The 143,673-nt window shown below is 43.6% G+C and overlaps 5 protein-coding genes across 18 annotated transcripts in view; 1 reads left to right on the forward strand and 4 right to left on the reverse strand.

Moving 5' to 3' along the window:
• Nucleotides 1-13,015: 13,015 nt before the first annotated feature.
• Nucleotides 13,016-81,962, reverse strand: FUT10 (fucosyltransferase 10). 6 transcript variants are annotated; one of them, XM_081130663.1, is made up of 6 exons: nt 81,100-81,786; nt 72,339-72,440; nt 70,370-70,597; nt 68,589-68,883; nt 26,855-27,690; nt 13,016-25,046 (listed from the first exon to the last, which is right to left on the reverse strand). In XM_081130663.1, exons 3-6 carry the CDS (start codon nt 70,514-70,516, stop codon nt 24,822-24,824), a joined length of 1,503 nt encoding a protein of 500 aa, XP_080986789.1. In that variant the 5' UTR covers nt 70,517-70,597; nt 72,339-72,440; nt 81,100-81,786; the 3' UTR covers nt 13,016-24,821. The 6 variants fall into 6 exon arrangements, with proteins under 6 accessions (XP_080986789.1, XP_080986788.1, XP_080986791.1 ...); XM_081130662.1 differs by lacking the exon at nt 81,100-81,786 and adding an exon at nt 78,144-80,576; XM_081130665.1 differs by lacking the exon at nt 81,100-81,786 and adding an exon at nt 78,144-80,576 and having other exon boundaries at nt 70,246-70,597.
• Nucleotides 81,963-82,145: 183 nt separating this feature from the next.
• MAK16 (MAK16 homolog) lies at nt 82,146-91,560 on the forward strand (the record flags this gene model as incomplete). 2 transcript variants are annotated; one of them, XM_081130339.1, is made up of 10 exons in its annotated part: nt 82,146-82,232; nt 84,432-84,481; nt 84,571-84,680; nt 84,781-84,845; nt 85,010-85,161; nt 85,879-85,933; nt 88,721-88,795; nt 89,479-89,592; nt 90,261-90,326; nt 90,467-91,560. In XM_081130339.1, the coding sequence occupies 10 exons, from the start codon at nt 82,218-82,220 to the stop codon at nt 90,659-90,661; spliced, it is 897 nt and encodes a 298-aa protein (XP_080986465.1). In that variant the 3' UTR covers nt 90,662-91,560. The 2 variants fall into 2 exon arrangements, with proteins under 2 accessions (XP_080986465.1, XP_080986464.1); XM_081130338.1 differs by lacking the exon at nt 82,146-82,232 and having other exon boundaries at nt 84,408-84,481.
• Nucleotides 89,159-99,334, reverse strand: TTI2 (TELO2 interacting protein 2). Of its 2 annotated transcripts, XR_013998313.1 has the most exons (8): nt 98,282-99,334; nt 96,536-96,722; nt 95,966-96,058; nt 94,440-94,627; nt 94,218-94,361; nt 92,133-92,295; nt 91,070-91,239; nt 89,159-89,560 (listed from the first exon to the last, which is right to left on the reverse strand). XR_013998313.1 is itself a non-coding variant. In XM_081130337.1 (7 exons), the coding sequence occupies exons 1-7, from the start codon at nt 98,908-98,910 to the stop codon at nt 91,135-91,137; spliced, it is 1,509 nt and encodes a 502-aa protein (XP_080986463.1). In that variant the 5' UTR covers nt 98,911-99,331; the 3' UTR covers nt 90,835-91,134. The 2 variants fall into 2 exon arrangements, 1 of the variants encoding a protein (XP_080986463.1); XM_081130337.1 differs by lacking the exon at nt 89,159-89,560 and having other exon boundaries at nt 90,835-91,239; nt 98,282-99,331.
• A 17,262-nt stretch (nt 99,335-116,596) lies between these two features.
• On the reverse strand, nt 116,597-129,419 carry RNF122 (ring finger protein 122). 2 transcript variants are annotated; one of them, XM_081127652.1, is made up of 7 exons: nt 129,317-129,419; nt 129,007-129,167; nt 123,855-124,011; nt 119,589-119,634; nt 119,266-119,307; nt 117,925-118,007; nt 116,597-117,666 (listed from the first exon to the last, which is right to left on the reverse strand). In XM_081127652.1, the coding sequence occupies exons 2-7, from the start codon at nt 129,029-129,031 to the stop codon at nt 117,552-117,554; spliced, it is 468 nt and encodes a 155-aa protein (XP_080983778.1). In that variant the 5' UTR covers nt 129,032-129,167; nt 129,317-129,419; the 3' UTR covers nt 116,597-117,551. The 2 variants fall into 2 exon arrangements, with proteins under 2 accessions (XP_080983778.1, XP_080983779.1); XM_081127653.1 differs by having other exon boundaries at nt 117,925-118,004; nt 129,007-129,406.
• Nucleotides 129,420-140,255: 10,836 nt separating this feature from the next.
• The window catches only part of DUSP26 (dual specificity phosphatase 26), a 5,963-nt gene continuing 2,545 nt past the window's right edge, over nt 140,256-143,673 (reverse strand). For all 6 annotated transcript variants that reach the window (XM_081127651.1, XM_081127648.1, XM_081127650.1 and 3 more), the window contains 3 exons: nt 143,662-143,673; nt 141,845-142,059; nt 140,256-141,118 (listed from right to left, as the gene is read on the reverse strand). The exon at nt 143,662-143,673 is cut by the window's right edge. In XM_081127651.1, coding sequence (XP_080983777.1) covers nt 140,919-141,118; nt 141,845-142,059; nt 143,662-143,673 — 427 coding nt within the window. In that variant the 3' untranslated portion in view covers nt 140,256-140,918. The remainder of the gene's footprint in view (nt 141,119-141,844; nt 142,060-143,661) is intronic.

Consider the following 143,673-nt stretch of genomic DNA (forward strand, 5'->3'; position numbering starts at 1 on the left):
CAAAACCTTCCTTGGCAAAGAAATAGAAACCACAAGCTTTTGTCCCTGGTGAGTCCTTTGACTAACTATGAACCAGTAACCATAGCCAGGGAGACCCAGAGCACCAGCTGGCCCCTCTGTGTCATGTACTCACACTCAAGTCTATGAAATAAAGGAGAACTCAGTGAATGGCAGAGGGACACTCAAGACATGGGGAGCAAAGGGGAAGGTATTTCCCTGAGGAAGGGATGCAGGGTAAACATCTATACATGAAACAGAGACCCCTACACACTTTTTTATTCATAGTCTTAAACTCACTCGTTAACATATTACCTAAGATAATTCTGATATTTCACCGAACATTTAGGTATTTTATATAATGCCTAGAGAAGCTATTGGATATAATAGTAAGCATATTCTACTTTTCCAAAGACTGCGAAGCTGTGTGTACAACACCTGGGAACTGCACTCACTGGCTACCTTCTAGGCTTTTCCAAGAAATGCAACACATGTTAAATTTCTGCTTCAAGTGTCTTATCTTTCCCAATTAATTCCTTCTCTTCCCCATCTCTAGGAGTCACATGGAAATTTTTTAGAAATAAATATTTCAGAATAAAACAGATGGAGAATATGTATTATAATCAATCAGTCATACTTCTCTATGGGAAAATTTGAAATATAGGACATTTAGAGGGTCTAAGAGTAAATTATTATATTTAACTGTTTTCAGAAAGCAAAGCAGTGGTAGAATTTGACAAAATCTAATCTCATAACGTTATCTTTATGTAGGAGCTGGAAAGCTGGGAATTTCCTTTTCCTTAATACTTCTTATTTTCATTCTGCTACTGGACCAATAAGCAGTACTTCTATCACACAGATTCTTGATACTGCAAAGGGAACATGAGGCTGAATACCCCATTCCTCACAGGGTGTGACTTGGAGTCCCCAATGCTACAAGCAATGCTACAGACAAACAAGAGCCGACCCATCCCCCTCATGTTCGTCTCACTCATAAGTAAATGAGGCAGCCAAGAATTATGAGTGTTCATAATGAGGTGTTCTTGGAAGATTTAATATGTTTTTAGGCTGCCATCGATACAACACTAGCCTCTTGGTATTTCTTATAAACTGGTCTTTCTTCTTCAAAGAACATTTGAGTTGTTTTTTGTCCAAAGATTCACTTAAGCAAAGCATGGAGGGAGACTACGAGAACAACAACTCTTCTTGCCTTCCGAACCACCTCACCAGCAAACACTTAACACTAAGGGGAAGAGGTGAGAAGGAGATGTGGGGTTCAGAGATCAGAGGGAGCTCTCCTCCTTAAACAGAGGGGCACTGCTTTAAGGAAGGTAAGGATGGAAAAGGGGAGAAAGGAACCACAATTCCTTATATGGTTGCTTCATTCTAAGAGCTCTCTCAGACATGAGATTGACAAGAACAAACCTAAGAATATTTTCATCCATCAAAGAAATCACAAACTAGTGAAGGAGACAGACATACACTTGAACTAGAAGAGCATCTCGTGCATAGAAGCATCTATTGAATGCCTATTGGCCTGATGATTTACTTAGAATAAAATTCAAATCCTCACACTACTCCTGTGTGAAGTTCTAGCCCTCCTACTGACAAGCTGTGTGTTGTTGCATAGGTTACTTAACATCTCTGTGTTCCTGTGAACAACTTTGTAGTATTTGCTCAGTGCCTGGCAAATAAATGTAAGAGTATTAATACTGTTATTGTTGTTGTGGCCTGCCTCTCCCTTCCTCTCCCACCATGCTCCTTCCTCCCCTCTTCCTTAAAACCCATGCTCCAGTCCGACCAAACCAGAGGCGGCTTCCCAGACACATCACGCTCCTGCGAGTCGCTAAGTGTGTGATTTTCGCTCTCTCTTGTCCGCCTAGAGTGGACTTCCCAAACCAGCTGTGAACGCTGTGGGGATTCTCACATTTATAACTCAATCACCTACCACATCGCCTGAAACAGGGAAACACTTAACATTTATTTGTTCAACTGAATTAACTACGTGTTAAACTAAACAGTGTGACTAAAACCATACACATTGAAGTAGGGAAGGGGTGAGGGATTCTTCATAGGGAATAAATCATGGAATGTTTGCCACAGGATCAGACAGTTTAACTTGCAGGCTTTGAAGGATAAGTGCATCAGTGGATCCAGGTTTGGTGGGTTTAATTGCTGTAGTTGCCTTAAGAAAATGCAAGACAGTGCACAGCACAGGCACTCCACAGGCAGGGAGCTGAATAAAGGAAAGAATGGAGATGCACCTTTGTTCTCTAATCAACAACTTTTTTTCATGTTAAGGGAAAGCATAACTTGGATTGTCCAGTTTCATGTTAGCTTCTCCTCTGCATCGATAATATTATTTTGATAAACTCGTGGGTCTGGATGAAGGAAGGGGCCTTAGCTATTTCTCAAACTTTAATAAATAAGGTAAAAAATAACAAGCCACTCTCACGTCCATTGAATTCTCCCATTTTCCGAGTCTCCTTGGCCCCAGCTCATCTTTCCTAGACAATAGAGATTTTTTTCTCCAATTCCTCCTACTTCATTTTCAGGTCTGAGCTCTTGCAGAAGCAAACCTTAGCAGCCTGATGCTCCAAAAGAAGGGACTTTTGAAAACCAAACTACAAAACAGGCATCATTCAGAACCACCTGAAATCTAGTTGAATGGAAGTCCTACAACTAGATATACAAAGAAGCAGCCAGCCCTGGCCAGGTAGCTCAGCTGGTTAGGGCATTGTTCCAATACACCAAGGTTGTAGGTCCAGTCCCTAGTCAGGGCACATGCAATGATCAACCAATGAATGCATAAATAAGTAGAACAGCAAATCGATGTGCCCCCTCTTCTTTTTTTTTCTCTCTCTCTCTTTCTGTATCTCTATCTCTTCCTTCCTCTCTCTCGTCCTAAAATCAATCAATAAATATTTTTTAAAAGAAGAAGTCACATGGAAACTGGGAGAAGGGATGGAGCTAGTTCCACACCACCTGTGGCGGATAAAAATCGAAAGGGATATCTCAGCTACAGAGGTTCCCCCTAAGGATCAAAGAGTCCCAACTTCACACAAGGCCCCACTAGGCCAGGGTTCCAGCGCCAGGAAGAGAAGTCCCTATAACTTCTGGCTGTGAAACCAACAGGGCTTGTAGCTGAAGGAGATGGAGGACTCCTGGAGTCCCAGCAGTTCTTCTTAAACGGCCCACACATGGACTTACTTCGACTCATTACCCCGAGCTTCAGTGCTGGGGCAGCATTTCAAAGGAACCAGGGACATACAGGGAGGAACTGAATTGTCTGGCATCAGAGCAAGAGCTTGGGGGCAGCTTTCTACCAGACAGAAGTGCTGGCCAAGGCCATTGTTCCTTTTCTGAGCCCTTCCCCCTAAGGAGCCAGAAGGAAGGTGCCATATCTGAGTCTCCATCAACGGGGCTCACACTGTTCGCCAGGCCCTGGTGATTCCGAGACCCCACCCCACCCAACTTTCTGGCCCACTCAAGCTGTTTCCAGTGGCTTTTCCATATGAATGGCCTGTCTTGGCTCATGCTTCAGACTTTCCTAAAATCTCTCAAACAAGCAGTTTCTAACCTCCATGTGCCCCATACCTCTCACGAAGTGGCCCCAGGCCCAGTTCTGGCAGCAGCTGACCCTGGATCACAGCATGGCCTAGCCTGAGCAACTCCAAGCCCAGCACAATTAACAGCCATCTTCAGAACACTTTGTAGCTCATGCTGGGTGGCCCAGGCAGAACACAGGTGGGGCTGATCTTGAACCTCCCTGGAGGCCCCAGAGCCAGTACACCTGGAGGACAGTTTCAGACCACATCAAAGTACCACCCAACCACCTCCACCAGCAACACACTTAAGGGGAAGACTCAAGGTGCAAAAGCCCCACGGAAGTAAGTCCTGCTCTGTGAGGTGTGCCACTGGACAACGAATCCTCCATGGTGGTTGGTTGGTTGCAGCCAGTCCTTGCAGTCGATCAGCTTGAGGGTAAATCCCTCTCACTGATGTGCCAACCGTAATCAAGGCTCAACTACAATAGGAGGGTGTACACAGGCCACATGAGGGGGCAGGAGGCACATCTGTAGTTCTCAGCTTAGGTGATCAGGGAGGCTGTGCCACTGGACCCTACAGAGTATCTACTACATAAGGGCACTCTATCAAGCCCATGAGACATAGCAACTCTATCCAATACATAGAAACAAACACAAGGAGGCTGCCAAAATGGGGAGACAAAGAAACACGTCCCAAATGGACAACACTCCAGAAAAGGAACTAAACAAAATAGAGACAAGCAATCTACTAGATGCAGAGTTCAAAACATTGGTTATAAAATGCTCAATGAACTCAGTGAGAACTTCAACATAAAAAAGGACATGGAAACCATAAAAAAAGAACCAGTCAAAAATGAAAGATACACTAACTGAAGTGAAGAATAATTTACAGGGAATCAACAATAGAGTAGAGGATGCTGAGAATCAAATCAGCAATTTGGACTATGAGGAAGGAAAAAACACCCTATCAGAACAAAGAAAAGAAAAAAGAATCCAAAAAAATAAAGATACTTCATGGAGGCCCTGGAACAACTTCAAGTGTACCAAAATGTCATCATGAGGTTGCTGCAGGGAGAAATGAGAGAGCAAGAAATTGAAAATCTATTTGAAGAATAATGACAGAACATATCCCTAACCTGGTGAAGGAAATAGACATACAAGTCCAAGAAGCACAGAGAGTCCCAAACAAGATGAACCCAAAGAGGCCAACACCAAGACACATAATAATTAAATGCCAAAAGTTAAAGACAAAGAGAGACTCTTAAAAGCAGCAAGAGAAAAGCAGCTAGTTGTCTACCAGGGAGCTCCTATATGACTGACAGCTTATTTCTCAACAAAAATTTTGCATGTTAGAATGGGGTGGCAAGAAATATTCAAAATGATGAAAAGCAAGGACCTACAAACAAGATTACTCTACCCAGCAAAGCTATCATTTAGAATTGAAGGACACATAAAAAGCTTACCAGACAAGAAAAAGCTAAAGAAGTTCATTACCACCAAACCAGTATTACATGAAATGCTAAAGGGTCTTCTTTAAGAAGAAAAAAAGATAAGATGTATGAAAAATAAAATGGCAAAAAATACATATCTATCAACAAGTTGAATCTAAACAAAATAAACAAACAAGCAGAACATTAAAAAAGGGAGGGGGGACTTTTTTCCCAGACTCACATCTTTGTAAAATGTATATAAGAAGATCAGCCATTTTCTATTTATCAGTGAGCAACAGAGTTATCCACTGAAAGGCAGATGCAGTACAAGACCTAAACCAAGGCAAATCACCAACACCTCCCTGAGGTCTGGCTCTAGAAGTATGGCTAGGGTTGGGCCAGAAGACTTAAAGGTCTGAAAAAAGTGAGGAAGTGGCCCTCACAGAAAGATCAACTAGTCCAAAGACCTGTGGCAACAGGAACTTGGTATGTTTGGGAGACAGCAAGGAAAACAAGGCAAAGGGAGGAGTGTGGCTGAATACAGTGTGGAGGGAAGGGAGGTGGCAAGAGACAACTGGAGGTTATCTGGGGTCTTGTTATGCAGAAAAAGATCTAGAAAGCTGCTTCTTTCCAGGAAAAAAAAAAAAAAAAAGGAAGAAAAAAGGGTAGGTCATCTAACATGCACTAAGAAGAACAAGGCAGGAATGGCAAAGAAATGATGAAAGCAGAGAGATCAAGGGCAATAGGGGATGGAGGACCAGACAACCTGGGATGTTGAGGCTGTGGTAGAGTCTTTGAATAAGCAGACTTACTCCATCCTTCATAGAGAAATAATCTACCAGGAAAAAGACATCTAAAACAGTCACGGCCAATGTGATAAGCACAATGAAATGAAAATGCAAGTATCAGGGAATTATATAATAAAGGGCTTTAGAGCATCTAAGGGGTTTAGAAAACGCTTTTCAAGTTCTGTAAAGAAAGTACCTGTCTCCAATATTGGAGTTTGGGCAGGGAATAGAACATTCCAGGGGAAGGAAACAGAACCCAAGAATCAAGAAAGAGTGGAGCTGAGAAGAGTGGCGTTGAGACAAAAAGCCCAGTGAGCTGAGCATTGAGTCTAAGGAGGAGAGAGATACTGAGGAGGGAGACCACAAAGTGAGAGAAGGCTGGATCTTAGGAACCCTTGTAAAACATGGTAGAGATTTTGGTCCATGTCCTAAGAGCAGGAGGAAGCCACTTTAAGCAATGGAGTGATATAATCAGATTGGAGTTTTAAGAAGGCTACATTGGCTAATGATCTAGTATGGCTGAAGGGAGGTGGCAAGAGATCATTGGAGAAGTTAGCTGAATAGAAAAGAAAAAATAATAGGCAATCTAACATGCAACTAAGAAAGATGTCAGACATCTCTCAAGAAGTGTCCCTCTCTTCCCCACTAACTTCATTCTCTTGCCCAACGAGGCTGAAAGTTATTTTTCCATCTTGTTTTTAGCTTCATGGTAACTGCCAACATATGGGGCACTTATACTAGTGCTTCTCACACTTGAATGTGCATAAAGATCTCGTGGTGACCTTATTAAAACATAAATTCTTATTCAGTAGGTCTAGGGCAGAGCCAGATAGTCTGCATTTCTAACATGATCCGGGGTAATGCCTATGATGCCGGTCCATGGGCCACACTTTGAATTGCAAATCTATATACAGTTCTCGATCTAAACAAAAGGTCTTTCAGGCTTTCTGAACATATATACAGCAGAGTTAAAAACACAAGACAAGCAAACCAACAGAAGCAGCAGATTATGCCTCTGTTATCATGCTTCCTGTTTTCAGAGGACCTGGATGTGACATGTCTTTCCATAAAGACACGTCAGGAGATGTTCAGTGTGTAACTTAATTGGAAGCAGTTCAACTCCAACAATTCTAGAGGAAGCTCAAATCTGGAGTCCTTCTGACTGTGGCCCTACACCACAGTGACACCTGCTGGTAAACTGATGGATTACATTTTAAGCACATTTCTATAAGGAGGCGCTGAGAAAAACAAAGTGAACAAACTTTTTCACAGTTGTAACTTAGCCTTACATACATCTTCTTGTTGGAAAATAAACCTTTTAAAATTAGGTGTCTGAAATACCTTGGTAAGAATTAGGGTCTGAGCAGTGGTATGCCGATAAATGTCTAACAGCTTGCTAGGGAAAAAATACATTAGTATACATACACACACACACACACACACACATACATATATATATTGCTAATACAAAGGACGTGCAGCACATAGTTTATAAGTAATAAAGTGTACAACATGTTTTGTTGTAAATTCTATATCGAAATTGATTCTCACAGAATCCTTTTGCTTAGTTTTGCCAAACTCTTGTGTCTGTGGCTAACCTATAATTGCAGTTCAATCACATTTTGACCAAAAACAGCCAATGAAAAAATGCTTGCTTAATAGGCAATTTAGCAAAAAGCCATTCATGTCATTGATGGCATAAATGCAGTCCAGTCATAACCGCTGATTGATGTGTTTACTTACATTAATCAATAAGACAACAGTGAAACATATAAACATGTTAGAACTTCACTCATTAGTCGCATGAGAATGACTTCTTTTGGAACTGGATAATAGTTTTGAGCACTGGAAGACTATGTGTTTCTTCAATTTGGAGGCTATGCATAATGTAACAGCTATGGACAAAACACAATTCTAAGTTAAATCTGCATTAATAATGTTTCTCATCATTTTCTTAAGCCTAGATAGTCAACAAAATAATAAACCCAGCCCTGATTTGTGGCATTTTCCAACTTCCATGTTACCATTACAGTTTCGAGCTACTGATGTGCCATCACTGACTGTGCGGTCGGGCAGAAACGCACACTATTCTATAGCACACTATTCTATATTTCTACCACACAGATGCAGTAGGTGGAAATCACCTCAAGAGTACAGGGAGTAGGAAGCTAGACTAAAATGATTAGGAAGTGACACATTTTGAATGTTTTTATCTTTGTTTTTAAATAACGTATTTAATTGTAAATTTGTGTGATTTAAACAGTGGCTTTTTTTTAACAACCAGCTCACAAAATTCCCAAAAAATTTAACGTTTGGCTCAATAAGAGCCAGCTGCAGCACACCACTGTGTCTGTGGGATGAGGGGGTTTCAGAATAACATAGAAAGGGATTCAGGGACCCCAGGGATTCTGACCTAAAAAAGGTCTATGCCAGCTCTTGATGAGGTGGACAAATGTCAGATGAAGTTATAGAATCGCAGTGGATTATAAAAGAACTATTCCTGAAGTGAGGAGAGAGCTAAAACAAGTTGTCCTACCCAATAGTGGACCTTAGTGGGGACATCAAAGGGACAAGGCAGAGGGCTGAGACAATGACTAGGTTGCCAAAAGAGGAAGGAGAGTGGGAAAGGAGAGTGGGTGCAGAAACTCTCTTCTGACCCCTGATGCCAGTTTAGGCTTCTGTTTGACAATAGGATAGCCTCAATGTTTAAAAAGGCCAGCAAAAATATTCAGCCCACTGTTTACCATCAATGAGAAAGAGAAAGAAAAGGGGAGAAATTAACCCCTAACCATGTAAAGTTTTGGAGAAACCCAAAGCCTCTGCCTTTGGTTTGATGTGAGCAATGAGTCTTAATCTATTTATTCCCTACCTAAAAGGAAGAGTGGCTATACTTGCTTCATTAGGATTAAGTCATTTTAAACTCAGAAAATCTGTCCAAAAAACAACTGACCAGGATAGGATTTTGAGATAAACTAGTCCAGTCCCTACATTTCACAAGTAACTATAAAAATGAATTGCTACTTCTATGCCCAAGAAGATGGAGTAGAAGTACTTTTCCATATTCCTTCTGAAAGATACAACTAAAAACCCTTCACACTATATATAAAACAAACATAAAAAGACTCTGAAAGAAAAGGCAGGCCTGCTAGGAAATTTGACACCCAAGAAATGACACAGTTGAGAGTTCCCTGGGGCTCCTGTTTTTCTAATGCATACTAGACTTGGAGCTGAAGAAGCAGGCAACCAGAAAACACCAAAGTACCAGGAGATGGATAACCTAGCAGGACAGAAAACTGTTAGACAATAACCTTTCTACTCTAGTCAATAACCACAAAAACTAAAATCAAAAATGAAAGAGAAGATATTACTACCGATTTTATAGAAACATAAAGGAGTATAAGAGAGTACTATGGAAATTATATACCAATAAATCAAATAAATGAATTGTCAGAAATATACAACCTACTGACATTGAATCATAAAGAAACAGAAAATCTGAATAGACCTAAGTATTAGTTTGCTGGGGCTGCCATAACAAAATACCACAAACTGGGTGGCTTAAACAACAGTAATTTATTTTCTCACAGTTCTAAAAGCTATAAGTCCAAGATCAAGGTGTTGGCAGGTTTTGTTAATTTCTGAAATCTCTGTCCTTGGTTTGCAGATGGCCAACTTCTTGCTGTGTCCTCACATGGTCTTTTCTTTGTGTACGCACATATGTGTTGCCTCTCTATGTGCCCTGATCTCTTCTTATAAAGACAACAGTCATATTGGGCTATGCCCACCCTAACAACCCCCTTTTAACTTAATTACTACATTAAAGGCTCTATCTCCAAATACAGTCACATTCTCAGGTATTGGGGGTGAGGGCTTCAACATATGACTTTTGCAGGGATACAATTCAGCCAATAATGGCCCATAACAAATAAAGAGTTTGAATCAGTAATTAAAACCTCCCAAGAAGAAAACGAAAGCCCTAGACCAGATAGATGGCTTCATTGGTGAATTCTACCAAGTATTTTTTTAAAAGTTAACATGAATATTTCTTAAACTTTTTCAAAAATTGGAGAGGGAAACACTCCAAATTCATTCATAAGGTAGCCTTACCCTGACACCAAGCCAGAAAAAGACACAGCAGGAAAATAAAACTAAAGGCTAATATCCCTGGTGAATACTGAAAAAATCTCCAATAATATACTAGCAAACAGAATTTAACCGCACATTGAAAGGATTATATACCATGACCAAGGATAATTTATTTCTGGAATGCAAGGATAGTTCAACATATGAATATCAATCAAAGTAACACAATATATTAACAGGATTAGGAGACGGAATCTCAACTAAGGCAGAAAAAGCATTTGACAAAATTCAATACCCTTTCATGATAAAAATCACCAACAAACTAGGAATAGAAGAAAAATCACCTCAACATAATAAAACCCATATACTAAAAACAAAAAACATAGCTAACATCATACTCAATGGTGAAAGACAGAAAGCTTTTCCTGTAAGATCAGGAACAAGACAAGAATGCCCTCTTTCACCACCTCTAGTCAACATAGTATTGGAAATTCAAGTCTGTTTTTGGAGCAATTAGGCAAGAAAAAGAAATAACAGTGTAAAAATGAAAAAGGAAGAAGTAAAATTATCTATGTTCAAAGACGACATGATCTCATATGTAGAAAACCTAAATAGTTCACAAATGGGAAAACTGTTAGAATTTAGCAATAAACAAATTCAGTAAAGTCACAAGATACAAATTCATCACACAAAAATTAGTTGCTTTATATACAGTAACAATGAACAATCTAAAAAGGAAATTAAGAAATTATTCCATTTATAATATCAAAAATAATGAAAGACTTAGTAAAAAACTTAACCAAAGATGCAAAAGACATATATTGAACACTACAAAACACTACTGAAAGAATGTAAAGACACAAATAAACAGAAAGGCATTAAATAATATATGATTAAAAATAAGGTTATAAAATAATAAATTCAAAATCAAAAACTTTCGCTTTGCAAAAGAGCCTGTTAAAATGATAAAAAGGCAAGCTACAAGGTGGGAGAAAATTGTTTGTAAACTACTTATCCAACAAAGGACTAGTATCTAGAATACATAAAGGACTCTCAAAACTTGACAGTAACAAAGGAAACAATTCAATTAGAATATGGACTAAAGACATGAAAAGTCATTTCCTAGAAGAAGATATATTCACAACAAAAAAGCCCATGAAAAGATGTTCAACATTAATGGCCACTAGGGAAATGCAAATTAAAACCACCATGAGATTTCACTACACACCTATCAGGATGGTTAAAATTAAAAATAGTGAGAACACTAAATGCTGGAGAAGATGCAGAAAAACTGGATCATTCATTCATATTTGGTGGGAATGTTAGAGTCACTCTGAAATAGTTTGCCAATTTCTTTAAAAATTAAATATGCAACTACCAGATAACCCAGCAAATTGCACTTCTGGGCATTCCTCCCAGAGAAATGAAAACGTATTGCCACACAAAAATCTATATCAAATTTAATTTTAAAATATTCCATTGACTTCTCAAGGGTTACACAGAAGTGTAAAAGCAGATCTCTGTCCAGTCCTCTGTCTTGTCACTACATCTCTGTCCATCATATCTGAAATGGCGTTTAAGTTTTGTCTTCATCTGATGGATAGTGGCTGCTTGAAATTCTTTGTTGAGAAAGGTTCTAGGGCCTTGGAATTCCGAGGTCAGCAGAATGTTTTCACAATTAATTAGAGGTGTCTGCCATGGATAAACCAGCAAGAATGGCAATATACAAGCTTACTATTTTCCAATCCTGAACTGAAATATGTTGCCTCACCAATCATAGAATATTAAATCCAAAAGAGGCATTAGTAATTACTTTAGTGATGAGGAAACCAGAGAGATAAAATATGAGAGTGTCAGACCCCCAGTTTATCATCTGACCTCTCCATTGTGCCAAGTCCATCCTCAGAAGTAACTGACCAGACAGTTCAAGTCCTTGCGTTTTCTCTTTGTGTGAAAGGTATTTTACTTGTGCCGTTATTTCTCACAAACAGCTTCTTGATGCTGGAGTTGTCCTACAAAAATTGGGAGATCATTCTAGAAAAGAAAATATCCAACTCCAAAATTTGGGGCAGATTCACTCTCATATTCAGGCTAAAGTTTTCAGAGACTCCCTGGCCTTTTCTAAGAAGTATACGCATTCTTCACTTGTATTGTGGGAAGAGGTAGAGAGACATTAAAAATGGGGTGTCAGGGTTTCCAAGCCCTGCCTACGCAAATCATCACCCCAGGAACAACAGGTTTCGTTTTCCAGTTAGTTATTTTTGTCCTGTTGCTATCAAAGAGGTTACTGAATATAAATAAATGAAGTCAAATCAAAATTTCTAGGTTTTGATACTCTTATGTTTTAAAAGGGGGAAAGAAGGAAGCTGCTCAAACCCTTCACGCTGAGATTTGAACTCACTGCTGGCTGCTTTGGTTCCATGTGCCTTGAGACCTTGCAGAAGCTGTCTGAAGCCTCACTGTAACCTCCCTGAGTGACTGCATATCGATGGTGAATGAGCGTCCAAGGATTTGAGGACAAGGCCGGGGTGAGCAAGCTGGATACTTGATCTTTCGAGTGAAAATCCTAACAGCTCACAGCGCACCTTCTGAAAGCTTTCCATGGCCCTCACTGCTGCCAGCCGCCCACCTTATCGGCAGGCACCAAAAGCTTCAAATTACAGCAGCTAATTGGATAAAAACGGAAATGCATCCTTCTAATGGAGTGAGAGATTAATGCCCTGATCTTTTTCCTTCACTCGCTGAGGCAAAACAAAAACACAGACAAACGTTGTGACTCGGAAAAGCAAATTAGCTCCGCTTCGGAGCCACGAGAGTGAATGTTCCAGCTCAAATCTAAGGTGCTTTAGAGACTATAGACACACATCAAAAGGACAGAAAACAACCCAAGATAGCAGTTGCCAAATTATCCCTGAGACAATCTGCAAATCCCTTGCTCAGTAAGAGTTAGCGGTACAATTTACCTTTGTGTGTACATGACTAAGTTACTTTGTACCTAAAGACAATTTCATTTATGGCCCAGTTTTATAATATTTTTATAACTGTGACACCCTATATGGGTCCCAGGAATAAATAGAGCTGAATAATAAGAGGCGTTAAAATAAAGATTTAATGTGAAATTGTCTAATGCAATTGGGACTCATGATTTAGCCAACAGGGCGTATTTTTCATGAGCATTCTGTTGATGCAGTAGATTTCTCAGGGACTAACAGAGTTTGTATTAAAAACACATTTGCAGTTGATTCAGGAAAAAAAGACTCTTTGACATCAGCCTACTTTATCTAAAGAGATGCAATTAAAAGTACACGAAGTCATTTCATCGTTTTATTAAATTACCCTGAAGAAAAGAGCAATGTTGCCACAGGGTGACTGAGACACTAAAATTCAAAGAAGCTTGAGAGCGAGATAAATTGGATTTACATCATTTAAAAGAGAGGTCTGAGATCAAGATTCTGGGTGATCTTTTGGCAATTAATCACCATGTGTGGTGTATTTTAATATGTTTTAATACTCCATTTTCAAGGAATGAAATGTGTGAGTGCCTGGGGGAGGTGTCATCATGACGGCAGGGGGACCAGTGGGGAGTGGAAAGAGAAAAGATGACAAGAAAGAGGCAATTACAGGACTTGGAATTTATTACATTTTTAAGTAATAGCCCACCACTCAGTGCAGAGGAGAGGAGAAAAGAAAACTCTGTGAGAGGTACTTGAATACCCTGATTGTGAGCTAAATGTCCTTTCTGGAGTATATACCTTACTGTTTTGGATAACTAGATCCATGGAGGCCCATCTTCTATCATCTGAGGGTCTGGTTCACAGGGTCAGGAAACAAACCCATCTCAATTAAGCACCAATTAAAAGTGGAACCTTGAAAATGAAGGTTGCCAGAGAGGCAGGCGGACTCAGTGAAAAAGGTGAAAGGATTAAGAAGTACAAATCGGTAGTCACAAAATAGTCACCGGGATGTAAATTACAGCAGAGGGGATATAGTCAATAATATTGTAATAACGGTGAACAGTGCCTTGTGGGTACCTGAAATATCAGGGAGACCATTTTTTAAAGGATATGGTTGTCTAACCACTATGTTGTACACCTGAAACTAATACAAAATAGTACTGAATATAAACTGTAATTGAAAAATAAAGTTTAAAAAATATATTTCAAAATTTTTTAAGTGGAGCCTTGGATTATACATTTCAAGAATAACCAACATGGACTAGACCTAATACTCAGATGACATAAAAAAATACCAATCCCATGAAAACAAAATGCTGTCGTCCATTTCATTTTGTCAGCTAACGAAACATAAGTGTGTCCTTTGGAATAATTCTGTTTCTTTAAAAAGTATATGGTAGAACAAAGTATCATGAACTTTGACCTAAATCTGGACTCTGCCACTTTTTGCTGTGTAAATTCGGTTAAGTTACTTGGCACTCTGTATCTGTTTTCCCATTTGCAAAAAATCAGAATGATAATATTTTCACTTTACAAAGTTGCTTAGAGACTCAAATCATATCACAGCCATCTGTAAAAATGTTTGGAACATGGTCGATATACACTGAGCTGTAGAGAGTGCAGAGACATGAATCCCAGGACAAGATAATCTAGTGGGTGAGATACAACGTGGGAACATCCTAAGGCCTCATACACACACACTATAGAAACACAGAGAACGCAGGCAGAGCACGTGAATGTTATGGTTGCCCAAAGCCATGGTTGCCTTGTAAGAGTAAAGCCCCTGACTAGGAGTATGATCACGCCGTAATATCTGAACTTACAGTACACTGTTGGCATTTCTCAGGCATATATATCTCCAAAGAACTTCTTGAATGCTTTAAAAACTACCTTTATGACACTTAGCAATGCAACCTATTCTTCAACAAACATTTATCAAAAGCCAGCTAATTTCCAGGTGTTCCTTCTCCTGGGCCTGTCACATCTTCACAGACACAAAAGAACCCTTCCAGGCTCTTCTATCCCCTGAGGAAAACAAGCATCCCCACCTTGCTCTCTGCAATCAGCACTGGAATTGACACTTAGCTTCCTCTTTTAAATGTGCTAAAGAAAAATGTGTGTGTTGTTTGATTGCATTTTCTGGGATTGTTTATTTTCTTCTCTTTTGTTTATTTATTTTTCTTTTAATGTATCCTAGTTTCTCCAAATAGTGCTTGTTCCTCTACATTATATACCACCAACAATAAGACTTGACAAATTAATTACACAAATTAATTTTCCAGTCTTGGCTTTAATTTCTATTTTAAAGAATAATGCATTGAATGAGAGACATCAGCACAGGAAAATATTGCCTGTGCTTGGAGCTAATTTTAAATGAAAAATGTTTTAAATTCAAAGACATTTGTAGATATTCAAACACATTTTCATTTACTCATGAGCAGGTTTTTAATTAAGGCAGAACATGCTATTTAACATAAATCATTAACTTTGGTAATAAAAGTATAGGCAGGATTCAAATTCATTAATGAGATTCATTCACTGATTGATTTTGCCAGGCACTGTGCTGGGCCCTAGGGGTATGCAGAAAAAACACAAACAAAAAAGAAAACCCCATCTGACCTTCAAGAAACTCAGTCTGCAAGAGACAAACATGTGAACAGATAATAAAAATTACAATATAATAAGTCCTTTTATAAACATTGCCAGATAGATTTTTCCCATCTGTCAAGAACGTACTAGACTCGGATAAGAGTAGGCAACAGGAAACAGAGGTCTTATCAAGATAATCTACAGCCCTGCCAGCCGTGGCTCAGCGGTTGAGCATCAACCTAGGAGCCAGGAGATCAGGGTTCGATTCCCGGTCAGGGCACACACCTGGGTTGCGGGCTCGATCCCCAGTTGGGGGCATGCAGGAGGCAGCCGATCAGTGACTCTCTCATCATTGATGTTTCTCTCTCTCTCTCTCCCTCTCCTTTCCTCTCTCTGAAATCAATAAAGATATATTTAAAAAATTAAAATAAAAAAAGATAATCTACAGAGCATGCATATAAGACTACAGATGCTACACAGTCCAGAACACCTGGGATGCCTCTCTCCTTCCACCTCGGGTGGCATCCCACAGAGGCCTTGACAGAACTCAAGGACATATCCCTGCAGAGAAGCAGGACCCTGAGTGGGGAACAAAAGATATGAACATACTAAGCCCCAGACCAGTGAAAGAAACTGGAGGAGAATCTAATGAAAAGTAGCAGAAGATTCACTCTCAAAGCTCCAACTCCTCATTACAACTCTTAACTGAGCTAGAATGTAAAACTTAAACCAGAAGTCAAAGACTGTTAAACGAGTTCTTCCTCCATCCCTGGAGGTGTGTGCATGTGCACACATGTCAGTATACACTCATAAGCTTAACCTATCAACTGGTAAGACAATTTGGGAAATGGCTTGTTTGTACTGCTCCCTCCCTCCCCACATCAGAGTATAATCTGGGTGATTATAAAGAAGAAAAGACAATGGGTAATGGAAAAAAAGGAGAGAGAGTAATAGCCTTTGAGAGTATCAGAGAAGGCTCCACTGAGGAAATAACTTGAGCTGGGTCTAGAAGAATCAATAGGCATTCGTCAAACTGATATTTCAGGCAGGGGAAATAAAACAGTGTATGCAAAGACACAGAGGTATGAAGAAAACATGGTGCTCGGACAACATACAATTAGTTGGGTGTAGGATAGCACAGGGCATACCAAGGGTGGAGAGGGAAGACGTGAGCCTGGAAGTCAGGTACAGGTTCTATCAGGACATACTCTCCCCCAAAGGGGATGAGTGGCTATTAAAAGATATTAAACTAGGAAGAGTTTAATTTACTAGAGAAAGGTGTTATTGAGAGAAAGGCCCCGAAGTGAGCAGAATATAGTTTACACCATATAAACATACTGGGAAAAGACTATGCAGAGGTCATCTGAGCTGGGAGGTGGAAGGATGTGGGCTGTGACCTCGGAAGAGATCCCGAAGCTCCTGAACCTGGTGGGACTAGATTGTGGTTGGTGAGGTCCTAAACCAAAACAGTGGTAGAAGGGACAGATGTGAATACATTAAGGGAGTAGATTACTAAATGGGATGGATTAATATGGAAAGAGGAGGCAAGGAAGGAATATAGATGAATCTCTGATGTGCAATTTGGGTGATTTGACAGATTTGTGGGGAAATATCTTGATATCCATTTCATTAAGGTCAAGGGGCCTGTGATGCATCTATGTCAAGTTTCCCAGTGGGTAGTTTATCATGATTAGAAGCATGGCTTTGAGGAAATAAAAATGTTTGGTGTCAAAAAGCAGATTAGTGATTGTCTAGGGCCAGGAATGGTGAGTGTTGCATACAAAGGGGAATTAGGGAACTTATGAAGGTGATATAAATGTTCTAGCTGTCTACATTTGAAAAGACTCACTGAACGTGAAACAGGTATATTGTATTTCATGTAATTAGAATGCAGTAAAATTCATTTTAAAAATGTTTTAAGTCATAAGTACATTAATGAGAGTTGACAATGTAAAGTGGACAAGATAGATGAGAAAGGTTATAAAGTGAGATATGAAGAGGATCAGTCCCTGGCCAGTGTGGCTCAGTTGGTTGAGCACCGTCCCATGCACCAAAAGCTTGCCGGTTTGATTCCCAGTCAGGGCACATACCCAGGTTGCGAGTTCACCCCTGGGACGATAGAGTTTTCTCTCACAACATCAGTGTTTCTCCCTTTCTCTCTCTCTCCCTCCCTCTCTCTCTAAAATCAATAAAAAAATATTTGGTGGGGGAAAAAGAGGAGGTGACTTGAAGCTATAACCGTATAGAAAGGGCAGGAGAGGAAAACTAGCAACATCATTAGCCAGTGTTTAGTGGTTGAGCATGAAACAGAATAGCATTGTTTTAAAGGTCTTTGGGCCTTTCATCTAGTTCTGCTTCATCTTACATATGAGGGAACTGGAGTTCATACTGTGCTAAAATGCTTTGCTTAAGGTCACTCAAGTAGTTACTAGCAAAAGTAAAACTAGATGCAAGACAGGACTCCTGGGCCTGGGATGGTTCTGTGTTAAACTGTTCCATCAGTAGGACTCAACTGCAAAAGGATACCCTACACCACAAAAAGCAGTGCCAACAGTGTCCCACTGGAGTTGTTCCATATATTTCTTTCTTTCAATCACTCCTTTCTGTGTGCAGGGCTCGTCAAAGAGCCACATGACCTTACAAGCTTGTAAAAGGCCTTAGAAGAAGACAAAGCTGCCTGGTGAGGAAGGAGAGGTGCTCCCAGCTGCCACTCCTTGAGATTTCAGGAGTAGAAAGTGATTCGGTTAGATCCAGATATGCACCAATACGGCTGCAAACAGAAAAGGCAGTTTTTCATCACGTGAATACACACGTGATGAAAGCAGGCTTCTTGTTTTGTTTGTTTTCCTGGCATGATACGCATTGCAAGGGCACTTTCTGACAAATCAAATCAATGAACATGTCACATGCGAGGGAAAATTAAGAAAACGTGTAGAGCCAGTCAAGCACCACCTTCCAATTTTTACTTTCTTTTACTTAAAAGAAACAAACAAAATGAACCCACATAAGTACACTTCCACTTACAATGAGAAGAGAGACAAAAAGTTGGCTTCGTTGGTAAATATCGAACAGATGGAACCAGAAGCATCTAGGGGGGAGGAAATAGAGACAAATATGGTTGTCATGGTTTCTTTGAGATGCAATAAACAAAGGGACCCAAATGGACAATAAAATCCCCCACTGGGAAAAAACCACATGTTGCTTTCTTTCTTAGTTCGACAATTGCCAAGCTCACTTTGAGTGTCTGGAGTCAGTAGGAGATGAGAGAGCAGTGATGTTGTCACTCAACCCTGGCTACTCTCAAATTATATTTACCCTGGGATCATCCTATCCTTCTATACAACAGACATCAAACAGTTAATGACTACATCAGATTAATCAATTGTCCCAGTGGCAGTGCCCTGAAGAAATATATGACACATGTAAACACAAGAGAAGCTGTGCACAGCCTGAGACCAAGTTCTCTGCTTAATTGGGAAGCAGCGAGCACATATGAGAACAACAACATAAAAGATTTATAAATCCTGGTGGACACATTAAGGTTCCCAGTCTCTAGAGTCACTTTCCAGTCATGTCCAAATTAATCTAAATCCAACTCCACTTGTATTCTAAGTAATAAGTGAATTGTCTGAGAGCTCGATATATCTGCATTGTCCAATGTTTCCCTATAATTTGTTTGTGGGGGTGTCGAAAAGGAGGGAACCAGGGTGGGGCGGGACCCCTTCACAACAGCTTTTCTGAGAGCCACATCGAAGCCAAGAACAATGAAGACCGTCCCTATATGATGTTAAACAGGCAAATGTTGGAAACAGTCAAATGTTTGGCTGAACTCGCATGATTTGTCTGGAGGTTCCGATCAAGTTGACACAAGGTCTTTTCCAAGGTCATCGCAGAGGCTGCCAGCGCTGAGATCCGACTGCTGAAACCCTGAGTCCTACCCTCCCCGCCAGAACAGATTCTTTCTGTTCCACACAGGATCAGGGGCTGTTGCTCCTTGCTTTCCTTGCCCTCGGGAGTGACCCTCCAGACTGCTGGCGGGTTGTGCAACTCGAGCGGGGTGCCGTGCGGAGGTGAGGAATGCGGCTGTTTCTCAGACACTGGCTCGGGGCTCATGGGCGGAAAGGCCGGGCACTGGAGCCGGCTGCAGCCGGAGGAAGGGTGGCCTCACCTTGGCTCGGCTACATGTCCTCGGAAGCCAAGAAGTCACCGAGTGATTTTTAGGTTTTTAAAATTTATCTCTCAAGTCTGTCCCAAAGCCCAAAGCTTGCAACATCTTATTTCCTGTTTGGGGATTTCCTGAAACTGAAGCCGAGGTGCTGGCCTCTGTAAGGAAGCCCATGGAAAGGCTTCTCTGGAACTACGTGCATCCGCCTCACTGTGCAATGGGCCTCGCTGACTCAACGCTCTTCACACATCTCACAGAGCAGTTTTCGTTCTTCCTCTCCACCACCCACACCCCCCTGTGCCTTGCCATTGTCACTCCCCCTAACTTTCTGAAAATGTGAAAGCCTCCTATTGCAAAGTTTATTGGGGGGTACTGCTTTTTCAAAAGATGGTGTAGGAGTTTGGGGGAGCCACGTTACCCTCTATAATAGCAAAACTGAAGGAAAGTTTAGATAAGCATCAAAGTAGAAGGAATCGCAGACTTGACTAATGGTGTCTGGGTTCCTTAGACCTGGGACTTGTATGAGGGGATGGGCGTGATAACAAGGTATAGGATATGACATCACATGCTATTTCCTTTGAACTTGAAAGCTGGCTTTCCATAGCTGTGATCACGGTTTACTACAGTGCCACTTCCAAGGTCCCAACGTTATTTTTTCTGAGTTTCTGTTGTTCGCACAAATACACCACCATTACTTCATGGTCCTTCGTGAGCTTTGCTGTGCCAGCTCCCACAACGGGGAAGCGGAAATACTTGTTTATACAGAATTCCATGAGCACCCTGCAAACAAGTCAGATGAGGTACCACCAAACCTAGGCCTTCCCAAAGATGAGAAGGCCAACATATGGGCTTTCCCATGTTTGATACATTCAAACCAAATTATTTAGAATTCCAATATCACAAGGAAGTTTCTGAAAAAGAAAGATGTACTTAAAAGCACAGACACAGGCTCCCTTCCACTAATAAGGAATTTATTTTTTTTAATTTTTATTGATTGACTCAAGGGAGGGAGGGGGAAGGGGAGGAAAGAGGGAGGAAGGGATAGAGGGAGAGAGAAACACTGATTTATTGTTCCACTTATTTATGCATTCATTAGTTGAAGCTTATATGTGCCCAGACCGGGGACCGAACCCAAAACCTTGGTGCATTGGAATGACACTCTAACCAAGTGAGCTACCTCACCAGGTTCATCTTTATTTTAAAAGCTGTAAGTGTAGAACTCGGTGGTTTTTTTCATATCAGTGTTGAAAATGGATATTTTATTTCTTCCATGGTACTACAAAGAATTGCAGCACAGGAGAAACAACGTGAACAAACAACACAATCCTGGGTTTGAAACTTGGATCTGCCCTTCGTTAGTGATACAGCATTGGGTGCATGTAATTGCTATGTCCTGCTTCACGATGTTAGGTAATAAAAGAAAATCACATTTTTAAAATTATGAGCTACCATCCTTCCTATCTGAAAAAGATTTTTATCTCCCTTTCTAATTACTCTAAGAACTTTAGGGGCCATTCTCTACCACCACTACTGCTCTCGAGCCACACATATTTCTCTTTATTAAACCTCTTTTCACTTCCTTTTGCTTCTCCTTCCTCTGCTTCCTCCCCCTCCTCATTCTCTGTCTCAGAGATTCATATCACACACATACACACACACACACACACACACACACACACACACACACACACACGCCCCTCAGTGCCTAAAACTAACCATCCTCTGGATCGGGTGTCAAGCCTGAATCACCGCCCAGACTCCCTTCTCTCAAACAGTGTGTCCCTGCTCAGGGGTGCTGGTGTCTTCTCCGGCAGGTGCCTTCCTGAGGGTCTCTGCAGTCCACCAGAGATATTCTAATAATGTTAAACCTCATCAGGGGCCTGTGAATCTGATATGAGAAAGCAATCTGATAACTCCAGATTATGGAATATTCTATGAGACAAATGGCCTTGACTCTTCAAACATGTCAGTGTCACAAAAGACCAAAAACAAAGCAAAAGGAAACAAGGTAAAGCTAGAGAACTCTTCTAAATTAAAAGAGATTAAAGATATATAAGAGATAAATGCAATGTGTGGTCCTCAACTGGGTCTTGGATTGGAAAGGAAAAAGAAACAGCTACAATAACTCATCCCTGCGGAAACTGGGAATATGGGCCGTGTATTAAATATTATTGTGTCATTGTTTGATTTCATTGGTGTGATCATGGTATTGTGGTTATTTAGAAGAAAGCTCTTCATCGAAGATAGAGGGGAGAAATGTCTCAATGTCTGCCACTTACTTTCAAATGGCAAAAAAATTAAAATGCCATGCACTGGTGACTCTAACTGAAGAACAGTGAACTGTTAAGTATATGACTCTTAAAACTTTTTTGCAGTGCTAAAACTTTTTCCAAATAAGAGGCATGGGAAAACAGGCTCAGTAATGAGAGGAGAAAAGGTCTCTAAATCTCAATAATTTTGCTCCCAAGAGAACCAAGGGCTCCTATTCTCCTCAAATTTCTACTTGTTCCCGTAATAGCTTTTGACTTTTCCATAAATAAGGTACTTGATGAAGATGCTACCCTTTCCAAACCCCAAAAATTCCTCCCTTCCTGCAGAACGAGGGGAACCCACTTGCCTTGCATCACCATATGAGAAGGGATTCATTGAGAGGTCCTTGCCAGAGCAGATCATCTCCACCCAGGAGACCTAAGAGATCTCCACCACTACAAGAAGCAGCTACTAATACACCCTCTCTCCATTTAAAAAAAAAAAAAGTTTAAAATTTCACTCCACCATGGTTAAATGGAGTTTTGTTTTATATTATAAAAGCAAGGGGGGGGGTCCCTACCTCAAATAGTTATTGTGACAACCAAGTGCCATTATACCAGACAGCATCCAGCACAGTGCTCACCAGCAGCATAAATCATTTCCTGGGCTTTCTTTTAAGAGCACAACAACCAAAAACCCCCCATCTCATTTAATATAGTTAATAATCTGGTCTTTAACAAACAACCCTCTTGCCAGTCCTTTCTCCTCTGACCTTACCAGATAAACCGACAGAGAGAAAAACTCCTTTCCATCCCCAACACTACTCAACCGTGTGCTGCTTTCTCCAAGGGATAGTGCACTTCCCTTGAAAATCACATTGGCTCTGAAACAGTTGGTAACTGTCTTTATAAAAACACCTACAAAATCAAATTTCTTAAATTTTGATAAACAAAGAATGTCACACAGAGAACTTCAAAGACCAGCCCAATCACTTCCTGTTAGGTACAAAAGCTAAGGCCCAGGGAAGTTAAGTGATTTGTACAAAATCATATTTAGTAAATGGTAGAGCTGAGATTGCGAAACAACGCAGTCATAGGGCAACAGCAATGTGGCCCTGCTTGCTTCTAAATGAGTGTACGGGTTTCCGTCCGCATTGCCCTGGGCCAGCCAGAGAGAGAGCTACTTAAGAAAGAGCTTGCCCATGGCAGGCACAGAAAGCACTGGCCTGCGATAAAAATTCTCCCCTTATGCCACGTCAGGGACATGAGTATCAGCGATTCTTCCTGTCCCCTGGAGCTTACATCTTTCCACAATAAAGATTACCATCGGGTGGCACCAGGCTTTAGCATCATCTGGAAAATGTGAGCCCGTGTTTTCTCTTTGTCTTTCCTGGAGCTCCAGTAGATGCTCTGGAGTCTAGACAAAACAGCTGAACCTGGTCTGTGACGGGATCAGAATTGACAGGGAATGCTCACAAATCAACGGGGCTGCCCGCCACGACAGGTTGTGCATCACCCTAAGAAAAGCCTCATCAGCTTCAACACAATTGGAGCTCCTGGGGCATTCGCTTCCACCCTCCCATTGATCAGAATGTGCAGGCTGTCCAACCGGATCATACTTACTACTCTGCTCAGCAGTAAAAGGGGCGATTGGGAATATCTTGCCGATCACCACACACAAGAAGAAACGTCTTCACAAGACATTCCACTTTGGGGGGAGGGAGGGTGGGGAACACAAGAAAGATGCAGGGCAAAATGAAAATTAGAAAGGTTACAGAGGTGACAGAGAATATGGAGAAGGTAGAGACATGCCCATGTTCTTTCAACTTGAAGAGTAGATGGATAAACTTCACACAGCTTTTATTACTCACTTACATCCCTGTAAACCAACAGATGGAATCTCTCATTGTCAAGTTCTCATGCATTTCATGTTCATGCTCGGCATCAGGCCACTGGGCTTGCCAAACACCAATAAACTGCACTATTAGAGAGGCACCAGGAATCCAAAGCTACACCCTCTGCCTCCCTTTCAGGGAGGAAAGCATTCACTCGGCATTAGGGGAACTTCCACAAGAGGCAGCGGGTACATGGGTCCAAACATGTACACTGAAGGTGATCAGTGTCCCTGAGAAATACACTAGGCCCCCCTTATCCACGGGGCAAACGATCCAAGACCTCCCAGTGGATGCCTGAAACCGCAGATAGTAGCAAACCTTATATATACTGTTTTTTCCTATACAAACACACCTGTGATAAAGTTTAATTTATAAATTAGGCACAGTAAGAGATTAACAACAGTGAGTAATGATAAAAATAGGCCAATTATAACAATATACTGTAATAAGAGTTATGTGAATGTGGTCTCTCTCTCTCTCAAAATATCTTATTGCACTGTACTCACCCTTCGTATGATGTGAGATGATAAAATGCCTGAAGTTGAGAGCTTTTGGCTTTTCACTGCAAGGCAGCCCTTTATGGCTTCTCGGTGGCATGTCCCGATTGCCAGCACCACTACTCCTGCACTCTGGGGACATCAGTAACTAAAATAAGGGTGACTTAAATGCCAGCATGAGACACCCACCTGGTACCTGGGGCTCGCAGAGCGCGCCTGCAGCCGGAGAAGCCGGGAAGGGGCGGCCCCGGCCCGCAGGGCTGAGCAGGGCCCGCGAGACTTCCTCAGCCACTCGGACTCCCGGGATCTGAAACCTATAAACTGTTTCTTTCTGGATTTTCCACTTAACATTTTCAGACGGTGGTTGACCGCGGGTAACTGAAACCATGGAAAGCGAAACTACAGATAAGGGGGGCCTACTGTATTGACCTTTTTAGTATAAAAAATATAGAGGTGACCCCTGAGGGTGGTTCATATCTACTCTTCATGGAACTCATTGTGAGTTCTGCAGCAACTCTTACCCCAAGGATAGTCCACACAGTAACTATGATATTCAAATAGTAAGGCAACCTAGGAAATAAGCCTCAAGAACTCTGCCGTCTATATCTTTCCGACACCTTTTGAAATTAGTCCTTGAATACTAGGCCCCAAAACTCCTGAGCCGAGAAGTTTCGATTCCTGTCGACCAGCCACCGCAGCGCCCAGGCTTCTTTCTTGGACTGCTGGAAGCTGGGGACCCACATCTCTCGCGGGGAGCGCTGGCGAGGGGCCCCCGGGGAGAAAGCAAACACCGTGGGCGCCGGGCAGCTCAGGTGCGTGACATCTGCCTTCCACCTTTTGGGTGTTAAGCCCTGAATTGAGGGAAGGGGAGACAAGAATTAAAAACATATGATAAGGAAGCCAACTCCCACGTTCCTGCTTCGCAAAAGCAGAACCCTGCACGTACTATCCTTAAAGTAAGTATCTTCACTCCATGGGGTCTTGGTAGTTATACAGCTGAGTAGTTGAAGAAGACGGAAAATATCTAACATTTATTGAGAATATCCTATGCACTAGACACTTTGCTAAGCACTTTACACAGATTGTCTCATTTAATTCTTATGGCAAACAAATTAACTAGATGCTAGTACCCCATTTTACACCACCCTCGGGCACTCCGAAAGATCAGTTAGCTGTTTCTGTTGGAAATGCAGGCATGTATGTATTCTCCTGTATCTTTTAAAGAGCTATTTACCAATGCTGTTATTCCCTCTTTTCCAGTCCCTAGTAATCATTCCAAAGGGGCTTCTGTGAGGTGCTGAGGAGTTAGGGTTTGTGTGGTCTTTTCCATTTTCTGTGAGTACAATTTCCAAACCTGGAAAGGACTGAAATACAGAGCAGGCAAACCACCACCCTCAGAAGTTCTGTTTCTGCCTTGACACATTTTGAAAATAAATAACTGGTATAGCATGGGCAATGAATATGCTCTCTACTTTCTCCTGTGTTTTTGCAGTAGTATGTGTATTTTGGTTTTTGCTGTTACATGGCCCTATAAATTAGGTCATGAAGGAAGTCACTAGAAATCAGGATGCATTCTCTGAGGAAAATGATGTAATATTAAGTGTTCCTGTTGCTGACCAAGCCACTCAATAAATTATTTTATGAGTAAAAAATTGTTATATAAAACCAGATAAAATCATTTGAAATTTCATAATAATTAAAATTAGGAAAATAATGTTTCAAATATTTTAAATTTGTCTAAATATATACAAATTTAATATATAAAAGCCTTATATAGTATACATACAATACATAAAAATAATTTCTGAAATTAATATGTTAGCCAAAATGAATATTTAAATATTTAACAAAAATGGTTTCTCTTTGGAGAGTTTATATAAAACATTATGTGTATACGGGAGTCAGGCAAGGGACTGATGGGTGACAGCCAAGCGTTATGTTGGGATCTCTCATTTTTTTAAAAATTTCAAAGGTAGTTGAAACTAATCTTTCTTTTTCTTTCAATAAATTACCTTATAAAAAATTCAGTTATATATAAAGTGGGGCCATTCCTGGTATAACTGAGTAAAGCAAGCCAATAAACAAATGTTAAAAACATCTAGAACTACGAAGACATGACTAAGAACTTTATTTATAATAATTTAAGAAAAAGAAGTCTTTTAAGGATGATTCCCATCATTCTTTGAATATTCTCTATACATTAAAAAGCATGAGGAGAAAGGGCAGAAACCAAAGCGAGAGCTTAATTGATTGTGTGTGTGAACGGAAAAGTTTCAGAACAGCGTGTGGGGCGCGGGTGTCAGGGGCCTGGCAGAAACCAGAGCATTGACAGAAAGGTGAAAGGTGAAAGGCTGAGATTCAAAACTTTGATTTTTTTTTTATTTTTTGGCCTTCTTCCCTCCTCCTGCAGTCTCCTGTCTCGGTGCCCAGCACCTGCAGCACGGCGTCCTCCGGAAGAAACAATCAAGGAGCATCTACGGCCTTCGGGAAGAGCACGACAGTGAACTTCATGGCAATCCTCAGAGAACAGTAAGAGGCAAGCTGCTGCAGAGCCGGCCCGAGCAGCAGTAACCACGCGGCGGCCACAGAAGGGCGCAGAACGGCAGACACCGTCGAGGGGGCCGCTCTAGCATCGCTTTGCAAACCCTGACTCGCTTACCTTTTCCTGAAGCCTCATGTTATCCCACACCTTGCTGCACACCATGCACTCAAAGGCATCGATGTAGTTGTCCCGGCTGACATCCTGCACTCCCCATGTCCGTTCCCTGAGAGCTGCGAGGAGTCGCGGGTTCGAGATCTCACCCTTCAGCTTCCATTCTACGTAGGCCTCGTAACGCTGGTCATCATCGTCCAGCCGCCTGATATAACGCGCCAGTTCTCTAGGGTGGGAAAAGTCGGATACAAGGATGGCACTTCTGTTACTGGGAAGCCAGTCCGTGATGCTGGGGGACCCATAATACACAGGGACCACCCCCAGCTTCAGAGGTCTCCAGAACTTCTCGGTGATGTAGTCATCACACACCGCGTTCTCAAAAGCAAGGATGAACTTGTACTGTGCCATGATCCTGTAGAAGCTGTCGGCATCCATGGAGGCTGGAGTTTTCAGCGGCTGAGGGAGATCTCTGTTGTGTAAACACTCCCCGTAGGAATCGACCTCAATGTAAGTCATCAGCTCCCGAACATAGCTGTCCCTATCTGACGGCGGGTCACAGTCTGACTGGACATACACCAGCGGAGCAAGTCTTTTTCGAAGGTTGTTTTTGGACCGCAAAGGGACCAGGTATCGGTGTGACTTCAGGACTTCTATGCCCTCCAGGTACTGGGTGGTTAGTGGCAGGTGGGAATGCCGGCTGAACGTGGCAGTGTAGTTGAACAAAGTGATGACTGGCTTGTGAAAGAGCTTATAATTGTTCTTCGGCGACTCTTCATGAAAAAGGGCCCAGTCGTGATGGGCTTTCCGAGGCAGAGGTAAGCTATCTATGTTAAAGTCAGTACCTAGAAGGAAAGGAAAGAGTGTGTCAAAAAAACGTTGGTGTTGAAGTTTGAGCCCACCTGGTAAGATTAGAATAGAGAGGAATCCTGGCTGGTTTGGCTCAGTGGTTACAGCATCAGCCCGTGGACTGAAGGGTCTCGGGTTCAATTCCAGGCAAGGGCACACATCTTGGTTGCCGGTTCAAGGTGCATGTGGGAGGCAACAAATCCACGTGTCTCTTTCACATCGATGCCTCTCTCTCTCCCGACCCCCTCCACTTTCTCTGAAAAGCAATGGAAAAAATATCAAGTGAGGATTTAAAAAAAGAAGAAGAAGAAGAAGAATACAGAGGAGTCTGAGGCTGTAAATAAAAAGCATGTTACAGTGTCTGCAAAGTGCCTGGCCTGGGTCACAAAGCTTTCACCCCGGAAACTGCTCCAGGAGAAAATCACTAAGGAGAGGACCCTCTTTCTCGTGTAATGAAAAGGGAAATGGGAGTAGTGTCTAGCCGAGATCTAAAGGAGAATTCATTCCACTGCCTAAGAGAGGACATAAGAAATAAAGAGATAGACAGTTCTTAAAAACGAAAGAGTCAGAGAAAGGAAGCCAAAAGGGGAAAAGCAATCAGCATGGCAGATTGATTAACTGAAAAAAGGTGGAATCGTGCAAAAGTAGCCAGAACAAATATACAGGATAGATTTTTTAATCCAAATGATCGATTTCAACAAAGTGCAGTTAATCAATCTTAGTCAAAATGGTAGACAAGAGGCTTTTAAAGACGAAAGAGCTGATAACAGCACTATGTTACAGACCACTGCAGGATGGACATGAATTAACAAGCACATCAAAAAATAAAGAAGGCATAACAGGATTATAATTATGAGTGATTCTAGCTTCCACGGGATTAATTGGGGAGCCTCTGAAACAGGATCACGTGCAGACAGAAGTGATGGATGTAGAAAGCAATTGTTTCCTGACTGCATGGGTGGAGACCCAATCAGGAAGAATTTACTCCTATAACTGAGAAAAAAGAATTAAGATACTATCCCAATATATGATACATAATTTCTAAAGTGTCCCTGGCATTGATGATTTTGCGGCCCTTGATTTGCATTTTTTAAATGTAAGGAAAGGGGGGTGAACCCATCTTCCAGCACCCACTGGGAAGAAAAGCACCAAATAAATGCTTCTAGTGCAACAGAACATATTATACAGGAGAATTCATAAAAATTAACTATTTAATACCAATGCACACTGTCGAAGAAATATATACTCTTTGATGCCAACAGTACATCAATGAGAAATCAATTAATCAAAAAAAGCTTTTAAACAAGTGAAGATCAAATAAGATTATGTTGGAAGACTTATACTGAGCACATAGAAACTGCTGAAGGAAGTACTACTGTCTTCATAACTGGCTTTTATTCTCAATGATCATAAATGAAAGACTAACAGCTAAAAATAGTTATATATTGGTTTGCTTGGCATTTGCTGTATTTGACCATTAGCATCAACAAGAATATTCATCCACACACCTGAGATTTAATGGCACACAGAGGTGGATGGTCAGCAAAGGGTAAGAGAGAAACACAAGGACATGGAAGAGAAGAGAATTTTAGGCAATTTATTGCATTGAAGTGGCTGCTGCTCAAACAGGTTCTAGGCTGGTCACATGGCCAATGACAGGAACTAGAACCCATAAAACCTGAGTTAGAACACAGAGTTTCCACCGATGACACAACACGGAATCAAGACCATCCGCCCAGGGGAGGAAGAACTACCGTCCAATCCACGCAAGTCAGGGGTAAGGACCTAACTATAAGATTAGAGGCTGGAGGGGATCTGAGTAAAACAAAAGTGGCCTGGAATTAACTAGGGGATCAGATACTGATGTCTTGAGTGAGTGACTCAGACATAAGCGGCTGTCTGTTGCTAATAGTTATGTGGCACGTGGCTGATTCTTCACCTGGCTCACCCTGGGTGTGCCACAGGAAAGATCCGAAATGCAGAGCACAGAAACAGAAAGACACAAAGCCTGCCTCCAGCGCTTCAGATCATGGAGAGGGCCTGAGTTTCATCTCTGCTTGTCTACATCGGTAAAGTACGGGAGAAACTACAAATGGCTGTGTCTAGACCTTTCCATGGCCACTATTTAGATCCACTCGGGCTGGGTGGTTAATAGGAACCAAACTTGAAACAGGCACCAGTTAGAATGAGCCTTTCATTCATTATAACTAGGAGAGGAGGGCTTACAAGCTCATTATACCTTTAGCCAAGCTGCTACTGAAACCCTGATGTTGGGAGGATGGGGAGAAGAGCACTGAGTCCCTCCCGTATGTAATCTGCAGTAGCAAAAAAGCCTGCAGAATCTAAGCAAGAAACTTTGATTTATATTCATGTACTAAAAAATAACCCGGCTTCTTAAAAATGAAGCGTGAGGCTCTCATCCGTCCATCTGAATTTTATTAAATTTGTAGGAGTGGCTTTATATCTTTAATAGTCAGGGAATGCTTCTTCAATAGAGAGGAAAAGTTAAAGCTAAAGTTAAAGTTAAAGCTAAAGTTAAAGTTAAAACTTTGCAGAAACATTTCCCATTATTTGCTTCCCTGGTTACTTCTCTAAGATACACAACACACAAACACACACATATATGCACAGTAAAATAGGTTTTCTATATTATTACAAACTAAAATTCTCCGGGGGAGATTTTTTTTAAGTCATTTCTCCCAGTGAGTTGCTCCCCTAAACCTAGAGTTTCGGACGGTAAACACTCAAGAATACTGAGATGAGATCCCTAACAGACCTACAACACTTCACTGAGGATATCATGGCCTAGAATATGAGTGTCGATATTGAGAAATTCCTAAAAGGTATTGGATGCGGCTCAGGAAACAAGTGAGTTATTTAACTCTCTCTGATGCCAGAAATGCCCACTATAATAAGAGTTGGAACTCGGGTCTTTAAATAAATGAAAACCAACTAACACGGTAAATAAATTAAAAATTTTTAAAAGCTACCTAACGTGTGTGATTGGTTTAACTAGCCCTCTTCATTAGAGCTTACATTTAACAAATTCAGATTCAAACTCTCTTTTCTCTGAGTTACTTTGTGTTTACTGAATCCTGACAAATTTGTTTGTTCCTTTAAATAACAGCTGACAAATAGATATTAAGCACTAAAGTGCATCGCAAAGGAAACTGCAACTTGGAGTACAAATGGAATAAAATTAATGCCGGCAAATGATGCCAGATTGCTGACTACAGAGACTGAATCTGAAACAGCAGGTAAGCGGAAGGGCGGCAATACTTTATGACACGTGTTTCTCTGATCCTTTTTTTCACAGGGCTATCTGCTCTTCTTTTGTGATTCCCAGACAACCTGGTGAAAACAGAGAGCAACACGTGTTATTAGCCCACTGGACTAACAAAGTTTGAGTCATTTATCTGGAGCTAAAAACCCCTGGTGGGGCACAGAATTTCCAGATTGGCTAACAGCTAATGACCAGAGAGGTCACTGGCCCTGCTGCAGCATTAATGCTGTTGAATACCCTACCCTGGCTCTCCCAAGTACACCCACAAAAATATCACCCAGCTTAAACCCAGTCCACTTAGGAAAACAGCATGCCTTAGTGTCCCATAAAATGTGGTACCACAAAAAATACTCCCAACAGAGGGAACTAAAACTTTTGAGGAAAAACGTTTAAGCCCAGGAGCTGCCTCATATATTATTATATAGTATTTGCACAGTTAGTTCATTGCTCCTTTTAAAGCCATTTCAGATTAATTTTCTTGACTTTCCCTCATAACCCCATCAGGTCATTTATTTTCTCTAAGGTCAGAGGGTTAACTGAAAATGTGAAAGAATGGCCCTAGCCAGTTTGGCTCAATGGTTAGAGCATCCACCCTTGGACTGAAGGGTCCCGGGTTTGGTTTCGGCCAAGGGCATGGACCTCCATTGCAGGCTCAATCCCCAGCCGGGTCAGGGCACATGCAGGAGGCAACCAATCGGTGTGTCTCTCTCACATCATCGTTTCTTTCTTTCTCTCTCTCTTTCTCTCCCTCTCTTCCTTCCACTCTCTCTGAAAAGCAATGGAAAAAATATCCTCAGGTGAGGATTTAAAAAAAAAAAAAAAGTGAAAGAATGGTGTTGGTAACTGGGAAGGGCTCCTGTTACCTCAGGCTAAACTCTAACCAGGAGCACCAGAGGTTAGTGCCACACATGCGCCCCTGAGGATCTGGCCTGGATCTAACCCATTCAGAGAGACTTTGGCAGGCTGCTCGACTCAAACACTCCCATGCTAACTTCTAGACCGATGTCCTTCCCTCTTTCCAATCACCCCTCTTCATGAGTCCTTTTACCTGCCCCTTAATCAATTCTGTGTCAGAAAGCCCTCTCTCAATTATACATGGTATAGCCCTCTATCAATTATACATGTGCAATTAGGCATCTGTCCATGCTGCCCCTGGGCCTGGACATTTCTCAGGCCCCCTTACCGAGCCTGTGCTGTAGGCCGGTCAATAACCTTGCAGTCCCCTTCCTAACAGTGCAGGGCCTGAGGCAAGAGCACAGAGAGTCCCACCTACCATATGCCTAAACATTTAAAAGCTGTAAATCAGTTTAACAAGCTGTTAAATGTTTTGTCTTTCTACCTTAACATATATACATCACGATTTTATTTAAATGTGCAAAGGCATGGTTCACACCAGATAGGTATAACATATATTCAAAACTAATATCCTTTCCTGCCACTGTTCATAATTTCCTCTGGGGCTTGGAATGGGGTAAAAAGAGGGGAAGGGAGAGGGTTCTTCACTTGCTGACTCACCCTCAGTCCCTCCAGCCTCCCCTTGCAACCACTTAGGACCGCCCCAGGAGGAGCACCCATTTTCTCTTCCTCTTGGGGATGAGGGTAGAAGTTGAGCTCAGTTCTATACCGAAGCCTCTCTCTATTACGGTAGCTCAAATAAAAGCCACCTTGCCATTTTTAACAAGTCTCCAGTGCAATATTTCTCACTGATAGTTCACACCTTTGCAGTCACCCACGGACAACCTTCAAGCCCTTTTGCCCTTGGGAGGGTAAACCAGGGAAGCAGCCAGTGCAGGCTCTGGAGTGGGCTCCAATTTGGCCTTGGGATAGGGGACCCTGGGGTGTGGTGTTTAAGGTGGAAGGCATGTGACCACGGCCCATAGACTGTGCACAGCTGGAGGAAGGCCAAAGTAGACAGACCCCTCTTGGCCAAGTCTAAGAATTCCATTGCTCAAATTTAAGTTGTCACCCATCATCCCCAAGTATGGTCACTTTGTACCTAGAACCCATGCTCTACACTAAACAGGGGCCTGATATACCTTCTGTGATTCCTTAAACCAAGGGCCCAAATTCAGATGTTTTTGTTGATATACTCTGTACTGTATTGTACAAGGCTGGGACCCTGTAAACATCATTTCTCAGGAGCCCTTGCCAACTGGCTCCCAATTAGGACCCACCAATGAGAGCACTGTCAGGAGACTAGAAGGTGGAAGGGGGAGAAGGAGCATCCCCCTAAAGCCTCTCATGTAGCGACAGAGCCACAACACTGGGGATTGCGGGCACATCAGCTGTAGTGGAGACCCGGGTCCTGTGGACAGTGGTGACAGGTTTGGCGGGGGTGGCAGTGGCCTGAGAGTGCTGACTCGTGGGGTCCTGCTCACCTCCATTAGCGGAGCCTGGAGACCAGCCATCCCGCATTTTGGGTAAAGTGATTTCCCCCTGAGGTGCTTCCTTTCATTCATTTTGTATAACCTTCCACCTCCCCCTTTTGCTCCAACTAGCCCTTCAACCCTTTTGTAATCAATTCCCATAATAAATTCCCAGTGTTTGAAATACCTAGAATAATGTGTTTTCCTGTGAGACGGATTAATACAGAAGCCCATTTCAAAAGCTTGGGACTTGCACCTGATTGCAAATTATTATTGCAAATCGTGTTGAAAGTTTTCTCGTTCTCTTGCTCCTTGACTTTACTAAAAATACTGTTTCTTCACAAATTCTTCCCCCTTTCTGTGTATTTCTCTTTTAGTCCATCTGGTGAGAATGCAGAAGCAAAAAAAAAACACAAAAAAAACCCCCACATGCCTCCCACTTAAGAAAGGAAAATACAAAATCGGAAAATGAAACTCCATTTAAGAAAGGACCCATCAAATGACTCAAGACCAACAGCACATTCCTCACCCAGGTACTACGTTATAAATTCCCTCTCTGGGCTGCTAATTAAAATACACAGAATACCGATGACCCAGGTAGCTACAGAGAAGGATGAGGCAGAGGTGCAGGTCGTCAGTACAACTGCATTTGACCTCATTCTAAGTTTTATCACAAATTACAAATCCTCTCCACTGTGTTTCTTGACGTTTCATGTAAAAAGAGATAAAGACTTCCTTGTCGCTGAAAGATTTTACTACACAGCCTTTTACCCTATGGAAATGAAAACCCCTAAGGCCAAAAGACGTTAAGGCTTATGAAACAATGGGCAAAACACAATTGTCCGGGATAGCAATAGTTCGTAAATCACATCTAGTGTTAATCACCCCAGCCGCAGCTAAACTCATAGTGACCTCACTGAGTTTAATTTCCTGTCGTGGATTAAATCATTTGTTTCATAAAGCTCAAACAACTTCCAGGGTTCAAGATAACTATTACAATTGCTACCTCCCTGCTATGAGCTTAACAGCGTATTAAACTGCTCTGACAGTGGCTAAATCTAAACACAAAGGGAAATTCAATTGCTTCCACAGTAATAATTAGAAAAAGTGATAATTCAGTGTTGTGAAGACCAGACCGAGAAGAAACCAGAGCAGGAGTGACAGTTTGCAATGCAGCCTAAGGCACTCCCCTCCCCCAGAGAGATGGGAGCTGATGTCACCAGGGCTTGTCAGCAAAGCCACTTCAGGGTCCTAGAAGCTACTGCAGAACTCCGACATAAAACATTCAAGGCAAAGCTCCATAACCCTGGGGTAGGGTTTGTGGTCTCTCTCAAGGCATGTGAAGAATTAATTGTCATGAAAAGCCATCTCCGGGTCTTTCTACTTCTCACATTCTGATTCTATTGCAGTCAACTTACCTGGAAACAGGAGACACCGCCACCAACACCGAGAGCACAGCCACCACTAAAAAGCAAGCTTTTACTGAGTGCTCCTACTTGCAAAGTATGAAGCTGGGAACTCTGGGGCTTTAAAGATGAACAAAATAAGCCCCAGAGATCTTATGATTATGAATATAAATATTAAACCATTAGCTGAAATTCAAAGCAGAGTAACACAATTAGCCCTGGCAGGAGAAGGAAAGAAATTGTTATTCCTGACAGGTCCAAGAGGTTGGGGCTGAATTTCTGATAAGTATATAAAAAAAAACAACCCAAGCAATTAAAGAAAATAAATATGATCCAAGTTATTAACTCAGGGAAAATAAGAAAAGTAATCAGTGCATTGTCTGGTTCATCTATGAATACCATTTGCATAGTCATAATAATGTAGAATATATAGTGATATATCAAGTGTGGTCAGATAAGTGAAAGGTGAGGATACCTGAAGGGTGAGTGTGTGTTGAACAGGACAGAGTAAGAGAGTAAATGCTCATCGCCCAAGACTGAGTCAACAGATGACACCTAACACTGAAAAATCGTGAAATAGGAATATCACCATGTTACTTAGAGATGTGGTGCTAACAACCAAAAAGGTCAGATAGAAGTCCTGCTAGTGGTAACTTCTGGAGATAACTATTTTCAATTTAAACTTGCAGTATGAATAGCTTTGATAAAAATAAAGTGAGCAAAAATTATATAGGGAAAGTGTCACCATGCACCCAGAAACCCAGGTCCCTCCCCTCTGTTAGCAGTTTCTTATATGTTCTGCAATTTTTTAAAAGTGGATGGAAGAGCCCAGTTGGGCGTGGCTCAGCGGTTGAGCACTGGCCTAGGATCCAGGAGATGGAGGTTCGATTCCTGACTGGGGCACATGGCCGGGTTTCGGGCTCAATCCCCAGTTGGGGGGAAGGGGTGTGCAAGAGGCAGTTGATCAATGACTCTCATCATTGATGTTTCTCTCTCTCTCTCTCCCCCTCTCCCTTCCTCTCTCAGTAATCACTAAATATATATATATATATTTATTTATTTAAATATATCTTTATTGATTTCAGAGAGAGGAAAGGAGAGGGAGAGAGAGAGAGAGAGAGAGAGAAACATCAGTGATGAGAGAGTCATTGATCAACCCCACAACCCAGGCATGTGCCCTGACCAGGAGTCGAACCCCGATCGCCTGGATCCTAGGTCGATGCTCAACCGCTGAGCCACACCTGGCCGGGTGATATATATATATATATTTTTAAATGCAGATGTAAGGAAGGAAGAAAGGAAGGAGGGAGGGAGAGAGGGAGGGAGGGAGGGAGGGAGGGAGGGAGGGAGGGAGGGAGGAAGGAAGGAAGGAAGGAAGGAAGGAAGGAAGGAAGGAAGGAAGGAAGGAAGGAAGGAAGGAAGGAAGGAAGGAAGGAAGGAAATCACATTTAATTAAATCTAGGAAAAATAAACTATAATATGCACCATTATTTTTATGTCACTAAAAAAAGTATTTCCAACTAAACTATGATATGCTTTTTTTATACTTAGAATTTTTATTTATACGTATTGAAAGAACTCTTTTAGGTCTGCTTATAGATTTTTATCATTTATCACTCTTGTGGATGCTTAGAAAAAATATACGTTAAATTGTTAAAGGGCATATCTAAAACGTCTTCACCTTCAGAGTCCAACTCTTCTGAATCACTTTTGAACCTTTGATGCCAGCGTTTTTTAATCACTATTCCACTCTGTGCCCTTAAGACTGTGAGCAACACAGCACCGCTTAAAAGAGGGCTCCACTCTCGCCTGGAGATTCCCGGCCAGGCCACCCACATGCACCTTCAAGCTTTGGCGCCTGTGCTTTCTGGGCATTACCAAGCATCAGGGCGAGTTCTCAGACATCAACTGGCCTCATATTCTTTCCTCAGATGGTGCTTAACTGGTCTGCTGATGGCAACATCACAGGGCTGTGGCTGTCCCACTGTGCCCGCGGGAAGGACGGCCCAGCCCGGGCCTGCAGGCACTGGCAGCTCCATCGCCGTTGCTGCCCGGCTGGCAGCGAGGGCAGGGAGGCTACCAGCTGCCAAGTGCACGCCGATTCGGAGATGTTAACATTTGGAAAAGAAAAATGCTTTTCAGAACTCAGTAAATCTTTCTCACATAAATGACAATGAATCTGGTGCCGTCTATGGAGAGAGTGTCTATATCGGCGCCCCCAGAGCCGCCCTGTTCTTTCTAATGATCACGGGGTATTACTCCACTGAGTGTGTGCAGCCACTTCAATATTCTCCCAATTTCTCCGCTGCATGGGACAAACCTAAACTCTGAAGAGTGGGTCAACAAGCAGCACTCATCCTAAGGCAGTTCATAGGGCTGACGTCGTCAGCAACTAGGACTGCGGTTCACGCTATCCACGTCTATCTGTCTTAGACACTTGGCTGCGGGGACATTTTACAGAAGTTACTCCTGACTGCAGCATTCAGTCCCCAAGCTAGTAAAATCCTCTGAAGGATCAAGACTCCAAATGAGTGCTTCTTCCCAGCGAGTCTATCCACCAGGTAGATATGCAACTGCTGAATCATTAATTATATTCCATTTAGCCTCCGGGCCACGTTTGACCTTAGTTGGAAGCTATGCCCTGGAAAAATAAACGCTTATTCTCAAAACCTCCCGTGTCCCGCTCCATTTAATCATCTTAGGGTCTCTCTACCAGGGAGAGAAACAGTAAAGAATAAAGCACTGCCCTCCACAGTTAACCACGTCTAGGAGACTCCCAGCTTGACTTTCTAATGTTCATCTGTCTCAGCACAGAAACAACAACACAGCAACAAATCTGGTCAAGGATTTTAGGTCCACATTAAGAATCCTCAGTGATACAATGTACGAACTGTATTTTATAGGCCCAGGTGTGACATTATAAAAAATACAAGGCCCACCTCTCCTCTGGCAGTCAAAAAGGTGAGACAGTAAACACATAAAGCAAAGGATATAAACAATTTCCTAGAATTTTTATTTCATTTAAATCTTTTCATCAAATTTCTAGTATAAGACATGCTCGATACAAAAATTCTATTGCACTAAAAAAATAAATAAATAAAAGAGGGAGGAGAGCGCAGAGGAGAAGAAACATCATCCCCATTCCCAAAGAAAAGCAATGCTAACATTGGGGGGGGGGGGTCAGTGTGTCAGTGAGTGTGCAAGATTCGAATAAGAATATACTTACTGCAACTCTTCAGTACAGTCCCTACTGATGTCTTAAAAAAAGAATTTATAGTGATATCAGACTCAAAGACAGGTGACATTTGTCCCAAAATACTTCATCCAATACAGACTATGAGTCAAAGAAAGAACAGAATGAACTCCAAAATGCGAAGTGAAAATTCCCTCAGACACTCCAATCTTGACAAGGGAGGCCCATGAGGTTTATCCCTGCCCTCCAAGGCTGCAGCTCAGGTGAGCACAGGTGCCCCTCAGAGCTGCGGCCCAGGTGAGCAGCTGGCCAGCAAGCGAGCAGGTGCACAGGGCAAGAGCACAGAGTGAGAAAATGATGGTGCTCACACAGGGATGTCACCGCACAAAGTTTGGGGGTTGTTGGATGTGCTTAGCTAGGGGAGGTCACAGAGCTCGCAGTGGCCACAGTCCCCAGAGGACCATGTGGAGAACTGGCAGAGTAGAAGGATGTCCTCAGTGACCTGTTGAACTGCTGAACAAAACAGGTCTGCCTGCCCCAGGCTTCTGGCTGACTCAATAAATAAATGACTGGATTGCTAAGCCACTTGGGTCAGGTTTTTCATACCTTAGTCGACTGCACGCAAGTGATGATGGCATTCGTCTGTGGCTCTTTGGGAAGTCTGCGTGTTGCTGCACTGAGCAGCAGTGCTGTAGACGAGACCTTTCCTGTTTCTTTTCTAAAACAGGCTAACGTGCTATCAACAGTGGATCTTTAGGGGGTGAATGCTTTTGCAGGAAGAGCTGTCCAAGTTGCCCAACTCCTCATTTTGGTTGTTCCCTGTTCAGTTATCCTGTGTGGTCTTGTATTGACCTGGCCACGGCATTTATCATACTCACTTGCAATTATGTGTGGACTGTCTGACCCCCCCACCAGGCAGGAAGCCCTTCCAGGACCAAGATGTGTTCATCTTTGCCTGCAGAGAACCTAACACAGAGCCTGGAATATAGTAGTAGGTCCTCAAAGATACTTGGAGAATCAATAAATGCATTTTTAGATTTTATTTTGCAGAAGTTGGGCCTTAGTTTATTTTGGCAATAAGAGGTAGAAAGCAAGAGGTAAAGGCAGAAATTGGGTGCTAACACCAAGTATCTGTCGAGGGGACAGAGCTGAAATGTGAAATCACCTTCATTCTAAAAAAGTCTTGAAACTGAGACAAAGTATTGAAAGCCCCATATTCAAGTGTCATCTGTATCAGTCCCATCAAAAGCAAACAGGAATTTCAGTTCACATCCCAGGCTGTCTGATTTCATGACTCGCATCTCCACCCAATGAGGTTAATAGGTTTCTGTAAACATAACGGGATATATAAGTCAGGGAGAAACTGGTGAAATGCATTATAAGAAAATCCCTACCTCATCTTAGGAATTTTTCCTGCCTCATTTACTCCAGCAAGTGGAGTAGTTTTATTTTAATTACTTATGATAACATTTCATGGTAGACTAGTAATACTACCACCTCATAAAAAATAATGAAATCTTAGCAACACTGTGGCATTTATTAATCCTGTTAATTCTTTGCAAAAAAATTTTTGACACAGTCGATTTGAGAAAGAATTAGTGAGTTACAAAAATAAAAAGTGGGATATTAAGAGAATGCTAAAGAATTGGATCTTAACCTGAGCTTTGGTATGGAAGATTTTTAGGTGTGGATGATTTCTTGACTATGCCATGGTGACCACATTTTCATTAGTGTTTATTATATGGAAACATCTTAGCAGTCAGTCATGGAAAAGCAAAATTAAAATGCATGCTCATTCTGAGCTCATGTGAAGTCCATGAAATTATAACTAGCAAATAAATCAATAAGCCAAGTGTCTTAAATTTTTCCGAGAAGTTTTATACAAATCTAATGTATAAGTAAGCAAAAGAAAAAGATTTACGAAAAGGAGAAAAAATGACGAATTTGCTAAGTTGCAAAATTTAATCATCCGTTTTTATTATTTCAAAATTTTCACATGTTAATAAGAATTCAAACTTTGAGGGGAAGTCAGTACAGTCTTTTTTAGGCCAATTTGGCAGTATGTACCAAAATTGTAATTTAATTTGTCCATTGACACAGCAACACCATTCTCCGATATCTAGAGAAGTAATAGCTCATGAGAGCAGAGACATACAAGTATGTTCATAACAACAACAAAAAAACAGCAACCACCCAAAAAATCATTGACAGGGGAATGGTTAAATAAATGTAAGTACCTCCAAACTGCTGAATCAATGTAGCTTTAAAAATAATGAAGTAAATTCATACAGTCTAATCTGAAAAAAATCTTTAAATCATATGTTTAACTGAAAAAATAAACCACAATTTATATCTATGGTATGGCTCAGTTTAAGGAAAAAAAGAAAAAAGATAAAACTCTAGGCTTGATTCAATTATATATAAAAATTCTGGAAAAATAGCCATTAATCTGACTGGGACAGGGCCTGAGAAAGAAAAGATGATTTCATTTTATTGCTTGCTAGACTTCTTTATTGTTTAAATTTTGCCGTGGTGATATATTCATGCATTATTTATATAATTTTTTAAAATCAAAAAAATTAAAAGAATAAAGAAACATTTCTCTGAAGAGAAGTATTAAAGTCTCACAAACTTTGTGTAATATGTAAAGGCTCATTCTGAACAGATTTCCCCAAAAACTGCCATATCATCCCCAGTGCCACTCAGGACATGTTACCCATGGAGTTCTGCATGCTTATAAATGTCATAGTTCAGAATTTATGTGGAAAATCATATGGCACAGTTAACTTACGGGGATTTCATATGCCCCAAAAGGAACCTGGCAGGTTATAGATTACATGAACATCAACGGGCAAGTGTGTTCTGCAAACATCCAGGTAACAAATTAGTTCAGATAAATATGAGAGATCAGCTACATCCTCAGAGAAGCCGTGTTAGAACAATGCCTTGTAATTCAGTTGAAAAAACTGGTTGGATTTTTAGAATTCAACACATCGAAATAATCAAGCTGGAGCCCATCAAACCAAACACCTTGAAATAATAATAATTATTAATTTCATTTGTTCATCTTAGTGCTTTCAAATATGTACTTTACAATCTTGATTACATTGCAAAGTATTAAATGTTGGCAGTGTCAGAGCTCTTAAAATAGTCCACAAAGCAGAAAGGTAGTAAAACATAATATGTCCTTAATAAAATAGGAAACCAAACTATACAAAACATTTAAAAAACACTCAGTTGAAATCAGGTGAGGCCTGCAAGCCCAGCTGGAGCTGGCTTCCAGAGGATTCCCCCAGAGGTGGGTCCCCTGCTGCTGAGAGCCTCAAGGGGGAAGAAACGTAAGTGCCCATTTTTCTCGCTGGCCCTCTACTGTTTAGAAGCTCACACTCTCGTGCTCTAATGTTCTTTATGGTACCTACTAGAGGGGGCTAGGGTGACAAAATTGTCGCAATTTGCCTGAGACTTGTCCGCTTTTACCACCACCAAGTGGTGAAACCCTGTATCTGAGGAACTCCCTGAGTCCTGGGCAACTCTGGACAGTGAGTCCCTTCCCAGACCACACTCCCATCAAAGAAAAAAAATGTCCTGGCCCTCAGCAGCCTCAGCATGAGCAGAAGAGGCATGAATCAAGTCAAGTCAAGTTTTATTCCTGGTTATGTAAGTTTCCAATGTGGCCTAAAAGTCAGTTTCATCTCTTCTTTACCAGAAAATACAGGAATCTCAAACATACTGTGTGACAGAAGCCAGGCCAAAAACAAGCGCATCGTATATAATTCAATTATGTGAAGCATCTAAACTAGCAAGACTAACCTATAATGACAGAAATCAGATCAGTGGTTTCCTGGGGTGGGGGTGCAAAGGGTGGGAAGTTAGGGGAGACTGACTGGTTTCCAGAGGGGCACAGGATCTTTCCCGAATGGGTAAATGCTCTGTATCTTGATTGGTAAGTTGCCACCAACTGCTGACTTACAATGTGTGCATTTGTTAAATGTAAACTTGGCCTTTCAAGAGTTTGTTTTAAAAAGAGAAATAAGCCCAGCCAGGGTGGCTCAGCGGTTGAGCATCGACCTAGGATCCAGATCTCGGATTGATTCCCAATCAGGGCACATGCTGGGATTTGGGCTCCATCCCCAGTAGGGGGCATGCAGGAGGCAGCCGATCAATGACTCATCTTGATGTTTCTCTCTCTCTCTCTCCCTTCCTCTCTCTGAAATCAATAAAGATATATTTTTTAAAAAGAGAAATAAAAAGAACAGTGAGGTCTTCCACCACCCTGAAGACTGAGGACAGACCGGAATGAAGTCTTTGAGGGATGCTGTTGGAGGGATTCGTGAGGCCTGGGGCACAACAAAGAGCGACGGTTACTTTCAACTCTGCACTTACGGGTTCTAAGGAAGCAGCACATCACCCCACTCTCTGGGTCCAATAAATTCAAGAGTCACTCGGAATTTCTATAGTCCTTCATCACAGGGAGTTGCACAGATTCCTTCTCTGGAAATATAGAAAGAAAAGCATAGCTACTGTCCTCCCATTTTATGTTACTTTGTTGTTGTAACGATGATTCATCTAAAGACTAGGAGACCAGAGGCATATAGAAAGGAAGGTGGTGTAGATTTCAGGGCCTCTAAATAATGCAATAGAGCCGCCCAATGCAAACAGCTTCTAGCACAGAGATAATCCCAGCTGTGGGAACCTAATCTAATAAAAACGTGTGAAGTGGCTTTGGTTCAGGAGGTGGTCTCCCCTTCTGACCTTGATGCCTTATTTACTTACTTCAAGGTAAGTAACATCTGACAGTTGGCTGGATACTAGACAATAGAGGTACTGACTTCCAGGATGAAAGTACCTGGAAGGGGACCAGAGGACCCACACAGATGTCCTTCGATGCATCATTAAGTGACCCTTCCACAGGGAAAGTCCTTGAGAGTTTTATTTTTAAAGTGTTATCTTGCCCTGGTACAAGGAAACCATTACTTTTCAGTTCCCTGCTTCTTTCGTGATTCTGACACTGCCCAGAAGATTGGTATGCACTGCAAATAGTTGGCATCTGAGGCTGCAAAGGATGGAACATGCTTTGCTGCTAAACAGCCCTGAAATAGGAGCACAGCACCCACTGGAGGGGAGGTGCCACCTGCTGGTGATTGTGGGAGAATGCAGTCCAATCTTTAAAAGGCCTGCAGGGAAGCACCCATGAACTTGCACTGGAAATTTCTCAAGTGAAAGCCAGAGTCTCCCACTTGATACAGACCTGGAAAGAGACAAGACTCATTAGCCTTTGGGGGGGGGGGGGGGTGCATGCACATTTCCACGTGCCAAATGTCTGCTGATTCCTGTTAGTCGGTAATGTGCCTCTTTGCACTGCACCAATAGAGCCAAACATCTTCGCAGAATTACCTCCCAACTGGGAAATAGAAAGTTATTGGGCTGACGCTCCCATCTGATGGTATGTAATGAAGTCTAGCCCATAGCTGAGATCCTGGCCCAGGGAGACATCAGAGCCAAGTCCATCCTCTGCAACCCGAGAGCTGAGCTGGCATGCAGGGTCCCCAATGCAGCGCCGTCTGCCCAAGCCAGATCCTGCAGGCAGGCTGCCTGATCCTCATGGCCAGCGAACAACCATTTCACTCAGGTTTCCTACCATATCAAGTCCCCTTTGTCTAATAATGAGCAGTGGATAGCTGTTGGGTGTTATGGTCCAGGCCATTCAGATGCCAAGCCTTGAAAATAAATCTTCCCCCGGTAACTTGGAGCCAGTGCTCAGGAAAAATAATGGCACCTCGGAGATCTTTGGGCTCGCATGAAAGGAATTAGAGGATTAGAACTGGTGAATGACGTTATGAGAAAAACAGCACATTCACTGATCCAAGGTACATAAGAAAATTAAGACACAGTAACACCGTATCAGGGCGAAGGAGCAGGACAGGGAAATGCTGAAGTGGTTTTAATCTACAGCACAGCTGGAACGAGGCCACAACGAACCATAGAGCAGTGTTTTTATTTTCTATTAATCTGTTCCCTAGCAGATACGCCGAGGAAGATGTGCGGGTTTCAACCTCACTGTGTGGCTCTGCCTCAAAATGAAAAAGTGCGCAGTACTACTAGTTAACAATAAAAAGAACCTTCAGCCCTAGCGGGTTTGGATCAGTGGTTAGAGCGTCGGCCCACGGACTAGAGGGTCTTGGGTTCGATTGTGGTCAAGGGCACATACCTCGGTTGCAGGCTCAATCCCCAGCCCCGGTCGGGGTGCTTGCGGGAGGCAACCAATCGATGTTCACATTGATGTTTCTCTCTCTCTCCTCCATCCACTCTCTCTGAAAAGCAGTGGAAAAAATATCCTTGGGTGAGGATATTTTTTAAGAAAAAAAAAAAAAGAACCTTCAAAATCCTCATTCTGGATTTAAAACAATACGCTGCAATGCTGAACTGAGCAAGAGTCGTCTAGGAGACCATTCTAGGACCAGCTCTCAATAAAGTGCACGTGGGTATCACTGCGCAGCATCAGAGCGCTGACACCCAAACGCTCTTCACTGTGCTGGCCGCGGGACCCCACCTACAGCTCGACAGGCACAGACGGCCCCGGGTCCTCATTCACGGCTCAGACACCAGGCATCGCATCCCCGGGCACATCCCACAGGCAGCACGGACCATTGTAACGGTTAACATAGGAGCATCAATTAAACAACTGTGCATTGTATTTAAAACTCATCCTTACTGAATATACACTTTATCATCTTTAGTCTAAAGACCTGAGACAGCGGAATCCTCAGCAGGAGGGAGACTGACCACCTTTGAAATCATTACAGAGCTACTTTTTTTAATAAGACCTAAAAATGTCTTCGAAGACATTACAGACAGGGCCGAGGAAAACAAAGTGAAGCACTGGGAATAAATTGTAAGCCAGCGAGAAGACCTAAAAAGGCCTCAAAAACTGACTCTCAGCAATGACCATACAACTGGAAATGCAGTCGGATCTGGTCAGTTCACTCTTCAGCGACAGGGCCATTCGAGAGGCAAGACTGAAAATACCAGGCCTGTCACTTATTCACGGGCACCTGCTCGGCTGCAGCAGCACAGCCCGGGGGCCGCTCTGGCCCGCCCATTACTCCTGCTCCAGTCTGAGTAGATCCACTGGCTTGAAGCTCATCAGCTACCTACGCAGATGAACATCTTCTCTCAGATCGCTCATCCTCTCTCTTAGGAGACGCTGGGCACCACGGCGCTGGAGCAAGGGGTCTGTGCGCAAGGGAGTGGAAAAGCACGGAACGAAAAGCATTTCACATCCTAGGGGCATAAGACCATGATGGTTTTGTTCATTTTATTTATTCACTTGTTTAGTCATTTATATGTTTTTAAGTGCTGGCACTCATCTTAGAAATGATCAGATTGTCTCTCTCCTCTGCCATCTCTGTCTTCCTCCAGTCACTCTGGCAAATGTACGAACTGCAACAAGTAAATTGGGGAGGACTGACGTGATGCTGTACAAGGGCACTGGTACACTCTGCCAGAGTCGCCCATCAAAATAACGCAGGCTCAATGTCATAATCACCCGTGTAGGTCGCACCCTCTAAAATGAGCTAAGCAGAATAACTGGACACATTTGTAAGTATCTTTCCTTCAAAAGGCATAAGCTCTGTAGTCATTAAACTAAAATCTAACAAACAAATCTTCCTTAATTTAGCTATAGTCTCCCTTCTTTTATCCCCAAACAATGCATTACCTTACTTCCTTCTCTATTTGTTTGTTAATCCCTGAAAGTTGACTTGGATGCTGACAAAGGTTTTCGCCTTGACCAAACTCTAATCGGGCTCCTCTGAGCTCTTCTTTAAACTAGGCCCCGTGTTTGTCTCTGCACTGTCCAATTTTAGCAAAAATCCTAAGTCAGTTTAGCCAGAATCCTCCATATCTAGCACCCTTAGTACCTGATTGGGTTTCTCATCACCCCCCTACCCCCCAGGTGATGTTGATCACCTCGGCCTGCCTTCAGCAAGAACCCTTTAGGTAGGTTTAGCCAGAGCCCCCTGGATACTCTCTCTGTTCCTCAGCTATACATTCTCACTGCCCATGCTGTCTCTCCAAGCTCTCTCCTCACAGCGGGGCCCCATTGCCACAGTCCCACACCTATCTCAACAGTCCTCCCTTTACTAAAGTGTTTCTTACCATCTTTAGCAAGTGTCTTGAATTTTTTTTTTTTTTTTTTAGCAACACCTAACCTCACTTACAAAGTAAGTACAGCTTGGAGCCCAGTGCCTGGCTCATTATGGTAAATACCAGTTCATCTCTTCCCCATCTTCAAACTCCACTAAAGAAAAAAAGAATTTTTAATAAAACACAAAAAACTATAAAGGAAAAAAGATAAAACCTACAAGGGCAAAGAACCGGAAGAAAGGTTGAATCACAGGAGGGATCTAAACACCTTTCTGAGAGGCGTGGAGCTGGTGAACTCAACATGGGAAGGTGCACAGGAGGAAGGGGCTGACTGAGCCCAGGAGGCTTGAAACACAGGGCTAGGAGGTGACAGGGACTGTGGAAGGCAGGGCTGAGGGATGAAAAACAGCATTAATGAAAATTCTAATTATGAAGCAGTACAATCCCAGGACCCCTCCCTCTTACATGTAGCCTGTGACAGACACACTCCCAGCCAGGAGAGTGGAGGTTTGTTCTCACACATTTGTTAAATGAGGGCCCACACTTGGTTGCCTTGAGTACAAGAGAGGCAGGGTGGCATTCGGAGCTACAGACAGAATTAGAGGAGAACCGGGGAGTAAAGCCCCAGGACCTGCTCCCACCAGCCCCCAGAGTGTTGACAGCCAGGTTTATGCTCCTCAAACACTTCCCTTCAGAAACTGAGCAGCTCCCAAAAAATGATCAGCTCCCGAAAACAATCACACTTACTGCCCTAACATTTAGTGGTTCCCCCAAAGGGAAGAAGCAGGTTCCATCTGCCTCCTGCAAAACCCTTGTGTCTTATCTCAAACTTTCTAATCAGCCTTAGCATGCTTGACCTAAAATAAAAACAATCAAAGACTATCAGACAATGTATAATAAACCACTAACATGAATCAGAGAGAATTAAATAAACAAGTGAGGTCTAAAAAATGGGAATATAGGAAATAATCTTAAAGTGTTATTATTTATTTAATCAAAGAGATGTTACATTATTTCATCCACAAAACAAAAACAGTAAAGAAAAAAAAAGGAATAAAAAGCAGCATGATGAAATTTTTAATAGTAATAGAAGAGTTGGAAAATAAAACAAATCTCTTAAAAGCTGAATAAAATGACAGTGTTAGAAAAGAGAAAAAATTTAAATGTAGAAAATAAATCTATGAGATCCAATACACACTTAATATTAGTTTCAAAATAGAGGTCAGCTCTGGCCAGTGTGGTTCAGTTCACTGCGCATCCTCCTGTGGACCGAAAGGCCACTGGTTACATTCCCGGTCGGGCACATGCCCAGGTCGTGGGTTCTGTCCCCGGTTGGGGTGCGTAAGGGAGGCAACCGACTGATCAATCCACCGCTGTTTCTCTCTCACACTGATCTTTCTTTCTCTCCCTCTTCTTTCCTCTCTCTCTAAAATTAATAAAAACATTAAAAATATAGAGATCAGAAAAGATGACACGATTAATAGTATGAGATACGTTGTCAGGGCCGAATGACACAGCCTCCAGGCCGAAAGGTTACTAAGTGTTCATCCCAACGAAACTAAAGAAGGCATGTGGAGCCACATCAGGAATCAGGAATGTACAGGTGTAGACGTGAACACGACTGACTCCACCTTTTGCCCCTGATTTCTTTTGGTTAACGTTTTTTACGCTGTGAACTCTGACCACCCTAACTATTCTCAGCCAGCATACACAAGCAGTATAATTAATGATGACGTGCTCTGTAAGCCTACACATTGTGACCATCAAGATTCTTGTCAGCAGCAGCCGGAATGGCAGAACCACCAAGAGAAGCATCAAACTGGTGCTAGCGACGGTTCTAAGTCATCTCCCATCGTAAGAGCACCAGGAGGCACGGTTCCTGGCAGGCACCGCATGCCCTGTCCCTTTGCCTTGTCAAGCGTTAGTGCCTTCGCTATACTATGACACGTTTATTATAACAGCTGTTTGGCAGCAGAGTTTATCTCTGCAGCCTAGAATCCTGTCACCTTCGGCTCTGAGCCTATCCCTGTGACTTACCTACAATAAATTCTGCTGCATTCGATACAGTTGCCTGTCTTGTTTTCTCGTCTCAAGATACCTTCTCGTTTCGGTGGCCACTACGTCTTTGCTCTACCATCAGACAATGAATTTTCAGAAAACTAGTTATTTGTAAAGAAACAGAAAGCAAAATACTAGCAGATGCAAAGACTAATCCCCTGATATAAAGGTGAATTCCAGATGCCAGTACTCTACTCAGGTAGTATTTATGGTACCTTTCCTTCAAAGACATGAAGCTGTGCAGGCACTAACCAAAATCAGCAATCCAATGTCCCCTAATTAAGTTGGCCTGGGGACTGACTGGTCACAAAGTGCAGTCACAGAGGAAAAGGAATCAGAACGACACCAGACTTCTAGCAGACAATGGAGCAACCCTTCGGCATTCTGTGGGAAGATGACACAGCCTCACATTCCAAATTCCCCTTAGACTTGTCTTAGGAAACAGTTGAAACATGGGCTCCGGCCACTCAAGGGAGTAAACCGAGAAAGTGGAAAACAGACCTAGGAAATAGGAAATCCATCATGAAGCAGGAAAAAAACCTCCTAGGATATCTGAAATTCCAGAGTGAGCATATTCGGCAGGACTAGAGAACAAGTCCAGGTAAAGGCAGGAGGGGGCTGCAGAAAAATGTTCTCTGAGAAGAAATGAAATTGATAGATTATCTGACTACATATTTAAATTTTATTTATGTACCTAAAAGAGATTTATACACATAAAATGCTATACACATATGATATATTTGATGGAATACTGTTAAAATAAAAATGATAAGTAAATAAAACTAAGCAAATTTTAAAAGACAATTATGAGGTCTAGGTAAATAAAATATCAAAAAAGGAAATGTAATCACTGGCTTTATGTTGAGCAATATTTCAGTCATAAACTTGTTTAAAATAATTAGGAGGGGGAAGAGGAATGTGGGGAAAAACACAAGAAAAGATTGATAGTTGTTGAAGCTGGATATAAAGTTCCATAACAAAAATGTAAAATTATAGCAGTCACATAGTAAACAGTGATTTCTGATGTAATAAAATTTGGTCATATTAGGTAGATTTGGGGGGAGTATAAATATGTATGTCTGGGGAAGTTTGTCAAAAATAAATCAAATAACCACTTGTCTCAAAAAATATAAGTATGCCCACATTATTTAGAAATATGAACAAAAATTCCAGAAGAATCTTCAGGAAAGATAGAGCAGACGGGAAGAAAACTTTTTTTAAATCAAAAAACCTTTTAATACTACTGTATATGACTTTTTAAAATTAAATTTATTACTTTGCTAAAAATTAACAATCTTCATCTTTTTAAGATATTTTTGTTATTATGGTATATAATTTCAACATCTTTTCCCCTTTACTTATTTAATGAAATGAACAGAATTAAGAGGTGATATCTGAACATGAACAAAAAGTATAACTGGAAACTAAGAATTCCGTAGCCTGGTCCATTACCAGGCTCAACTGTACATACTGCCCTCTAGTGTCAAAGCATCCTAAATTTTATAAAACAGAAATTCACTTAAATCTTCAAATGACACCTTTCTTTGTCTTGGGTCTTCTATCCTTTCCAGGCTCAGTCCCCTGTTTCTAGGACCCAGAATTCAGGGCTGGTCTATTTGTTTTATAGTACAGCTTCATTATGGATTCAAAAGGTTTCTATGGGCGGGCCTTGGAGCCTGATCAGGATTAATAGGGAAATATGTCCTGAATCCTAAACAACTGATTATTCACTGGGGGCAGAGAACCTACTTGATTGCCATGTCCTCGATTCCTTGAGGGTGCATGCCTGTCTACGGAATCAAATACAGTGCTAAATAGAAGACTGACAGGTAGACGCTCAAAAACCACGCACGGAGTAAGCCTGGCGAGTGACTGACTTCAGAACTCATGTGGGCATTGGTGGGCAATCTAAAGTGTTCTTTTAAGTGGTGAAATGCCACATGGGAAAGTGATAACTGTTGTCATTAATAATAACTGCTTAAACCAAATAGTTAACAAATATGGATAACGCAACACTGACAATATGATTTAAAGCATTCCTAGAGGAAAAAAGGAAGAGATTAAATGGCTAATGGCTGAAAGAGGTTAAATAATTCAAGGTCCATGCCTGGCCAGGCTCAGTCGTTGAGCATCCACCTAGGATCCAAGAGATCGCAGTTCGATTCCCGTTGCGGGCTCAATCCCCAGTCAGGGGCATTCAGGAGGCAGCCGATCAATGACTCTCTCTCATCATTGATGATCTATCTTTCTCTCCCTCTCCCTTCCTCTCTCTGAAATCAATAAAGATATATTTAAAATAATAATAATAAGTAAAGGTCCGCCCTGATGCTTTCTCCCCTCCTGAAAGAAAAAAAATAGACAATGTCTGCTTCTTACCATACTCCTTTCTTTGCCATGAGAAGAATGTGTTTCCTTTCTAAGCATTATTTACTATTGGATAAAAATCACACATTTCTCCCTGCCAAAACTTTCACAATGTTCAGCTCCAAGGTTTTTTCCTTGCTATTAGATAACAGGGAGAGTGCCTTGTGCTTCCCTGGACTTCACTGTTTTCCATTTCTCCTCGACCCTCAGGCCAGTACCTCCAGTCCCACTGTGGTTTTGCTAATCACAGGGATGGGCTTGGACTGGGGTGTTCGAGTCATGCTAGAGTCAGTACCTACAATAGCATGAATTGGGTTCTATCCAACTGAGTGCTCTCTTAAAGGTTTTCACAAGAACGTTCCTTCTTATTAGTTATATTCAAGGTCAGAAATTCTTTAAGTTCATTCTAATTTTGGTTCATGATCTGTGAGCAGAGATCCTAGTTCCTACATAAGTATTCACTTGGTTAACACTAAGAAAACCTCACAATTTGTTTGCATCCTTCCATATAAAACCAGGGTAACAATTCTTGCAATTTTTGCCCTCACTAACATGCCATATAGAACTTGCACACTTCAAAGTCTGTGTCTGTTGACAACCAGAGATTATAAACTGCCAGTTAAAATGCAATATTTTGTGTTTATGGCACACTTAATTTCCCAAGAGCCAGCAAGTCCATGAACAGGGATAATCGTTGCTGGTATAAATTCAGAACCTACCAATATGGCACATAATTGAAATGGGCATATTTCTCTTTAGGCACAGCAAGTAAAAAAGAGCCATTACCAAAATCTTTAACACCAGAGTATCTGAGAAAGAACGTGAGTGTTTGAGTCAAGGGAGTTAGGGCTAAAAACTCAGTTTTATCCATGTGACTTGGTGCACATTATGGTAGCTGAGCCACAGCACCCTCATCTTTCAAATGAGGAAAATGTTGACCTTACAGTACTCTTAAGTGCCTGTAACACAGAGGATGCTTAGGATGTTAGTTTCCTTCTCTTCTTCCCAGTGTCCCAAGTCCCAGTCCCATACCCCATCAAGAGAGAGAGCTACCACTGCTGGCCATGCTGTGTGCTTCCAAAACAAGCTGTGGCCAGCGAGAAGAAACTGGCTTTCCCCCTTCCTTTACTACCCTGTCTGCATTCTTATGGCTTTCCAGTATATTGACGCAGGATTCTTTCCAACCCTAAAGAGGTCTGGTGAGAAGCAATACCAGGCCCAAGTCACATTAGAGATCCCTTTCCACTCTCTTCTACCTAACTCCAGTTACTCACTCTGGTTCCATTTTCCTTCTGGATTATCTGTTCTTTTGCTTCTCAGTTTCCACTTCAAATTTTCTCTCTCCGTTTCTCCACTCCTGATTAAACAGCCTGACAAACTGGATTTTCTAACCTAAAAGACAAGAGGCTGCTCCTCTGGCAGCTCTCTGCTGCCCCCTCTTGTCATAAAGCGAAACAGGTTGCTGCTCTGGCCACAAAAATCTCATTTCAGATTTTAGGAACACTCAGCATTTATTGAGGGCCTACTGTGTACCAAGCACTGTGCTAGGTATTAGAGACACAATAGTGAGCAAAATTCAGAAAATTGCCCTACTCTCATGGAGCTTACAGCACAGTGGAAAAGGCTGGCATTAACCAATTAATCAGACAAGTAAATATAATGCCAGAACTCAAACATGTGTTATGAAATGCAATGATAGGGGATGTGATCTTGTCGGAGAGATCAAGTAGACAATAGGTTATTCAGATACAACGCTCAGAAGAGAGGTCTGGGGTGAAGACAGAAGTGCGTGTGTTATCTGCACATGACTGCAACGCCCAACAAGGGCAGTAGTTAACTACTGAGTGGGATGCCACAGTGGGATTTAGGGTATTTTGCAGAGATAGAGAAATGAGGGCAGGTATCTTACAGTGATTGGAGATTGCCACTGCCACTCAATGGGAGGGGACCCGGGATGCTACATACCTTGCAAGGCACAGCACAGTTCACAGACAAGAAATGGCCCAAGTCCTACATGTCATGAAAGTTAAAAGCCTGTGTTAAATGATATGGGGCTGGAATTTAACTTCATCTTCCATAGAAACACCAAGGCTTGTATTTCTTGCTTAGTTTCCATTTACACTGAATTTTCCAGGAATGTGAATTAGGAGGAAAGTGGACTGTTGTTTAGTATATACCCAGAGCTGCTGACCATTTCAGAAAACCGCATCACAGCCCGGCCAGGCATGGCTCAGCGGTTGAGCGTCAACCTGGGATCCAGGTGATCAGGGTTCGATTCCCGGTCAGGGCACATGCCCGGGTTGTGGGCTCGATCAATGACTCTCTCATCATTGATGTTTCTATCTCTCTCTCTCCCTCTCCCTTCCTCTCTCTGAAATCAATAAAGCTATATTTAAAAAAAAATAAAAATAAAAATAATAAAAAATTAAAATTAAAAAAAAAAAGAAAACCGCATCACAGCCATGGAACGAAGTGACCACAGCACACCTTTTGTCTGTCAGTCTACAGCGCAGACTCTCCATACAGACCACCACACTCATAATCAATGATTCCACCCAGGGGCACAGCACCTGGCTTCTTCATTATGTTTTCTATGTCGCCAAGCACACACACATAAAAATACCTATCAGATATAAATGATTTTCCTTTACATTACAGGTAGGGCATTATGTATTTTTAATTACATATTGTTATAAGAAGGGGCCATTTAGGCTGATGGAATGGTGAACCACCAGCCCCTGAGAGACAAACAAGGAGAAAAACCAGAAATGTTGGGTTGGGGAAGCAAGGCAGGATAATATTTAGGGAAGAACTACACAGTTAATGTCAAATGGTACTGAGAAGTCACACAGAATGAGGATAGGAAAGGCCTCCTCCTTATTTAACGATCGGGGGGATCCGGCAGCAGGGGTGTGGAATCACTGAGCACAAGCTTTGGAGTGGAGTGATGGGGCCAGAGCAGAGCGCTGCGTAAGGATGCGGTGCACAGGTGGAGATGACTATGCCATGCCTCTTGAGCAATTTAGATCACGAAGGGACAATGATAGAAGGTGATGAGAAGGTGAGCAGGGGCTTGTATTTGTGTCAAGGGAAAGACCTGTATACATATATCTGCTCATATGACCTTTATCTCTCCAGTGGAAACTGATGATGTTGGCTCCTTCCACTCAGGGGAGCTTGGGTTGGTTGAAGTTGGCAAGACAGAAAGGGGAAGAAAGTAGGGTCATGGGCTACACCTGGAATAGAAGCCTGACTTCAGAGTGGCCCCCTCTCACTGTATGCAACATTTTAGAGACCCCATAAAATTCACCTTCTTGGATTTTATGAAATTAAGTTCAACTCCGTGAGTTCTGAATTAATCCCTCACATTCTCGCTTCCTGTAAGCAAGTGAACAGGTAAGGGAGTAGGAGAGACTGCCCTAACTCACCCTGTTGTCCCAGAAAGAAAGAAGCTCATTTTTAAAAATATACAGAAATTCTCTATTTCATAAAGCCTAGTCAACAATCTTAAGCCTATAGCATTCTTCATTCTCTCTAGGTTAAAATGTTCATTAGATTTCTCAGATTCTACCTCCCCTTCTACCTCTTCTCCATGGCCACGTCTACCAGTAGAAAAGATGTCCTGGAACACGTGTGGTGTCTTCTGATTTCTCAGACCTCAGACATCCTGCTGCTTTTGCAGCTAAAGTTGGTACCTGGTGTAATTTGTGATCTGGTCCAAGGGCCCTGCACGCTCCACTGATGACTTGGCCCCCCCTCACTGCTCACTGGGAGTACACTTTCGAGGATAATCACATCATTTATGGTACCACTGGGACACTTTTAAGAGAGACAGAGGGCACTAACTGGAGAGGATACTGGGACTGCAGGTGAAAACAGCGTCCTGGACAAACGGGAGCGCACAACTGCCCTGTACCTAAGTCTCTGCCACATACCCTGCCAGACGCCGACCAGGCATTCACCTCCAGCCTCTGCTGGTGGGCACTTTGCACCTTCACATTAAGCAGACACATCCAAGCTTCTGAGACCAGCAGCAGCCCCTGCCTGGCCATGCCAGTCTGACCAATTTAATTATGCTAGACTCCATACTTTAGCTCAGTACCTACCTGTCTCAGTGGCTTCCCCAACTTATCAAGATATTTCTAATGTCTCTTCTTCAAAATTTGACCCCCAGGCAGAATCTGGGTTTGACAAGGGAATATACGAAACACTGGTCAATATCTGCCTCCTCTTCTCTCGATTAATTCTTTTCCCACCAACATCTAGGACCAGAGAGCATGAGGCTTTTTCCCCTTCCTACCGTGGAGCAGCAAGGCCTGTGGCCAAGCTGTCGCAGAGGGAAGGAGTATCTTCTCAACCTTAGTTCCAATTATGTTAAAGCGGGAGCTGGAGAAATTTAGAGAACCCCCAAGAGAACAGTCTGACTCTAGAAGGCTGTTATTATATCACAGGAAGTACCCTATTACGAATGTCAAAGCTGACTATGAACATCAGGTTTTTCTTCTGTAACAGAGGCCCTGGACCAGAGAGAGAGACAGCAACAGACTCAAAAGGAAAGAAATCCTTTTTACCCCAAAAAAATCTCTGTTAGTTTTGCTTTTAAATCATTGATAATCCTATTATTATTGCTCTTTAACTTTATATTAGCTCATCTGAATATAAACATGATGAAAACTCTAACACATATAAACCTATCAAAAGACTTTCAAACTATATGAGGCAAAACTGACAGGCCACAAAAAGAAAGAGATGAACCCACTACTATAGTTGGAGACTTCAACAGCCCTCTATTGGAAATGGGCAGATCCATCAAGCAGAAAATCAGTAAAGACATAACTGAACTCAACAAACAGCACCACCAATCAACTGGATATAATTGACATCTACACACTACTTCATCCAACGATAGATAGAACATACATTCTTCTCAAGCTCACATGAAACATTCATCAAGATAGACCACATTCTGGTCATAAAACACACCTTAACAAACTTAAAAGAATCAAAAGCATACAATGTGTGCTCTTAGAGCACAGTGGAATTAAACTAGAAATCAAGAACAAAGAAGTAACTGGAAAACCCCAAAATATGTAGAGATTAAACATCACATTTCTAAATAATACAAGAAAAAGAGGAAGCCTCAAGATCAATTTTAAAATATTTTGAACTAAATGAAAATGAAAACACAACTTATCAAAATTTGTGAATAGAAAGAAAGCCGTTCATAAAGGTATATTTATAGCATCGAATGCATATATTAGAAAAGAAGAAAGATCTAAAATCAACCCAAGTCTCCACCTTAGGAAATTAGAAAAAGAAGAGCAAATTAAATCCAAAGTAAACAGAAGACATGAAATAATAAGAATTAGAGCAGAAATCAGTGACACTGAAAATAGGAAATCAATGAGAAAAATCAATGAAACCAGAAGTTGATTCTTGGAAAAGATCAATAAAATCAATAAGTCGCTAGCCAGGCTAAGAAAAAAGAGACAGGATGCAAATTACTGATATCAGAAATGAAAGAGGGGATATCACTATAGAGCTCGTTGACATCAAAATGATAATAGAGGAATATTATCAACATAAAAATATTATGTCAATGTTGTCATTATTTATTGACCATCTACCATGCTCCAGGCAATATGCTGTGCATTTTACATGTATTCTCTTTTCAATGTCACAAAAAACAAATAAAATGGGATTATTATCCTCACTTTGCAAACGAGAAAAGAAGCTTAAAGAGCTTCAGTAAGTGGATGTCACATGTGTAACAAGTGGTGGTGATAAAGTCAGCCTCTCTCCTACTGACTCTCAGACCCCAGGTCTTTCCACTACACCAGAGTTTCTCAAGTAATTTGGTATATAGTTTGGTGACGGCATAACTCACCCCACCCTCTCCCTGACAAAAAAAAAAATTCCACCATTATTAGTGACCCAACCAGAGAGTGTTTGGAAAACTGGACTTAGAGGCTGGAGTGGGAAGCGTGGGTAATTAGAGTGTGAGCATCTGCCTTCATTTAAAACTACGGGACAACTTAACTAGGAAGCTTACAAACTGCTTATTGTCACGTATGAAAATAAAAACCAGAATGTAGTTTCCTTGAGAATAAAGAGAATAGGGGCCACTCAGGCCAATGGGTCTCTGAAACTAGGAGCTTAATAGTCACTGACCAAAGGGGTATTTAAAGGGACTGTTTTAAAGGAACCTCGGAACATGCACTGCAGCAGACAGTGAGGTCAAAGGACCCTGAAGCCCCCCTCAGCCTCGATATGTTTACACTTTTATGGCAACATGTGCAATATGTCCCAGAAAATGAGCGTTCTGGGTGTGGGCACTGCTGGCTGGAGACAGCAGAGAAGGATTTCTACCCTCCCGAATCAAGGCTTTGGCTCAGCATCAGCTAAGTAATAAGAATTGTACCTCTAAGTGGAGGGCCATGGTTCTGATTTCAGACATCACTGGATTCTGTATTAGTCCAAGAACCAAGAGCTCCTGAAAGACTAAATTGTGCCCATGTGGCTAAAAGAACTCTCTAATTGCCTAACTCCTATGAGCAAATCTTCAAAATTCACATCTTCAATTACAAATAATTTTCCAGTTTCAACATAAAACATCCTTGGAAACTTTGTCACAAGGCAGATATCTTCCAGAGGATTTTGTTTTCCCAAAGGCATAATGTTATAATTGAATATTCTGTTATCAAAGACTAAGCATCTCATAGCTCATAGGCACACATGAGAAACAACACAATATAAAACCCAAGATACATCTCCAAATTCCCACGATGGAACTTAGAGACTTTATATTAAGTCATAAAACATTAGTGGTAGAAGCCACCTAAGAAACCACCTAGGACCTACCCCCATTACCCCCCCCCACACACACACACACACGCAGACACACACACACACACACACACACACACACACGCAGACACACACACACACAGACTGGCCACACCATTACTTCCTGGGAAGCTTGCTAAGGAGCAGAGCCCCAAACCTCACTGCCAGAGGCGTTCATTGGCCATGGGGTGGGGAACAAAATGCTGCCTTTTTCTTTTCATTTTTCCAGGTGATTCAGATGCACATTTAGGTTGGAGTACAGCTACCAATGAAAGGCAGTTCCCAGATAAGTTTTCACGTGGCCCCTCCCACGACTTCGCAGCTATGGCTCCTGGTGAAACTGGACCACCGTGTACTTCTCTTCCTTCCTGGCATCACTTCCCTTTTCCGCTCGCTTTTGCTTCCCTGGGACTGGATCCCCAGCTCTAGGGAGCCTGAGCTGAAACAAAGCCAACTGAATTATCAGTAACTATTATACTACAAAGGAGATTCAATTTAAAAAAAAAAAAAGACTGCCCACTCTCAAAAGACCCTTGGGACAATGGAGGGGGAGCATATAAGTGACACTGGATATTTTTTTCTAGGTTTACTGATTAAATGCCCACGGCTTCAGCAGTAAACGGATGAGTCTGAGGAACCTGTATTTACATTTTTAGCCACTAACGTCTTGGGCAGTGAATTCTATGACTACCATTTACACATGAAGATTTTACTCACTGCTCCTCACATGCGACTGAAATATAGAGTCACCAATGATCTGGATATCGAGTCTAGATGTCTGCACTCAGGAAAGCAAACTATGCAGATGTCAATAACCAGGAGGATTAAATATTTATATTCCTGTGGAAGCAAAATATTTAGTGATCAATGATTTACTGACAATATTTTCTTCACCCAGCAGGAAGGAAATGAATAGCTGCATTTATGTTTTTTTATGCAGCACAGTTGTGGTAAGTTGATTACATGAGGTTCAACAAAGTGTCTGAGAGGCCAAGGAGTTAAATGAGTATGCAGTTAATTCTTCTCTTTGGACAGGTGCATCTATGAGAAAGACATCAATTCTATCTTCAAATCACATCTCAGATCTACACATCTCTTTCTCCACTGTCTCCCTCCCTAACTCAGAGTACATCATTCCCATTTATTTAATAGAAACTTTCACATTCCAATTCATTCTCCTTGGAAAGGCCAGAGGGATCTTTTTATTTTATATTTTATTTTATTTTGTTATTTTTATTTTATTATTTTATTACTTTTTATTTTATTTTATGTTATTATTTTATTTTTGGTTAATCTTCACCTGATGATATTTTTTCCATTAATTTTTTTAGAGAGGGTGGAAGGGAGGGGGAGAGACACAGAGGGAGAAACATCGATGTGAGAGAGACACAACTATTGGTTGCCTCCCACACAGGCCCAGGTCGAGGCTGGGGATCAAGCCTGCAACCAAGGTAGATGCCTTTGATGGGAACTGAGCCCGAGACCCTGCAGTCTGAGGGCCAAAGCTGTAACTACTGAGCAAAACCAGCTAGAGTCAGAAGGGTTTTCTTAAAACACAAATCAGAACAGAACAAAACATAAGTCAGACCACAGCAGCCCTGTTAAAACCTCCTGATATTTCCCCATTAAACTCAGACTACATCCAAACCTCTTGCCCTGTCCTATAGAGCCCTCATCAGCTGGCCCGTCTCCCATTCACATCTCATCACACCCAAGGTGTTCTGCATTAGTGACCTTCCTTCCGACCCTATCAAACTCCATCGTACTCTTGTTTGTATCAGCTGTTCCCATACCCAAAATTAATTCCATCTATCTTCACAGGACTGTCTCCTCCCACCTTTCAAGTCCCAAGCTCAGATGTTATATTCTAAGAGAGGCCCTCCCTGGTCACTCTGCCTAAAGCTAACGTGTGTATCCCTATCTAGTAGCATCCTGTTGACATATTTCACATGTTCCACAAGGGCAGAGCCTGTTGTGTTTACCACTCTAGCCCCAGCAACTAGCATGTGGCTACACATCTACTTGCACAAATGAATGAACAGGCCCTGACATCAGCAAGGGACACATCCTGAGTCATTCTCAGGTCCTCTCAAATCACAAATAGTGTAGCAATGATTTCCTTTAAAAAATGGGGCTCTGTGAATTTCACACAGGTCTGAACCATCCGTTCGTCCAATGCTCTACTCGTTATTTAAATGGCTATCTTCTGCCTAACAGCCATTGTTTCTTAAAATGCTTGGCTTTGTCTTCATTTCCATATCATCACTAGTTTACTTCCTTCGGAGAGGTTTTTTTCACTAATTAACAAAATTTTTACTACTTCAAGGGATTTCCAGCATATGCGACAAGTCTGTAACACAAAGAGAGGGATGCTGGTCATTTCTGCCCAGCAGGTGCATGACTCTCCCTCACAGCCCCGTCTCTCAAAGGCCAGGACACTCCAACCTGTGCCCCAGAACTATGCAGATGAGGTGAATGTAAAATCTGTGAAAACAAAGGGTCTACTCTACCTACTCTCCACTTAACGTTGTTCTTATTTTGTTTTGCTTTTTAATTTTTAAGAACAAAGAGAAACATATCGATTAAAGCTGCATAGTTTTATTTTGCGTACCTAAAAGACGTGGTTGTCTTGGCTAAAGAATGGAGCTGCCAGCTTGTGTCAAAGGATTCCTGGGTGCTGGAGAATCTGCCTAGAATTGGATTGGTGCCAGCACATCCATTGGCCCAAATTGCTGAAACCACAGTAATGAAGCCTGTCACTGCCGCCCGGTGCCAGCCAGAAGGAGAGTGCCTGGCTTTTGGCACTAGTCTCTTCTGTGCTTCCTCTCAGATTTTTAAGGTTAACCCGAGAAATGCCTTCAGGTTCTCAGGCACTTTCACTCTTCCTTTAACCTTTGTATTATCACATGCTGTTGAAGAACAGAGAGGGTTAAAAACGATGGGAGAGGGTGAGTCAGAGACAAAGCTTATAGGGAGATAAATGGTGATGGGAAGAAAAAAAGGAAACCAAGCTAAGAGAATTCCTAGCCGTGACTGAACAACCCTTAAAACCAAACATTTATGAGGCTTACCGAAGCCTTTGTCCTTACACCAAACTAAAGCTAGCAAAATTCAATTGATTTACTTTTTTAACTAGAAAGATTTAAAATCAAGTCATGTTAATATGCAATTTTCTCAGAGAAGGAAAGGCGCGCCTTAGAAAAGACATATTAATGTCTTCGTATAATTAACACTTCCCCAAAGGGATCTTGCTAAAGCAAAAAAGTCTGGAAATTGGACAATTTATTAATACCTGTGCTTACTGTCTTTGTACTTAACTATCTCCTCAGACAAAATGTCTTCATTAAATTTTTATTTATGTCATATTAATACTGCATGTAGCTTGAACAGTGAGATCGTTTTATCCGGCCAGTAACACAAGGTAGCAGTGCAATGCCCCCCCCACGCCCGATCTCCACTCGCCAGCGGCCGCTGCTCCCACTCCTTCACTTGCTGCTTCTGCGCACACACTTCACATGTATCTAAATAACAGGCCTACCGTGGTGTTTCTTGACTTCCCAGTGTTAGAGGCCAGCTGCCGTCTTGCCGCTATAGAAGATGTAGATCCGACTGTCCCCTATGCCCCTTTCCCCACACCCACCTGTCTTCCCTCTTCGTCCGGCTCTGATTAAGTGGACAGCCAGTGCCTCCATTATTGCAATTAGGATTATTTACTGCTACACCAAGCCAGTGCATTATAGTTACATTTTCTTTCTTGAAAATTTATTTTGTTTTGTTTTCAAACCTCTGTGTTTGGTTCATTCCATCCATCACGCTTGTTCATCATGCGGGCAGTGGATGAACGGATGGCTGAACAAGCGAACAACCGAAGTGCCTGAATGGAACAAGTAAACACAGTGACTGCACGAAGCCTGGAAGAGGGGGGGATGCATGACGACAGGACTCACCGTTTACCTAGCACCCGATGCTGAACCCAGCATGCATGTCTGTAGCCTCTGGTGTAGACAGTGGGGTGAAACATTAATAAACAGACCATGAGTTGTAGAATCGGATGTTCGGGTTTGGGTACGTGCTCAGGCACTTACCGTCTATGGGACCTTGGGCCAACCACTTACATTCTCCGGGCCTGTTTCCTCATCTCTAAAACACCCAGGGTAATACAGAGTATTGCGATGATTTCAGATAAGAGAATATGTGGAGAGTGTCTCTGGGGCCTGGCAGAGTAGGTACTGATAATGACAACGATCATTACAACCCTCTGTTAGGGACAGAGGAAGCTAATCAGGCTATCTCCTCCAACCCTCAAGACCATCAGAATGTTTACTGTAATTCTAAGCTCACTAAGCAACCTTATGATTGATTCTCAGTCTGCTTTTTAGCCGACTTGGTGTTTGCGGGGAGGTACCCTGAATAATGAACAGTAGGACTCCTGTTACTGTGGACATACACTAATAAATCAGCTTCTTGGTATAAGCATGAATCTCCTATTCAGATCGACACCATTCAGTTCATTAGTCTGATGAATGCTTGGTGAACTGAAAAGGTTGACTAGAGCCCGGCTGGGCGTGGCTCAGCGGTTCAGCATCAACCTAGGATCCAGTCCATTGGGGTTCGATTCCCAGTCAGGGCACATGCCCCGGTTGTGGGCTCAATCAATGACTCTCTCATCATTGATGTTTCTATCTCTCTCTCCCCCTCTCCTTTCCTCTCTCTGAAATCAATAAAGATATATTAAAAAAAAAAAAAAAAAAAAAGGTTGACTAGACATGGAGGGATGAGGGTTCTACCACAGGAAGGACCCCTGAGAGGCCCCTGTCCAAACAGCTGGGCTCCCACTCCCACGTCCCTCTCTCTAATTACATGTGATCTCCCTCAGACATCAAGAAATCCCCTGTCCTCTGAAACACAGGAAGTGTCTACTGCGCTTGCTATCACTTGTTCTAAATGTATTTTATTACACGTCTCGGAGAACTGGTAAGCCACAGACAGTGTGTTTATCACTCAGGAGACCCTTTCAAGACTAGAGCACCTTGTTCATTAGCATGTCAGGCCACAGAGTTTGCTAAAATGCTGATCTCTGCTGCTTTGCTCATGACACTCATGTCCACACTCTCCTCTTATATCCACAATCTCTTTTCTAAAAACCTTCCTAATAATTCATGTCCTTCAAGAAGTCTTCCAGAATGATGCTACCCACTACTGATTATTCCTTTATTCTAAGTCTTCTCCAAGGTTGGAAATATAATTTGGGCTGTATTATCTCACACTTACCCATTACGAAAAAGTTCTGGTTCCTACTACCCAAGTAAGTGACCTAGAACAAGCCCTTTAACTCTGTGTCTTAGTATCCCCTTCATCAAAGTAGATGTAATTCCTACCTATAAGGCTGTTTTGAAAAGCAAATGAGATCACATTCAAGAAAGTGCTTGGAAAACCACCAGTAGGGGAAACAAGGAGGCTGTTCCTAGGGGTGGAGCTACTAGGACTCCTACCAATCACGTAGGATCCAGTCCTACAGAGCTGTTTTGTAGTGTCCTTGAGAAAGACCAGCTGATGTCCTCCCTCTTTGTGACCTCCACACTTCATCAAGATGTGCCAGCATCCCTATTCCTAAGTAAAATATTTTGGTAGCTACTTTTTTTTCTTTCTCTCTGTGAGCCTGTATTTACTAAAATTCCTATTTAGACACTCACCTAAAACATAAGCAGTTCCCTACCCTAACCACCTATTATCAAGAATACGCCAACTCGCCTGGCCAGCATGGCTCAGTGGTTGAGCATCGACCTGTGATCCAGGAGATCGAGGTTGGATTCCCAGTCAGGGCACATGCCTGCGTTGCGCGGGCTCCATTCCCAGTGCAGGCGGGAGCTGATCAATGACTCTCTCATTATTGATATTTGTTTCTCTCTCTCTCCGTCTCCCTTCCTCTCTCTAAAATCAATAAAAACATTTTTTAAATTTTTTAAAAAGAATACTTCAACCCCTCCTTCGTGATCCGCACATTTCAAGAGAACTCTTTAAAAACAGAGTTGTGTTTTGAAATCACAACAGTGACAGTGTCTGACACTAACTTCGGTAACTCTACGGACTTTTGGTTTTAAAAAAATAACTCATTCATCTGTGGCTGCTTAATTTTTGTTTGAGAGAACTGTTAATGTAGATAAAGCCTTGCATTTCACAAATGGCTCAAACCAGACTCAGCATTCACCATATTTCACTGGTGAAAGTCTTTATTGCCTCCAGATATGTGTATATCAAGTAAATGAATCATCTCCAGGAAGAAGAAAATGAAAGCAGGCTGCAAAGAAAACAAACAAACTAAAAAATATTCTGGTCTACAAAAGCTTCGAGGTCACATAATCCTTTGGGTTTCCATTTCCCTTAATTAGGTCAGCTTTTGAGAAACCTGAGTCATTTTCCCTGCCTTTTCATTTTCAATCCTGCTGCACCAGAGCCCCATCTGCAGCTTTGAGTGACCCACTTAATTAGAACTGGAACCCTCAGACAGAAGTGTGTTGTCTTCATTCCGTTTTGCTCAACAGACCTTATTAATGAACTGAATTCCTAATTCAGTCTCTTAAAAAAGTCCATACACTTTAAGCACTTTCAAAATCCAAATATCCAGGTTTGATTATGCTCATGAGTGTACATTCAAATATAGACCAGGTGTCAGGGAACCTTGGTTTTCTGTCCAACTCTGTTGCTAACTCCTATGGATTCCTGGCACATCCCTAACCTTCCTGAGCCCTCGTCTTCTCACCTTTACAAAAAGGAGTTTAGACTCTCTCTCGGGTCCTTTACGGCTCTAAGACTCTAAGAATACGCCCTGAGTACCTACCATGTACAAGGCACGAGGCCAGATATAGGAGAAAGGGGAGGTACTAAGACGAATTGATGTTGCCTTAGCATCAAGAACTTTATATGCTACTGGGGAAAAGATCATACAGGGTAAAACCTTATTTGTGATTGGCATTGTGCCTGGCATATAGTAGATGCTCAATTTATTGACATAAAAGAGATAAAATTCTCTGTGGCCATTTAGAGAAGAGAGGCTGCATCTAAGGGAGGGGAATCAGGGATGCCTCACAGGTGTTACATTTAAGTTGGTTTTTAAAAGGCCATTCAACTTTCAGCAGCTCCCTGATACCATCCCCTAATTTGATAAAAAATCTTAAGCCAACCGGCCAGGGGTGGCTCAGCGGTTGAGCGTCGACCTGGGATCCAGGCAATCGGGGTTCGATTCCTGGTCAGGGCACATGCCCAGGTTGCAGGCTTGATCAATGACTCTCTAATCATTGATGTTTCTATCTCTCTTTCTCCCTCTTCTTTCCTCTCCCTGAAATCAATAAAGATATATTTAAAAAAAAAAAATCTTAAGCCAACATTCGAGGTTCTCCATGTTATAGTCCCAATATATCCTTTAATCTTTATCTCTCTCTTACACAAAACTATGCTATAGGCTTACTGTACCTCAGGTATCACCCATAAAATTTACCTCCACGCCCCCATTCATGCCGCTCTTCATACTGAAATTTCTCCAATCCCAACATAATCCAATTCCAATATCCCGCAAGGCTCACTGCAGATTTCCTTTTTTATGAATGAGGTCTTAGGAAGCCTCTGCTGATCCCTCCAATCCTATGTGCTCTCTCCCTTTTCTGAAATTCCACAAGATTTGCTGGCATTTCCCTTATGGTATATATGCCATTTAGCCCTGCATTATCATTAGGTAATATCTTTGTCCAAAAGATACTAATCTGTGACATCAGACACTATATTGTTCATCCACATCGCTAAACATATGGTAGGTATTCGGTACCTTATTTTGACAGGACAAATATAAAAAGGACACTCCAGGACGTAGAAATGGAATAGACAATGTTGCTAAGTCAGGGACACTTGTGACTTCTGCCTAAATTGGTGACTATTCCACTTTGACTTTTGACCATAGGGTTTAGTTGATAGTTTAGGAGGCTGTTGAGTCAGACTGCACAGAACCCTGACAGCCAGCACAATAAAAATGGCATACATTCAGTTCTCAGTGAGAGTCATCGGTGGTTAAGGAACTGGAGAGCAACAAAATCTGAGATACAAAAATCAAACCAGAAGCAACCTGGTTAACACATTAGTCTTATGGGAATTTGGTTGGAGGCAAGTCCATCCCTGAGAGAAGACTCGAATCGTACTGTCCTAATAAAATTAAGTGTGTGAACCTGTACATCTGTGAGTCCTGGAAAAGTTACTAAGCTAAATACTGCTTTGAAGACATCCTGGCAACCAGATATTTAAATACCTACCTTAATAAATGGAAAAAGACACACCCAAAACAATTATTATCAAGTTTCCAAACTGGTGAAAAGCACAAAGGATGGGTAATCAAAATAGCTTTGGAATCCTCAGCAATAATACTGGAAGCTAGAAGACGGGAAAATTATCTTTAAAATTTAGAAAGAAAAGAATTTCCAACCTAGAATTATATGCTGAGCCAAACCATCAATGAAAGTAATGGTAAAATGAACACATTTTCACAAATACAGAGTCTCTAAAAACTTCCCTCCCCTGAAGCTTTCTCACAACACACAGAAATAAAGACAAAACCCAAGAATGAGGAAGGCAAGGCATAAAACTAACAGAAAAGCCAACACAGGAGGGAAGCACAAGGAACCCCCAGAATGACAGGGAGCCAGGGCAGCAGCTGTGCACCAGACAAAAAGGACAAATGCCCTAGACGAGAGCAAGTCAGGAATCTCTGGAGACATTTCTTTAAGAATATCTGATGCTGCCTGGCCAGCGTGGCTCAGCGGTTGAGCATCAACCTATGATGCAGGAGATCACAGTTCAATTCCCGGTCAGGGCATATGCCCAGGTTGCAGGCTCGATCCCCGGTAGGGGGCATGCACGAGGCAGCCGGTCAATGGCTCTCTCATTACGGATGTTTCTGTCTCTCTCTCTCCCTCTCCCTTCCTCTCTGAAATCAATAAATATATATACATATATATATACACACACACATATATATATATATATATATGAATATCTGATGCTACTCCAGGGCAAATAAATTCTGCAGGAAAAGGAATCTTAGTGCCCTACAAGTAGTCTTGGTTCACTGTGACTACGTAATGATGCAAACACTGAATATTAACCCATCTAAAATGTATGACTTTTTGGACAGGATACTGAGCACATGTTAGGGGCAGGGGTGAGGAAGGAAACTTAAAAATACCCATCTTCCATAATGTCTAAAACTGAAAAATCAAGAAGTAATAATCTAAGCACACTATTTGGAAATATAAGAGCTTTATGTTCATGTACAACATGTTACAAAGTTTTAAATGTTTCAAAAACAGTGACGGTGATACAGCCACGTTGGATACTGGTTTGGCAATAGCTAATGAGCATAATTCCACTGCTGGGTATAAAATTCACAAAATCTCACACATGTACATGGACTGTTTATTGTAGCACTGTTTGTCATAAGTAAAATAATTAAGTGTCCAATGACAAGAAAATGACTTAATGAAGTGTGATATATAAATACAATGGAATACTATACAACAGTGAAAATGAATGAACTGGAGCTGTAAGCAACCAACATCAATAAACCTCAAAATCCATGTAAGAGAAAAAACAAGTGATGGAAAGTTAACATATTACACTACTTACATAATTTTTAAAATTTTTTGCTCTTATTTATATTACTGTGTATGTCTACACTCACACACACACACACACACCCCAACTTCAGGATCATGATTCCCTCTGAGGTAGGAGGGAAGGAAATGGGATGGGAGGGGCTCACAGAGGGTTTCCTATTATTTTATTTTTAAGTACCCATTATATTATCTATGCTTTTTTGTGTATAACTGAAATATTTCTAGGGGCTTCTGTTAAAGTTTGGGAAACTTGAACATTTAATTTTGCTTCATCTCAAAGCAAACACAGCTAGAGAATCATAATTCCTTATACAAACTCTCAGAGCTTTATGTTTCAGAATTCAGAATTCTTTGGATTTTAGAAAAAGAATACAATTTGGATACAATTCCACATATTCATTACACCTTCCATGGAACCTGTAATCAAATGATGTTCAAAATAGCATCTGATACAACTGAGGTAGTTGTTCTGCCCTCAGGACAAATCAGCCATTAGCCTGTCTCTATACAAAAATATCCCTCATTCCCCCAAGCTATGCTGATTCCCTTTCAAGAGCAGAGGTGGAAAGCAAGTGGATGCGACATTAGCAGACCTTTGGGGAAGACCTGGACTCCACATCTGGATCTTTAAGCACCTGGGATGTCCTCAGCTCCCTACCTACACCAGGGCACTGATGCCCATTGCTCTGTAACCCTGACCAACAGCAGGGCATATATCCTACCTTCTTCCTGGTTCCTGCTGAACCCATTTCCCGCCTTAAGTTGTTAAGCAGAACACCAAGAATGGCTCAGCTCTACATCCCAGTCTCAGTCCTGCCTCTACAAAGCCAACACACACACATACATGTGCACATACACAAATACATTCACATATATACCAGTCTAGATAGAGCAGGCTTCCTTTCACTGACCCCCTAACTTAACTGATTAACCTTGCCTACATTTGCTAATGTGCATTCTTTCCCCCTCATTCCTACCACTCATCACCCAGAAGCCCTGGATTTCTAACAACTGCTGGCATCTTACTAGCTCCCCCTCGCTGGGTTTGGTCACCCTTCAATCCCAGCATGACATATAATCAGCCTAAGAAGGGATGAATACCAACTTGCTCTTGAAAGTTGATTCTGAGCAATCTTTTTATTTCATTTCTGATTCATCTGACTAATGAAATAAAGAACATTGTGCTTAGCTTATGTCCAATTAAACATCCGTTATGGTCATCAAAATCTCCTGGCAATTATCATGTGACATTCTGAATTGATATCAGCAATACCATCAACCCAATTCCCTCAAAACTAAATTCAGTAAGCACAGGACCCAACTGTGAAAAGGTGAGAAGAAATATCTCTTCTTCATAAATACCGGTGGCCCAGCTAACCACCTCTGCGTTGGTCAAGCTTAGATGTTTATCATCTTTGCTAAATGCACAGGCCTTGCCGAGAGCATATGCAAAGAAAATCAAGCATGCTGGCGTGTTTGGAGGCGAGCCCACCATCTCGCCCTTGGAAGCAAGCAGAACCTCAGCTTTCGAGAAGGATGTCAGCAAACAAAGGGAGAAAGGCAAAAGCCCTCCTTACCATAGAAGAGGAGCGCTCTGGTCGTGGGATGATGCAGGTAGGTCCGGTTGACCGTGAAGAAACAGGCATCTGCTCCGCAGCGGCCCAGCCTGCCAGTTTCCCCAGTCAGTGGGGACCACCAGAGCATGACAGGGTAGCTGTCAGCTTCCAACATTTTCTTCCTATTCAGGGGCAGAGCGTCGTTCCTAGGGAGAGGGTAGGGACCGGTAGGCTCTTCCTCCATTTTTGCGCGCCCATCTCGCAGATTGGTATCTCCAAACTTCTTCCTTTCAAATTTTCCCAGCTCAACCACTACCTAAAAGAGAAGACAGTTATTATCAGAGTTAGACTGTTTAATTTCCTTTTGCACATCTCCCATTTATCTTGATGATTTAGCCTCTTATTAAGTTTCTATGGCTGCTGTAACAAATTACCGCAAACTCAGCAATTTAAAACGATCTGAATTAATTATCACATAGCTCTGAAGGTCAGAAGTCTGAAACTGGTCTCACTGAGCTAACTGAGGCGTCCACAAGGCTATGACATTCCTTTCTGGAAACTCAAGAGAAGGGGGATCCGTTTTCTTGTTTTTCTATCTTTTAGGGCCACTCACAATTCTTGGCTCATGGTCCCCTTTTCTCCATCTTCAAAGCCAAAAATGTTACATCTCTCTGACCCTCCTTCTATTGCCACATCTTTCTCTGAACACAGCCGGGCAAGGTTCTCATTGGGCCCACATAGATAATTCAGGATAATCTCATCTCAAAGTGTGTCACCTTAATCCCATCTACAAAGTCCACTTTGCCTTGAAAGGTAACATATTCACAGTCCTTGGTCTGGTACAGTAATTTTCAACTGGTGTGATGCAAGAATTTTTAAAACATGCAATACCTGACTATTTAGTGAGGGGCACTGACCTCTTTTCCCTTAGGCTGTCAAAAAAAAAAAAAAAAAAAAAAAAGACAACACAGCCATAGCCATCGGTGTGAGTGCCCTGTCTTGAACCATAACTATACAGGTCATATAACAGAGTTTCAGCTTATTGGTCATGTCACATAATAAAGTTGTGTCTGATTAGTTAATTTTTGGTACCAGAAATCCTTATATACAAGTATAAGCACCTGGTTTTTTTTAAAAGTCACTCATACCTATTTTTTGTCAGATCGGCAAAAAATATATTTTTTGGTGTGCCGCAGAGTTTTAGTAATTGGTTCATTAAGATGGGAAATGTTGAAAATCACGGGGCAGGTAGCATATGTCAAGAAAGACAAGTTTATCCAGGCAGCTGTCTGTGTTCTGCGGAACAGACTATCTTGTCCTAAAAACAGTCCCTGCTTCCCCAAGAGTGCCATCTTCCAGAAGTGATCGCAAGAGGGGACTTGGAGGGAGCCGTCCAACTTTGACCCAATAAGACAGACTGAGCTATACTTTCCTCCAAAACCAGGACCCCAGGAGAGTCACAAGCTGATCCCCTGGCCACTGATTTTGTTTCTGCCTGACACATCCACTCATTAAACCTCACTTTCATCTATTAAAAAAGAATTTCCAGTGCCTTAGACAGAAAATCCCTGACCCTGAGAAATAACAGAAAATGTAAAGTACTTGGAGAGAACAGGGTGGGGTAGGAATGGTGGCGAAGGCCCAGGAATCAGCACTGCACAGCCCAAGTTCTGGGTACCTGGAGTGTGACAAGCAGAAAGATGGTAGCTGTGATGCACAGGCAGGATGCCAAAAGCTTCCTCCTCTGAATCCGCACCATGCCGCCCTGCCCTGGGTGACTGACAGAGGGTGAGCCTGGTTACCAGGTGTTCTCCTGTCGGCCCATAGCCCGAGACCACTTCACGTGGAGGAACCATCTGCATGCCAATTTCCTCCACTGCCACTCCTGCTGGGACCTGGTCTCCATGACGGACTGAGATCCGAGGTTCCGAGGGGACCTGGCATGGCATTGAGAGGGAACAGCATGCAATCTTCTTAAGCTATCATCAGAGCAGCTGGAGATTCTTCAGACCAGAAGGCATCAAAAAACTCTGTAATAAATGAATCATCTTTTAGCCACAGTACAGACTTAATAAATGTAGTCTTTCAGGGTTATCACGTAAAAACCCAAAACTTTAAAGCTAAAAGGAACCTTTGAAATCATGAAGTCCTCACTCATAGACAAGGAGACCAAGCCCAGAGAGGTGAAGCAACTTGCTCAAGGTCATACAGCCCTTTGGAGCACAGTGACAGATCTACAATCAGCTCTCTTGAGTCTAAAATTCACTTTTCACTTAATTTTCTCTGCCACTAGAAGACTGAATTCCAGAAGCCATTTATATGTAGTCCCTTCCTTCTGTCTAGGTTTCAAAAGAGTAGAGAAGTGGAGTAGAAATCACCAGGACTAAGCACTATCCACCCACTCCTGTAAAAATTAGGGAAATAAATAAATAAATAAATAAATAAATAAATAAATAAATAAATAAATAAATAAATAAATAAATAGTTCAGGTGTTGATCAAAAACAGGTAATGATCCATTGGCCCCAACTCCTCCCAAGGAAAACAACTTCAGCCACAACATAAAGAATTATAATTGCCCGGCTGGCGTGGCTCAGCAGTTTAGCATTGACCTATAACCCAGGAGATCGAGGTTCAGTTCCCAGTCAGGGCACATGCCTAGGTTGTGGGCTCAACCCCGAATAGGGGGTGTGCAGGAGGCAGCAGATCAATGACTCTCTCATCATTGATATTTCTATCTCTCTCTCTTCCTCTCCCCCGCCCGAAATCAATAAAGACATATTTTTTTAAAAAAAGAATTATGATTATTGATTTGTTTCATTTGTATGGCACATGCAATAAAGCAAGGGGTTATATGAGCAATGTGAATCTCTGGAGTTCTGAATTAAAAGTTTCATCTACCTGAAATGGATATTTTCCAAAGTTTTGAAAATGAATGAAGTCCCACAGAATGTCTTTTATCCCTGGGGTTCTATAAAGTCAAACGTCTGGGGCAAATGACACTGTGGAGTTCAGGACAGAGCAAGGATCACACTTCCTCTACAACGTGGAGCGGTGCTTTAAAGTGCTCCAAAGGTCTGATTCTAAGGTCCGATTGTACATCTCTCAGCTAGAGAATTAAAGATATAATTAGGCACCTAAAAATGATGTTGAATTCAGGTTAAAAACCTTGATCTGAAAGGTGTGCTCCCCTCTAATGGATCTACCTTGATTTACTTAAGTCCAGGATATTTTTTTTCCTCTCAGCAACAAAATGACTCTTAGTGTCAGAAATGGCAGAATTCTGTCATCCACGGAATTCCCGTGGCTGACAGTGACTAAGAGGATGAGCTCTGGACTCAGTCTGCAGGATTCAAGTCTCAACTCCACAGCTGGCTTAACCTAGCTTCTCTATAACTGAATTTCCAAAATGTAGATAATGCTACCTAATCCAAGAGTTATTGTGACAATTATATAAGATGATAAAACACTGTTTCAGAATTTGGTACATAAATGTCCAATGACTCTTTGCTATCTTGTTTTTAAATATTATTATAATTTTATTATTATATCTTTAAGTGAGAAATGAAATCATATAAAATATGTTGCTGCCGATCAACTGGAACATCGAAATGAGAAATACTCACTTTGCCAAAAAAGAGACATCACGAGGCCCTTCCTAAGTACCCAGCATGCATGAGCTTATCCAGTCCTCCCAACTCTATGAAGTAGCAATTATATCCTCAGTTTGAAAGGTAAGAAAATGGAATTTGAAGGAAGTAAAGTAACTTACTCAAGATTAACCTTTAAAATACGGCATTTAAAAGACAGCATCATACAAACTCCATATATTTTCCAGGATCAACTGTACAAATAATGGTTTCTTTCCTTTCACCTGTAAAAAAGAACGTATATGCTTAGGTTTCTGAGTATTTAAGTACTACAACCAGAAACCAGCCAGACTCTGAAGTTCATGTATTCCTTTATATTTTTCAACACTAAGGCTACAGAATTCCTACCAGATAACACCAACACACTCACGGGTTATCTTCCTGAATCATGGGGGGGGGGGGCGGGGGGGGATGACACAACAACACTGTATGGAATAGCTCTGTCAACTGGTATAACAGAGAGAAAAAAGTACTAAAAATCTTTAAGAACCTGAAAAGCACCTCTCCTGCTACTGAACAGGCTTAGTAGCTATTAACTACATAAAAGGTGGAGCTAGCACTTTGGGTTCCAATCCTGGCTCTGTCATTTTTTTTAAAATATGTTTTTATTGATTTCTGAGAGGGAGCGAGAGATAGAAATATCCATGACGAGAGAGTCATTGATCGGCTGCCTCCTGCATGTCCCCCTGTGCCCTTACCTGGCTGGGAATCGAACCATGACCTCCTGGCTCATAGGTCAATGTTCAACCACTGAGCCACGCCAGCCAGGCCTGGCTCTGTCATTTCACATAACATAAATTTAGACAAGTTACTAAATCTTTCTTAAGTCTCTGTTTATTCATAGTAAACAATAAATGTTAACTATCATTATTTCCCTTGCATAACAGAAAGATCAAAAGCACTTTATTACAGCTACAATGAATGCAACTCAAATTAGGTAATGACATAATATTACCACCTTAAGTAGGTATAAAACTACATCATTTAAAAAAGATTTTTAGATATATCACTCCCCTCAACCTTACTGATAGCCATTTTGTAAAGTAGGCAAGGTAGGTATTATTCTCAGTTCCCACAAAAAAGGAAACCATGCCTCGGCAAGTTTAAGTGATTTGTCCAAGATTATAGTTTCTAAAGGTTGAAGTGGGTCTGGAAATCAGGTCACCTGACTGCGAGATCAGTGGAAAAGAAAGAGATAGGAGAACCAGTGTCAGTTGTTAAGAGTACAAAGGAGCCAGGAATGAAACAAAACAAGATGGAGAGAAAATGTGAGGACAAAGCTTGGGATGTTATTACAGCTACTACGGAGCTCAGGCCTACCCTAGGGGCTTTTAAAGTCTTTACATGGCTGTATGAACTATGACAGAAGAATTTAAGGTTACAAATTCCCTTCCATCCAAAGAATCTCAATTGAGGTTATATACCCAAAGCCGCAAGTATAGTGGGGTCTGGGGGACAAAGCTGTGGTTAAATACCCACTACTAAAGAATAGAGCCAGCTAGTGTAGGTGGTATTATGACTGATAGCATGCAGCCATGAACCAGGCCTTGGGGCATATCAACCTAATACATGGTATTAATTACCCAGGTGCTTGTCATCAAGTCAGCAGTCCCCCAACTGGTAGGACAGATGGGCTTGCAGAGGGCACCGTGAAGGCCAATGAGCTCCAATGCAATGGGACTCCAAGAGGAAAGCTCCCTTCTGTCTCATCACTGCACGCAGGGTGACTCGCAGAGTCCTACAAGAGGGCGCCTCAGAACACTCCTTCCCCGGGATGGAGCAATACATGTTTGTTCAGACAACCATGGTAGACAACACGTGAAGTGGATTCTCACTAGCCAGCGCTCTTTACCGTGGAGCTGAGCTCCTAAAAATGCATTGTGCAGCTGGTGTGCACTGCCTGGGGCCAGCCATCTGCTGCCCAGAGAGGGATCTGGAATTGAAAGTGACTACCTCCTATCCTACAAGTGCTGTTCCATCCAAACCAGCAACACTTTCACCCTAAAATAATTTCAAATGTCCCCACTTTATTTTTAATTAAATAAATTTTGAATTAAATGCACAGAAGAGAGACTGATTATCTTACAGCAGTTTAGCAGCCTGAGGATGCCAGCTTCAAATTTCAGCCATGAGGGCCAGTCCAAGGTAGGTTAAGGGTCTCAGAATGGGACTAAGAGATGATTTCTGCCCTGCACCTCTGAGTGTAAAATGAGAATCCAACCCTAGGTGATGCAAGGGAGTTTCCTACCCTGGCAGTTTGTGTGTCTGCTGGGGGAAAGAAGTGAGGCAGGAACACAGAGCTCTGAGAAGAATCCTTTGATCTCTCTCCTCTAGTAACAGCTGAGTTAGTTGGGATAGTAAGTAACTGTCATAACTGAGCATAAGGTTCTACCAGGGAGTCTTTAGAAGGAATGTATCTAACTACCTAACTTATTTACACTAAAATATAATTTCTTAAGTAGGTTTGGCTCTCCCAAAATACGTTTTCATTTTATGATGTATAAATCCTCAGAACCCCCCTCAAATGGTGGCTGTCTGGGAAGACAGATGATGTGGTAGGCTTGATGGAAAGGTCTAAGGGCCTTCAGACAACTCTCCAGGCACTTTTTAACTACTGCCCTTCAGCTGTATTTGTCCTCAACAACACTTCTCATTGATTCCTACTTGGTTACTCCAGAAAGATAACTTACGTTCCCACTAGTCTGACCCCTTGCACTCTCCACTTAGCTGTAGAGTTGCTTCTGGAATGTAGATTGGCTCTCTCTCCTCTGATTAAAATTCTTCAAAGGCTTCCCAAAGATTTCAAGATACCCATGAATCTCGTTAGCTTAGAAAACACAACCTGGACCCCACTCCATTTCTCTGGCTTCCTTCCCTTTTTCTTGACCATACCTGCCCTTTGTTCCTGCTATTCTTGTAATGGAGCATCCTGTACGGTGCTCTGGTCCCTACCTACAACACCCATACCTCTTTTACTGCCCTAGCCCTTCTCCAAGACTTTCAAGGCTGCCCACTTTGGAAATCCTTACCCTCCCCAACACCAAGTCTGGAGATCGAGATCCATGTCATTGTGTGCTTATTTCTATTACAGCAGTGGACAGATGCAGGAAGCTGGGGGACTTTAGGACACTTTCTAAAGCTGCTTTATTGGGGGCCTATAAAATACTTGTTCAACATTTAAAAGTTGACCTATTTTGTTGATCTGCAGAAGACCTCCTTGATGCTGCAACTGTTCCTTGGGCACCTGACAAATGTGTGTGATGGTTGCACAGTTTCCACTCCCACCCAGTTTTCTTTATTAACATGTATTTGTGTTCATGTGTCCCTCAGTCTTTTTTAATGGACCTCATATTTTGCTGAGCATTTATTTTTATGTAAAGAGTGCTTTGGGTTGCAGATTTCCATCTGGGAAGGTCATCCTCTTCAGCCAAGCACACATTTCAGGCAAGACAAATAGAGAATAATGAGAGAGAAGGGGATACTGGCGGCCACGTGAATCAAGCAAGACAGGTGATTAATAGGGAGGGACAGAAGTTGTAGCCCAAACACCTTCAGATTTCCATTGCAGAACTGAAGGTGCTGCCATCTCAAATTCTAGACACACAGCCAAGCACTCAAATTATGCAGAACTAACACAATCTCACTTAGTGGATCTATTTAATATAGGAACTAAATAAAAATATATACCCACACCAAAAAAAAAAAAGACCAGTATAAATCCCCAAGTAGAAGTATTCAAAAGGACTGGATGTTTTAAATGAAGTAATGAGGTAGGGGCACAGACTGAAGGTTCTGTATCATGGAAAGAACTGGGTCAGTCCTTGGAGACCAGGACTCTTTCTCATCTTTTTCCTTGTAAGGTCTTCTCAGTTGCTGTTCTTTCTCCAGTAAGGGCTTATTGGTTACCCTGTAAGTTTTCATAGGTGGCAGATCTGAATTAAAATATCTCATCTGCTTCGATCATTTAAGCAATCACGAATGAGGGACTGGTTAAATAACACTGACAAAATGTAGCGAATACTTCACATGCCTACAGACAAAGGGCTAGACGAGATGATCGTCTGGGTTTTCATCCCAAAATTAAGCTCTCTGGTCCCATAAATGGTGTGTGTCCAGGAGCAAAACTCTCTACAGAAGAAAGATTGATCAAGCAAAGAGACATTAATCAAGACAACGTGCGTCAACATAAACTAATTCTGGAAATATGAAACAAGAAATATTTCTACATAACAAGTTTAGGACCACTTGATATTCATTCTCCTTTTTAGTAATTCAGCATTCACTTTTGAAAACTCAAGTTTTATTCTCAAAGAAATAAATATCTTTAAAACATTGTAAATAAAACGTTTTATTTTTATTTTTAAAAACCCACGTTCAGGAACTACAACAAATGTTTAATGTAGAATGCTGGTAACTGAATTAGGTATTGCATGCCTTACTGAAATCAACTCTACATTTCAAATTTAGAAGGCATTTAAATGTGTTGAAAATGTCTGCATAATGAACAACACTTATAGATAAATCAGTAACATTATATTTTGTCCAAACTATTTTTTATTTCCTAAATTTAACCAGTTTAAATTTTTTTTTCAAAAATGTCCTGTTTGTAAGATAAAACTTAAAAACGTACTACTTTTTTAAACTGAAGAGTAGAAGATGAGCCATAATAAACACCAGCAGTTGAGACTGTATTTAATTCACTGTTAGACACTGCCATCTAGCAGGAAGCCAGCAGACGAAGGGTTACTACAGCAATTTCAAAAATGGAAGGGACTGAATGATCCCCTGATGCTACCATGTGACACTGCCTCTGGCTTGCAAAACTGAGGCCAGGGTGCTGTCCAGATGGGTGGCTCAGCTGATCTGCTGTGCAAATACCTGGGCTTCTTATTCAGGCACATGGCCAGGCCCCACCTGAAACCGTCCATCTGCGAGACCACAGAGAAACCATGCCCTAGCTGTAGTGTGATGTCACTTGCAAGCCCAAGATTGGTCATGAACTTCACGGGTGTCTCAGTTTGAGAGAATGTTTAAGGGAAATGGGGTCCTGAAGACCAACTTGCCATATTCCAAACGGTGCATTCCACAAATGAAATTAACAATCCAAGTCACCACTTATGTAACATTCTAGCCAACTATTTCGGGGAGCTGATGCGGTGAGTAGGGAGCAGCCTGTTGGAGCCGTGGTGTTAAGAAAAAGTCATTTTGCATGGTACTTGCTATATACGACTCATTAAAAGGTCCCCAGAAAAATGCCTTAAAAAAAAAAATCACACCAATGTTATTTCTCTATCTTACACAAAATGAGGTCCATTCTGAGGTCATTAATTGCATACAAAAATACCCAGGAAACAGCTTGCATATAGATAACCAAAGCCTGCAGCTCTGGGGGCTCCCCTGGGCATTTTCTCCTTTAAATGCACAATGCTCTGCAGTTAGCTGGGCAGTTGGAGTCGCTACTTCAGCACACAGTTCTAGCAACAAGTGGCTCCCAGTGAAGACGTGGGGGGAAGAGGGGGACAATTCACCGCACACAACAGCAGAGTCAGGTTCTCCAACTGGTGGGGCTGGGAAGACCGCGGCAGACGGAGGTAGGAAAAAACCTGCATCCCGGGAGTCGGAACCGCGCCCTCCCCGGGCTCTGCGGGGCCTCCAGCGTGCCACCGGTCTCCCCCCGGGGCTTTTTCAGCTGCCAGATGGGTTTAAGTCTCAGGCAGTGTCTCTGCAAAGCACTGCCCAGGGTTTCCAGAAACAGCACAGAACTCCGTCTTTCTCTTACACACACTCCCTCTGGGCTCAGAGAAGAGGTTTCCTTCTGCTGTGAGCCCCTCGGGCAGCGTCCCAAGTCGCGTGGGCACCAGGAAAGTCTTCATTCCTGGGCACCTGGACCCTGCCCCCACCAACCGTGCCCCGTGACGCGCACTCACCTCTCCCCGGGAAGGAGGCTGCTCGGCCCACGCCGCCGGGTTTCTCACTTTCAGTTCGCAGCCCGGGGCTCCGGCGAAGACTCGGAAAGGGGATTTGGGAAAGGCGCGATACCCCTGGGCGCGACCAGGCCCAGCGATCCTGCATCCAGGTTTTCACCGATGCCCCGATGTAAAAGCGAACGGGCCCTGGTTGCAGGGAACCGCCCGCCCGCCGCGCGGCCCAGCACAACCCGCCTGGAAAGTTCCCGGGAGGCTCCCGAGACTCTTCCAAAACGCGTCGCGGGGCACTTTCTGCTGCTCAAACTCAGCTAAGGCTGGAGCACGTTCAAAGTCACCTATCGAGCAAAATTGGGAACCTAAGCCAAGCAGAGGCCTGAGTATTCAGGTACCGGTGTTTGGTAGACTAAGCACGATGATCATTTGGGTTTTTTTTTTAACTGGTGAAGTTAAACTAACTGACTTCAAGCTACTGAGTCCCAAATCCAGATAGCTCAATTAAAATGATTTTGCCCTAGTCTAGACAGGAGGTGATAAAGCTAGGGGAGCAATTCAAGGCCGTGGGAGGGCTGGGACTCGATTCAGGACGAGTGAGGCTGTAGGGCTCAAAATCTGAGGAGGCACTGAAGTCACGCGAGTGCTGCCCGAGGCCTGCCTCACTCTAGTCCCGTCCTGCAGAGCTCCAGTGCCAAGCACCTCAATTATCCTCTCTGTAAAAATGGGTTGATGATAATTGTATCAACTTCTAGAAAACCCCAAATACTGAGGAAAACATGGATAAATTGGATATCATTAAAAGTAAATTCGGTTCATCAAAAGCATTATTAAGAGAATGAAAAACAATTCACCACGTAGAAGATATGTGCAATAGGTTTATCTAACAAAGAATTCATATCCAGAATACACCAAGAAGTCCTGCAATGCAGTAAACAAAGAATCCAATAAAAAGCAGGAGGGAAGGAGCCAAAGACTTAGCACTTCACCAAGAAGGAATCTGAAGAGCCAATAAGTATGGGAAAAGATGCTTAACTTCTTCAAACACCAGGGAAAAGCAAATTAACAAGACAATGATATACTACTAAGCACCCACTAAAATGGCTAAAGATTTTAAAACTGACAATACAAAGCAAAGGCAAAGTTGTGGAGCGCATGGAACTCTTATGCACTGTTGGTGGGAGTGTAATTGTTACAACCACTTTGGAAAGCTGTGTATCACCATCTAATAGAGCTAGATATATGCACGCTTTACGGCACACAAATCCCACTCCAAGGTGAAGCCATCCTAGAAAAGTCAGACACGAGCCAACCCACAAGGTGACTGCAAACAGGTGAGCAAGCCCAGGTCAGATCAGTCAAGTCTGGCCAGGTCAGCAGAACTCCCCATCTGACGTGCAGGGACAATGAATAATAAATGCTTACTTTTTTTCTGTAGCTAACTGATACAGAAATTAACATGTGGAACTGGGCTGCTGCTGTAAAAAAAAAAATCTAAAATATGTGGCATTGGCCTTGGGTCCAGGTGGTGGGCAAAGATGGAAAAAGCAATAAGAAAGCTACCATAGCAAACTGGACGAATGATAAATTTTACGTAGTAACAAAATATTTCATAAAAGTATCGAATTTGTATATCTGGATAAAATAATTTCTAGACAGAATGCTAAAAGGGTCAGTTTGCATATTTTAGCTCATATTATAAGGTACTACCAAAAAGAAATCAGTTAAAGGGGGGAAAAAGACCACATAATAGGCAGAAATTAGGGGGAATATAGAGGAATCAGAATTTAGCAGATTGGAAAATAAAACTGGTTCTCGTCTCCAGTCTCCCCAACCAGTAAAAGATCTTCAAGGTGAGGCTGGATGATCTTTAGGAAAGACCTCTAAAAGAGCTAAGATGGTACCTAGTGAATCTTTTCAGCCAGATGAAAGAGCCAGTAGGAATCATAAACATATCTTTCCACAGCAGCATGACGCACCCAAAGTAGCCATGATTAAGGTAGAAGAGAGGTTGTCCGAAAAAAATTATGTGTATGGCTTTTGACCAATGGAATGAACTTAAGATTCCACATAGAAAGATCACAAAGGTTTTAAAATTGTATGCGGTAAAAGTCCTCCCAACTTAGCCTAGCAAGGACTGAAATTGCTCCAATTACAAAAATGCTTCTGGGCCCCCAAGCTTCTTTGAATGAATGGATAAAGCAAATGGAGTATTACTCAACCATAAAAAATAATGAAATCTTGCCATTTGTGACAACATGGTTAGACCCTGAGGTCATTATGCTAAATGAAATAAGTCAGACAGAGAAAGACAAATACCACATGATCTCACATATATGTGGAACCTAAAAAACAAACAACAACAAAAAGAAAACAATGAGCTCAAGATACACAGAAGAGATTGGTGTGTGAGGAGGGGGTGCACAAAATGGGTGAGGGAGTCAAAAGGTCCAAATTTCCAGTTATAGAATAAATAAATCATGGAAATATAAAGTACAGCATGGTGACTATAGTTTATACTGTATTTCATATTTCAAAGTTTCTGAAAGTAAATGTTAAACATTCTCATCACGCCCAGCCGGGTGTGGCTCAGTGGTTGAGCACTGACCTAGGATCCAGGAAATCTGTGGTTCGATTCTGGGTCAGGGCACATGCCCGGTGTTGCGGGCTTGATCCCCAGCAGGGAGCATGCAGGAGGCAGCCGATCAATGACTCCCTCATCAATAATGATTCTCTCTCCCTTCCTCTCTCTGAAATCAATAAAGATATGTTTTTTTAAAAAATTCTCATCACAAGAAAAAAATTATAAATAACTATGTATGGCGATGGATATTAACTAGACTTACTGTGCTGAACCTTTTGTAATATATGCAAGTATTGAATCATGGTGTATACCTGAAGCTAATATAAAGGTATGTCAATTATACCTCAATTTTTTTAAGAAAAGATTATTCACAGGACTCACCTGTTGGTGGTGAGCAGGGAAGGAGTAATATCCCAAATCAAACTGAAAAAATACACCACTTCCCCTCCTTGAAACAATGCGGGGAGTGTGGTGTGGTGCAGGGGGAGTATTGCCCAGCTTTGGATTCCTTCCGCATTGTTTTAAACTTGATTTTTCCTAACACAGAAGGGCTTGTGTATGGCTTTATTCCAAGGTCCAGAAACCAGCCTTATGCATTTAACACACCTCTAGTCCTCACCCCCATTATTCGAATGAAAAGGTTGATAAAGGTTATGACTTGCCCAAAGATATTTAGTCAAAGCCCATTGGTTTTTACAACCTAAGTTTGGCTCTAAAAACCGGTGCTAAACAATGCTTTCTAACAGGATGGTTCCAATTCAGTTTTCACCTGCATGCATTAAAACTGCATTGCTGATGCTAACTTGAATTATTTAATGTGATGTTCAAAGCAAGGGCCCCCTCTTATTCTGAGACTGTGCCTTTCTTACTCTTTTGATATTAAAATGGCCTTTCTTTTGAAAAAAACGATATGAACTAGTAAAGGTCGCCCCCCCCCCCCGTCATAATAAAAAGCTGGAAAAAGTTTAGTTCTCCAAAAAAAGTTTTAAATATTATCTGGTCCATGAATTTCGAAAGTCAGGACCCTACCGCTGCCGACAGAGTGTGCGGGGCGAGGGGGGTGAGCGCGGGTCGCGGGTCTCCAGCCGGAGAGGACCCGGCTAGAGACGCACTCGCCGGGCGAGGGGGAACCGCGCCGCCCCGGCCGCCCGCGACCCGAGGCCTGGGGCTGGCCGCTCATTCCCTGCGCGCAGGACGGAGGCGCGACGGCCGCCGCGGCCTCCGCGCTCCGGACTCGGCGACTCGGGCGCGGGGCTGCGCGGGGACGTCACCGCGCCCGCGGCGTCGGTGAGCCCGGGACACGCCGGCGCGCGCTGACCGCCGCACGCAGGGGCCGTGGAGCTGCGCGCACAGGTGCCACCGCCGGGCGGCGCTGCGTGCGAGGCTGAGGAATCCGAGCTCTCGCGGTCCGTGAGACTAGCGGTTCCGGAAGTGACTCGCCGGAAGGAGCATGGTTGCTTCCGGACCTGGCCAGCTGCGCACGCTGAATTGCCCGCGCCATGCAGTCCGATGATGTGAGTGGGTCTCCTGTTGCTCTGCCGCCCGGGGTTTAAGCAGGGTGTCCCGTCCTCTTTAGGCGACTCAGGCCGCATACTCAGCTGGCCCGTGTGTCCGGTGTGGCCCCGGAAGCGAGGCTTCCAGAGCCCCGATTTCCGCGCGCGGGGCTCTCACGTGTCCCCGGGGACCCCCCGCCCGCTGCCCCGGCGGGGCTAAGGAGCCAGGACACCGCCGCCTCGGCCCGAAGGGCCGGCGTGTCCAGTGCTTGGTGCCCAGCAATGACGGACCGTGCGCCTGGGCCTTGGGGACTCGGGAGGTGGGCGGGGAGCTGCGTGGGGCGAGTACGGCGAAGTTCAGACGTCAAATTGAAGGATCCTTTTCATCCACGGGCACGCTCCTTTCCAGTCTGCCTTTCCTGTGTGGAGGTTTTTCTTTACATTTGTTCCACTGTCTGCTCAAGTCATAATTTTGGAAGCATCCTAGATTCATTCATAGAGTAATTTGCAGAAGTATTTGAGTGCTTACAGTGCGCCAGGCATTGTGGTAATTCCTAGGTACTTGACTGTTAATAAGCCAGACAGAGACCTCTGCTTCCCTGGAGACAGACAGCGAACACGTGGACAGGTAAGGACAGCTGCAGTGTGTGACAGGACTAAGAAAGGCCAGAGGTGATGGAGAGGAGTTAGGAGAGACCGCTTCGGATGGCCCTGCTCAGTCAGGGAAGGCTTCTGCCTGGAAGACGCTGGAGCGCAGCCCTAAAGCAGGATAACGAACCGCCCCCGAGGGCCTGAGGGAGGAGCGGGCAATCCCGGCGAAGGAAAAGTCAAGTGCAAAGACCCGGAGGTAGGAGAGAAGGAATGTATGCGAGGACGCCGAGATCACGGAGAGTCTTGTACGAAGTGTTTGTAGGGGTCTTAATGGGAAGTGGCATCTGGTTTACATTCGTGAAAAGTGCTCTAGTTGTTGTGTAAAAGGTGTTTGAAGGAAAGAATGAAAACAAGGAGGCTAGAATATAATGAAAGAAGCTTCAATTAAGGCAGTCCTAGTGGATATTGAAAGAAATGGATAAATTTGAGATGTTTTATCAGTTTCGTAGACAAGACTTGGTGATGGTTAAATGAAAAAGAAGGGAGAAATTAAGGATTTTTGGATTTGAGCAAACAGTTCAGTGGTGGTTTTATTTCTGGAGATGAGGAAGACTGGGGGGGCACAGTATTTTGAGAAGTGTGGAAGAGAGAGCTCCATTTGGACATGCTAATGTGTATGATGCCTTTTAGACATCCAAGTGGAGATATCAAGTAAGCAGCTGGATGTATATACAAGTCTTATGCTAAGGGGAGAAGTTTGACCAGGAAATAACAATTCAGGAGTCATCAATTTAGAGATTATATTTACAGACACTAGCTGGTCTGAGCTCTTAGTTTTCCAGTTTTTCCTCTGACCTGTTTCCTACCATCCCGTCAAACACATTCTACAAAATTCCAAAAATGTTGTTCCATTCTTCTGTGTTTATGTTTTCCCCCTGAACTGCTTTACAGCCTCTCCCAGCTCCTCAAGGCAGCTCGCTCTAGACTCCCATACCCTTATACACCTCTTTGTACTTAGATGGCTGCTTTGTGATGCTCTGTGTATGTACCTTTCTCCCTAACTAGATAGATAACACTATACCTTCCTTCATTCAACATACTTGAGTGCCTCTGGTATGTCAACGCCTTACATAAATACAATAAATGCTGAATGAATAAGTTACATGTTAGTGGCGGATAGCAATAGATAGTTATCCTTGCCCTCAGTGAGATAAATTTATGGCACGTATATCCAAAAATCTAGAACTCTGCAGCCTTTTACAATGGATAGTGAACATTTTAAGTAGTAAAGTTACAAAATATATAATATGATCACATTTTGTTGAAAACATACTAGTTCTTGGGATGTACACACATATAGAAAAACTAGAAAATATTTACAAATACTAATGAAATTTTACATCTGGGTAATGGGGTTATAGTTGGTGCTAATTTGTCTTTACTGTAAGAATCTTTTGTTTGTGTAAAGAAAAGAAGTCATACTATTTTACAAAGCATTTTTTCCTCTCATTCCTCAAAGACTCCTTTCCCCAATAAAGCAGTAGACTGTCCTAGGGCATTGTTTCTTGTATTAATATGCCATCTATTGTTATCAAAGCAATTGAAATGGGTTTATACTTTGTCTTGCAGGTTATTTGGGATACACTAGGAAACAAGCAATTTTGTTCCTTCAAAATAAGGTGAGTCTAGATTTGCAACTTGAACAGAGATTCTTTAGTTACCCTCTTGCTAACCCATCTTATAATGCTTGCTTTTCCTCACATTCTAGAACCAAGACACAGGGCTTTTGCAGAAATGAATACAGCCTGACTGGACTGTGTAACCGGTCGTCCTGTCCCCTGGCAAACAGTCAGTATGCCACTATCAAAGAAGAGAAAGGTAATGTCCAGTTTCAGCTTCCATGAGGACTACTTAACAGCTTTTCAAAGGATGTCTAGTCTCTCTAAAGAATATTAAAAGTATTTGTTTTGTCCTACAGGACAGTGCTTCTTGTATATGAAGGTGATAGAACGAGCAGCTTTTCCCAGGCGTCTCTGGGAAAGGGTAAGACTTGGAACATAAAGTTACAATAATAACCATTGATCGGGAACAAAAATGCCACATTTTTCTCTTTTCCTTGACCATATGTAAACTTTTGAAGCCATCCTCATTACGTCCCATCGGTGCTGTCACCCTTCCCCTTCAAGCTTCCTTTGTCTGTTTGATAGGTCCGGCTTCATAAAAACTATGAGAAAGCACTGGAGCAAATAGATGAAAATCTAATTTACTGGCCTCGTTTCATTCGACACAAGTGTAAGCAGAGATTCACCAAGATCACCCAGTACCTAATTCGAATTCGAAAGCTTACACTAAAGAGACAGTGAGTATCCAGATCGTTTATTTTTATTTTTTTTTAACGTTTATTTTTCTCGTGAATCATATTATGAGACTGAGAGGTTGTGAATCCTCTAGTAATGCCTTCTATAAAATCTAACATTGGGTAGCCTTTTGTGGTGTGCTAAGGAAAAACTTCACCTCTGATTAAAGGCGTGCCATTCGATTTTGTAGGATTTTAAAAACAGTGTAGTGCAGCTTGATTATCCCTTTCCTGTCTGAAAATCAGCTTCAAAACATTTTGTCTATAACTCCCTGAGGGAATCTTAAAATTAGGGACTTAAAAATAACCAAAAAACTATGAATAAACAGAATGTAAGAACTTTCCTCTGAGTTCAGTGAAAACTAATTTTTAAAAGTGATATGAAATCCACAGGCTTAATGGAATTACGACCTGCAGAGAATTCTAAAAATGTCAGACTTCTACAGAAAATTCCTTTCTCTTGTTCACTGAAGCGTTGTTAGCCCAGTGAATGTCCTCAAGTCTCAGAATGTCCAAAGAAAACAAAAACAGCCACATTAAAGTAGATACAAAAATGTCTGATATTTTTATAGCGTTAGATTTGTCTAGAAAGTTTGAAGTATACAATCTTGCTGTATTGAGCTGAACCCTACAGAATGAATTCCAATCCTCCTTATTTTTTTAAAGGAGCATGTAGCACGTGTACTTGGGTTTTCTGACAATATGTTTTATTTCCTATAGGAGGAAACTCGTTCCTTTGAGTAAGAAGGTGGAGCGGAGGGAAAAAAGAAGAGAGGTAACTTATTCTGATACTCACCGCGTCTTATTTTTTCGTTGAGGGTGGGGCTGTGGAGGTAGGGCTCCTGAGAAGGATTCAGAGCCCATTGTCTGGGAACTGTTCAGGCCCTGGGTAATGGTTCACGAATGGATAACAGTATTAGTTGCATAAGATACCTGATATTCCATATTTTAAGATTATGACTTTCGGGGCAGGTTAAAATGTGGGTGCTTGGGGATATATGTAATGGAGAACAGATAGAATCCCTTAAATAGAGATCACAACTTCTTATCTGAAATTCTGAAGGCAGATGTTCCAGAACTCAGAATTTTGATATGTTGCTGATCTTACATATTACCCTCAGCGGAGTTTGAGCATTCTGATCAAAAGCACTAGTAGTTTGACAGTGAAACATAAAGATGTTCATTCACACTAGATGGAATTTTTAAAATCTCTAACTAGACTCATGTTGCCTCAGGTAATATTAGGCCACTAAATTGAAGTGCTTTTTAATTATTATTTTGGAATCACTAGTAAGAAACTGACTGGGATTATTTGTTTCTTTGAAGTACACTGGCCAGCTTTGTTACCAAAGTAATGACTAGTGATGTTAATAGTCTGCTGTCCATGGAAAATCTAGTCGGGAACCTCCAGCCTTTGTCGCAGAGAGCAGTCTGCCTCTCCACTCGCTGGTACTTCACTCAAGCTGAATTTCCTTATGCTTTCCAAGACCCAGGAATTAGCTTTTCCTGGCAAGTTCAACTATTCATTCATTCTAGGTATTTGCTTTGCTTACGTCCCTTCTAGCAATAGACATTTACCTGATCATTTCTCAAACTGTCCAGAAATAACTTTAATAATCTTAATACTTTTGTTTCCATTAATTACAGAGTTCTGTATCTCAAATCTATTTTATCATTGGTCTTCAAACTTTTGATCACTCAACCCCTCAATAAGATTTTGAACATGTGCTCCCCAGTATATCATTTATAAATGTTATACATGTCTACTTGCGCTCATAGGTATAATTGTTTGTGATGGCCTGGCTCTTAGCTGAGTATCAGTTTGTCTTTACGGGCTCTTATGATTGATAGGTATGTCAGGAATACTTAGAGAAGTGCATTGTGGATTGTTTGCATTAAGTAGTTGCTCTTTATTTTCATTCGCCACCACCAATTGTTAAACAGGTGTTCACACAAACCTTTCAGAAGTTAAATTTTTCTGTTTTTATCAAATAATTTCGAAGGCCTCTGGAAAATGTGGATTTGGAAGATTTTAAATGGGTTGGGAAATTATGACTCCAAATTTTTTAAGTGTGTGGTTGAAATATTTATACGAGACATGTTTTCAGCAATGTCATATATAGATATAATCCTTTTAAGGTGTTCTATCTGCAGAACAATTTTTTCTTTCTTTTAAAAAAAAACAGGTAAAATATTCCCTTTCCCTTGAAAGAACAGATAAGAACATTTACTTTTTAAAACTCCTGCTACGTTACGTACTACTGACAGTCATTGGTCATTCTAGAAAAGGTTGGCAAATTTGGAACATTTAGTGTGTGGAAAAATGCATGATCCTTTAAGTTCTACAATTCTTTTTAAGTACTAAACCATTAAATAACCCACATACTTTATAACTATGCCCTATCTTATTGCAAACAATTCAGTATCACCTGTAAATCCACATAACCACGCAAACATAAACAGCTGTATGTTGTAATAAATCTGAGGGAGTGAGATCACCACTTCCAAACTCTTTGTGTAGTATTTCTCCCTCAGGATATGTTGTTCACTGTATCTATTTGCTATTTGCTCTGCGGGCAGAGTTAAGGCACCAGTGTCAGTATGCATAAAAATACTGAAACATTAAATTGTGAACATTTTCTTCCTCCATCTCAGTGGGTTGCTTTTGAGGTGTAAACACCAACTTTGGAGGAGAATATAGAACATGACAGTAGACTTAACTGACCCATGTGCCCATCTTCTGTATTGTGATTTACCTGACACACTGTTCATCATGCTAATATGGCTTCACTGTAACACTTTGAAATCCTCTGATTTTCACTAATTAATGCACCATCTTGGTCTAGAAAGGTGGATTGAGGTTCGATTTGTTTTGGTTGTGGGTGGTACAGGTTGATGTCATGTATCATTTCCTATGAAAGACTGTTGAAGGAAGAGAGGTTTGTTTTGTTTTGGGGTTTTTTGGTATCACATGGGATCTAACATGGTTTTAGAAGACCTAAATGAGGTGAAGGTATCTGTTCCCTTTTCTGTAAGTCTGCTTCAGGATTGCTACTTAAATGTATATAGACCTACCCGCTTTTATATCTATCAAAGGCTTTGTTGGAATTTAATTTAGAATGCAAGTTTATAAAAACCAGGAATTTTTTAACTTGAAAGGTTCCCAAGAATGTTTGAGAGGTAAAGAAGAAATATATCTAGTTGGAGCCCAGCCGGGCGTGGCTCAGCGGTTGAGCGTCAACCTAGGATCCAGGCGATCGGGGTTCGATTCCTGGTCAGGGCACATGTCCGGGTTGCGGGCTTGATCAGTGTCTTTCTCATCATTGATGTTTCTCTCTCCCTCCCTCCCTCTCCTTTCCTCTCTCTGAAATCAATAAAGATATATTAAAAAAAAAAAAGAAAGAAAGAAGTATATCTAGTTGGAGAGGCAAAAGCCCCCATAACAGCAAGAGGGAGAAGTGATTACATCTTCTTTCTTAAAAAACTTGATAGTTTCTTCTACTTCTACAGGCTGAAAGTGGGTACAAATTAAGTCAATGGGTTTGCTCTTTTTCTCGTACAGGAAAAGGCACTAATAGCTGCTCAGCTGGACAATGCCATTGAAAAGGAACTGCTGGAGAGACTTAAACAAGATACGGTGAGAAAGCTAGGAGCTTGGGGTACAAATGTTATTTTTTAGGTGGTACTGTCTTGCTAGGCAATGCGGGAATAGTTTAAAGATGCTAAAAGGATGTTCATCTTGATTTTATTCCTGGAATAAACAACGTATGGGTCCCAGCATCTTCATTTTAGTTTGCTGGTGCAAGCACGTAAAATGCTCTGGCATTCTTGATGCTCCATTCAGGATACGACATTCCCTTTGCCAGTGTTCCCCTCTCCTGCTCCCAAATGCAGCAGCTCCTCACCTCTGTGGAAAAGCCACCAGGGTTTGACCCTCCTGCCTTTCCTCAGGTTCTTTAAAACGAATTTTTATTCTCTTTTTAAGATTTAATGTCACGGAGACAACATGAATAAATTTTTTTATTTTTTTCCCCTTTGTCAGCAAAATTTTCCATTTGTTCTAATCCTTGGGTTTTATACACTACTAAGTTTTAAGTGATTTTCTTCCATCATTCATAGAAGTTACCAGTTTGGTATTAACCACTGACTATTTAAGTGTCAGAAAAGACACTGCCAGTTCTAGGCTTGAAAATAATATAGAAATATTACTCATCAAATTAAGTATTCCCATTTCACTGAGGAAAAAATAATATGCTTCCCAGACAGTGGACTTAAGTGTTAGATCCCACTATAGCAAACCAGTCTGTTTGTGTCCTTCAGTATGGCGACATCTACAACTTCCCCATCCATGCCTTCGACAAGGCCCTGGAACAGCAGGAGGCAGACAGTGACTCTTCAGATGCTGAGGAAAAAGATGAAGATGATGAGGAAGAAGTAAGCCTTGTTTGTATTTTTGCTTTGTCAAGCAGTGATCTATAGGACTAGATCTATTTTAATGTAATTGAGAGACAGGATGTCATTTTCAGTCCCCTAACCAAAATAATTAATTGATCTTATTTTTCTATCGTGAGGTTAATTCTGGTTCAGCAGTGGCTGCTGTGTTCTCCAGGTTCGGTTAACAAAGTACTCGTTGACAATTTTAATCTTACTGATGGGCATTCTAACATGTTTCCTGTAAGATGACAAATGAAGAACCCTCATCAACTGATAGATATACCATTAAGGAACCTACTGAAATTTACAAGGATTTAATTTTACTGTTAACATAGGAAAGGTATTTAAGTGGTAGTATTTTTAGGAAAAGGGCAGATGTAGCAAGTAGATGTTTAATCACACAGTATACTGGGTGATTACATAGGTACAGAGGCATACTTTCCCTTACTGGTAAACTATTTTTCATTATTTGAAATTAATTTAGTTGAATGTATAAAGAATTACTTGTAAATCTTACATACTGATTTCAGAAGTAAAGTAGGATTTGGGTTGCCTAGCAAGTAGATTCTGATTCTGATTATTTATGCATTTATCAAAGAATAAAACTAGATGCCTAAGTTGAATTTTCATGATTTATTTTGAACCTTAACAATTATGTTTTATTTTAGGATGTGGGGAAAAGAGAGTTTGTGGAAGCTGATGAGGTGGATGAGAGTGACATAAGTGATTTTGAGGTGAGACTTACGGGTAAAAGAATGGAGGGTTTCCAAACACACAGAGGCAGATAAATTCTCTAGTTTGTTTGAAATTGAGAGGACAGTGGAGTTGGGGGGTGATCCTAGCGTCTTCTCTTTTTTTTCCCTTCCCATGTTAGGATATGGATAAACTGGATGCCAGCAGTGATGAAGATCAGGATGAGAAATCCTCCAGTGAGGATGAAGAAAAGGCCCTTGATGCCAAACACAAAGGCAAAACGCCCTTGAAAGGACCTCTGCTGAGAAAACGAGCATATGTGGAGATCGAGTATGAGCAGGAGACTGAGCCTGTGGCCAAGGCCAAAACCACGTGATTTCCCTTCAGAGATTTATAGCAGGACTGAACATTTTGAACTTTATCCTGTCCTCATCACACACAGACCTCCATTTTTACTCTTTATGTTGTATTTAACGCAATATTTGTGTTTTTGATATTTATGCCACTTCTATGGGGCAAGAAATCTGGGAGAGAGTGGAGGAAATCTTTAAAGTTGTAAACAGAGTATTTTTATAGCTTTGGCATGTGTTGAGGTGACAGCTTGAGCCCAAGAAGCTTAACAGATGAGTTTGTGGTTGTAAATATTTCTAAGTTTTAAATGCTACCCACCCTGGGTGCCCCCCAACTTTATTCAGAAAAGTTCTGACTTCCTTTTTTTCTTGTCCCTTCCCTACTTCTTTGGGAGTAAAAGGAAAAAGATCTAAATTATAATGTATAACAATACCTTCTTTCTTAAATAATTCCACTTATACAACAAGAAAATCCTCTTCTCTTTAAGAAATATGGATCTCAAGTCCCACTGTAGGGCTCGCTGTCAGAAACCCGCTGCACCTTTCTGATACAGCTCACCACCTTGCTGTCTTCGCAGCTTTGGGGGATTTTGGCCAGGAGACCCTGAAACATGAAACCAAACAGTCTTTGATATTTTTTGTTATTTTTTTTTCTTATACCTTGGTTCTTCTTTCCTGGTACCATACTCAAAGAAGGAAAGACTGGATGACACTAGAGGCCAGTTCACAGAACAAGTGTAACTAAGAACTGTTGGCTTGCTTGGAAATGTCCTGCTGCTCATGAAGCAGCAGCTTAATACCAGCTGAGGCGAATTACATTGGATCTAGGACTTGAAAACTGCCTGAGGTTAAAGGGCCAAGATGAAATTTAATCTGACAAAACTAATAAAACAACAAACTATACTATCTCTAAATATTTTTAGGATATGAATTTCTTTTCATGCTTTTTATTCCTTTTCAACTGAAGACTTCTAAATGGGGTAAGAAGTGAACAATAGTTTATTAAATATCCATAAATACACATATAGCTATTACATGCTATGGCTTTGAGAAGTTATCTTTTGGAGAATATGAGACCAAAGAAATAATTCCCATGTGGTAAATAAGAACATAGACAAACACACATGCCTCTGCAGAACTGGAAACATTTCTGGGATCTAAATTACTCTATTATTACTGCATGGTGGCTACAGCCCATTATTTCACCTGTTTTTTTAATTTAATGACTGGAACAGAACTTATATTTTACACTTGATCGTGATCCTTTTGTCCATTCTCTGTCCTAGCTCCAGAGATGTTTTCTAATTCTCCTGCCTTTTGGTCTGAACAGCTCTGAGTACCTTTGCTCAAACTCTATTGAAGGCTAGAGGGCTACAGAGGTGGAGACCTGAACCCTCCATGCTCATTTAGACTTGGTCAGGCACATGGATAGTAAATCATAGGAATTACTCAAGGATACAAGGCCTAACTGAAGCCATGCTGCAGACTGTCCCTTACCTTCACTTGTCCTTTAGAGCAGTGGTCCAGGAGAAGCAGGCAGTCTGTGGCCGCCTCTAACAAGGCACTCTTAACAGGCTCAGGTGTAAGGCTTGGATCCCTTGCTACATCACATATCAGTTTCAAGAGAGCCTTCAATAAGACCACAAGTCTACAGGAAATTCTGAAATCAAGAAGAAAAACCATGTTCATACTCTAATCAGGACATTAAGCTGGAGACTTCAAACTTCATCTAGTATAAAGCCCTCATTTTATAAATGAAGGAACTGAAGTCAAATGACTTAAAGGCCACAGAGCTGGAAGCAGAACCAGAGACCAGACTCAGATTTCTTAATTTCAACTCCTGCTGTTTTCTACAGCACACTGCCCATATACACACACTGGCCTGCCTGAGAATACGTGCTCCCCTCCAGAAGCCTGGTTCCACTCTAAGGAAACAACCCCTCCTGAAAAGGGAGAACGGATTTCCCCTTGCCAGGGGCCTATACTTTTGGCCAGACAGCAGGAGACGGTCCATAGGCCTTTGGGAAGTTAAAAATAAAATGAGGTAAATAAGCTTGGCTTCTGGTACCTAAGTGTCAATTATGTCACTTAATGCCAAATTCTAGCTTATCATCTGTTAAGCCCAGCCTATTTACTTACTTATACTTACTAGCCTTTCTAAAAGTTTTATCTTGATAAAAAAGTCCTGGAAATGGATAGTGCTGATGGCTGCACAAAACTGGAAATTTACTTAATGCCACTGAACTGTACATTTTAAAATAGTAAATTTTTTTTCTCTTACCACAATAAAAACTAAAAAGCCTTAATAGAAGCTAGAAAGTAATACTAACTTGTGTGAAAATATGCATAATAAACCATATTTCTGGACAACAATATGACTGGGAAAAGTCTGCACCCACTACCCTGATATAAAAAATATTAAATGTTTTCCTATACTCTGTGTACTGCTTCACCTTCCACCTGTCATTGTTCAATATATAATGTTTCCCAAGCGCCGCCCCTCCAGAATACATCATCATTTTCTAACCCCTACATTTGCTTGCCAATCTCTTGTACTTGGAATCCTGGTCTCTGCTCTTTCAAGGCCTGACAGTATTAATTGGATTCAGTTTCATGTCTCCATCTATTCTGTTATAGTCCACTCCGTCTTCAAACACCTGTGTACTTAACGCCAGGCACTGAGTACACTTTGGTATGCTCAGTATACCGAAGTGGCCTTCCACCCTCCCTCACAGTCAGTAGGGGGAGAGGGCAAACATGCAGTCTGGTTACAAACATGAGTTAGGCAAACACTTGGGTTACATTACAAAGAAATGAGATAACATGGTTCAGTATAGATATGTATGTTGCCGAGGCACTGGATTCTAGATTAATTAAACCTTGTTATTTCATGCAGGAAAGCCTTTTGTTGCCCTGGCTGGTGGCTCAGCTGGTTGGAGCACTGTCCTGTATACCAAGAGGTTAAGGGTTCGATTCCCAGTCCGGGCACACACCTAGACTGGGGGTTCTATCCTGGTCCAGGCCCATACAGGAGGCAACTGACTGATGTTTCACTCTCATATCCATTTCTCTCCCCCACTTCCTCTTTTTCTAAAATCAAAAACAATCCTTGGGTGAGGATTAAAAATAAAACTAAAAGCCTTCTGTGGATTTCACATGGTTTGGTACCAGCGTATTGCTCCTGACACCTAATTCAAGCCAAGCTGGAATGCTTTCTAAGCAATCACACCCGAAAGTAGTATTCTCCTGATCACTGTTGATTAATGAACTATGAAGTGCTCTGGTCTCAAATGGACATAAAAAACATGAGGATGAGTCAAGTTAGGCTTGTCTTGATTGGAACACTTCTACATGGCTTTTAAATTTAGTGTGCCTTAGATGTACACCTGAAGCAACAATGGTGCATTTTACCTTTTGTGTGACATTTTCTCAGTTCAAAAGCCAATAGGTGTGTAAAAATGGGAGGTATTCAAACACATGGCATGTCCTTAATTCTCTGTACTGCGTGTACATCTGGGCAAGTTCTGAAAAGAGTCTGATTCTGCCCCTCTCGCCACACTTGTCTGCTGGCTGTTATTATACCTGGGCCAAGTATACTGCATGAGAAGTTTTAGGGTTTCCAGTATCTTCAACCTAGCCTCCTCCTCTGGTCCATCATAAACCTCCAGGTAACCAAGGATGACTCGCTCCAGCCTCTTCAAGTGCCGGACAGTTAGGATCCCCAACCTACAAACAAAAGAGAAAAGGTGACAGCAAAGGGATGAAGTCAAGGAGTACCAACAGTCCAGCAACCCGGGCACTCACCTCTTCACAAAAGCTGGGAGGCTTCCTGCATAGGTCCTGCGTAAGAGAATGCGGTGCTCTGGCTCCATGTGGGTCAGGATCAGCTGCAGCACCTCATCACAGTGCGTGGTGGGTCGAGCTGCACCTCCCTTCCACTGCAGGGCTTTCTCCAGGACTGGAAATAGATCCAGCAGACACAGGAGCACAGCCTAGGAGAGAGTAATGGAAAGGAACTGCAGCTGTCCATTTGCATTCACAACACTCCCTGAGGTTTCTAGCAACTGTATTAATATAATGTCATAGAATTCTAAAAGTACTAATAATACATTAAGTATACATTATTTTATACTTTCTCTTTTTTTACATTATCTCCATCTGACAGTCTCAAATAAGTTAATACCTCCTCAGGACTGTTCTTTACTAAGCTATAAAATGGGAAGAAAGGCAGAGCTTGGGCTTTAACCCAAATTTTAGGAGTCTGAGTCCATTGTCACTATATTACTAAGTCTAAGTGATATTTACATGAACTTAAAATAAAACGGCTCGTAAACAGAATCTAAGATGGTCCCCATACATGTCCAGCTGGACCACCCCATCTGAAGTTTCAGTGTCTAGAGTGTCTAGGCAATCTCTTCTAGCTCTCCTGGGCAATTTGGTTTTGGTTTTTCTCTTAATTTTTTGGTAGTGTTTTTACCTTCTTAAATACCATCTCAAGTCCTAACCTTTCTGGCCATTAGGACCTGGATTCTCAATATCTAAAATAATAGCTAAAAAAATGAAAGGTGGCAAGGTGGGGGTTAAGGGTGGGTAGTCATAAAATAAGAAACATGGTTATTTCTACCTCTAATTTTATATAATTTGTTTCTTCTGTCTTGAGAATACTCCTCCCCCACCCCAATAAACTCCTCCTTACCCTTCACAAGCAAGTACCACCTCCTACAGAAGCCTCCTAACCACCCGCCACCAAGCCTGATTAGTGCCTATTGCTGGACACCCACCGTACTTCACACACAACTGTTTTAATAGACTTGTCACTCTGTCCTGTAGGCATATGTACAAATGTTCATATATTTACATAAATATCTCCCAAAGGGTTTCTTAAAGCCAGAAACGCCGTCTGATTCATTCACTCTTGGAACCTACAATGGTTACTGGCACACAGTAGGTACCCAATGTCTACTGGATGAAAGAATAAATGACACACATCCAACATACAAGGGGTTTCAAGTGTATGTGTGGATGATAAAGCAGCACAAAAGACACAATAAAAATAGAACTTTTTTAGACACAAAGTTGTTCCCAAGTGATATGTGACTCAGATGAAGACAAAACACTGGCTTTTCTGTGGCTGCTCAAGAATGTGGATGCTGGCGTGGAACTGAGATACCTTCCCCCGTCATTGCTGCCCCCACATTTACAGCTCAGCAATGGCCTTTACTCATCCTCACTTTACAGGAGAAGAAATGTCTCTCAACTATTCTTACTCACCTACTGCCACCTTCCACTCAAAGCTGAGACTCACAGTTACCAACCAACCTTACAATTACCTGAATGAGGTGGTGCTCCGGTGTATACAGATGGTTGAAAAGGGCGTGGTATAGGACCTGGGCCCTGTTATACTGGAGCAGATCAGCAGCTGGCTGCAATCAGACAAATCACCCAATTAAAAGAAAAGTTAGCCAAGTTTGGCAATTATGAATACATGGATTATGAATATATGAGATTCATTATACCACTCTCTCTACTTCTGTGTATATTTAAAAAGCTCCATGACACAGTTAAGAAGGAAAGAAACAAAGTTCCTCAAGTAATAGCTTGCACATTTGGGTATAATCCTTCTCAGTTTGATTTTTTTGCTCCTTGAAAGTCAACTATTAATTACTCAAAGTCTGGCTATTCAGTTTGACAACAGCCTATGTTTCTTACGTATATTTCCCATGAGATATAACCTCTACTAGGTTGGCAGATGGAATGAATATAAAAAGGAAAAGTAAATAAGTGAATTTAGTCACATAACAGCATTAACAGAAAGCCAGTTAATAAAAAATATAAACACAGGCAACAATAAAATAGTGATATCATGAACAGGGAAGAGCCATATGACTCAGTCTGCTTACCACATTAAGCACAATGTGATGGAGGCACTGGACACCCAGAACTTTGTTCTCAGTTTGATAGTCATCCGAGATGAGCAATGACGGGGGAAGTATCCTTTCTAGATGCTGGTTCAGCCAGGGCCGAGCGACCTGTTGCAGAGTCCATGAGAAAACATGTTTGGTGGCAGGGCTATTCTTCCATGATTCCCTAAGGGGGATGTGAAATCAAATTAAGTAAAGTGACATGCTGTTAACTAGCAAAGAAAGTTAAGCTAAACAGAGTATTTCCTTGCCTTTGAAAAGAATACATCCCACATAAGGGAACTCCTGATGTTATACATTTTAAGATTTGGATCAAAATAATTTACAGAACTTAAACTAAATACACTTAACATTCACCCAGAGCTCTGGGTTAAAGCTTATCCAATGAGAAGTAGTCATTCATAACCACAGCAATGTAAAGGATCTGTGGCAATGTCGGAGCTGGATACAGTGAAGAAAAGTGGAGAAGGGAGAGATGAGTAATAGAATGTCTTCAGATTAAGGGAACAAATGAATCAATATTTGAACAGCAATTTGTAGCTTATAAAATTAGTTTGCACACATTACTCAACTAATCTTCAAAATAACTGTAATAGGTACTATTATCTTTATATTACAAATAATGAAACTGAGGTTCAGAGATGATCTGATCTGGTCCAGCTCAGAAGCAATAAAGGGAAGCACCATCAACCTCAAAACTACGCCTTTTAATTCCAAGTTCTGAGTAAAATGACAGTTACTTACATATTTTTTTCAATTACTACAGTGTTACAGATACCCTTGCAGGACATTGGGGCCTATCAAGAACACCCATGGAGACATGTAGTCCACACCAACTAGTCCTTGAAATGTGATCCTGTCCAAAACATCCATAAGCATCTTTGATCCATGCCAAATGGTCCTTGACATTTGATCCTGTCAACAATGTCCACACTTAGAAAATGTCTCTGAGTTCAAAGAGCCCATAACGTTTATTTATACTCCCGGTTTACAGGTTTAATACATAAAATACTATCATGTTTTAATGGTCCAATAATTGTGTTGTAACTGTATTGCCAATAATAACCCTTCTCAACCAGATAGACTCCCTGGTCATGACACATGGGGTTAGGTAGATGGGCTGGCATGGACCAAATGTCTTTGTGGATGTTTTGGACAGGATCAAATTTCAAGGACCTTTTGGCTGGATCAAATGTCTCCATGGTCCTTTTGGACAGGAGCAAATGTCAGCTAATCACATATATTAACATGCGAAGTAGCAAGTGGAAACTCACAAAAAATACTTTAATAGCAACCTAAAGCTGTTATTTTTCATCCCAAGCACTGCTTCCATATCTAATAACTATCCCTGTCTACTAGCAATGAGTTTCAAGATCTCTAAACTTAAGTTCAAAGCATAAGTTTAAATCCTGTCCAAACTCTCATCCTCACCTAAGAAATTTAAGTCTAAATAAATGAGACAGAACTTGCAATTTCCAGGGCAGTCGTCATGAGGACTGGAAAGAACAGTAAAACACAGAGTCTGAAGACCTGTATGCTAATGTCAAACTTACCAATATCTAGTTATGTCATTTTTAGCGAGTCCCAACCTTTCTGGGCCTTAACAGATCTGCTGTTAAAGCATCTTTACCTTACTGATGAAGAAACCAAGGTTCCTTTGAGCTCTAACATTCTAACACGGGCTGAAGTCCAATGCGTTGGCCCTTTTCCTGCAGGGGTACTCACTTATTCAAATCGGGCTTAAGAAGCCCCATTATCACAGCAAATCTCCCTTTCTCGTCTTCATTTTCTCCGCGGAGGAATCCTGCCACAGAACCACACTCGGTGACGCGAAGCAGTAAGGCGAGCACCTCTCCAGCCACGTCCCGAGATCTTGGCCTGGTCCACGGTTGCTCCAAACTGTGTGTGATGGCAAAAATATAGATGGGCCCTGCCAAATGGCGCAGGCCTCTCTTCCAGGCAAGGCAAACCAAGGAGTGCTTGGCTGACTCAACTTTCCTCAACAGCCTGATGAACAGGAACCCAACTGCTGCCGCTTTCTCGGCCACCGCAGGGGAACCATCACCGCCACCTTCCTGCTCCTTGGGTGGGGATGCATACTCTTCGAGGGCTTTTGCCACCTCGCCCAGCATCTCGGGCATCCCACCGAGCGACGAGCCATTCCCCTCAAATAACTGATCACACTCGGTGGCTTCCAGGAGAGCGCTGAGGTCTTCAAGAGCTGCGTTTCTGGCCTTGCCGCGTCGGGACTCCGGGCCGGTAAGATGGAGCAAAATCTGGGACAAGGCCAGTCCGAGGGCGGAAGAAGGCGCCTCCCCAGTCAAAGAGGCGCCCGCCGGCGCTGGGGGTTCCATGCGGGGCCGCTGAACCAGAGGCCGGGTGTCCCCAGGGGACGACGATGAAGACGGGGAGGGATCCGCTAAGGAGGGCCGGGAAGATCACCGGACGCTGGAATTCTCCTAAAAACCAGAACTAAAACCAAATCAAACCGCGACACACCTGGACGGAGGGAGGGCGAGTCTGAACAGCCTGAGTAAAACGGGCGTAAAGCACAAGACGCGGAAAAGGGACCTCTCCGGGAGTAGTAACAGGATCTCAGACTCTCAACAGTGGAGCAGAGAAATTACTCCTGCCTTCCCGAAGGCTCAAAAACAAACAATCCTAAAGCTTGATACGAAAACGACCCCCGGTACCCGCAGCCCTTCCCGCACACGCTGAGCCTATTAGGCTACGGACCGAGTTAACGTGGTTGCCGCAAAGCACCGCCGGTGCTGCGTCAACTCTACGTTATTTCACGACCTACTATCGTAAAGCAATAAAGAGGCAGGTTCGTAAAAGGGTGGGGCTACTACGAAAAATTTGCATAGAGGTTGATTCCCTCGCTAATTTTGTTTGTTTTCACTTCCCTAACGTAGAAAAAAGAAAAAACCTACAGAATACCACTCATATTTTAAAAACATATAGGCTCTTTGCGCGGAGACTGAATACATGTGGGTTGTGTCGGTCACCCTTTGTGTAAACTGAGTGAGCCCTACTCGAGAGTCCCGACCGCGGCGGCCGCGCCGATCCTTTTGTAGTTCATGAGCGTGATGATTGGGTGTTCACGCCGCTGTGTGACATGTGCCGCCCACGAACCTTGTTACGACGCGGGCACATTACCCGTCTGACGTGAACTTGGAGGATCCTTTTAACCTGGGGCCGCCGCGTGAACTGCGCCGCTCGTACCTGAGCAGTTTCCCTTTGGGTCGGGTGGGGCGGGGCTCGGGACGTCTAGCGTCGCGCCGGGTTTAACCTTCTCTGCACAGCCGGCTTCCTAAGGCTCGGGAAGCTGCGCGCCCGGCGGTGCTAATCCCATAGCCTTGCCCGAAGTTGGGAACGCGTCGGGCGCCGCAGTGGGGGCGCCCCCGGGGCTGCGCGTGGGCTAGTCCCGTCCCGGGCGAGCGGCGGGGCCGGGTCTGGGCGGCAGGCGGCGCCTGGAGCGGACCGAGAGCGAGCGGCCGCGCTGGGGCGCCTCTCTGCTCGGGGGGACCCGGGAGGGGAGCCAGGGCCCCGGGCGACCCCCGCGCCCCCGCCGGGCTCACTGCGTCGGCATCGCTCCGCCGCCGCGCGTTCTCTAAGGGCGGGACTGGGTCCAGTCGACCCTGGGTTTCCCAGGGCGCCGCACCGCACCTGGGCCCTTCGGAAGCTCGTCGGCGACTTCACGTCTGTACAGGAGGGGCCGCAAATATCGTCGGTGCCCAGGCGTGGTCGCGAGCGCAGAGACGGGCGTCGGACACCCGGAGGGGTCCAGAGCCTGCTACGCAGCTTTTAGGAGAGGGACCCCCGCAAAGGGGGGCGGGAGAGAGGGGAGGGGAGGGGCCACGGGGACAGCCAGCGCCGGACCTGCGCTGCGGGGCTGGTGGGCGGGCCTGGCCTCCCGCGCGCACCCAGCAGGTCGCCTCCTGGCTGTGGGATTCCCCAGCCTCCGAGGCCCCGAAAGTGCAGAGAGCGCCCCGCTAGGCTTTCCGGGCTGTGTGTGTGTAGGGAGGTGTCGGGTAGGTTCTCGTGTGTGTGTGTGTGTGTGTGTGTGTGTGTGTGTGTGTGTGTGTGTGTGTTGTGTGCAGGGAGGTATCAGGAGTAGGTTCTCCTGTGTGGGGGGGGGGGGTGCAGGGAGGTGTCAGGGGTAGGTTCTCCTGTGTGGGGGGGGGGGGGGGTGCAGGGAGGTGTCAGGGGTAGGTTCTCCTGTGTGTGTGGGGGGGGGGGGGGCAGGGAGGTGTCAGGGGTAGGTTCTCCTGTGTGTGGGGGGGGGGGTGCAGGGAGGTGTCAGGGGTAGGTTCTCCTCCCCAGGGAGATGTTACCTTTCGAAGAGACTCACAGGACTGAGGTCGGGCCTTGGAGAGGGCACTGCTTGCAAGTATCCTATTGGTTTCCTTCCTTTCTCTCTCCCTCTCTGTGTGACCTTGGGCAAAAGTTCTGTAACCTCTCTGTGCCTTAATTTCTTTCGCTGTAAAATGCGGGTAATAATAGTCCCTACTTTTTTAAAACAAATTATTATTTAGTCCCTACTCTTTAGGCTTGTTTCGAGAAATAAAGAGTTAAATATATGAGTAAACTGCTAGAGCGCTCTGTGGTCGGTGGTAAGTTCTATACAGGTGTTAGCACGTGTTAAACCACAGCTTCCATATTAACTTACATCTCTTTTCCGGGGATTTTTGTGGTTTGGGCCCTTCTCTGCCTCTTTAATTTGGCCTTGCCTTTTCTGACCAATTGGTGGCACTCATGATTCTCTAAGCAATTTCAAACATAGATAAAAATCATTTCCTCCCGAGGGGCTCTCCAATACTAAGGTCTGTGTGCCAGCAAGTTGCCAGTCCACAGAGTTATTGTATCCCTCCTGTGTGGGAGCCTGTCTTTCCCCTCCCCTTCCAGGGGCTCCTTGTGCTAAGTGGATCCAAGATCTCCCTCCCTCATGAAGAAAGTACTTGTATTGCAGAGGTCTCCCCCTCTAGGCTTAGAGTTTCCCCAGGCCAGAGACCATGTATTTACCCTCCGTGCCTGGCACAATTTAAGTCATGTAATAAATGTTTGTTGGACCCCACATGTCCATCCACAGAGGACTGGCTGAATAAACCACGGTACATCCACACAATGCAGTTCTGTGCAGCTGTACAAAGGAATGAAGACCATCTCTGGGGAAGGCCTTGGAACTCCAGTGCATATTAAGTGAAAAAAGCAAGGCGGGGACCATGTATATGTTGCCTTTCTTCTTAGAAAAATGTGCACATTTGCTTCCATTTTAAAGAAGAAGCAATGGAAGTATAAAAAATTACAAACTAGTAAAAATGGTTACACAGAAGAACAGGGTGAAAGAAATGGGAATGGAAGCTAGACTTCATGTATTGTGTTTTATAGTTTGACTTTGGAATCATGTGCATGTTCTGCATAATTTTTTAAAAGTAAGTAACAAAGCATTTTCTAAAAGAAAAAAGCCATTAGCCAAAGTATATATGGAGTTACTCCTATAACCTCATGGAACAATAAGAAGCTGACTTTAATGAATTTTAAAGCCTTCAGTAAAAGATAAAAGAGATAGACATATCAAATCAGTAAAGTGAGGTATAAATTCTGTAATTGAAAATTTGAATTGGCAATTGTAGTATGAATTTATGAGTAATTTTTATCTTTCTACAAAATACATATAGCCTAGCTGTGTTGACAGAAAACGGCAAGAAGCAATGACAATCCAATGGCTATGAGCAACCCTAGTGTCCAAATTCATAATTTAAATGCCACTGTCCACTAAGAGGAACCAGGACTTCTTTAGGAAATTATTGATTTCAGGACTGGGGCATGGCATTTCATTAGGCCAGAAAGCAAGGTAGCTATCAAATACTACTGAGGTTATGTCAAAAGAACCCAAGATCAAAAATGATGGGGCACCATTTGACCAAAGGTGGAACAATTTGGGTTTATAAAAGAATGATGACTAATGGATAGAAATATATCAACTATATACAAATCCATGAATTCATAGTAATAATAAAAAGAAAAAAATCCCTCATCTTTCACCCTTGGATCAGCTAAGTAACCAAGTCTTTATTGTGAAAATTGGTAAATTAGAGGGGGAAAATCAAGCACTTATTCTGCTATACATTTCAGGATGCCCACACAGTTTGTAAGGGTAATAATTGCAACAGAACTGGTAGAATTAGAAAGTCAGTATCCACAAGTCCTACTGAAGCACTGAGAGGAAGCAACAGTCATCTATGGCTGTTAAAATTATGGGGTAGAATGTTGATGGGAGACATTATGCTGGCTGTAGTGAGCTAACAAAACCTGAACCCACTGATGTATCTTAACATCACCAAAAGTGAGACAACCAGATACCATGTGCCTCCTGATGCAACGCAATAGGAAATACACACCATCTATGAAATATTCTTGCATAAAATTTGAACCTAAATCTAATCAAACACCTAGATCTAATTAGTAAATGGGAAGACATTTGGAGAACAAAGAAACAAGTTACACAACACCAAGGAAATAAAATCTACCAAGCTAAGGTTGTGGGAAATTTCAGCAATTACCAATTTCTTCAATAAATAGCATGAAAGAAAAGGAGTAGAGGAAGAACTGATAAAGAGTAAAATATTCTGAAAACGCCTCAATCAAATGCAATGCCGGATCTTGTTTGCAATAAGTAAATTGTAAAAAGGTATATTTACGTCAGTCAGGGAATTTGAACACAGATCCATAACTAGGGTATTTATATAATTTGTCAGCTAAACAGGGCATGTTGAGAGCTAAAGGAGACACTATGAAAAATTTTGCTGGTACCAAGGTGGAAATTGGATCTGTACCAGGCGCACTTGATTACCCTGATAGTACACAACATTGTGGAATGATTGTTAATGTTATTATGTTTAAGGTTTTTTTACATTATATTAGTTTCAGGTGTGCAACATACTGGTGCAATATATGTATATATGAAATTATCACCACAGTAAATCTAGTTAACATCCATCACCACACAGTTACAAATTCTTTTTCTTGTGATAAAAACTTTTAAGATCTCTCTTAGCAACTTTCAAATATACAATACAGTGTTATTAACTATATTCGGCACGCTGTCCATTGCATCCCCAAGACACATTTGTTTTATAACTGGACATTCGTACCTTTTTTCTGTCTTCACCCATTTTACCTGCCTCCCATCCCTCTACCTCTGGCAACCACCAATCTGTCCTCTGTAGCTATAAACTTGGTTTTAAAAAAATAATAATAATGTTTTTTAAAGCTATTTGTTAAAAAAAAACACACTCTTGAACATTTTAGTATCAGAATCTTTTACACTCTTAAAAATTACTGAATCATACTCACAAGGCTGGCTAGAACCAAGAACACTGAAAATAAATTTTGGCAGGGACATGAAGAAGTTGGAAGCTTGCACATTGGTGGTTCAGATGTAAAACGGTGCAGCTGCTGTGGAAAACAGTTTGACAGTTTCTCAAAAAGTTAAAAATAGAGTAACATAGAATTAAACATATGACCCAGCAATTCTATTCCTAGGGATATATATAACCAAGAGAACTAAAAACATGTATTCATTCAAAAACTTGGACACATGTTCATAGCAGTATTATTCATGATAGCTCAAAGTGGAAACCACAAAAAAGTCTGTCAACTAATGAATGACTAAACAAAATATGGCATATAGGTACAACATACCATGAAAAGGAACGGGCTCTGATACATCTTACAATATGGATGAGCTTTACAGATGTTAGGGTAAATGAAATAAGCCAGACACGAAAGATCCCATTTATACAAAATGTCCAAAGTAGACAAATCATAGAGTTGGAGAGGAGATTAGTGGTTGTCAGGGGATGGAGATGAAGGAGAATTGGGAGTGTCAGCTAATGGGTATGGGCTTTCCATTTAGGGTGATGAGTGTTCTGGTATTAGCTGGTGGTGATGGTTACCCAACCTTGTAAATATACTAAAACCCACTAAATTATATACTTTAAAATGGTGAATCCTATGGTATGTGAATTAAATCTCAATTTAAAAACTAGTTTAAGAAAGTATTGAGGACATCAAAGAGCTTTGCTTTATGTAAGACAGATATTCAGATTTTTTTCTATATTAAAACTGACACACTTTTAAAATACACATTTGATTCTTTGAAAAATAGCAACAACAAACCCATTACATGTTAAGTGCTTATTTTTATGAAAAATAACTATTTCCCAAGACCTCATGAATGCCCCCCTCCCCAGAGGCCCAGGCAGTGACCTAGGGGAGTCCACAGTCTTAGAGGGGAACTAATGATAATGTCACCTGGGTTGGTCTTTACGTTGCACTGTCCCCTCTTTCAATTTAAATTCAGGGAAGAAGCATTTTATCTGCGTTCATCTTCCTCTCCTTGGCTTTCTCTTCCTCCAGTTTTTGGAAAGCAGTTGGACAACATCCCTTAAAAGAATACATGAATTTAGTGTATTTAGTGTAAATTCTCGTATTTGAGAATTTATCAAATACAGACCACCACACGTAAGGATATGGGCTCAGACCACCAGGATAAACAAGGAGGGTCACTGTGTCGCTGCTCATAGGCCAGAAACCTACACAACGTGAAAGCTCATCAATGGCACATCCACACTGGGGACTCTCCCCCCATGGATTAAAAGAAGTGGAGCTGAACTAGAGGACTGGGAGGGCTTTCCACAGGGTGCTGTTTCATGGTGAATGTGAGACGCAAGAGACGCTATGAGCCACTGTTTATAAGACAGTGCTTTAAAAAATGAATCCCTGGCCCGGCCGGCGTGGCTCAGCAGTTGAACGTCGCCCTAGGATCCAGGCGATCGAGGTTCGATTCCCGGTCAGGGCATAGGCCCGGGTTTTGGGCTCGATCCCCAGTCGGGGGCATGCAGGAGGCAGCCGATCAATGACTCTCTCATCATTGATGTTTCTATCTCTCTCTTCCTCTCCCTTCCTCTCTCTGAAATCAATAAAGATATATATTTTTTAAAACAAGAATGCCTATATATGTAAATACACACATATGTGTAGGCCTAAGAGTACTTAAGTAGGGAGAAAATCTGGGAGGCTGTCCCCCGTTCTCAGCGCAGATGACCTGGGGTGCTGATGTGGAGAAAAGTAGGGAGCGGGAGGTGGAGGAGCCAAGCCAAACGAAAAGGGGGAAAAATGACCAACACCTTTTTACAAAGCACATATGCGATTGTATATATGTGCTTATGTCAAATTGTGTGTGAGTGTGGTTATGTATAACGAGATTAAATTGTAAAGTATTTCCTTTACGGAGAAATGGAAGAATGCAATAAATTCCAGAGATTTTGTGGCTAAACATTCAGCCGTGCCTCTCAGTTTCCCAAAGACCATATGATTAACTATTTAGGCTGAAAACCTCTTCACAGGGAAAAGCAAAAGTGAGAGAAAGTAAAAAAGAAGGGTTTGCCCCACTTCATCCTAATAAGCGTAACAACTGATGTGATTACAGCAGGCCAGTGTGCCAACTAGTCTTTCAAGGTTCATGTGGTCTCAGTGTGGTTAATAATAGGATTTTGAAACACACTATAGGATAATTACTGCTTGCAGGAGAGCTACTCTTCTGATTACAGGCCAAATGGAAAATGATAGTACAATATTTACAACCCTGGAATGCCTGTGGAGAGCGAGGCAACCACTATATTCTTTTGCATATGAAACAGCAACATTTTTAACATTGATCATGAAGACTGGTTTGGGCTAAAGAGCAGCCTCATTTCTTTTGAAGTTCACATAAGAAGTTCACCAAATGGTCCTTTAACGAGCCCAAATCCTTTGAAACAGTGTAAAGAGAGCTATAAATAAAAGAATCTCACAAACATGCAATATCCATCAAAATAAAAAATGTCAGCTCAGTGTTGAAAATTTGACTAAATGAGTTGGCTTCCACTGCATTGCTAATATACCTTTCTCCCTCCTAAAGTTCTAAGTTCACTTAGTTTCCTTTTCATGCCTGTGCCATCAGTTTAATTTACCACAAGTATTTTTTTTTTATTAGGGTAGGATCTGATCTAAGTACATCTAACCCAAAGGCTGTTCCTTCCACAAGGGTGTGGATCCTGCTCACGTCTTTCCTTGACCGCATGCCAATGGCATTCCCTTTTTATGCTCTCTACTCGATTCTTCCTATTAGTGCTCCGAAATGCTCACTGTATTCCACCTTGAAACTGTTCTTTCTGCCCTGGGTGGTGTGGTTCCGTTGGTTGGGCATAGTCCCCTGTACTGAAAGGCTGCCAGTTGTTCCAGTCCGGGCAGGACGTGTGCCTGGGTTGAGCCCTCAATCCCCTGTAGGGGGTGTGCAGGAGGCAGCCAATGGATGTTTCTCTCTCCCTCTCCTTCCCTCTCTCTCTGTAAATCAATTAAAAAATCTTAATAATAATAAAGTAAAATGCTCTTTCTGATGTCATGTACCTCCTTAGCAACCACCCCATTTCTCTGCTCAGCAAAGTGTCTTAAAACAACAAACCCACACTTGTCCTCAGTTTCCTACCTGCCCTTCACTTAGTTTTTTTTATTATTATGGAAAATTTGCACCTGGTTATCTCTTGTAAGTTTTTAAAACTTTGTAACAATCCCCCCCCCCCTTCTCTTTTTAAAAATGCCATTAAAGAACAAGGCCATTTGTGGTGTAAAAGGACTGAAACTCTGCATTTGGCAGAATGCTTCTTGATGCCATTGAATTTGTTTCTCTCTCTGCCCCATTTCCTGTAAATAGCTAGTTGGATCTGGAGGCGGGATTAAATTCAGGATCCGTCTTGCACGGGGGCGAGGCTGTGTACTTCTGACTATTGCAGGAGGCACGCCGTGTCCCACTTTTATGTACGATAAGAGAGTTATCTGATATAAACTTAGCCATCAATTCTTCCCCTGGTGACTTTGCAGCTATAGGTGATCATTGCTTAATTCTTGTAGTTCATTACGTGTTACGAAATGGCAATTTTGTAATGCTGTTATTTTCCTTTGCATGTTTTACCTGGAACTCTGCTTTAAACAGAACTTGCCCTCAACAACCGGTTATTTGATCACTGTGAAGTGCAGTGTGTACAGGAAAAGCAGGGTAAGTGCCTGATCCGCCCCCTTTACTGAGTTTTAGAATAATGAGTTTAGCGCCCTGGCAACCTTCAGTGAATACGTTTGTTGTTGTTGTTGTTGTTAGATCTCAAAGAATTTTATCGTTTTGATGACTTATTTCATTGTCATTCTTTTCACATTCACATTGTCCCATCTCTTGCCAGAGGAAGTCTAAAAAATATATTTTTAAATACACTTTATTGTTTAGAGCCGTTTTAGACACACAGCAAAACTTAGTGGAAGGTGCAGAGGTTTGCCGCATATTCCCTGCCCTCACACATGTGCAGCCCGATGGCAGTCTTTTCATTTTGGATCCTGTGCCATTTTGACATGACTCAGTAGTCTTGGATTTCTTCCTTGCTTTTTAGAATGACAAGACTGAATCAACCATTTTTCCAAAGAGCCTTGGTTCCTTGTAAGGGAAAATGCTATTTAAAGGCTACAGTCCAAACAGTGGGATGCCATTGCTCTGGAGTTTTTATTAATTTTAGGTTTCCAGGCTCAGCAGACACAGCTAGGAAATATGTTCTTTAGAAAGAGAAAATAAATCATGAATTCATATAGATATTTGCGATTTACATGGAAGATGCCAGGCTCCTACTTTTTAAATATGAGACATATATCTTCTTTTTTCACTGAAAATATTATTTCCTAATAACATTAATATTATTAGTTACTTGCTTTGTCCTAAATATACACATAAAGGTGTTAAAATAGCAACGATTTAAGATTTCTTTGCTGTTCTTTTTTGTCTTTAGGACATATCTGGTAATAATTACAGTCAAATTCTATGTTTCAAGTCACTTTGGGGGAAAAATTTTATGGCTATGTAACCAGCTTGATATACAGTTAGATTCACTTATTTTTGTTTCTTTTCAGTCTTTTAGGAAAGGCTTTTTTCTGTCTTCTCATTCGCTTTTCAGCACACTCAACTCTGCCTCCACACCACCAATCAGCAAAACTGCTTTTGTCCAGGCCACCAGTAGCCCCCTCACTGCTGAATTCAGTAGACACTTCCATGTCTCCTTTATTCGATCTCACGGGAACATCTGACTCTTGATCTGTCTTTCCCTAAAAACTTCTTCTCTTGCTTGTGTTGAACTCACCCCTCCTCGTTCTCCTTTCACCTCTCTGCCACTCCCCCTTTTCCACATCCTCTGTTTTCTCCTGGTCTTTTATTTTTATTTTTTCATGTCTTTATTGATTTCAGAGAGGAAGGGAGAGGGAGAGAGATAGAAACATCAATGGTGAGAGAGTCATTGATCAGCTGCCTCCTGCTCGCCCCCGACTGGGGATCGAGCCCGCAACCCGGGCATGTGCCCTGACCTGGAATCGAACCTCAGTCTCCTGGATCCCAGGTTGATGCTCAATTGCTGGGCCATGCTGGCTGGGCTCTCCTGGCCTTGAAAGGTTGTATTTCCTCAGGACTTGTCCTGGGTCCTTTTCTCATTGCCAGGTGCTCTCAGGCTCCCCACGGCCTTCAGTACCATCCATGTGTTCAACCCCCGCCGTGGGCCTCCCACCCACACCCATGGCTGAGCTTCATACAAATTCCTATCTAGTATCTTCTTTTGTATGGCTTATGGGTACATTTCATATTTCTGAACTGAAATTTGAATCTTCAAAAATCTTCCAAAGCATTTCTTTCTATAACTTCATTCTAATCGAATACATTCTTCCTGAATTCCATCTACCAACTCATTTCACCAGAAATACGGCTCATTCTTGCCGCTCCCTCCCTCCTCGCATGCAACCTGTTAACTAGCCCTGCTGATTTTCTGGCCAAAAAATATCTTGGACTCATCAATTTCTCTTTGCTGCCTCTCCCTCTCTCCCCTTCTGTCTGCTGCCCCGTTACCATCTCAGTCCAAGTCCTCTTCATCCAACCAATCCAGTAGCCTTCCCATAGGCCTCTTGCTTCCCTTCCTGTCCACCATCTCTATTAAAAACTTAACTCACATAATGTCCCTTCCCTACTTAAGTCCCTTTATCATAAAAGTCCTTACTGTGGCTACTGGGCTCTACCTGATCTGCCCCCTGGGTCCCTTCAACCCCATCTTGTCCCTCTCTCACTTAGCTCCAGCCACGCTGGAGTTGCTCTCCAACACTCCAAGCTCCATTTTACCTCAAAGCCTCACATATGCTCTTTTATCTGGTCTTGTCATTCTGGCCTCCACTTCAGTGCCTCTTGCTCAGAAAGGCCTATATCCCCCTGTCCCCAAAGTCTAATTTAGGTAGGTGCTACATACATACTTTTTCCTGGTTGGCACACGTATATGTTATATTTGTTTAGTATCTCTAGCCCATTAGACCATAAATATCCTGGGAATGGGGAACATTTTGATTTTTGTTCATTGCCACAGTGGCTATTTGACTCTTAATACAATTATTCGTATCAGATTTTCTCACAATGGCATATTCAGTGGAGTCGGCTGTGCCCGATGATAAAGCAAATCACATTCTGAGCTCGGTACCTGTGACAATGTACTTTCAGGAAAGGACACTGTTGATTAGGACGACTGGGGGTAATACGCGAGCATTCCTATAAACTTTTCATTTAGCCCCCTTATTTGGGAGGAGGGACAATCCCTATGACTATAGGAACAAAAATAGATTACATTTGAATATCACTTTGAATCTTTTTAAAACTTTCTTTTACTCTTTTTACCCACACTCTGAGGCAGTCACTATAGCTCCATTTTACAGAAGAGAAGAGTGGAGCGTAGAGAGATTAAGGACCAAGGCCGGGGCCCTCCCAGCTAATTGGAGGCAGAGCTGAGCTGCAAACCCATGCTTTGAATGCCAACCTAGTTTTGTTTATTCCACTACACAAATTAACCTCAAAAGGAGGAGCAGAAGGGAAAGTGCCCACAATTTCCTAAAACACAGCCACAGTTTATCACTGACTGGCCAGTCAGCCTTTTTTCAACACTGAGTTTTTCCCCTTTTTAAAACTAATAACTATGAACATAAATCATTCAAAACTGCTCTTTCTTCATCTGTACTAGTTTCATGCATGTTCCATTTAAGCCAGACTTTAAAGAAATTACTTCTGTTGTATTCTATAGGTATGTCTCACTTTAAGAAACACTGATATATATATTTTTTTATAAATCAGAAAGCAAAAAAGTCCTTAGGTCTCATTTAAAGACCCAACATAGAATTCTTTTTTTTTTTCCTTTTAATATTTTTATTGATTTTTAGAGAGAGAGGAAGGGAAAGATAGAGAGAAACATCAATGTGAGAGTGGAACATCCATCGGCTGCCTCCTGCAGGCCTCCTACTGGGGACTGAGCCCACAACCTGGGAATGTGCCCTGACCCAGAATGAAATGGGCAACCTTTTTGGTGCACAGGATAACACCTAACCAACTGAGCCACACCGGCCAGGTTAATTTAGAATTGTTTTAAATAATGAATCTGCCTGGCACACCTAAGGCTATTACACATTTCAATATTAACCGTTGCCAGATCACATACAGCAGTGATGCCCGTTTCTCAATCTGAATGTGTTTTTTAACCTTACAAACTTGTCATGAATTTGCTGAATTACTGTCTCTGCTATATACTCAACATATAATAAAGGAAGAATTTGCTTCTTTGCAGAATAATTAAGTTGAGGACATTGCATTCTAACCACAAAGAAATGCAGATTTCCTTCTGTAGGCATTTTCCTTTCAAAAAGGTTGCTTAAAGTGGTTCTTAAAAGATAATTCTAGCTTGCTAAATTTAGGATGCGGAAAAAGTCCAAAACGAGGATATTCCATGGCTGATTGTATAAGAAATGTTAGTATGTGCAGTAAGGGTAGGATGTCCTACACTCTCGATGTACCTCTCTCTCCTGCTCTCTTTCTCTGCCTTGACGCACAACTTTATAATTTAGCAAGGTGGAAAGTTACCGGAGGCAGTGAATAACCTTTTTCTAACACCATCACCACATTTTAAATGTAAAATGATTTCATAGCTGAGTTATTTCTAAAACCACTCTGAAGTCAGAGCTACTTTTCAAAATTTATAGCAACTTATCAGAAAATGCTTATCTTCAGATTCAAGGCAGATTTCTGGTCATTCTCAGCTCACTTGTAAAACAAGATGTTAGCTATAAATTTTAATATAAGAAGTGTACTGGTATTGGAAGCTTCTTTGAAATGCATTGAAAAATATATTGATTAACCTTGACCGGTATGTCTCAGTTGGTCAGAGTGTCATCCCATAGGCTGAAAGCTGGTGGGTTCGATTCCAGGTAAGGGCACCTACCCAGGTGGTGGGTTTGATCCCTGGTCAGGCACGTATAGGAAGAAACTGATCGGTGTTTCTCTCTCACATTGATGTCTCTCTAAAATCAATATAAAAACATATCCTTGGGTGAAGATTAAAAAAACGTTGATTATATATGCATAAATGCATAACCCATGGACACAGACGATAGTATGGGGAAGGTCTGGGGGTGGAGTGGATGCCGGGTAGAGGGGAGCAATGGGGTAGAAAAAAGGGGGACATCTGTAATACTTTCAACACTAAAGATAAATTTTTAAAAAATGAATTACCAAAAATATATATATATGTTGATTAAAGCTAGATAGATAGATATGAGATACAATAAATATAGGACAATGTTCATTATAGAACGCAGGTAATTCATGCTACAACTCTTCTACCTGAAAAGAATAAAGGGGGCAAGTCCCAAAGTTAGTGGGGACCTGCAACTTAGCTCCGAGGTAGCATTCTGAGATGGTGTCAGTAGAGACAACTATGTGGGCCCTGGACAACCTGGGCCCTTGACACCTAAGTGAGCTGCTCACACACTAAACTGTACAGGATGATAGATGCGGAGTCTTTGGGGGTTCAGAAAACAGACAGCTCAGCAGTTAAATAGTGTATACAGAAGGATGGGGAGAGGGGTGCTCTGTGTGACTCAGACTCGTGAATTATTCTGGGTGGGAAGAAAGCACTACAGATGGAGAGAAAGTTGGTGGCTAGAGGGTCAAAGGCAATTAAAGGGAAGAAAACAATGTTTCTAGAATGTCTGAGTTTGTAACGGAGATTCACGCTTACACATAGTATTGACCACCACCAGGCTCCTCGCCACTTGGCCTTTATCATCCGGATTTAAAATACTTCAGGGACTTTTTTACAGCTTGTTTTTCTGAAAACATAAAACCTGAGTAAAATAACTCGAGAGAGATTTGGTCAACGCTGAGGAAGGCAGAGGATGACTCTCTGGCTAGGGTAGTCACGCTATTATAGTTTGGAATTGTTTGGATTTTTTCTGACTTAAGTCCAACTTGATGTCCACTATGCCTCCAGGTCAATTTCTCCCACACTAAGGAAACCTGGTTTTTCCTTCTTTTGGGTTAGGATTTATTAGCCTTGCTCACATTGCATTGTGTCGTTAATGCATCAAAGTCACCATATGTCCTATTCCTGTCTTTGAGGACATCCATGTTCTCATTTAGAAACTCAGAGCTGATTCTTGGGGCAGCTCACAGCATTGTTGGGATACAATGGTTTATCCTTAGTCACTGGTTTATCTCGAACCACTCATGGCAATCATGGCCCATCCGGAGGGCTCTGCAGTGGTCTGTGTGCTCGCAGTAATATTAGAGAATAGGCTGGGATGGAAAAAAAAGAGGGTAAAGAAATGAAGAGGGAGAGAAAAAGCAATGAGAAAGGAGAGGCGATGTCTTAAGAAAAATGTTCTGTGGGCCCTGTCTGGGTGGCTCAGCTGGTTAGAGCGTCCTCCTGATGAGTCACAGTTACGGGTTCAATCCTGGGCCAGGGCACACACAAAAGTCAACCAATGAGTGCATAAATAAGTGGAACGGCAAACCAGTGTTTATCTCTTCCTCTCTCTCTCTCAAATTAATAAATAAAAGAGATAAAAAGAATGTGCTGTGGCACAGCACTGCTGGAGAGCCGATGAGGCTCTGCGTTCTTAGGACCTATTGAAACGTATTCTCGTGCCTCCTGGTGCTGCCGAGTTTCCCCTTCATCTGCAGAGCATGTGCCCTAGTTTGTTGTTGAGACTGTCACATAGGGACAGAATCAGAAGCCATGGCAAGGCACAAAGGTGACATTGGTCATGTCCCGTCTGCATGGAATGCCAGGTATCAAAGGAGGAATCAAATGGGCATGATTTAAAAATAGAGAGGACCCAATGCTGTTGATGGTCTGGGGCATGGTAAACAAGTTTCATTTGTTTCCACGAATGGCATTTGCTGTTGAAGCCTGTGCAACTGGTCACCAATTTGTCCTTGTTTCTAATTTGATGGCATCTGTTGCTCTGAATCTGTGCTTATGGTTTTAACAGAAGATTCACCTGTGAACGAGTGTTATGGTCAAGGTCATCCAAGATATCGCGACACTCATATAGAAGAGGGCGGTAGAATGGAGGGCAGAGGCTAGGTACAGCTTTGTGGGTAAATCATGGCAAAATTGGGCGGCAAAACAGGCCCTAATGAGAATGGAAAAGGCCCTGGTGAGGGATGGGTGACTTCGAGTTGGAATGGAGAAACTGACGGGACAGATAGAGCAATGGGAGGGCACAATTCGAGGAGCCTGTTGTCCTAATCAAAGTCGGTGATTTTCAAATTCTGAGTTTCGCATCTTCACTTCAGTTACCAACTTTGTAAACAGTTGATCCACAGGAGTTTCTTTATAAGAAGCAATCCACTCTAGAGGTGTTTTTTGTTTTTTTTTGTTTTTTAAATCCATGGTACTAGAAAATGGCCATCAGAAATATCATTTGACAATTACCTGGGAATGTCTTCCATTGACTGCATCAGCCCCGGAGCTAACAGCACCTGCTACTTTATCTTCCAGGGGCACAATCTGCCTCCAAAGCTATTGTGGGTCAGCGAAGCCAACACAATCTAGGTTGTGCCTAGGTGCTGCTGCTTATCTGTGTAATTATGAGTAAGCCTTTATTTGCTTTTGTCAACACTCTTTTCCTAATCTCATGCTCAGGGGGGTAGTATATACGGAAAGGAAAGCAAATGGTCTTTTGTGAAAGAACTTGGTGGCTAAGTGCTCATTATCTGGTACATGATTATCACCTAGCTTCCTTCAGTTTCTTCCCCCCTTTTAAACACGTTTACAGTGCAAATTCTTTCAGTAATGGGAATAGTACTAGTCATGCTGTAGTTGCCTATGAATATTTCAGACAGAGAAGAAAAGCATTGGCTTAGCTCCCAAATGGTGTCCAGGTCTTTTAAAAGCCTGATCTAAAGAAACTTCAGGAGTCTCAGTCTTCTAAGTCCCAGGTTCCTGGCAGCACACAGATGCCCCACAACTTCACACTGAATTGTTTGCACTCTCTGGCATACAACAGGCCAGTGAATCCTGGAGTTCTTTTGTCCATGTCACTTTCTCAAGACTTAGCTCAGGTATCACCTTCCTGCACAAACCCATCATTTCCAAACCAGTTGAGCTAAGGGTCTTCTGTCACAACCAGCTTTCTCACCCAAAACAGTGTGCTTACACCTTTTCCCAAAGCAAGGATTATCCCATCTTAGTGCCTGGCACAGTGCCTGGCCCAGGTGGCAGCTGCCCTAGGAACGCTGACCTGAGTAATAAGACCACACTAATGACTGAATTTGGGACTTGTGATGGGCTACTAACCATTTACATCTGATCAGGAAAAAAATATCCAGTTGTCCCTTCTCTGTGCTCTGTAGTACTATTCTGCCTCACTGTACTGAAGCACTGAGTAATACAAGGCACTTTCACCATCGTTTTGACTCCAGGACAATGCTATTCAAATTTGCAAACAGACATTTTAGTGCCAACATTTTAATGACATGCCAACACTGATGGGGAGATGGGGAGCATGTCGATGTTGAAGCCAACCTGCAGACCACTGGTCTCCCCACCTGCAGCAGGAGCTAGAGGGAGGGCTCTTTTTTAGCTTAGGAAGTACATTTTACTGCCCAACTAAAGCAAGCTGGCAGGACTGAAGGAAGAAGTGGTGCCCCAATGAAGACAAGGCCCTATAGGGTTAGCAGCAGGCAGGGGGTATAGAGGCATTAAGGAAGATAGGAGTTACTTCTTAAAGTGAAGGTGGCAAAAACAGGCACATCCTCAGGCAAAGTTCCCCCACCAAGACAGGTGCCCCAGCTGCACATCAGGTGTGTCCAGCCAGCATGGGCACCAACTGTGCTGAGAGCCTCCGCGGCACAACTGCAGGGGTGAGGGTGTCACCTACCCCCTGGTCCGGCTCCTCTGGGTGCATGGGCTTCTCTTGCACGCCTGTGACCCACCATTACAAATGCACAGCACCCAGGGCTTGCTCCCTGGGATGACCACTGACACTGCCCTCTTCCACCAACCACGGGGAGGCCACAGCACAGTCGTTCCTGCCTCTCAGTCCGTCTTGCATTCCATTATTGATTCAGCAAGCCCTTGGGACACGGACAGAGCAAAGTTGAGGACATGGGGTTCAAGATCTGAGTGCACACGGGGCATCAAACGTTAAGTCCCACTTCTAGACGTGGAATAGGAGGGCAGGGTGGGTCAGTGACTGTCGGCTAGTAGGTAAGAAAAGAGTATAAGGGAAAAGACATCAAGCCTCCATGGCAGCGGCCTGGACCTTTTTAGCTGTGTTCAGAGTACAACTGCTTGCATCACAATTAGAAGGCTATTAATTGTCTTAGTCAACAGAAAGCTGTGGTGGCATACATCCACTTCCTTTAAAAATATTCTGCAAACCCAGTGAGCCCGGCTTAATCGGGTATTAAGGCACACCGACCTGAGTCCCACCCTATTTTGTACAGGGAATGAATGCTCTATCACCAATTTTTCTTTTTAAGGACTGGGAGACTCAGTGTGTGTGTTTGGTTTGAATGTGGGGAAGTGAGAAGAGGCAGCTGCAGCACTTTGTTCCCTGTTGGTGGAAAAGAGCCAACAGACACAGGCCACAACCACAGGCAAAAGGTTAGCAAAACTTGTTATTAAATTTAATTTTCTTTAAATACATACTTCTCCCACCCTCACCCGTCCTGGGGAGGAACGGAAACCCCCACCCCCTCCACTCCATATATAAATCCTGAGCTGGTGAGGATGAAGTATAAAAATACTATTTACAAGGGGGACGGTGTCTGCTGCTACCTTAACCTTCAGACAACCCCATCCCCAGGCCCCTTTTGTTCCTTTAGAAAAAGCCCCTGGAAATCCATGAGTGTAGAACAAGCCCTTCTTGGGGGGGGGGGGGGGCACACTCAGACTCCAACGTGGACTGGGGAGCTGAGCTTGACCAAGGAAGAGAGTGAATGGATAGCACCTCAGAGCCTAGCAGGAGGAGGGGATGGCCCTCCATTACCCTGTAGCCAGCAGGCCGGCCAGCCAGCCTTTGTTTCCATAGGTCCCATGTAAACATTGACTTTGCTTTCATATGTCCCTGTTCTTCCTGATTTCCTACAGAACGTCCCTCACTTCCACTGGAGGCACTTGGTTCCTTCCTTCCCTTCTAACCTTCTGATGTACAGAGTGGGGAGGTGAGGGGGACAGAGCCCATCTCACCCCTTCTTCTAGGGCTTCATGGGTCATACGGTCTCTATCTCTACTGTGTGCTCCAAGTTATGGCCAGATAGGGGCGGATATCCTTCCCCAGAGCAGGGACGAGGCAGGTAAGTCATCCTGTACCAGAATACATTGGTCGTGATGGGCCATGCTTTCAGCACTGAGTAGCTGGGAAGAAGGCTTCAGGAGGCAGGAAGGTGGGGCAAGTCTGGTCTCACCCTGATGGTGAGACCAGCCCTGTACTACCTCCCCTTCAGGTAAGCATGACCATTACCACCCAACAGTCTTGTTCATTGCGGCTATGCTGAGGGACCGGCACCCATGAAGCAAGAGGTCTTCTCCAGGCCTTGATGTAAAGGCAGTCCTCACACCAGCTCATCCAATAGGATCCCAATGCTCTGAGTGGCCTCAGAGGGACCAGCGATGGGCTTGTTACACATAGGGCAGACGCAGCGTACTTCCAGCCACTTCACCAGACACCTGTGGACAACAGAAGACCTAAGATACCCCAATCTGCTCTGGGTATCTCATAGAGCCCAGCTGCTTCTCAGACCCAGACCATCCCTCTCCTTGACCCAGTCTAGCCCCTCCAGTTTGCCTGCTGCCCAGACAGGATGTGGGACATTGCTAACAAGGGGCAGATGGGAGGAGGTAGGGACTGGAGGTTCTGAGAGATTCTTCCTACTTATTTCTTTTAAAAGTCCCCCCTGGACACAGATCCCCACTGTGGACACTTACTTGCGGTGAAAAGCATGTTGGCACGGGAGCACACCTAGCTCATCCTTCCCCTTGAAGTCTTCCAGACAGACTGCACAGGTCTGCTGTGAACAGAAAGGGGGCAGTGTGAGAGGAGATCGGCCCAGAACCCCACTCTCCCATCCTGGACACACATTATCATCTCAGCCCCATCTAAGAAAACAAAGTTCTGGCACAGTTGCCTTATCATCGATCCAGAGAAACATTAGTCATATTTCATTAATATATGACAGTATGGTAGCCATTAACAACATGTGACTATTTAAATTTAGATTAACCAAAAATAAAATGAAATGTAAATTTAAGTGCCTCAGTGGTACTAGTCACATTTCAAATGCTCAGTAGCCACAATGTGGCTAGCGGCTCCCACACGGGGTAGAGGACATTTCTGTAATCACAGGTTTCTTTGGGCAGTGCTATTCTAGAAGAATGGTTTTTCATGCTTTCCAACCTAGTACATTTGGCAAGGGGACATGTACCAATAACTCCAGGTAAGAATGAGGGTATGGTGTATGTGCTCCATTACATTCTTTAAATCCAGCCTGATGTCCATATATATTAACCCCCTCAATCTCAGCTGAATTACACTTCTAGAGGAGGGCTTAGGAAATATCTGAACTTGCTGAGATGTAGTAAGATATCAAAAACTGAGACAAGATTCGGCCATTTCTAGTAGTCTTGTGTCTAGTGGTATCTGTGACGCTCCGTATTCCAGACAACCACACTTTGTGCAGCAGTGTCCTGGTTATGGAAGGAAGCCTTGGGCAATGAGTCAGGTGACCTCAAGGCACTGGTGGGGAAGAATAGGAATGGCCTATTCCTAAAGAGTTAGTGTTGAGGGGAACCCCAAGGACTTGTTGGGTGTGGGTAGTGATGAGGGGACAGGAGAAACGATAGGCATGGACACATTAGTCAGATCCATAGTCAGCTAGGACAGAGTGTATATACAAGGGTAGAAGGACCTTCTTTTCTTTAGTGAAAATCCAAGAGATGGGGTCTGAACATGGGAAAGTGAGCTGAAACCTGGCACAGAATAGTGTGACTATCATCCCCTTAAAGATCACGCCTAACAGGCTTCCTGGGGTCATGTGTCACCACTTATCCAAACCCTTTCGGGATCCCTTTGTTTCCTGCCTGCTCTGGTTCCAGATATAACAAATTCCATATACTGATTACATGCTGGGATGAGTGACTTATTTGGCCCAAGGAGATTGGAAGGCAGAGACTAAAAGAGTCTCTGAAAGGCTCCAGGCTATAAGCTGGAGAAGGGGCCGTCTGCTTTACCCACTGGGGCCCTCCCTCATGCTGTCCCAGTGCACTCACCCCATATAATTGCAACTTCTTGGCATCACCTTTAAGCACCACCTGGGGAGAAAGGAGGCGGCATGGTGTCAAAAGAAACCAACCTTGGAGGCCAGGTGGCATCAACCAATGAAGGAAGTCCCCAGCTCTGCCCAGGATCAGTCCCTCTCCCTCCCTCCCTCCCATAAAGGGGAGGGCTCTGGGCACTGCCCAGGCCTGCCAGAGAGGGCCAGAGGGGAGGCTGAGGCGGACTCCAGGCCAGGACCGCTTACGCTGCTTCCCCTCTGTCCCTAGCAGGGCAAGAAGCAGGGGAGGAAGTCTCGGGGAAAGACGTGGTGCTTTACCTCCTTATATCCATATCGTTCACTCTGTGCCTGGTTCCGCAGTTTGCTGAGGGGAAAACAAGGGGAGGGAGAGAGAAGTGGTAACTATGCCTGGGCACAAACAGAGCCATTCAAAGTAGGAGAGGCAGGCTGGCTGCCTGGCATCCTTCTGGGGGTGAGGAGGGTGCTTCCCACAGGGTTGGTTCATCCTATAGAGATCATGGGGTGTGGTTTGGACCTATGCAGGTCACCCAGAGTGAATTAAGGACTCAGGCTCAACAACCTCAAAATTAACAGCAGGTCCCACAGATTGGGGGGGTTCTCTGGCAGAGCACCCCAATTAAATCACTCACTCTCCCTGCCATTTCCCAGGAGGTAAAGTCCCACAGGCTCCCAGACCGTATAGATCAACAATTACTGAGTGTACAGAAGTTAGATATTCTTAAAAGGGCTATTTCCATTAAGCGAGGGTGGCAGGATAAATACGTCTCTGTTGACCCTGGGGGATTTTCCACTCGGGAACACAGTATTCTGGAACCAGAGCACACTCTTCCCTCCCCGTGCCAGGAAAATACAGGCGAGCCCTTCTTTGTTTTCTCCTTTTTGTTTCAAGCTGGTGGCCTGCATGCTGCCTAACTCTCAATGGCCAAAACCTGGCGCATTGTCACTAAAGGCAACAGCTTCATTGTTACTGAGGACTTGCTGTGCACCCGCCCACACACTAACATATTCACATACATGCTCATTGATTCCAAACAGCTTTAGGAGATGCTTTCCTTTTTACAGATAAAGGGAAATGAAATCCAGAGAAGTAAGGTGCCCAAACTTCAGAGATAGCTGGCAACAGTGTCCGGATTTGAAGGAAAATCTATCTGATTACAGAGCCCGAGCTCTTTAACACAAAATGCGGCCTGTTTCACCAATTCGGTGAACACTCCAGTCAGGGAGCCTGGCCAGGCCGCACATGCCTGGAGCCTCTTAGGAGCTCCAGTCCAAGTGGCTCCTGCCATGGGGTTGAGGCCTGGGCAGTGCATCACTACCCTTTCTCTTTCCTCTTTGGAGGGTTTTTGGTCAGCACAGGGTTGGGCTAAAGGCCTATGCGGGGCTCCCAAGGTCCCTCCTTCACTTAGCACTTTCATTTATTTACTCGCATCTCTATCACCTCTTCCCAGTGAGAGGGGCAGGGAGGATGCATCCAAAGCTTATGCCAGCCGTTAGCTGATTGACACTGGGGTAAGCTGAGGAAGGGAGAAATGTTCAGTGGGTGTGCTGATGGAGACACTGTCACTCTTACCAGGTATGTGCAGCACAGATAAGGAAGTGGTGAGGAGCCTGCTTCTTAACCAGACAATGAAGGGATGCCGCACATCCTGTGAGCCTCAACTGCACCACGGCCATTATTATGTGGTGTGTGCACTGCTGTATATTGTAGGATGCCTGAGGTGCCTTCCTTTCCCACTCTCAGCCCTTTTGGCTGCTGGCTCTTTCTAATGGTCTTATCCAAGGAAACTCCAGAAGCCTGACTCTCAGAGCCCAGGATGCTCAGAACATTGAGGAGTTTTAGAGCTGCACCTTCACCCTGCATGTAGATTTATGGATCAGCAAGGGACAGACTGTGATTAAATGGAGGCAGAAAGGTTGCAAGGGAAACAAAGCAAAAAACAAAGACACTGGGCAATCCCAGCAGGGGATATAGTGCCAACAACTTTGGACAGGTGGCCTTTTCAGCTGTTGGGTGAGCAAAGGAGCTAAAAATACCCCGATTTCAATGACACCATTTCCAGCCACTGCCAGTGGGCTCTCCCTCTGCTTCTTTTCCCTTTTGGAACAAACAATGCAGCCAGGTCCTGAAAATAATTGTTCCTTTCCTGCCCACGTGTACTTCACTGGCCCGGCCATCCTGTGCCGGGCAGGGATCAGCCCTTTGGAGGGTGGGGGAGAATCAGCGAGGGGGAGCTGCGAGTGGAGGCTGGTCTTGGCCGCTGAGCTCACCAGGTCACGAGCAGGGGTCATGGGCCTATTTTGGCTGAGGAGGAAACTAAGAAGCAGGGAGAGGAAGTGGCTTCTGTGCTCGTGTGTCTTTCTATATATAGACACCCACAGGCTGCCACACACCAGCGAGCTTCTGGAACCATGAGACTACAGGGTCGGCAGGCTCTGGGCAGGCTGCGGAACAGAGTGGGGAGTGAAGGGGCAGATGACTGCGGAAGGGATAGATGGTGCCGAGCAGCCCCTCCGTGGGGAAAGCTTTTGGTATCACATGGTTCTGCTGCTCTGCTTTCAGTCCAGCCAAACAAAAATTAATCAGCCAAACAAAAATTAATCAGCCATACCCAGCTCCCAGCCTCTCCTTCTGCAGGAACCCAACCTCTAGCTGCAAGAGGGTGGCCACAGACGCCATGACTACCCCTCCACTCTGCATTCAAAATCAGAGAAGGAATAAGATTCAGAGAAGGCAAACATATGGAACCTGAAAGACTCTAGTTCATTGTCACCAGACTAGCCACCTCTATATATTCTGCCATATATGACCTTGGACACATCCTTAACTGTCTGAGCGTGAACTCCCTCATTTATAAAGTGGGCTCAAACCTAAACTGGAGGGATATTCTGAGAACTAAGTGAGCTAAATATTCTACCAAATGCTAACCATGATGCCTGGCACATAGGTGGCACTTGGTAAAAACAGCTAAAAATCTAAGGTCATACCTATTAGTGGAAGAATTAGGAAATGAACTCTGGTCACCCACTTACTGGCCCAGAGTGATTTTCTAGGATTTCTTCACTTGACCACCTTTGCAGCTTGGTGCATGCGAGTGCCTGTGTATGAGAGAGACAGAGACACAGAGAGAGACAGAGACACAGAGAGAGAGAGAGAGACAGAGAGAGAGAGAGACAGAGAGAGAGAGAGGAGGGACCAAGTGGCTTTACAGACTCCTCCCAGCACCATACACAAATCTTTGGTATTTGGAATGTCTCCATCTTCAGTCTCTGGGGAACTGCATAAATTGCTTATATGAGGAGATGGGGATGGTTGATGGTCAGGAAAATAAGAAAGTTTGAGGAACAAAACTTAGGTTTGGGGAAAGGTGGGGGAGTGGGGAGATACCAGAAATCTATCCTCACCTCCACTTAATAGTGAGATGCAAATTTTATACTCAATTGTACAAGAGGAAAAAATAAAAGCATTTACAGAATATCGAGGCTTAAGTGGAAAATTCTAGACCTAGGGACTTTTTAGAAGTTCTGAGAAAGAACTGAGAGCACAGGGGAGCAGGGCTTGCGGGTGCTTCTCAGAGGGAGGTCGGAGGTCTTCCAGCCTTAAGAACAGGAACAATAAGCACCTTCTCTAGACTCCTTCCAGGTAAAGGACTCAAACCCACCAGAACACCTCAGTAAGAAACCAGAACACCTGTTTCCTCCATCTTAATTTAATCTTCTTAGATGATTTCATCAAACACTAGCCTAGACTCCAGCTGATGTCTACGCAGGCACTTGGTCATATGGAGGGGTGGGTGTAGTTATCACAATGGCTCTAAGGACCAATAGCATGTTCTGCTTGTCAGAGGTGCTCAACACTCCCCAGTATACAATGAAGAATTGTTAAGACCCCAAGTGTGCTCTTTAATTTTCAGAAACTACTTTAATTTCCAGTCTAAATTCTAGTTGTGCCCCACATTTTTGGTAGAAAACAGCCACCAGTTCCCATGTCTTATCCACAGGAGAAGAAACAGTTCCTGGAGAAGTTCCAGTCCTTCCCTGAATCCCTACGCAATAAGTGAGGTTTTCAGTTTTTTCACTCAAAAATAAGAGCTTCCAAGGCAGAATAAACAAACAGCTCTCCAGACATCAGCTTGCTAATATTAGCATCTGGTGGGCTGACAACAAGATTTCCCAGGAGGGCAGAGGTACGTGCCACTGGTGTTAACTCATGCCTACTTATCCCCAGCTACCCAGGGGGTATGAGTGGGGAATAGAGAGACAGTCAAAGGACCATCGATGACATCACTTGGTCAGACAGTAATTCTAGGTAACCTTAGCATAACTAGCCAAGAGGCAGGATGCAGCCCAACCCATGGTGACCTTATACACTCTGGGATAACTTGATAGGCTGATTTAAATAGAAACACCAGGCCTCTGGGGCCCAGTAAAGGCCTGGCTAAGACCTGTCTTTAAAGCAGAGGCACCAGCTGGAGGCTAGTAACTGCTGTGGGAGCCTCCCTGGTGTCACCCTACCTCTGGCCTCCTCCCCCGACTCCCATCCCAGGTCAGCCAGGAGCCACCCACCTGATGAAATAACAGCAGAAGATGAGGCTGAGCATGAAGACAAAGATGCCTGTACCAAAGATGACCATGTAAATGTTGAGAGGAAGGTCTTGGAAGCTGATGGGTGGCATTGAGCAGGACTTGTTAGTACTAACCAGTCCCAGGCCGCAGAAACACCCTGCAGAGAAAGGGGAAGGAAAAATAATATTACAGTTGGAAGTGTGCCTCTGGGGCAGATGGTACTCTGTGTCAGCAAGGATGGAGAGAGAACTGGCAGGCTCTGGGCTCCTAAACCTCTGATTCAGGGGCATAAGTTTATATCCTAATATTACTAGCTATGTGATCATGGGAAAATTAGCCAATCTATGAAATGAACTACTACTACACACAGTACTCAAAACAGCATCCCCATGTAGGAGGGTCAAGGCTTCGGGCAATGAGCAGAAATGGAAATACTTCCATCAGTTAGAGCCCATATGGTGCAGTAGCAAAATGAAGAAAACCTTGGGTGAGAAAACATACATTTGGGTTCCAACTCTGTCTCTCCCTAGCTATGTGACCTTTATGAAGGTACTCCTCTAAGCTTCACTCTGTTATGTGAAAACAATGAAAATATAAAGAGGACCAAAATTAAGAAATATGCTTTATAAACTGCAAAGTGAAATTGCGAAGGTCATTTGTCATTATGAAGCCACCTGTTCCAGGAGACAAGCTGCAATACGACCAGAATAGAAATTACTCATCCCAAGCCTGGGCCAGCTTTTCAGAAAGTGGGGGTAGGGGAGTTGCAGCTTACTTTTACTGGCCACTGTCCTCCTTTCTACTCAAAGCCTCCCTATGCATTCTCTTAGTAGCAATGATGTTCCCTGGAGCTTGTTTGAAATGCAGAATATCGACCCACGCCGGAAGAAATGAATCAGAATGTACACATTAACAAGGTCCTCAGCAGATTCCTACGCATTTGGTGTGGGAAACACTGGCTAACCAACAGACAAAGCCCCTTCTCATATGACTTTAGGGGTAAATCCTGGTTGGTCTACCAATCCTGGCTGGTCACTTTCCCCTTGCCTGGGTTTGGTGTTGACGCAGGTGTGTGACAGGGTTCTGGCCAATGAAACAAGAAGAATGTCTGCTGGAAAAGGAAAACCTTTTCTTTGTCTTTATCATGTCTGCTCAAAACACCTGCAACAGTGGCAGCCAAGTTACAGCTGGAGGAAGAGCAGTTCAATATGAAGCGTGTGCCCGAAAAACCAGGGAAAGAAAGATTATCAGTTGAGTTGCTAGATTAGCCAATCCTGGAGCCACACTCTATCTTGGGACTACTGGTTCTGACAGTTAGTAAGTTTTCTATAATGTTTAACCATAAGGAAAAGAAGAAGAAAAAAAAAAGACAGGATATAAGCTGGTTAAGTGTTTATTCATGCTTGCAGGCAAACATACCACAGTGATCCAAAAGATAAGCATAAACTTCTTGTGTTCAGAAAGCGGTGAGACAAGAAAACTAGAATCTACCGTATACCTGCTACATCCCAAGCACATTCTCACCCTTCTAGTTTAATCTGAAGACTCAATCACTGAACTGTCTGTAGTCCAACAGTTAACAAGGCCTGGCTCCAAAGGCCTCTGTACTCAAGCCCTCAACATGGGTTTTAAGAACTTTCCTGACATCTTGGTTAGGAGCCAGAACCCATTAATATATACTTCAGAATTCTACATTATAATTAGCAGTGCTACCACAATTCAGCAGGAGTCTGGCTTGAAAGACGAAGTCATCTTTGACATCGTACTTCTCATACCTCTTCATCCCCTAGATCGATCTAGTGACCATATAACGAGCCTCCCTTCCAAACCTCTTTCATATTTTGTGCCCAATTCTATTGCCAAGTCCCTATTCCAAACAGATTTTAGGCCTAGTTCTATTCCAAGTCCCTATTCCAGACGCCTAATGGATGTCTAGTCCCTCCTCTAATTTAGCCCACATGTCTGTCATAGCCTCCTACTCGGTTTCTATCATGTATTTCCCAAACTCATGACTGGTTTCAAGTCCTCCTAACACGTGTGCACTGGGTCCCCTCTCAACTTCCCTTCCAACATCCTCCAACACTGCCCCATGTGGGCCAGTCTCCTCACTATTTCTTGCCCAACTTCGTATTCGCCACCTCCAGACCTTTGTTCATTCAGCTTTCCCTGCCTGAAACTCCCTTCCTTCGGAAAGTGCACCAAGCCTGGTCTTTGTGATAGTCCAGTGGCCCTTCTCTTCCCAGAATTCTATGTGCTCACAGCTCGATCACATGTTCTGGCTCTTGAGTACTTTAAACTGTCTTACGTTGCCCACTTGTTCCTGGCACCAACTTAACTCAAACATACATCAAGCATTGATTATATGACAAGTACCATGATAGACACTGAAGAGAAAATCAAGGAAAAATGATTAGATGATTTTATCTTCTAGGGAAGAAGGCAGACACAACCGTTTTCACCATACAAAATGAAGCCCCACAGCAGAGGTGCAACTATAATCCTAAAATCAGATAAGAGACTCCTAACAACCGGAATGCCCCAAGGTCTGAGGACAGCGATTTGGATATTCTCCAGTGCCTAGCCTAGTGTTTGGCTGGTTCTCAAAACCTGGGTACCTTTAGCAGAAGCTCACACTCAAAAGTAAGTAGACTGATGTTTGGGGAAATTGCCTAGCAACTGTCCTTAGCTAATGGATGACCAGTCAATGAACAAGTATTGTTAAAGGCCTGATTTATGCATTGATCTTCTAGGGAAGAAGGCAGACACAACCGTTTTCAACATACAAAATGAAGCCCCACAGCAGAGGTGCAACTATAATCCTAAAATCAGATAAGAGACTCCTAACAACCGGAATGCCCTGGTTGTGGGGAAACAAAAGGAAGTAATTCTTGTCCTGAAAGATTTTTTGATTAAGCTGAAAACAAATAATTAGCCACTAAACTTTGTTATACCCAACAGGAAGCCCTTGCTTCAAGGCTCCAGCAAGGTTTAGAAAGGTTTAGAAAGTTCACACCACCCACCACCCCTCCACTCATATATTTGCTCTGTGGGCCAAAGGAAATCAAATTTTCTTGAAGACATCATGGTGGACTCAGTCTATTCTGGAAACGAGCCTTAGGACTTCCCTTCCAGGAAACTGTGTCCTCAGTATCAATGAAGCTTCCTTCCCAACAGGAGCAACTCCTCCCCTCCTCCCCAGCACTATTTGATGGTAAGAGGGTCTAACCTCCAATCTCCTTTGGCTCTCTATGCATTTTTTATGGGTTGGATCCTGGGATCTTTAGGCTCTCAAAGAACCTCATTCAGTTTCCTATTCTGGGAACCTGCAGAGAGGGGTTACAGTAGCTATTGCAGAGGGTATGTGTGTGCACTTTGGCCTCAGCAGTCCTCTCACCAGTTTATCTTAACCATCTAACCCAGGATTGAGTCACTGAGCTTAGGACTCCTATGTGAGAGAGGTTGTTGGTGAGAAGAGCTTCATAGCCAAGAGACAGTAGATTTGCTTGTATAACAATTAAAAAGAAATGGAAGCTATATGATGGTGAAGTTTTTTCTCTGAAAGTTGGAAGGACAGAATACCAACCCCAGGAAAGAGGGGCTCCAGATATTTTTCAAAGGATGGGGAGAGAGACTGCTTCCTCACTGGAGTCAAAGAACAGGATCTCTCAGTCATTTAAGTGAACTGATAAAGCAGCGTGTCCCCTGCTGGCCTAAGAACCTCCATGAAAGGGGGCTGTCCAGAGGAAAGGCCAGTGTGACCGAAAGGCCAGTGTGACTGACAACCCACGGGGTTCTTCTCCTGAAGTCTGTTCCGTTGTCTCCGCCAACCTACGAAAGCCCTGACATCAGAATGTTTCATCTCCATGAGTGGGCTGGGAGCAGGAATAATGTCAAGAGAAGGGCTGGCCAAGAAAGACCAGTGAAATCTGGGAAATGCTCCTCCTTCCCAGCCCAGGGAATCTTTCCCAGATGCTGGGATGCACTGTCCTTCCTCACCCCCCTCCCCAAGTGCCCGCCTATCACACAGCTTGGTTCATTTTCAGGAAATCAGATACTACTAGAAAGAGGAAGAGGGGGATGGGGGGCACTTACACACGCTGCCCAAACCTTGCCTTAAAACAAAAGCCTCTTGAAATAATTAATCTCAGGTCTGAATCTGCTCTCAGAATGAATTGTTCCTTGCTAACCAGCTTGCCACATTCGGAGATAAGACCGGCTGTCCCCCACCCCCAACCCTACAGGCTTTGGGACGGCGCGGTCAGGAACCCAGGACCCCCGCAGCGTATTCGTGTCCGAGCTTTGGAACTGGCTGCTCAAACGGCCCTCGCTCGGTTCAGGCAGCTTGGGCGAGGAATCAGACCCAAGCCCAACCTGTTATCACTGAAAAAGCCTCAGATGAGAGACATTTAACCTCAGATGAGATAAATTTCGCGTCACCCAGCCCCGGAGGAGGGTGGCGGCTGGAGAGCGGGGTGGGAGGGGTGAGCGGGTCCGGAGGCGCGGCTGCACCTCGGAGGCTCGGGAGCGGAGCGCGCGGCTCCCCAGGGCAGCCTGCGCCCGAGGGCAGCGGGGCTCCGAGGTCCCCGCAAAGCTCCCTCAGGTCAGTAGAGCCATGCTCCTGAATCCCGCGTCCTCACGGGCACAACGCCCCAGAGCACCCAGGGCGAAGCCAACAAAGACGGAGGAAGCCGGCCCCGGCCGGCCCGGCCGCACGCAGCACGCTGAAAGCCGCCCGCAAAGTTTCAGCCGGGAACTTGAGCTCCCTCTAGGAGACCCAGCCCGAGCGCGGATTTCATTCTCCGCGGACAACCAAAACAAAGAGAGGAGCGGAGCGCACAAAGGCCGGGAAGGGGCCGGAGCGCGGCGCCGCCACACAAAGGCCGCGAGCCCCGCGGCTCCCACGCCCCCGCGACCGCCGCAGGGTCCGAGGCGCTTCCGGGCCCTCGAGCTCAACCTGGGGATTTTTGCGGTTTGTTTGCTTTTCTTATTCCGCGCGGTGCACACAGAGTTGGGTCCAGGACGCCTCCTCGCCCGCCCGGTTTCAAGAGAAACTTGGCGGGGGGGGGGGGGGGGGAACGAGCCTCGGACCGCTGAGCCTCGCGCCCCCGCCCTCGGCTCCCGCGAGCACGGCGCCCTCCCGCCCCGGACTCACCGTTACACCACTGGAATGGGTGCATCAATGAACTCGCGGCTGGCTTCCCACGGCGAACGAACGCGGGCGGCGGGGCGGGGCGGGCGCGGGGGCGCGGGGTCCCGAGCAGCGCGCGGCGGCCGCCTTCCTCCGAGAACTCCAACTCCGTCCCGAGCGAGGGGCTTCGGCGAGGCCGGTTGGAGAGCAACAAAGAGGAAAGAGGAGAAACTTAGCCCAAAGTCCCCCGAATCGAAGCACCGCCGAGCAAATACAGGAAGAGCCCCGGGGGTGAGGGGAGGTGTGGGGGAGCCGGAGAGCAGGGTGGGGGTACCGGGCGGCAGAGGCTGTCGGCCCGCAGAAGAGGGAAAAGCCTGAGTGGGTCGAGACGGCTCGGGTCGCACCACGCGGACGGCGACAGCAGCCAGGCTCCGAAACTGACACAGGTTGCGCACACCCCCTCCCTTATATACCCCCAGGAAGCTCCGCCCCCAGCGCGTCACCCGCCCTCCGGCCAATGGGAGTCTTCCCCTTGGCCCCGGGGCCTACGGCAGGCCCGCCCCGCGCCCGGGCCGAGCGTCTCCGGGGGCGGGGCGCCGACCCCCGCCTCCCAGTCCCGGGAAAACTGAAGCCCGAGGTCGGCGCTGAGCCGGCGGAACCGGCCGCCCCGCCGGCACCGGGAGACGCCGAGCGGTTCGTGCGCGTCGTTCTCCGCCCCGGGCCCGCTCCGGTGTCGAGAGCTCTTGGGAAACCAGCCCTAGGAGTGGCCCCGCTCCTCCGCGGGCGAAGGCTCGGTCCCGCGCCGCTGCGCGCTCCTTTGTTCAGCGTCGGGGCGGGAGCTGGACGAGACGGTCGGGACGGCGAGCGCCGAGGGGGAGGTTCGAGTCGCCGCGTTTGGGGCCAGCCCCGCCCTCCCTTTACTGAGTTGAGGCTCGACTCTTAAACGGAGCGTTGTCCACGTGCGAACCGTCCAAACACGTGGAGAACTTCTATGAGTTTATTTGAGCCAGAACTGAGGACGGTTGCCAGGAAGCAAGACCTAAAATGCTCCAGAGGATAAGCTCCGCGGCTTCTCGGGTGCGTTTGACGTTTGGGAGGGGCCCTGGGAAGGTCCGGAGGGCGGGGAAGCGAGGCAGGGGTGGGATTACGGGAGCCGCAGGGTGTGCGCCCTCGGGGGGCGGTGGTATCTCCGCAGGAGCGGCCTGAAAGGAGCATTTCAAAGGCTTGTAAACCTCAATGCACAGAAGCCACGGACAGGGCTTGCCTAAAGCAAAGATAAGCCTTTGACTGGAAGCTGTATGCTTGGGGCATGACTCCCCACCCCGGCCTGCTCAGTTGGGAGCTTCTGGTGTATCCCAGCACCCCTGTGTTCGTCCACAGTGTAGACCTGCCAGGGCTCCAGGTCCTGGGCACGGACGCAAACCCGGGAATCCACGTTGGCAATGCATTTAGCCTAAAACCTTCAGCCTCTTGCACCGGGAAGGTGTTGAATGAGTTTTACTACTTGGAAAAAAGACTGAATGAATGTCTCAATTCCCTGTCCAATATGCTCTCTTTCACGGGATGTGGCAGCATTTCCTTCTGCTTTTTGTCTTTTTTCTGTCTCTCATTTACTCACAGTGTATTTACATTTACTTTGGGCCCTCAGCTTTGCACCAGAGACCAACCCATCCATGTCCACAAGGTTTCTCCTCACCTGGGAATTACAGGAGCGTGTGAGGAGACAGTAAACAAGCTAGCAAACCCGTAAGAATGGCTTAATCTTCCCACTAAACTTTATCTATGCTAAATAGGTTCCCGATCTCTTGGGCATTGGTGATACTCAAATAAGATTTGCATATCAGTGCTTTGTCATATAAATGCATGACGTTAAGGTATCAAATGACTTGGCCAAGATCACAGAGCAGTCTGCAGCAAATGTTTAGCACTTAATTACGTAATTGTCTTAAAATGATTTTTTGTAAGAGCTAGTCTGGAAAGGCATTGTGTACTGATCTACCTCATTTCATCTTCTAATTGGACAATTTCAAAAGCTTTCTAAGTAGCCTCTTGACTCTATGTCTTAGACGTTAGGGTCCATAAAAATCAGTTATATTAGAGATTTATATACGCAGGCTCCCAGGCCTGGAGCCCAGAGATTTTGATTCAATAGTTAAAATGTGGGCCCCAGAAATATTTATTTAACATCCCTTGTCCCTGAAAATGCTCGTGCAGTTATGCTGAGAGAAAGAATGCTCTGATCGTACCCTGAAATTCATCCTCTGTCCTGGCCCCAGAGTTACCTTTCTAAAACATAAATCTCATCATTTATTTTTTCTGCTTAATAACTTTTATTGGTCCCTGGTGTTTACAGGATAAAGTCAAACTCTGGAGCATGGCCTTCAAATCGGTTCAGTCTGGCCCTGCCTATTTCCTAACTGCCAAATGCACTCTCCTTTCCCACACACTATTCATCTGCCATGAAGCTTTTGCTGTTGTTTCTTGACTGATTTTGTACGTGGGACGGCTTATGCTGGGAAAGCCCCTTTTCTTTCTGTGCCTGACATTTTTCTAAGATTCGGCGAACAGCTCATCTCTTACGTAGCCCATCCTCCTCATCTTTTCCCTGTCTGCAACTCTTTCAACACTTTTCATGTACGATGTAGTATGTTATAGGATTTTAAATGTTATGATGTGATTTCCTGAATTTGATCCCTTCGTGAGTCTTCCTTATAACAGAATCTTCAAGGACATGAATCATTTTTATGGTGGGTCCAGTGTCTGGTTCAATAAATATTTTTGGAATGGATGTACCTACCTGCATTCATGTGTATAACTTACCATATAATTTAAGCCATCTTCTAGGTACAGTGTACAGGATTTAAAAACATAATTGTTACTATCCAATAGTTCATTGACTCAGGGGAAAGTGTCTATAGGTGAGCCTAATTGCATTAGAGAGTTCCTGCTAGGTGCCTCTAGAAGGAAAACTGACAGGAAGTGAGGAATGTTTCCTCCCCACCTAGACCAAGGGGCTGAGGTGGGGAGGTAGGAACAGTGGGAGTTCCCATGGAGACCAGACAGAGCTGGTCAAGCAGGACAGTGAATACCTCAGGTGGTGCCTTCATGAGCGTGGTCATCAGAATGTCCTATAACATTCACGTTTGAAGCCTGACATTTTAAGCGTTCAGTAAGGTCTTCTGAGACTCTTAAGGACTCTCATTTACAAAACATGACCCATACTTTCCCAGTCTCCCACTCTCATCCCTCCTAGCCATAGTGGCCCCCAGGCAGTGCCTCTGATGAAGGCTTAGACTGGGAGATGTAGGTTGAAGGAAGGGCTTTGATCTGGGCATTTTTGAAAAGGTGGGTTTAATCCCAGCATTTTCTTAGACTGAAGGGTCCTTTCATAAACAAGTTGATTTCTCATATCATGTCAATACAATCTAGAGGACTCATCCCACCCCCGCCCCAACCAGGTGATGTTTCCTAGGCCCAGCTTCTTGTGAATCGGGAAGACACATCTGGTTATTTTATGAGGAAGAAACAGAAACAGTAAAGAAGATGATGAATCATGTATTCAAAGCCACTTAGGGAATCCAAAGTAGAACTGTGTTTCTAAATCTTCCATGGAAAACTTCTAAGAAGCCAGGGATTCTGTTCTTTTCCCACTGCCCCATCCCAACATCCTCTTATACAGCCCATAAACCCCCTCATTTAAGGCCTTGTAAGCACTAGAGAAACACTTTGGGGAGAGATGGCTAATTCTGTGGAGGAGCTTGGGACTAGAAATTATAATCACACCGTTTTACCTCTACTAAAAGACTTTCTCTTCCATGGCCTCCAAATCTGGCCCTAAAATACGGAAGAGCACGCTAACTGTGATCAGTTGTAAAAAGTGATAATTAAATGCAAATAAACATGTTGTCATACTTCAAAATTAGAAAATTGTCAGAACATTTTCCCAAACTGTTTTATTTCTTAAAACAGTTTTCATGAGATGAACACACAATTCTTTGGCAGGGTTTAGAGGTTTTTTTTTATTGTATATTTGAGCAAATGAGGCCCTTCATTCATTTCATTCTTAAAAGATCTGGTCTTCCTCTGTCCAGGTCCCTTGGAAGTCTCAGTACCAGGATGCTTACAGGGGACTGATGCAACTCTTGGCCAGAGGTATACATAATCTGCCCGGTGATGCCCCCAGCTCCTGGTCTGTGGTTCTCCAGGAAAGTGAAGTAACAATTTCCCCACCCCCTTCCCCAGCTCCCACCCACACAGGAAGTCCAACAGGAGAAAAGGCATTGCTGTGATGTGACTGAGGAGGCTGATCCTTTATCTCCACAGAGGCTGAGCCAGTTCTGGAATGATGCCTGGGGTTTCCCCAAGTCTCTCAAGCATCCTCTGAAACTCCTCCTAGATACCAGGGGAGGCTGGAAGGCAATAGAAGCCATGGGGTTTGGGCTAACCTGGTCTCCAGGAATTCTGCATAGACTTGCTATGTCTTTGGAATTAAGGACATTCCACTAGGCCGGAGCTGAACCATCTCATGTGTGAGAGTGGCAATTCAAGAATAAAGCAGGGGAGGGGAGAGAACAATCTTTTATGGATCCCTCATTGCACGCCCACACCTGTGCTTGGTGCTCCACACTCTTTCACTTATTCCTCACTGCGGCCCTCAGGGTAGATTATTAGTTTCTACCTACCTATAAGATTGTCTTACCAAAAATCCTATAACTCAAGTGCTGGTGACAGAATTCCAGCCACACCCGGTCTCTCTCCACAAAGTATGCTCTTTCCGCCCAGCATGAGTGCAGTGGTTGAGGGTGAGGCCTCTGGAATCTGGCATGGTCTTAACTGCATTAAGCCTTGGTTTCCTCACCTAGAAACTAGGGCCAGTGGATTCTACCACTGAGGGTCATACAATGAACAAAATTTTTTGAAAAATGTTTGGCATGTGCTTGGCACATAAAAAGCCTCCAGTAAATGCTCACTATTATTATTATCAAACTGCAGCACGAAGCACCATGGCTCTGAGGCTGCATTGAACCAGGAGCCAGTACATCTAGTGTCTTAACTAGGATGCAGGCTAAGGCCCTGTGGTGGGTTTGAAAATATGTCCACAGATTCTTTGATACTCCCTAGGAGAGGAAGGGCCTTGTTCCCATTCCCTTGAGGCTGAGATGGACTTGTGGACTCTTCAACTGTAAAGTGGGGGTAACAGTGCTTGACTTTGGAGACTGGGTCATAAAAACGCCCTTCACTTTCCTTCTTGGCCACTTTCTCTCTCTTCAATCACTTGCTCTGGGGAAGCCAGCAGCCATGCCGCAAAGACACGTACCCATGGAGGAAAGCCACACAGTGAGGAAGGGAGGCCTCCGACAGCAGCCATGTGAATGAGCTTGGAAGTGGATATTCCAGCTTAACGTAAGCCTCAGATGACCACAGGCCCTGCCAACACCCCGGCTGCAACCTCAGGAGAGGTCCTGACCCCAAACCACACAGCTGAGCTGCTCCTGAATTCCTGAGCCACAGAAACTCCGAGACAGCAAATGTTTGTTGTTGTAAGCCACTGAGTTTTGGGGTAATTTGCTATTTAGCAATAGATAAATGATAACAGCTACCGTAACAAAGAGACATAAAAGTACAGAGGCTCAGACAATCTAGTTTGTTTCTATCTCATGAACATTCCAAAGAAAGGAGTTGGTTCTGCTGGACGAAGCCATCAGAGACCCACCAGGCTTCTTTGCTCTTGCTGCTTGGCCCATCCTAAGATGTATTTCTGCAGTAGAAGCAGGCTTACCAGGTGTATATCTTATGTTCCGACCCCAAGGGAGGCTATGAAGAAGTGGAAGGACAGCATTTTCTTTGTGAGATTTCAAGCATTATTTTTGTTTCCTTTGCATTGTGAGGGCTGAGTCACATGGTCACATCTGTCCACAAAGGGATTGGGGGAGGGGGTCTCCCCTGGACAGCTGAAGCTCAGGGCAGTTGTGTTAATAACAGGAAGAAGTGGAGAATGGAATCTGGCGGACGCCAGGCCAGCTGCCCATGTCCGAGGCCTGGCGCTGGCACCTTCTCTGTGACTTCCAGTTATTCACCTCTCTGGGGGCTCAGCTTTCTCATTTATGAAGGATTAGATACAATTGGTGGTTTTCAAACCTTTTTTTTTTTTTTTTAATAGAATCTGTTTTATTAAACAATACTTAAAAACAGAAGCTGCACATATAAAAGACATAAAAATAGAGCCACCCTGTTTGAATCCCGTGGGGTTTCTCTCCCTGTCCTCTACATCAGTGGCCCCGAGAAAGCTATTTTGAAATGCTGGAGCCCCGTGAAGCATGATCGGGAAATCATCCAGTGAGAAGTTCTGGATTCCTTCCAGTTCTGGCGTTTCTGAGGCTGTGATCATTCACCTGTGTGCCCTGAGCTGGGCTGGGTCACCGCCTTGTCTTGCTTGGCAACGGGGAGCTTGTGGTTCCTGGCATGCACTGGCACAGGAAAATGAGTGAGCCGGTGTCCAGCCTCACCTCTCTTTCTTTCAACCCTTTCCTGGTCTTGTGACATACCTCTCCTTTCTCCTAATGCAAGTGAGGGCCCCCCACCATCCCCATCCCTGGACTGGGGCCAATGGGCCACTGTGGAGCCAAGAAGGAGTATTTTGAGTTGCCACTGCAACGTAGCCTACTGCTCAGTGGGGACATGGAGGTTCTTGGATCACACTCTGTCTCCCTCCCAGGCTAATATTTTTACCACCCCTCTTGCCTTGTCCTCTTCAGGGTTGTCATCGGCCTCAACTAGGATTAGGAGCTCAGGCTCTGTCAGGGTCATAGACGGGGAGTGTGGACTAGCCCAGCCCTGGCCCAGTTTGAGGTGAACTGCAGGGACCAGAGGAGAGACCCGTCCCCTCTGATTTTTCTCTTCCCTGGTTAATCTCAGAATTCTCTGGAATGCAGACTGCCTCAGGCTAAGTTGCCTATGGGGACGGGGCTCCTTTCAGTCTGCAGACTATCAGAAGCCAGCTCCTGCATGGTGAATGGTCCCCTCCGCGCTTCCTGAGGACAGGGCTGGGCCTCTTTCCACTTGCCTCCAAGGTTCCTTCCTGAGAGACCGGCTGTGCCAGCCGCCTTCACCCAGCCTGGCTCCAGATGCTGAATGGGAATTTGGCAGACAATTTAAGTGTCTGTTCAATCAGAGGAACAATCGCAGGCCATTTCAAAGTCCAGTGACTACTGCCCACAAACAGAACATTCTAGAATGTCTGGGAGCAGGTTAGGAACTGGGAAATGGTCAAGGAAGGTGGATTATTCTGGGCTTCTCCAGATGGAGGAGTATCTTAAATTTCTGGGTGAGACATTAGAACACAGTGGTGGGGGGTGACTTACCCCAGGGCCTGCAGCAAATGATCTTAAGAAGTAAAGCAAGATCCCTGTAAGAAAATAGGTTGTGACTGGTAGTGATGAGCCGAAGAGCAGGCTTTACCTTATCCGAATGGGACAGCCTGCACTGACACTGCCGCCTGCAACTGTGGGCTCACCGTCCCCTCCAACTTTGTAAGAGGACCTGGGAACCCAAGTTCTGTGTAACATTTCCCAGTTACTGAAACACTGCACAGAGCATGAAGCGCCCTTGGCTGGAGGGTTTTGCTGCCAGGCTGCTAGTTTGCGCCCTGGTTGACCGACCCTTCCTCCCCATGTGTGCGTTAGAGATGAGTTCCAGCACTTTCAAACAGTGGCTAGATGGTCACAGGGAAAGGTCTTCATGCGAGTCAGGGGGCTGGTATTCGTTTCCTGTTGCTGTTGTAACAGATCATCACAAACTTAATGGCTCATACAATGCAAATTTATTATCCTACAGTTTCATAGATCAGAGGTCTGGTTTGGGTCTCAGGAGCTAACATCAAGCCCTGTCAGCAGGGTTCGTTCCTTTCTGGAGGATCCAGACAGAATCTAGTTTCTTGTCTTTTCCAGCTTCCAGAGGCCACCCACATTCCTCAGCTGGTGGCCCCCTTCCTTCAAAGTCAGCAATGGGTTCCATCCTCCTGTCAGATCTCTCACCACAGCTTGAAAAGTTTCTCTGCATTTAAGGGGTCCGGTGATTGGACCCACCTGACAATCCAGTGTGATCTCTCCTTTGCAAGGTTGTAATTTAATCACAGCTGCAGACTCCCTTTTGCCACCTGAGGGCGTCTTTAAAGGTTCCTGGGATTAGGCTCTTCCCTGAACTTTTTGGCTTTTTGCTCCTTCTATCATAGGACAGAAACCTGTAATAACAGGATTTATCTTTCCTGATAACCCAGCACACTGCTCTGTTCAGGCTTCCTTTTCTTAAGGGATTGTTTCTAGCGGGGCCCCTTGGGTGCAGCCTTGCCCAGCCCTCACTTTTGTCAACATAGTCTTAGCTGCTGGTCTGGTTCCAGCTCCATCTGCTACCTTGGGGCTCAGAAGCAGCAGTTTTCTCTCTGCCTCTCCCTGTGGAACTTCTCAGCTGGGATTCCTTAAGGGGGGGCTGGTCGGTCAGACTAACCTTCCTCCCTCTCCCCAGAGGCAGCAAAGGCTCCTGGGGGCCTGCCACAGGGTCTGAGTCAACATCACAGAGGCTGAGGCTGGAGGCCCCAAAGGCACGAGCAGGGCGGGGATGGCAACTGAGTTGGGTCACAGCCCCCAAAGGGCTGGCTGCAAGCTCAGGCTAAATCCAACAGGAGCACATTTATTTCTGTTCATTGCCAAGTTCTTTGCTTCAGCTCAAACAGGCCACTGCCCCCAAGAGCAAGAAGAGGGAGACAGGACACTTAACCTTAGTTTTAGCAGGTAGAGTGAGACCCACTGTGACAGGTGTCACCCTCAGCCCCCTGGGAGGATGAGACTGATTCTATCTGTGTGATGACTGGGCTGTGGACCCTTCTTCTGTCCCTTGAACCATCTGAGTTCCTAACACACACACACACACACACACACACACACGCGCGCGCGCGCACGCACGCATGCACTCACAACCTTAAATGGTGGCGTTAGAGGGAGGCAGGGCATTGCAGTAGGATGCGGTCACACACACTGATTCTGGAGCCAGGCTTGAATCCTAGCTCTTACTGTTTCGAGAGTCCTGGGGAAAATGACATCGCCTCAATTTCCCTGTTCCTAAGCAATGACCATTGCACCTACTCCACATGGTTCTTGTAAGGATTAAATGGATTAATATCTGTAAAGACAGAGAGTCCCTGGGCATAGCCATAATATGGCTTTGTAAATAATAAACATGGATAATCTGCACTGTGAAGATAATCGGGAAGCTGGTTCTTTGGTCAAACGTACTTTAGTAACTCTAGTTCTCTACTAGAAGTGAGAATTAAATTCTCAAGTTATTCAGCTTGAAAGAAACTGACGGGATTTAGCACATCCAGACTGCACAAATGTGGCTGTGACCGTAGGTTACATTAATAGGTACTTGCTAAACTAGAACAACTAGTCAGTCCCTTGCAGAGCCTGAGTTATTTTGGGGTTCTTTCTGGTTCTACCCAAATCCTCTTACCCACAGTTTGGACAGAGAATCAATGCATTTTAATTAGAATCAACATTCTTAATGAGGGCCTCACTCTATCCCTTGATAAATTTGACCCTCAACAGTAACCAAGATTTGAGGCCCCAGCTGAGAGATCTTGTTGGCTTCCCATCCTATAGGTCTAGCTTGAAGCAATGCAACCAGCTCTGGTTGCCACAATTAGAAAGAGATGCCAATGCAGGCAAGCTGGGGAGGAAACTCGAAACTTGACAAATGAAGACTCTTGGAAACAGCCAGAGCCATTCGGTTGGAGGTGGGAGGACACTGGAGAGCCATGAGAGCTGGCTTCAAACTATGGGAAGGGCTGTTAGGACAGAGTGAGAGAAAAAACTCTTACTAAACACTGACTATGCTCGGAGCTGTGTGTCTCATGTCTAATTAAATGCCCGCAGCAACCCTGTGGAGGCAGACAGAACTCCCGCATGCAACCAGGTGGGGAAGAGGTGGCAGATGCCCTGACCGCCACGTGCTCTAGCTGGTGGCTCGTGGATCCTCTAGCCTCACCTTACTACTGCAACGACTGCACGATGTGTGTGTTACATTAGGAGCTTTCTAATATTCAGAGCTGGTAAAATGATGCGGAAATTATGTGGTTGTTCCTTACCATCAGAGATGTCCAAACAAATGCTTGATGACTATCATCAAAGATGGAAAAGATGACTTATTCATGTATTGGAGTGGAAATGGAACCTCTATGAAGGAACCATCCCACTTGGAGGTTCTGAGTTTCTGTACTTTGGGATAGGATATGCACTTCAGATATATTGTGATGGTTTTTGCTGTATTTTCCACTCCCGCTTCCATCCCATCTCCTTCTCCCATTTAGCAGGTATTCTGTTCTGGGAACATGCCTTTTTTAAAAGGGGAGATTTGGTAGCTGGCAGTTTGGCACTTGGGATAACAGAAAGGCCCCACTCCTCTCTGGCTGTCGAGTCTAATGTTTGAATAAGTTTACTAAGGAGATGGTGTTACACTCCTCCGAGGCAAACCTACAAAGATTAGTGAAGGAAGCAATTAAATCACGTTCCCTTCCCTCCCCTCCACTTCCTGCCAATAGGAAAACCCAAACCTCTGAAGGTAGGATTTAGGCTGGGATTGGTTTAAGATAATATTCTATCCCATCATAGTGGGCAATTCCTATAGAAATCAGGTTGACCTTTTGAAAATAAAGTTGTCTCTCTTACACCAGCGGTGGGGAACCTTCTTTTCTGCCAATGGCCATTTGGATATTTATAACATCATTCGAGGGCCATACAAAATTTTCCACTTAAAAATTAGTTATGAAAAAAGCTCCTAGGTTTATTGAATTTCCAGTCCCGCCTGCGGTTGCCCTGGCAGGGCCAGACCAAATGACTTCTTGGGCTGTATGTGTTCCCCGCCCCTGTCTTACACACTCGAGTTTGTGAACAGAGACCAATTTGAAACGTGGGAGATGAAGGGTGTGCCCGCTGAGAGGCTACACAAAAGTGGTTGCAAACCTGAAGTTCTCGGTCCTCTGCTGCCCCTGCGTGGACACAGCTGGAAATAGCTCAAAATTTCACTAGGCAGGAGTGTGAAATTGAATTTGGGAGAAACCTCCCCTAAGCACTGGTGGTGGAGACTGAAAGGCTGGTGGGGGCTGTGACCCCCAGGAGGGAGGCAGGAACAGGCAGGAACTGCTGCTGTCCCCAGCGGGTCTGGGGTTCTCAGGTGAGAGGTACGCAGCTCAGACAAGCTGTCAATGACTTCAGGAGGCTCTCTTCTTGTTCACCATCTTTATTTTTCCCCTCAAGACACCTGGACCCAGCAAGCGAAGGATCATTTGAAGACTCCCAGCCATGCACCTCTGCAGATTTGGGCCACAATCAGCACCCGTGGGCACAGCGCCAGCCCTCCCACACCTCCTTGTCCTGTGCTTGGAGTAACAAGTCTGTGGGTTTCTCCCTCGGTTTCACAGCTTTTCATGCCACCTCTTCACCGGCTGTCTCCACACTACCATCTCCACGCTCCCTACACGGTCACATTCATGCCCGCCGCATCCGACTCCCTGCACGAGCACAGGACAGAGATGGCCCTTTTGTTCTGACAAGTGAGAAAGGGGAACACTAGGGCACAAAGAGGGGAAGGGGCTTTGAATGACTGGGGGGCGCCCTGGCTGCAATCCAGCAGTGTCTGAATCCCAGGACCGACTTCTACCTGCAGCCTAGTTGCTTCCTTCCCTGGTCAGCTCCCTCCTGGGCATCCATCACACTCCCCATCCCATCAAGACAAACAGCAGTGGTGGGACCATGCCCCAGCCCTCTCGCTCTCCAGCCTATAGGACAGGATAGGTTATCTGGGCCTCCCGACACCCGCCTCCTGGGCCTCCTCTCTCCATCCGGGAGCCAGGGACCCAAGCACCTGGCCTGAGCTCCCTCCCGCCCTCATGCCTCCAGACCCCGCCGCAGCCTGCGGTCCAGGGCCAGGAGCTGCCTCAAGAAGCCCCGGTTGGGTATGATGCCTCGGTGGTCCTTGACTTTCTTGATGGCCTCCACGAGGGTGAAGTGGTGGCACAGCATGAGGTAGGCCAGCACCAGCGTGGCAGATCGGCTCACTCCCACGGCACAGTGCACCAGGATCTTCCCTGAGGACAGACACGAGGCGCTGTGGGACTGTTTGCAGTGGGTTGGAAGAGGCTGGGGAGAGGGCTATGCATACAGCGAGGAGGAAGACATGAGTACAGGGGCGCGGAGACGGGGGTGCAGATGAGTGGTAGTAAGGATGCAGATCCCCAGTGAATTCTAGACAGAATGAGATGGAGGCACGCAGCAGGCCAGTGTCCATCAACACAGAGGGCTCAACGGGAGAGACTCGTAAGGAATGCAAACCCGGGCCCTGCGCAGAGTAGGGCCTCAGTTGCTGTGTGCTGAGGGCATCAAGGGAAAGCACCCTGAGTCTAACCTGGCCCCTCCTTAGTCTCCCCTGCCCTTCCATCTTGCTATTTCTTTTTTGAGGGGGAGGTGTTTAATATATTTTTTTATTTATCTACACTTTTTTTCTGATCACTAAAGCAAGACATGCTCAAAGTAGAAATAACTGGAAAGTATGGAAACATGTAATTTAACAAAAGACGGAAATATATCACCCATAATTCTACCACCCAGGTGCAACCTGCCACTCTCTTAACATTTCAGATTAGTTCCTTCTTGGTTTTTTACTGTTTTTACATTATTTCATGTTTTCCTTTCCTTAATATCATATCTTGAGAATTTTGTCATATTATTAAAATCTCTCTCCCCACACCGGCACCCTCGGGCTTTTCCCTAACCCAATATCCACAGCCCCTTCCCTCTTTGCTCTCCCCTCCTACCTCCAGGCTGGCTCAGCGCCCTGTGGATGAAGTCGGCAGCCGTCTGGAAGTGGATGCTCATGTCAAAGGCTGGCGAGTCGTGGGCCTCGACACCCAGGTAGCGGATGCCCAGCCCCTCGTAGGCCTCATGTGTACCTCGCCACCTGCTGTGCGAGGCATTGAGGATGTGGGTGATGCCCAGGCGCCGGAGCTCACGGTGGTTGTTAGCTATTTCCCTGCATGGAGTAGAGGTTAGAGGAAGGGTGGGGAAGCAAGGCTGGGGGGCAAGAGTCCCTGTCTGTGCCCTGTCTACTGTCGTCATTGGCCCGAGGCCTCCACTCTGCTTACTGATGACTCAGAAGGAAGGAACCAAGATGGGCAATGACCTGGAGTCTTGCCCTGGGGAGATTTTGCCTGGAGAAGAAAAGACTAAGGGAGGTATGTGTGTGTGAACGATGCCATAATAAATACTGAAGAGCGTTTCCAGGCTGTGGCATTTTACTTGATCTGTAGGAAGGATTTACTGGCTCTGTACTTCATGCGAGAAGTCAGTACTAACAGTGGAGTTCAAAGCATAACCTTGAGAGAGAGTAATTTTCCTGTCACCGAGGAATTCAAGCAGAGAGAGGTCAGTGTGGCCTGGATGCAGCAGAGGGACTGGGACATCAGATGGGACATCAGATTGGACCAGCTCGCATTTAACATCCCCACTAAGCTTGAGATGATATGATTTGACCCTTGCTCCTGCACCTGACTTCCCTGTTACTTTATACTCTCATTGGCACCCAGAATCTTCTCTTGCCAGTTGTTTCCTGCTCACATTTACCGTTTTATGATGTCACCTTTAAGTGTTCATGTGGCCTCTACCCCTCAGCTTAGTGGCAGACACCTCTCAGTGAGCATGGTCTTATCTCAGGGCAGATGCCCTGTCCAGTGCAAACTTCTTGAGGAGAAAGAGCACTGAACTCGAACCTCCAGGTCCTGGCTCTGCTACTTACGACCTGTGTGACCTTAGGCCAATCACAACTTCTCTGAGCTTCAGTTTTCTCATCTGTAACCTGGGGTTAGTGGTGCCTACCTCTCAAGGCTGTTGTGAAGATTAAGAGAGTAAATGCATGTGAAAAACTTCTCGTATACTATAGAGCCCTTGAGAGGAGAGAGAGGGCCTGTGTTTCCTCCGATGCTCTTCCCTCTAGAGTCCCATGTAGCAAGACCTCTGCATACACTGCAGCCTTGCTTGGTCAACCCTTCACTGTCCTGCCCACTGCTGCTGGCCCCCAGTGACTACCTTTTTTTCAGAGCCACAACATAACAGATGGGAGGTCAGATAAGTCATCTATATCGGGTACAGAGCTTTCAATAATAAATTTTGCTAAATATGCCCGGCCGGGCGTGGCTCAGCAGTTGAGCATCCACCTAGGATACAGGCAATCAGGGTTTGATTCCCGGTCAGGGCACATGCCCAGTTGCAGGCTTAATCAATGACTCTCTCATCATTGATGTTTCTGTCTCTCTCTCCCTCTCCTTTCCTCTCTCTGAAATCAATAAAGATATATTTAAATAAATAAATAAATAAATAAATAAATTTTGCTAAATAAATGGCATATTGAACAGCATCTTTCTGTCCAGAGTTGGGCAGATCAATAATCCTGCCCAATCCTCCCAAACCCTGCAGCCTCCACTCTGTGCCCAGGCATCCCCACCCCTTGAACCTCAATCTGGAACCCACAATACAACTCAGTGCCTCTCTGCCACCCTTCTCCTTCCTTTTTGCGCGCGCACACACACACACACACACACATACACACGACTGGGGCCCTGGTTTGCTGGGTACGTACTGGTCTCCAAGG

The sequence above is a fragment of the Miniopterus schreibersii genome (genome assembly GCF_964146895.1).
Source record: "Miniopterus schreibersii genome assembly, chromosome: 2".
NCBI lineage: Eukaryota > Metazoa > Chordata > Mammalia > Chiroptera > Miniopteridae > Miniopterus > Miniopterus schreibersii.

Excerpts from the sequence above, each read along its gene's own strand:
- RNF122 (XM_081127652.1), bottom strand. The coding sequence starts at position 129,031 with ATGCACCCATTCCAGTGGTGTAACG. Across the intron at positions 118,008-119,265 it reads AGAAGTTGCAATTATATGGG|CAGACCTGTGCAGTCTGTCT; the intron begins GTGAGTGCACTG and ends TTCTGTTCACAG. Across the intron at positions 117,667-117,924 it reads CAACATGCTTTTCACCGCAA|GTGTCTGGTGAAGTGGCTGG; the intron begins GTAAGTGTCCAC and ends TGTTGTCCACAG.
- TTI2 (XM_081130337.1), bottom strand. The coding sequence starts at position 98,910 with ATGGAACCCCCAGCGCCGGCGGGCGCCTCTTTGACTGGGGAGGCGCCT. Across the intron at positions 94,628-95,965 it reads CGGAGCACCACCTCATTCAG|GCTGTGCTCCTGTGTCTGCT; the intron begins GTAATTGTAAGG and ends ACTCTCTCCTAG. Across the intron at positions 91,240-92,132 it reads GCTCTAAAGGACAAGTGAAG|GGTCTCCTGGCCAAAATCCC; the intron begins GTAAGGGACAGT and ends TTCATGTTTCAG.
- FUT10 (XM_081130663.1), bottom strand. The coding sequence starts at position 70,516 with ATGCCATGCCAGGTCCCCTCGGAACCTCGGATCTCAGTCCGTCATGGA. Across the intron at positions 27,691-68,588 it reads CAGAGCGCTCCTCTTCTATG|GTACTGACTTTAACATAGAT; the intron begins GTAAGGAGGGCT and ends CTTTCCTTCTAG. Across the intron at positions 25,047-26,854 it reads ACATGAGGCTTCAGGAAAAG|GGCTTAACACCCAAAAGGTG; the intron begins GTAAGCGAGTCA and ends CCCTCAATTCAG.